This window comes from Miniopterus schreibersii (assembly GCF_964146895.1).
Source record: "Miniopterus schreibersii genome assembly, chromosome: 6".
Taxonomy (NCBI): domain Eukaryota; kingdom Metazoa; phylum Chordata; class Mammalia; order Chiroptera; family Miniopteridae; genus Miniopterus; species Miniopterus schreibersii.
In genome coordinates this window covers 71746414-71890592 of record NC_138107.1, presented here as the reverse complement: position 1 = coordinate 71890592, position 144179 = coordinate 71746414, and the positions used below count along the sequence as shown (strand labels likewise).

General features: G+C 40.1%; 1 protein-coding gene across 3 annotated transcripts; it reads left to right on the top strand.

Annotated features, from left to right (window-relative positions):
• The first annotated feature begins 35639 nt into the window (after nucleotides 1-35639).
• On the top strand, nucleotides 35640-129188 carry SGK1 (serum/glucocorticoid regulated kinase 1). 3 transcript variants are annotated; one of them, XM_081139546.1, is made up of 14 exons: nucleotides 35640-36161; nucleotides 69204-69419; nucleotides 102125-102200; nucleotides 123921-123996; nucleotides 124424-124499; nucleotides 124883-124987; nucleotides 125092-125175; nucleotides 125293-125424; nucleotides 125666-125778; nucleotides 126126-126249; nucleotides 126669-126764; nucleotides 127240-127395; nucleotides 127488-127577; nucleotides 127991-129188. In XM_081139546.1, exons 1-14 carry the CDS (start codon nucleotides 36093-36095, stop codon nucleotides 128156-128158), a joined length of 1581 nt encoding a protein of 526 aa, XP_080995672.1. In that variant the 5' UTR covers nucleotides 35640-36092; the 3' UTR covers nucleotides 128159-129188. The 3 variants fall into 3 exon arrangements, with proteins under 3 accessions (XP_080995672.1, XP_080995674.1, XP_080995673.1); XM_081139548.1 differs by lacking the exons at nucleotides 35640-36161; nucleotides 69204-69419; nucleotides 102125-102200 and adding an exon at nucleotides 122540-122867; XM_081139547.1 differs by lacking the exons at nucleotides 35640-36161; nucleotides 69204-69419; nucleotides 102125-102200 and adding an exon at nucleotides 123635-123783.
• Nucleotides 129189-144179: the final 14991 nt, after the last annotated feature.

The following is a 144179-nucleotide window of genomic DNA, read 5'->3' as shown; positions in this document are numbered from 1 at the left end:
TGGTTACCCAGTAGACGCCTATTGAATTTATCACCATCTATATTGCTGCCTTGCCTATTCTATTGAAAGTGAATAAATAACCATAATGCAATGGTATATATATATATATATATATATATATATATGCAAGTACCTGCAAAAGAATAACTAAAGTGGAGAAAGCAGATTATTGTTCTACAAAGTATAAATGGTGGTGTGTGCTTAAATTAATGCAAAAACATATCCCAATAATATTGCCTTGCTAAAAGATAACAAAAAAATCTATTAATCATAGCACAAATTTTCTGAAAATCTCAACAAAATAAGGAATGAGGTGACTAGGGGGGCTTGAAGACAGTAATTTCAGGCTTCCTCTGAGAGCAGTCATCCTTGCTTTACTGAGAGCAAAGGAGCGAGAGATTATGAGGGGGCCTGCTATCTTCTTCACCCCTCTCCTGGGACCTCCACAGGAACCACAAGGGAAATTGCTCCTTCCCTCCACCTGGGCATTACCTTACCAGCCTTTCAGAGGAGAGAAACACTAACCAAGGCAAAGGGATTTTTGGATGTAGGCCAGGAGGAATTCACTGTCATCAGCTTCACTAACCATGAGGTCTCATATTTAGCTGGTTTTTGCAATTGGGATAAAGTACCTTGTATGACTGTGCAAAACTGATTTACATTCTGGAAATGAACATTTGGTTCCCTCCTGATGTGTAGGTAAAGTCCCCATGGTTTTTGCCCTTGGGAGTGTTGGGTACCCTTGAGAGTATATATCTCGCTGCACTAGTAATGCAGGCTCCCATAGCTACCGAAACAACCAGAGGCTCAGAAAGTGATGCCTTCACACTGCTGCTGGAGAGAGCACCAGAGCAGTCCTAGAGCTTTTCCAGTCTCTTTAGGTGCTCACATTTTATGACAGCCAACACTGCGTTGAAAGAGATTGCCTTTGGAAGGACCTGGGGTAGTTGGCCCTGGCTAATGGTGAGATACAACAAGGCCCTTAAGGAGAGGTAAACAGATCTTCATTACTTTATATTAGGAAAACTTTGCTTATTGAGTAAAGGCCAGGGATCCAAAGCATAAATGAAAACACAGGCAATTTAAGTGAGACAATCTAAAGTATACATTTAATTAAATTAACTAAATCAAATCCCATGTACTCTCATCCTAAAACTCTATTTTCATTAACTCCAATTACTTCCCTTTGTGTCTTTGGCTTCAAATGGTTGTCAGCAGTGATAACACTGAATTTCTGCCCCCTCCCATCCCCCAACTTTCATGGTAAAGGTGCAGCCATTAAGTGATTGCAGCTGCCAGATGTTAAGTGCCTTTAGTTCAACATAGGGGCAACTCTAGCTAAGGACACCATCTAAACGAATATACTTAAAAAGACTGAGTTTCTTTTTTTTCTCTCAGTTGTTTCTCTGCCCCCTCATGCTCCAGAAAGGTTTATATATGTGTGCTTCTCATATTTTCCAAGAGGTTAGCAACTTAGCTCTTATAAATTCTTTACATTTATCTTTCACCAACCTCAGAAGCCAGCAACCCAACTCATAAAACTCAGTCCATCAAACTGACTGGAGCGACATCAGATAGAAACGGCATATTATTGCCCTCCTCTCAGCTGACCAGGCAGGTATCCAGTGAACCTACCTCCCATCAAATGGAACCTGGTAGAATCATTATCTCAGGCGGTCACTGCTCTCAAAAGCCAAACCAGCCTTATTCTTGCCTGCTATCACTCTCACAAATGTTATTAACCTTGCTTATGGAAGGAGATAAACATATGTGGCAAAATGGAAATTTCACAGCTTTGATTGGCTCTGTGGACATAGATTTGCTCCAAGCTAAAGTCCCAAAAATCAATCAAATGTAACCTAACTGCAAAACCATCACAGGTGATTTTGTTACACTTTTTGGACTTTATAGGGACTAAATTCTTCAAGGCTTTGAGGTTAGAAATTTTATGGACAAACTGAGAAAACAAACTTTCTCTAGCAATTTTGCTGACTGAATTTCTTGATGAATTCTGCTTCTAAACAGTATAAAATATGAATTTGGGAATTGCTAGTACTACTTCAGCATTGTGTGATGGAAGATCTCTCTGTCTTATTGAGTTGCTGAATCCTGGAATTCTACTCCTGTAATTTAAATTGTGAAATATTGTCAAATTCCCAGAAACATCTCAAGCTGAGAATAATGCCTGCATAAACGATTCAACTGTTAGGATGTTGTTAAACCAAGTTTCCTTGTTGGTGATTGTAGCGGATTTTAACAGAATTGACTTTTATGTCATATCATAAAGCTAGAAGTGGTTCTCAACATTGGCTACCTTTAGAATCATCTGGAAGCTTTTGAAAATATGATGCTCAGGCCCTACACTAGGCCAGTTGAGTCAGAGTCTTTCCCAGGATGGGGCTCTCTGCAAACTCCAATATGCAGCAAGAGTTGAAGACTGCCAAGCGGCAGCCTGAAGTGCAAATTTAAGAGGCTCTATGTGTGGAAACATAAAGAAAGCATAATTAACTAAACTAAAGTCCTAATTAACTAAATTGACCTCTATCTTAGACACTTCAAATACATTCCTATATATCTAAGTCCCTAAGTTGCCATATGGGGGACAAAAAAGTCCAAGAATTTCATTTGTGTAGACTGTGTGACTATAGCACAGTAGACCTTAGTGCAAAGGGACCTCTTAAGATCACTTTTCTGAACGAAGCTGGGACTTGATGATAGGATGCCTGGCAGAAAAGTTGGTGGGGTCTGCTAACTGGAGGTGGTCCCAAGAGCAAGGCTGCCCCTGCCCCTTCATCCGCATACACGTGGGGGGAGGGGGGAGGGAGTTCCAGGAAAGTTCTTCACTAATTCACAGGAAAGAAGCAAGTCTCCCCTTAGCCTTACAGGAGTAAGTCTTTGAAGAGCTAAGTGAGGCCTCTATGCCAAGAGGGCACTATACCTTTATCCAGTGTCCCCCTTCCACTGTTCAGAGTTCAATTAATCAGCGAGATTTAGGACACTCCAGTGAAGTGAAGATGACCTCCCCTTGACCTGGGCTGACTCCACTTTTGGAAGCTCTGCTGTGGTCAACAGGGTTCATGATCCCAAATGATGGCTCACAAAGAAGAATGCCCTATTTCATATGCATCTTATTGTACCCTGGCTGTCAAATTCATAATCATACGTAGGAAACAAATAAATGGAGAGTTTAGAAATAGACTAGTTTGCAAATGTGCATATTGGAGGAATCTGGCAGCTATTAATTACACAAAACAAAATAAAGTAAGATCAAAAGGCTGCCTACCACATCCCAGTGCTTGACAATGACAGAACAGATATCAAAACCTGAATGACAATGCTTTGTTGACCCAGCCATCTACAAGAGAATTATACCTGGCACTGCTCTCTCTACTTCTGAGTGTTCTCTAATTAATTCTACAACTGAATGGATGCTAACAGACCTTGCTCTTTCACTCTAAATAAGTTATTCAGGAGGGCTGATTTATGTGATTTTTCCCCCCTTAACATTTCAAATATACCACAAAGTTGGAGAAATTTTCCTGTGAAAGTTCAGTATGCTCAGCACCTAGAATTTTCATGTGCTTTACCCAGAATATTCCTTAGGAACAACACTCTTGATGGATCTTAGCTTCATCTCTGAGTCATCTCACAGTGCCCAGCACGATGTTTGTTATTAGTTGAGTCATTTGGATGAGTGCTGATCATTCACTGTGCCTTAGGCAGGAATAAGTGATGAGCAACTCATCAAGAGCAGAATCCAGAAAGTAAAACAAAGAATCCTTTTATATCGTGCATGTTATGACTGGTAAACTCTCCATGCAAACTTAACGATCAACAGTCACCTGGTGGTAAAAGTTTTGAAAAGATATCAATGCTATAACATTGCATTTTAAGCTAAGATTTCTTAGAATTATTTTTGTCCCTTATTTTCACTCTTTCTCTTGCTTTTCACCCATACTGGGTAACGAAATGGGATGGAACTCACATGGTGCATAAAGGAACATTTGCTCTCACATGCACTAGCCAAATAATACTAAGTGCACTTCAACTTTTTTTCTAACAATACTCAACCCTACAGCAGCCATTTGAACATGGAGGCCAAACTTATAGACAACTCAGCCTTTTTCTCTTTAGAAAATAAACATCATCAACTGAGATAACTAGAAATACTGCAAGGACAACACACACCATGAACCACAGCTGCGAGAGCTGCCTTTCCCTGCCTTTTAGTGTGATTATTGGCTGGGTGTAGCTTAGTGTGCCTATGGGTTGAACTGTGTCCCAGCTGAAAAGAAGTGAAGTCCTAACCCCCAGAATCTCAGAATTTGCCTTATTTGGAAACAGAGTCTTTGCAGATTTAAACAAGTTACCATGAGGCCATTAGAGTGAGGCTTGTAAATTTGATGTGACTGGTGTCCTTATAAAAAAGGGGACATTTGGACATAAAGACAGACACACACATAGGGAGAAAGCCATGTGAAGATGAAGGCAGAGGTCAGGGTGATATGTCACCAAACCACCAGAAGCTGGGAGAGAGGAACGAAACAGATTCTCCCTCACAGCCCTCAGATGGAACCAATCCCTTGATCTTAGACTTCTAACCTCCAGAACTGTGAGACAATAAATTTCTCACTTGTAGTACTTTGTTACTGCAGCCCTAGGAAATTAATTCAGGGATGTTGGCAGGAATTCAGAAACCATTACCTTTGAAAATATCACACACACACACACACACACACACACACAAAATAAATAGATAGATTGATAGATAATTAATTAATTAATTAATTAATTAAAATGTATTCAAGGCTGAAAGCAGTGATGAGAAAAAAACTGGTTAGGGAAAAATCTAATTGTACAAATTTCCTTCCAACTGATGTACCAGCATTCTGAAGATCTCCTTTAGAAAAAATATTATATATATATTAAGTTTAATATATATATAATAAATTTAATATAGATATTAAATGATGTTTAGAAACTATATCCGATGATAACTGTTAATTCTTTGGCATTTGAATGTGGCTTGTTTCTGTTTTATTGGAATATGCAAATGTGTAACATTTTCATAAGGATGAGAGAGTAAGTTTCATGGAATACAGGTATACAGTGAGTGAGTAGATCTGGGTAAGAAATTCTGCATTCTTCCTTCTCATCTCGTAAATGTCACAGTTCCTTTCTTCTTAGAGGAAATGCATAAGATCATACAGGAAGTAAGAAGGTAGTTTTTTGTTTTTTTTTAAATATATCTTTATTGATTTCAGAGAGAGGAAAGGAAAGGAAAGGAAAGGAAAGGGAGAGAGATAGAAACATCAATGATGAGAGAGTCATTGATCGGCTGCCCCCTGCAAGTCCCCTACTGGGGATCGAGCCCACAACTTGGGCATCTGCTCTGACTGGGAATCGAATCCCGATCGCCTGGATCCTAGGTCGATGCTCAACCGCTGAGCCATGTCGGACCAGGCAGAAGGTAGATATTTTTAATAGGTAATTCTTCATCAAAAATCTTCCAGAAGACAGGAGGATATAATCCCCAGTTTTTCCCTATCCCTAAGACTAGAAGTCAAATACAAGGAAGCAATTTCAATGGTTAATTCTTCAGAACCAGAAGGCCTCGTGGCTTTTAATTATTGGCAACCATGTCAGAAGAACCACAGTTCCTCCAGGATGACCCATATACTTTGGGTTCTTTCTTTATTTCTTTAACTAAAACTGTAATTGCTGCTCTCTATCTATGAATCTGTCTCTTTTTTGCTTGTTAGTACATTTTGCTCATTAGATCCCACAAATGAGTGAAATTGTGATATTTGTCTTTTTTTAAAATTTATCTTTATTGTTGAAAGTATTATCATTTTCCCCCCAATTGACCCCCTCTACCTCACTCCCACCCCCTCCCCAGGCCTTCACCCCATCATTGTCTGTGTCCATGGGTTATGAATATACACATATAACTTCTTTGATTAATCTCTTCCCACCCTCAACCCTCCTTCTCTCTTTCCTCTGAAATATGATCACCTGTTGCCTGTATCAATATCTCTGGATCTATTTAGTTCGTCAGATTCTTTTGTTCATTAGCTTCTTCTTAAAGAAGACCCTTCAACATTCCCTGTAGTGCTGGTTTGGTGGTGATGAACCCTTTCAGCTTTTCCTTGTCTGAGAAGCTCTTTATCTGACTTTCATTTCTAAATGATAGCTTTGCTGGGTAGAGCAATCTTGGTTGTAGTTCCATGTTTTTCATCACTTTGAATATTTCTTGCCACTCTCTTTTGGCCTGCAAAGTTTCTGTTGAGAAATCAGCTGACAGTAGTACGGGTGCTCCCTTGTAGGGAACTAACTGCTTTTCTCTTGCTGCATTTAAGATTCTCTCTTTGTCTTCAACCTTTGGCATTTTAATTATGATGTGTCTTGCTGTGGGCCTCTTTGGGTTCCTCTTGTTTGGGATCCTCTGTGCATCCTGGACTTGTAAGTCTATTTCTTTCCCCAGGTAGGGGAAGTTCTCTGTAATTATTTTTTCAAATAGATTTTCAATTTCTTGCTCTCTTTTTTCTCCTTCTGTTACCCCAATAATATGAATGTTGAACCTCTTCAAGTTGTCCCAGAGGCTCCTTATACTGTCTTCATATTTCTGGATTCTTTTTGCTTTTTGCTCTTCTGGTTGGGTGTTTTTTGTTTCCTCATGTTCCAAATTGCTGATTTGATTCTCAGCATCCTCTACTCTACTGTTGATTCCCTGTAAATTATTCTTCATTTCAATTCGTGTAGCCTTCATTTCAAATTGGTACTTTATTATATCAACGATTTTCTCAGTTATTTTCATAAAACTCTTATTAATATGGTTGAGCATCCTTATAAACAGAATTATGAACTCTGTATCTGTTAGCTTGATTGGTTCTATTTCATTTAGTTGCTTTTCTAGAGATTTCTTCTGTTCTTTCCTTTGTGACATGTTTTTTTGCCTCCCCATTTTGGCTGCTTCCAGATGTTTGTTTCTATGTATTAGGCAGAGCTGCTATGTCTCCTGGAATTTGTAGAGTGGCTTTGTGTAGTAGGTGTCCTGTAGGGTCCAGTGGCTCAGCCTCCCCAGTCACCTGAGCTGGGCCTTCTAGGTGCTCCCCTGTGTGGGCTGTGTGCACTGTCCTGTTGTAGTTGAGCCTTGGTTGCTGTTGGCATCACTGGGAGGAATTAACCCCCAGGCCAATGGGTGTGAGGACCAGCTGCAACTACAGCCAAAGAGCTGCTGTGCTGGAGACACCCCTATGGAGCAGGATTTACTTTAGTGGAGCTTTGGTGTTCACCAAGTGCACCCCTTGAGTGTGTCAATCGTGGCTGTGGTAGGGTTGTAATTCAGCGTGGTCGAGTCTGACTACTAGGTGCACTATCTCTGGGGCCTCCCTGGAAGTGCAAAGTCAGCCTTTGCCAGTGCCTTGCCCAGGGCCACCCAGCATGAGCTACACAGCAAATCGTAGTTGGCTGCTCCTTGTGCTGGGCTTGGAGGTGTCCGGGAGAGGCCAAGCCATGAACCAATGCAGCTGCCGCTAGTGCCAGGCCTGGGGCCACTTATCAAGCCGCATGGGGCCCGCTGCTGCTTGTTTGAGAGATTTTAGGAAAGTCCTAAGCTTGAGGCTCGAGAGGCCACTTGCACAGAAAAGCCCCTGGAAATGGCCTGGATGAGCTGCAGGTGGGGAGGGCGGGGCCTCCGGGAATCACGGGGCGGGGCCAAAGGTGAGAGTCAGGTGCTGGCGACTCAAATATGGCGCCTGCCTGCGGGCTGTGTGCGGGGAGGACTCGCCAAAGGAGCCATGGCCTCCGCCAGCCCTTCTGCCTGGGAGGAAGCCGCCCTCCAGCTCTCGCCCGGATCTCAGGCAGGTTAGTCCCTCCCCGAGTGTCCCGGGTCCTTTCAGGCCGCTGCCCGGCGCTGGGCTTCTAGGGAGTGTGTCCGAGTGAGTCCATGTGTGGGCCCTTTAAGAGGAGCTGCTGGGGCTCCCGCAGCCTCCGAGACCCTCAGGGACAGTCCCCGTGGGTTTCACAGCCCGGAGTTGTGGGGACGTCTCTTCCCGGCCCTGGAGCCCTGGACTGGGGGCCCAATGGGGGGCTGGGACCCCTCCCTCCTCCGGGAAACCTCCACCTCAGTATACCCCTCCAGCGTTTAAACCTCGCACCGGGTGTGGGCCCGCGGCCGTATCTCCAAGATTCAGCCCCGATCCACGTGTGTCTCTCCCCTCCTACGGGTCTCTATGTTTCTTCAGGTCCCTGGTTGTGGGGCTTCTGTGCAGCCAGATTTCAGGAGGCTCTGAGTGATGGTGGTTCTGTATTTTAGTTGTAATTTTGATGTGGTTGCGGGAGGCGGCGGGTGCAGCTGTCGCCTATGTCACCACCTTGTTTCCTCTCCCGTTATACGTGTCTTTCTCTGACGCTAATTTCAGTTATCATAATGCTCCCCAGGTCCATCCATGCTGTTGCAAAGGGTAAAATTTCCTTCTTTTTTATGGCCGAGTAGTATTCCATGGTGTAAGTGTCCCACAGCTGCTTTATCCACTCATCTACTGACCGGCACTTGAGCTGCTTCCAAATCTTGGCTCCTATAAATAACGCTGCAATGAACATAGGGGTGCATATATGCTTTTGAATTTATGTTTCGGGTTTCTTCAGATAAATTCCCGTAAGTGGAATTGCGGGGTCAGAAGGCAGTTTTCATTTTTAATGTTTTGAGGAAACTCCATACTGTTTCCCACAGTGGCTGCACCCATCTGCATTCCCACCAACAGTGCACAAAGGTTTCCTTTTCTTCACACCCTCGCCAACACCTGTTGTTTGTTGATTTATTGATGACAGTCATTCTGACAAGTATGAGGTGATATTTCATTGTGGTTTTCATTTGCATCTCTCTGATGATTAGGGACACTGAGCATATTTTCATATGTCCATTGGCCATTTGTATGTCCTCTTTGGAGAAGTGTCTATTCAGGTCTTTTGGCCATTTTTTTAATTGGATTGGTTGTTTTTGGTATAGTCACATTATTGCAAACTTCTTAGCGTAGGACTGGCTTCAAGACATGTACTCTCCAACCCCTTACTTGCTATCTCTCTCTCTCTCTCACTCACAAACATACACACACACATATATATACACACATACACACACATCTCTTGTGCCAACTCCATGGCTTCTACGCACTGGCTGCAGGTTATCCCACAGCATCCTGCGCTGGAGCTATGTGGGTGTGGGTAGTGGGAGAGAAACAAGTTTTCACATATAAAGGCTGGATTATCATTCCATTCTTTATAGAAAAGATGACAAAATTATTATCTTCTGAAGAAGCGATTGAAGAGTACGCAGCCAAAAATTATTGGGAAAAGAATATTATAGAAGTGTGTCAGGCTAATAAAAATAGTGTGTTGTTCTTGTGCATTTTGTAATACGTAGGGCTTTTACCAGCTTTTTAAGATTTATAGTTCTTAGTATTTCTTTTCTCCTCATAGATATTCACTTTTATACCTAATTTTGTAATTCTAATTTGTACTTTTTAAAAAAATAAGGCCTATGCCAAGTTGTATAAGCACTCAAAATGCTTTCAAAGAAACTCAGTATTCTAACTCCTCATCTGGTGAACCTTCCAGCTCTCCCATCTACCCAGCCCACTTATGCAACGTCAGGATCAGGAGCTACTGTGGAGAACCTGACCAGTGGTAATTTCCACTAAGAGTAGGCCTTTTTTTTTTCTTCTAATGACTTATCCGTGTTGAGCATTTTGATGCCATGAAAAAAAAAATCGAGACATTGCCCTTTTCCCACCCAAAACCTCCACCCCAGTAGTTTTCCTTTAACACACACACACCTCTTCATTTCCTGATTCTGGTCTGGGCTTGAAGCAAAGGCACCTGAATCCAGCCAGGAAAGCTGTTATTACAATAGTTTTGGCTTAACAGGGGCAGGAAATACCAACAACCTTATGTGAGCTATTCCCCAATGACGACCCAACCTGAATGCATAAATGTGGGGCCCTTGCATAATTCAGATGAGGCTCAGATGAGATACAGACATATCCTAGTCTCTAGAGGCCACTGGGTAGGTATGGATTCCGCACAATGAAATGCTGAAATAAAGGACTAGAATAACATTTTTTTTAAAAAGTGCAAGCCCCTAAGAAATGACAAATAGCATTTCTATTGGGAATATTTTCCAAATACTAACTTTAATTGTCAAACAGAGAAAAAATAAGACTTCCAACAAAAACAGAGAAGATTCAATCTTATTTGTTGAGAAAAAAGATTGTTAGATTCACTGTCCAGTCCTTGCACAATTGAAAATTTTCACTTTCACTTAAGAGTTCCTTTCCCCAGTGCATAATAGGGAAGAAATGAATAAGAGAGAGAGAGAGGAAGAGATGCAAACTGCCTGATCCTCCCACAAGGACCATAAACCAATCCATAAAACACCTAAAGCACATACATTTCACAACATTATGCACCTTTCTTTCAGTGAAACATGTTACTAACAAACTGATGTTATCAATACCTGTGTTGTAAAGTTTGAACCTCCATCCTACTCTTCAGTATTACCTTAAATCCTTGTTTCAGGTGCTTATGATAATTTCTCTCATACTTCACCTCGGGCACTTTTGCAATTTTTCTTGTTTGCAGTGTTGACGTAATTGTTTTGTAGTCCTGTTTACTATGCTAGTAATCGCATTCAAGGGAAACACACATTTTAGAATTTGCGTTGGCCTTGTTGTGACCTGCCTGATGAATCACCCTTGGCCTACGAGCCAGTGGTTTCCCAGCATTGACACAAAGCTGTTTTCCCCCATTAATTGGAAGAGCCTGTTTACACAGATTTAAATACATGTCTGGGCTGGGCTCCTTGAACTGCTTGGGGGAAGAGCATTAAGGGAAGTCATCTAGGTGGCTAGCTCTCTCCTTGAATTCTAAATGGGAGGAAAGCATATGGCGTGAGATTTACAAAACAACTCCTTCTGCAAGAGCTGAGTTTTTTTCTTTGTATAGTTGGTTCTGAGCATAATTCCATAACTTCTATTTGCTTAGCTCCCTAATATTTTGGTGTTGATGCATCTATAATGAGAATGGTCACAAAACAGAGATAGCAGCAGGAGGATGCTTGGTGGCTCGAAAAGACACAGCTATTATACATCTCCTGCAAAGTTCCTCATGCAGAGTAAGAACTCAGGTCTGTGTCTGTCTATGAATGATTAAATAAGTGAATGAACACACTGAGGAAGGAGCAGAAATAGGACATATAGCTAAACTTTATGGGGAATGAGGCCCTGCCAATCTCAGAGGCTCACTTAGGCAAGAATCTGCTAATCCTAATGGCATCTTGGCTTGATGTGTGTCCTGGCACTGACGGAGACCCACCAAGCAACCCAGGTCATGCCCAATCTTCACTGTATTACTGCTAAATTAATATGAATATCACTAACCATCAATTCTTCTGAAATCTCTATGACCTATTTTATAAATTATTCCTGAACCTGGCCACTGTTCCTTCCCCCACCCACTACCTACCTTTTATCCTTTTGACTATTTATTTTAAACTCCTCCCAAATTAAAAGGATTAGGGAGGAGCCATAAAACCAGTTTTTCTCTTAATTAGAAATGCTTATGAAAATGAGACCAGAAAATGAGGGCAGGGAAATGGTAAAGAGAAGACGTTGAAAAGCAAATATGATGTGGCTGTGGGTTTCAGGTTGTCTGAGTTCTCTCCAGAGGCCAGGTTAATTGAGAATAGAAGAAGTAAGGTATATACAAGCCATTTGCCTTCTTCAAAAAACCTAGAACTTACCCATCAGTCTAGTTCAACTTGATCATAATCCCAATCCTACCACAACTAACACTCTAAAGCAAGTGATAGAGGGTGGAGGACAAAATGGAAAATAAACAATAACAAATGACCCTCTGTATCACAAATGAGTAACAAGATCACACTGTAGGGGGCGGGATAAAGAGTTAACCCAAGTAATTTAGGGAAACAGTATTTGGTGTATATACTAAAATGCAATAACAAAAAGAACTATACACAGATATATAAACCATGCCAAGGAAACCATGTCTCTCATGGGTATGGGTTGGCAATTCTAAAACTATTATATGTGTATATAGGATTGAACAAGAACTAAATCTACTGTGGATAATGAAAGAAGGATTTCTCAGTGTCGGAAAGAGAAATTGCAAATTAGGAAAAAGGAAGGCTGGGTAAAATGAATCGTATGGTGTTGGACCAGAAACAGGTATCATCAGTATGAACACATGGATTTAAGTTGTGTGTGTGTGTAAGTACAGATGGGCTACTCTTAGCAGTGATGACCTAGAGTCCCCTTCCATCCCTCTCTTTGGGGAGGAGGGTGCTAATCTAGGGTCTTAGAGAGAGAGGGAAAATATATTTTGTTAGTGTTTTTAAGGGAAGTAGATATTAGACTCACACTGAGATACCAGGCTCACACTGCCATTCCAAATGGGGTCAGTGAAAGCATTACCCAAGGCACAGAATTGGAGCAGAGCTGCATAACCAGAAAGGGAAGTAAGAAAATACCAGTAACAGTTTAGGATCCCTGTTCCCAAGATGTCTCAATCCAGGAATCACATCCTAGGTGCTGCAAACTCCATTTACTCCATTTCAACTTATAAAATAGTCACAAATTTAGAGGCTACTGCTTCATTTTAGGACATACTCTTGATCTGTAAAATGTGTTTAAAGGAGGAAGTTCTCCTTTTTAAAATTGGTGTAAGAGCTACTTAAATTTATAGGCCACTTTTAAGCCATTTTTGAATTAACAACATATGATCAAAATGAAAAGCACAGCAATTCAAAAGCAGCTCTCAGGGATTCTTTGCAGACTCAAGATTAACTGACAAACAATCATATTACTTTCTCCAGAAAACTTTCCCATCTATTAGTCACTTGCACGACTTACATTAGTCAAAGAGTCTTGCTGCCACATGGAATGAATCACTCCCCTTTGAGGGAAGCCTCTGAGGAGTACTGACAAGCAATCCATTTCTGATTCCAAGGAAGGATTTCTTTATGCATGAGTTTAGAGAGAGAGGATGACTGTAACACATCACATCAAACCAAGACTTGAATCAGAAGATCAGCCGGTACCCTAAGTCTTGTGTTGATGGAGAGTGTGAAAGTAGCTCCGGTTACTCTCTATAATGTGAGCACTATGATTTCTGTGACCTAGGATTTTCCTGTTTATCTTTTATCACTGACTGTGTTGTTTACCACTGTCTGTGAAAATCTCATGCCCTACTAAGTCTCCCTGTCCTATGACCTCTCTTAATTTGACCAGCAGCCCCAAGAGATCAAAAAGGTTTAAATCAGACTTCAGTGTGTTTGCTTCCTTTGCCTGATTAAACTGAAAAATATACAATAACAATATAATGGAAATTCAAAAGATGTAATTATCCATAAATATAGAGTCAAAGGCCTAGCCAGCAGCTAAAGTGATTGTGCACAGTCCTGTCTTCTATCTTAAAAGTATAGACCTAGAACAGGCAACACTACTTACTGTCCCTTCAGTACAGATGAGAGTTTAGGTTTTCAGCATTTATTGAATAATTTATTTTAATTGAATAAACTGACATTAACTAAATATTGAATAATTGCTAAACCTAAAATGTCGAATTTATTTATCCAACAAATCATCCATAGTGATTGTTTATGATGTACTAGGAAAATCGAGATAAGTAATAAGATGTACCCTGCTTCGAACTCCCAACAACCTTAAGAATGGAAAGAGGTCATGTAAACAAAATGAACAAATAATCTAATATGACATAAAGTGTGAGAAGGACTTAGAAATAGCATAAAGGAGAGAGCTTTTAACCCTGGAGGTGTCAGAGTCCTAAAGAGAAGGTCCAGCAGAAACTGACATTTGAGGTCATTCTGAAGGAGGTATCGAGGTCACCAGGCAGCCTTTAGGGGAAGGAAAAGTGGAGAGGAGTAGCAGGGCTTTCTTGGAAGCAAAGAAAACAGCAGGTGCAAATGGAGGCATGAAATAGTATGTTATCCTATAAAACTCAAAGTCAGTATTATCTAAGAGTTAGATGGGCTAGGTGATAGGGGGAGCAGGGTCTGGCGCAACGGGAGCAGATACTGCTGGAGGTCATCAGCCGCCCAGGGCTGCCTGTATTATACCTACTGTCAGAAGAGACATGGCCAGACTTGCATTTTGTATAGATGTCTCTGAGTAAAAACAAAATGAGAGAAACTATGGTTACAGAGTGTATTTTATACGGTCTGGTTAGAAATGTTTCTCCCCAATATTGTTTTAATCATTTAAGTCATATTTAAGAGCACTGGCCTGTCTTTTCTTTTGATCCTTCAAACCCCATGCCAACTGTTAATAATGTCAGCAGCAATGACATGGAATATGTGTGTGGAGGGGTAGGTAGGCAGTTAAGACTGTCGCCAATATCCATTTTTCACCTGCTCCTTCAGCTAGCCCACATATACGTTCCATCCTAAGTGAAGACACTGTGCTTGCTCCAAAAAGGCAGCTTAAAGAACAGGCCAAGTCCCCTGGTCCAGGTACCTGCAGCTCTAAGAAGCCCCTCCAATACGCAAACTCTATAGCACCCACTGAATATCAGCAAATGATTCACAGATGAGCCTGTGTTTTTTCCAGACCTTAGCGGTCTCACAGTGCCTTCTTGTGTAAGGCCCTATGGGAAACCTTGCTCAGAACCCCACTGGTGTACAAATGATCGGGAGAGGCCTCTGCAGGTGAGGCCTAGGGAGTCTCCTTTCCTCACCGATTAGTACATTGTTCCTGGAACTGACAACAGATGGTTTGCCATTGGCTAGATCCTCAGCTAAATTTCCCAGGAGTCTTTTCAAATATGAGCTGCCACAAATCATATTCTATCTGAAAAGGCAAAGCCTAGAACTGCTCCATAAAACATAATAGTGTTAATGATCATCTGCAAAACCAAAATGAGTTTCCTGTAGTACTTTCAAAACATAAAACTAATAGCTACTCATAAATACCTTCCGTTGTTTTATACATTTTAAATAACTTTGGTTGAGTATAATATGATTACTTCAGTTTACCTTTTTGATACTATAACTACAATGTGCCTATTTTTCTCTTCTTTCTTTCTTTCTTTCTTTCTTTCTTTCTTTCTTTCTTTCTTTCTTTCTTTCTTTCTTTCTTTCTTTCTTTCTTCCTTCCTTCCTTCCTTCCTTCCTTCCTTCCTTCCTTCCTTCCTTCCTTCCTTCCTTCCTTCCTTTCTTTCTTTCTTTCTTTCTTTCTTTCTTTCTTTCTTTCTTTCTTTCTTTCTTTCTTTCTTTTTCTTTGTCACTTTCAGTTTTACTTAGCTGTTACCATGCGGTAGATTGTTCATAAGAAATCAAAACTAATTTTTAAAAAAACACACAAGTGCCAATTGGTCAGGCTAGACAGATCCTCTTCCTTTTTCTCATCTTACTCATTGCCAGATTTACCAAATAGAAATACCAATGTTCAAATTAAATTAGAATTTTAGATAAACTACAAATAATAATTCAGTATAAATATATTTCATGCAATATTTGGGACATACTTATATTAAAAGATTATTTGTTATTTATCTGAAATTCAAATTTAACAGGGAATTCTGCCTCTGCCTTTTTTTTTTTTTTTTTGGAAAGCCATTTAGAAAGACTTGAGTTTTACTTCATGATATTTTGGTTAGAATATCTAGTCTGGAAAAATAAATAAGACTAGAAAAACTATAATAAGCTGCTCTGCTCATTATTTTGGGTAAGAATATAATGATTTTAAAAATCTTATTCCTGCATTTTCTGTATTTTTCATAAGAATATTCATTGTTCTTCAACTAAAACAATAATACAATTTAAATAGAAAAATATATCTAGTTGGAAAAACTCTATTCCCATTTTTAAATGTCCTTGTTACCTGCCCACGTGGTGCATTATAAAAGTTAATTTTGGCTGGTTATGTCTCTACAAGTTTTTTGTTTTTTTAAAAATATATCTTTATTGATTTCAGAGAGAGGAAGGGAGAAGAAGAGAGGGAGATAGAAACATCAATGATGAGAGAGTCATTGTCGGCTGCCTCCTGCACGCCCCCGATTGGGAATCGAGCCCGCAAACCAGGCATGTGCCCTGACCGGGAATCAAACCGTGATCTCCTGGATCCTAGGCCGATGCTCAACCACTGAGCGGCACCCGGCCAGGATGTCGCTACAAGTTTTAACACACCCAGGTCTTCACTGGGCTGACATGGGCCTCCATCTTTTAAACTGAAGGCCCTTTTATAATCAATTGACTAATTCAATCCCATGATCTAAGTGATCACTATACATAACAAAGTTCTCTCAAATAAGACGTGTTATAGAAGATGAAATATATCTGCCAATGAATGAATGAATGAATGAATGAATGAATGAATGAATGAAGTCCCTTTGGCTTTTTGTAGACATTCCTTTAAATGGAGCAATGTTGGCTTCACAGCCAGCAAAAAAAGTACAAGCAATTTATACACGCCTCCAACTCATCCCCTCAACATGCTCTGAAGACTCAGTTCTTCAGAGAATTATGGAGTCTTCCAAAGTGAGGTAACTCTGTTGGTGTTGGCACTCTTAGGGAGAGGTTTTGACAGCCAAATATCAGAAAGAGAGCCTCAGCAGGGTATGTGGCAGGCTCCAAGCGAACCATGAACTGAGATTGTTCCAATGGCTCTTAGGTCATCACCAATAAGAAATTTGTTTTTACAGGAAGCTGTCACTAGCAAAACATAAGCTCTGGCTCTTACTTTAAAGGAAAGATGCCAGCTTCTAAACTCATCCTTTAATTGCCTTATATGTAATAGAAGAGGTTGTTAGTGTAGTGAACAAGCCAGAACAGGGATGTGGAAGCCAACTGTTCTCTATTCCTACTATGGAAAGTTCACTGAAAGCTGTGGTCTGAAGCCAACCAGAGGATGTAGGAAACTGGAGAAGATTTTCCTATTTCTTTAGGCCCACAGCAAAATATGTTGCCTTCTTTCCTTTGCAAGGCAACCATCAGGTACTTCTCAGAGAAATGTTACAAAGATGCTTTAGCCTAGGACAAGAGTGAGTCATGGTTTGTACAACTCGATGGTGCTGCCAACCCGCCTCTGCTCCCTCACAGTTTTTGTTTTCTTGGTATGATAATTAGTTGTTGGCATTATGAATGTGTCTCCTGAGTAAAAAAAAAAAAATGTGGACACCTGTTATTTCTGGAGTGAGTGTTCTATGCATCCTATTAATGTAAGCTCTCTGTTCAGAGAGCAAGTACTGGCCAACATGTGGTCACCTAACCCAGAGCTCCACTGCTTTCATGCTATGTTTTTACCAGAGAACGTAAATTCTAGCTACTATCTTCTGCCTTTGCTGACTGACACAGGAAGCCAACTCTTGAGAAAGAGCATGAGTTCTACAGTTACCAAAAACTTGAAAGTTGTCATCTAGTGGTTCTCAACCTCAGCTGCTCATTAGAATCACCTCATGAGCTTTAAAAAAAAACAAACAACCCCCCCCACACACACACAAAAAAAAACACACCAAAAAACAGTGCCAGGGCCCTATCCCAGAGCAGGTTAGACAGAATCTCTGGGAGTGGGGCCACCCAGGGCATTGATGTGCTTTCAAAGCTCCCCAAAATGCTTCCAATGGAGGCCAAGGTTGAGAACCACTGATCTCATTCATCAAGGTTCTTCCCAATGAAACTGAGACCCAGAGAGGCTGATAGACTGTCCCAAGGTCCCAAAGCTTGTTAGTTAGTATACTCTAATCTATTTGTCTTCTTCTAGACTATGAAATCCTTGAGCACCTGAACCGTGATGCTGACGTTTAAATCCACATTGCCTACCAAAGTAAATGTTTGACAAGGACAGAAAACCAGGGGGAAAAGGAAAGGCCAGAACCTGTTCTTCCCTTTGTGCCACAGCCTCTTATTAAGAAAAATTGTTATTAAGATAAACTACTATGAACTTTTTAGCTCCAAAAGCTAAGTTATTAAATATCAGATTTCCCAATCTTATAACCCATTTATTTCTGGAAAAAATTTATGAGTCAGATTGCCCCCAAAATCCCAAACCAAATGACTTTACCCTAATTAATCCAGCTATTTGAAGCTAAGTACTTGACATTGTTCAATACTTCATGCCTCAGTAAATTCTCATTTTGTGGAGTCTCATTTATTTCCCCAGTTAAACCTGACATTCTTCAATTACTAGGCCACTCAAAATGGCATGTTTTCCTTCAGTATCAAGGCTCCAGAGTGAAGAAAAGAATTATGGGAAATCTGTGCTGTGATTAGGGAGATACAGGCCTAGAGCCATAGGCCTGAGAGCTGCTAAGGGCTCAGCAGAGTTCCTAAGTGATCTGTGGCTTTATTGGTTCTATCCACTGCCAGTTGTGCATCTTTCATCTGCCAGTCAGGTGGAAATCCAGTCAGTGCGGTATGGTGTAAGGGCTCAGAATTGGGACACAGATATCTGGGACCCTAGAACTGTGCAGCAGATATAGTAGTGCAGGCCCAAGTGTTTGCCCTTGAAACTTTAGTGCACACTGACCAGCCTTCCAGATGCCCACATCTCCACACTGCATTCCTTTACCTAAGGGTATTCTCTGAAACCCAAAACCCACCTGCCCGCCTGTGAAGCTGACTGAAAGTGCAGGAGAATGGACACCCCTATATACACACCTCTACTGTGGCCTTCAACCCAAAACTGACAGGAAATGGGGTTTCCAGCTCCCATCCCCCTCAGGTGCAGTGACTCTAAGGCATATGTTGAGTTTCTCCCAGGGACTAAGGCCTGGGTATCCAGTTGTTACCTGCCTTGCTAATGTACCTTTTATTAGCTGCCTTCCCTTCCTACTTCTGTTCCCACTTCCTTGCTGGTGTTTCCTCAGCTTTTTCCTCAAATAATGAAATCCTCGTGTCAAGGTGCGATTCTGGGGGAACCCAAAGAAGACAGGGTGGCCTTGTAAGTTTATCATCACTTGCTTTTAGGAAAGCTATTTAACCTCCTGTGAGTCACTCAAATGTAAAATAAAGAAAGGAATGTGAAGTCCCACTTGGTCACAGCAGCAGGCAATGGGCTGCTTCATGAGGCTGCCGAAGCCCTTGCACCCGGCCCCAGCCTCCTTCCCACCTTCTCCCTTCATCTCCAAGTGCTCTTCTACCCCATGCTCCTCTCCAGCCACAGGAATTTCCTTTGAATTCTTGAAAGTGCCTTTGAGAGTCTTACTCATGCTGTCCCTCTGCTTGGAACAAGCAGAACTCTCCCTTCTGCTTGGGGCTCACTCCTCTGCATCCTCCAACTCTCAGCTGAAATATCACTTCCTGTAGGGAAGCCTTTTCTGATGCCCAATCTAGGATCCAGGATCATGCTCTTGTTATGTGCTGCCAGATACGGTGCTCCCACCATCGCGTTTGACATACTTCATAGTGATAGCTATGTACTTGTCCCAAGTCCACCTCATTCCCCAACCACTGTCATCACTGGCCTTTAAGCCCCTGGAGAAACCCAATTTATCTTGCTCCCGATTGCATCCTTGATACCCAGCCCAGTGCCAGAACATAGTAGGTAATTACTAAATCATTGTTGAATACAATGCATACTTGTTTACTAAACATTAGAGTTGAAGAATTAGAGGATTTTGGAATAGAAATGAAAATAAAGCCTTCCAACCAAAGAGTCTCAGCTCCTCCTCAAATGGTTTCCACCCAAGACATGACTTTTCCTCTCAGCCCATGTCCTCAAGTCTCGGAGAGGGGTGTGTAAGGGTGGATTTCTCTTCAACTGAGAGGCGCTCTTTTTATCCTAGGGTGGCTGTCATCCTTCTTAACATGAAAATTTTAAAAATTGTAAAGCACTGTGTTAAAATAATCCAGCCCAGTACTTATTTTAAAAATGTGGAATTGAAATTTGGTTAAAAAAAAAAAAAAAGCTTAGTAGCAAGCATTGTACATGAGCAATGTTTGGAAGCAGAAGGCACAATGTTTATCAGCTGTTAAGATCAATGCATGCTTCCTGGGTGTGGGCCTTTCGGACATTTCCTTTGTACTTGGTGGCCTTACGAGTTTTATCACAAAATTCCTAGATTCTCTAGAGATGGGGCCAAGTGAAGGAAGCCACTCCCAATCTTTCCAACCACCACCTGTCCTAAAGTAAGGTCCAAATTTCTTAGCATGGGCCCAGCTTTGCCTACCTTTCTCTCCAGGCTCATCTTCCTCCATATTTTGCCTCTTGCTTTCCTTTATTTGCAGGCACTTTATTTCCTTTATTTGTTTCCCATCTCTGTGCTGTGGTCCTGGCTAGCACCCAACCACAGACTCCTCCCTCTCTCCCCAGCCTCCCTTCAGTTTTGCTTGCTGATCCCATTCATCCTCTGAGACTGGACTCGGGCCCCAGGGCAGACTTCTCTGAACTCCCAGACTGGAAGCTCCACTTTCAGCTTCTGTGTCCCACTGAGTTTCCTCCCAGCACATTCACCTATTAAAAAATATTGGTTTGTTGTGCCCCACCCACCTACTCCACCCCCAAGCACTGCACAAGCTTTGTCTCCTCAATGCCAAGCATAGTGCCTGTTACTGATCAGGCACTTAGTAAATGTTTGTTCAAATATACTTTCAGACGGAAGAAATGTCCAAGCCTGTAGAGAATTTGCATAAGAGTTTACTTGAGCCAAAACTGATGACAATTGTGGGGAAGTAAGATCTCAAATGCTTTGGGGAATAACAGTGTTGCAGTTTCTTTTATAGATTTGAAATTAAGGAGAAAGTAGGAAGATTACGAGAAGGTGGGAGACTGCGAGATGGGGATTGGTTTACGGGATAGTTAACAAGATTATGTGCTCTCTTAGGGGAGTTTACACTTGTTTCCAAGCTGTGTTAACCTGAAAAATTGACAGGGCTTGCTTAAGGCAAAGATAAAGCTTTTACTAAAAAGTTATATGCCTGGGGTGTGACTACCACCCTGACCTGTCCAGTTAGGAATTTATGAACAGATCACCCTCTGAGGTTATTATCTATAGAGCCCCTATTTTGTCCAGATACTAAACATAAGATTATTTTTTTGTGCAATCCAGTCCTTGTCTGACCAACAGTAGATTAAATAAAATGCTGATAACTGATTTACTACCAAATTATGATACAAAAGTTTTTCCAATGTGCAGTTTATTTACATACTATTCAATACATTTGAACAGATTGGAAAAAGGAGACAACTTGGCTTAAAAAAAAAAAAAAAAGTTCCTGTAATATGCACAAATCTCTCATTTTGAGCTCCGTGATCACAGACAACAGTCCTGGTGTGAGACACCAGAGGAAGGGAAAGTATTCCAGGCACTGAAATGCAAATAGTAACTCGCAGTTCCTCAGGCTTCTCACATCCACGAATGTGCGGCAAATATGACTGCACATTGATAATTCCTAGGAAGTCCGTTTTCTATTTTAATCAAACTGAATAGGAGTAGCCTTTTGTTAAGATGAATGAAATCTGCAGTTGGGCATTGCAATTCATTTCCGAGGGCGGGGTCATCCAAGAGGCCCTGCTCGGTTCCGCCCTGGCGCCTGCCCTGAGAGCTGCGAGGCCAGAGTGTTGTCTCCAGGGCCAGGAAAAGGCAGGGCCGCCGGCACTGGAGCCGGCGGCAGGATGCACAGCCCCTGGGGACCGGAGACTGCCACACCACTTCTCCCGTGCCAGCCTTTCAGCACAGCTTGTAGTCTCCCGAGGTTGGGTTTCTGGGGCTCTGGCTTGTTTGGACCTCTGGCACACTCCCCACATCTCCTGCAAGCGACAATGCTGCCTTTTACTGAGCTGCTGTCAGGTAACGTGCTGCAGATTTGCATAATACATGCCCTTCTCACTCTGTGGAGTAACTGTGATAATTTTTTAAATGAATTTCCCATACCTGGTGAGTAGCAGTTTTAGGTTAACACCTGGGGGTGGGGGTGGGGGTTTGTCTGCACTCATGATAATCTGTGTATTAAAACTGTGCTACCACTTAGAGCATCTATGTTTTTCACATATATGGGTTCATTTTATCCCCACAAAAAACCTTTTAACAAAAAGATACCCTCCTACTGATGAGAAACTGAGGCAGATTAAGTGAAAGATGAAGAAATGCACCTCTAGTAACCATGTAGTTGGGTTAGGGAAAAGCCCATTTCCTGTCCTCTGATTCAGAACTCTGCCCATTCACACACACACACACACACACACACACACACACACACACACAAATGCTTCACTTCAAAAAAAAAGGTGAGCAAAGAGCTCACCTGATGAGGAGGAGCCAGATGTATAATTTATATAACACAGGTTCTTTACAAACATTCCAGGCACCAATGAGAAATAAATTATAAGACCACTCGACGATCATTTAACTACAAACCAGGAGGTTTGGCAGATTTCAAAATTGGCTGACAGTAAGGATGACTGAGTTATGCCCTAGTTTCTCGCCTACTTTGTTCTAACGTACAAATTACAATTATGAAAAGACAACTGTGTTTGCAAATTTAACTCCGCAAATAAAAGCATTCAGACTAAATTCCCTGCTAGCACCAGGAATGTTGCTGCAAGTGAAGATGATTGTTTCTTGCTGTGAGGTATAAGACGCTGTCTGTAGATATCTGAAGATCTCACATGTTCATTTAGTCCGAAGCCCAGCCATTACTGCGTCGTAGTCCCAGGAGTGGGGCTGAGAAAAGGGTTTTGAAGATGGCCCCTGCCAAAGGTCTCCTGAGACCTGACAAGGGAGTAAAGTGCCTCAGGATGAATAAGCTCTGCAATCAGAAGTGTCACCTTAACAAGGCTGGTTTCTACCACTTGCCCTAGGGTGAGAACTATTCTTCCTGGATTCATGTCACATTGATTAATGATGCCAGTTAAAAGCCAAACATGTTGAATGCTGGCCTCCATGAAAGCTTGCAAAACTATGCAAACCTAACAGGGGGCATTGGTCAGAGGGCATGACACTGAGAAGAGTTTCCTTGTTACTCTGGTCGTTAAGGGTTTGCATTAGAATGAGGTCAGGTCATGACAATTTCTGTTTTAGTCAATAGGCAATCACAAATTGTAGTCACTGACTGCCATCGTCATCAACTTCCTAGTGCCAGTCTTAGAGAAACCGCCAATCCTGCTGAAATGGCTTAGAATTTTATTTCCAAACAAGAATATAACACTATGTATAGAAGTTAATCAATGTTTAGCTTAAGTATTTTCTGAAAGAAGATAATTTACATTCACGTATATTGGATGTAAATTTACTTTGACCAAAGACTCATCATGTGTCATTTGCTGTTACAGATCTATTAGAGTCATTGAAATTCTGGAAATTTCTGTTTGCTGCCTACACGATAGCCTACATGTACCATAAACTAGCTCAGGGCCTTTGCCCTCCCCGATTGCCCTGATGGAATGCTTCCCCAAGTTATCCACATGGCCCCCTCCATGGGCTCTTTCAGGCCCACACTCAGTCAGTCACCCTCTCAGAGAGGCCTTCCCTGACTGTTTTTTAAAAATTTAAGACTTGATGAAGTGACCAAAACCATGGACAAAGGATACTCACAGAGGCTGGTAAAATACTTCCCAAGAATTGATCTCCAAGTTGATGCTGCTTTCCAGCAGAAAGGATTCTTCTATTTCTCCTGTAGATCAAAGCAATTTGAATATGCTCCTAAGGCAAAGAACATTACCCTCGTGATGAAAACCAGTGCTTGGTTTCAATGCAAAGAACCATTAAGCTCATTATCTGATTTTAATACCAGCAAAGAAAAAGTATATTCAGGAGGAGTGAAGATGCTTTATCATAAGAATTTAAACTTACTTATTTTCAGTATTGTTCTCATGTGTTCAAAGAAATCTACAGTTATGAATAAATTCATAGACCTAAATTTTTTTAAAACATTAAGCCTTTCCTCCACTAACCCTGGAATTTCCCATGTCCCGATTCCATTTTATTTTTCTCCACAACCTGCTTTATTTTACACCTATTTATTTTGTTTTTTGTCTATCTGTCCCCACTAAAATATAACCACCATGAGACCAGGGAGTTTTCTTTTCCCCCCACTGCTAAAACCCCTGCTCTTAGATGAATCCCTAGTATATAGTAGTCATTCAGTAAGTATTGTGTTGAGTGGATGATGGGTGATAGATGGGTAGATGAATGGATGATCATTAGACCCATGAACTTTTTTAGCTGACTGGAATCTGACCCAGAGAGTACAGGTCCTGAAGTAAATAAAGGACAAGCTGATTTCTCAGCTCTTTCTGCTTGTGGCGGTTGTTAAATCATTTGCTTTACAAGCCAACATTACCAATTAAATCCTGAAATCCTGTGTTAATAACTACCTGGTAATTTCTTCACTTATACAGTACAGTCATGTGGTATTAATCCTTTGAAGCAATCCTAAAAGAATAGTGTTTTATGATTTGGTTAAAAGAAGAGATTAAAGGGGTTAATAAAGGTATGTGTTCATGGGGAGAGAAGGGTGTCTCAGGTCTTTATGTGTAGTTGAACATAGTATCTGCCTCATGGGGCAGACTCTGTATATAGGTTAACAGCCCAGTTGTCAGTGGTACTTTTTATGAATTAAGAATTACTCCAATTTACCTATTCTAAATGGATTAGAGGCTAGTTCCTATACCAGTTCTCTTCTGTATGTATCAGGGTCACTGTGACCACCAATGTCCTCACTCAAAGAGGAATTTCTGATTGGTTCTGTTGGCTCCTAATTTGATCTGAGGGTCCTGCCTGACACCCCTGCTCCTAATAAGATGTCTATGTCCCCCTCACCTCTGTTGGGGGTGAGGTAAAAAATGGACCTACAAGGGGTTAAAACCTAAAGATAATTCACAGGCAATGATCAGGAGGGGGAAAAGAGGGCCATCATTCAAAGGCTCTGGGGGTCAAATCTGCTCTGTGCTGAATGCTTCTTCTCAGCTCCCTGACTTTACAGGTTAAAGGCCTTTCTTTTGCTCCTTGCCCCATTCCTTCTTTTCTCTCTTCAGTTTCAATGATTCATCAGCACTCTCCTTTCTCTTCCCTAGATCCAGTTTTATTTAAAAAATGAAATAAAACTCTGCTCCATGTACCCTAAAAGGCTCCCACTCAGGATGAAGTTTTCTATTGGCCTTTGTTTTTGCTTCATTGTGGCTGGAGGAGAAAGAAAGGACCACAAGGAAGAGTACACCTAGAAAATACACAAATGAATATTTTAAGATGTAATCCTTTTGCACACTGAATGAAACCCTCCACATCCTTCACCCACTTCTTCCTTGAGATCTTATCATTTTACTCTAATAGGTAGGAGTTATTTCCTCTTCAGAATCAGCCTGTCTACACCACTCCTTCATCTCTCTTGATCACGCTTGGCCTTAGTATAATTTTTGTTGTCTTTTGATAAATTTTCAATTCAGTTTTTGTCTTGTCTTTCTAACATGTTACCAGCTCCTTCAGAGCAAGGAAAGTTTCTGGAGATATTTTACAAACTACTGTGCCTTACATGCAATATGTATTCAGTGAAAGTCTGTTGACGCAATGATCAAGTCCCAGTCTGGAAGCATCCATGAGGTGCATGTGACTAAAAGAGGAGGGAAATTAGTAGGCATAAAGTGGTACTCCCAAGCTCTGAGACAGGCCTCCTATCCTGAGTATTGTCACTAGAGGTCCTGACACAAATGCAAGATAAGAATTCACTGCCTAAAGAAACCAAGTGACAAAGCTCTAGAGGGAAGTTTATATTGACAATGATGATGATGGTGATAAGTACTTGACTGTTAACTGTACTCCAGATACTGTTCTAGGTCCTTTACATGTATAAACCAACTTAATCCTTACAACTGGTCTACATGTTCTATATTCACATAGGAAACATTTTTGTATGACATAAAAGAATGGATTCAATGTGAAAGAACAACATAGAAATTGAAAAGATAAACTTTTCCAGTTAGTGTCATTTCCTATTAAAAGTCTTAATACTCACCCCAGAGGGAAACAGCACGTTGCATAACATTAGAGGCATTTGCATTTTGTAGTGCTCGAAAGCTCTCCATTGCCAAGGAAAAGGATTTCCAGTCAATTAGATGAAGCAGAGGATAATGCAGTTTGTGTCCCAAGACATAAAAGACTTGAAGAGACTGTGTGTAGGGGAAAACTAATTGAAGACAGGAAGGGCTGCTCTGTGATATATGTTAGCGCTGGGACCGTGTCTGTTATGAGTAGTCAAGGTATTTCTCTTCCTTCGTTCCTTCCTTTGGCTGTTTTGAATGGTACAGCTCATTTACAGTAGAAATGAATCATGCATTCCCAAATTGGATGTGGCTAGCTGAATCTAGAGGGTTCGATCATTGAGTCGTGCATGGTCTAATGTCAGCACTGTGTTTACTTAGAATGTAAATTAAATTCCTGAGCTGGGACAAGCCAGTGGAGAGACAGGAGGCTGAATTTGTTACAGTAGGGAAAAGCAAAGCACAGCGTATCTTCAAAAAACATATTAAAGATGTAAATTTGAGTAGGAAAAATGCTGAAATTATTATTGGTTATTAAATGTTGTTATTTAATCTAATTTTTTCCAGGAAATTCAAATTTATGGAGTTATAGGACTCAATCAAATAAGAAAAAGCTAAAGGAAGAAGTATGAAATCCTCAACCTAGTTCAGTTGTTGATGTCTCTTTAGACCCAGGGGAAATATAATTACCTCTAGGTGGCTGATTTTATTCTCTACCTGAAACATAGTAATCAGATTATGGCGAGTTTTGGTGTTCAGTTTTCTGAATAAGGTCTTGCTGACTGGATCATTTGATAAAGCCATGGACTCATTAGGACAAAGTCGCATGCCCCCAAATCCACATGAGCCCCTTTTCCTTCACTGTCACTCATTGTACCTTAACATATTCACACTGCTTGTCACGAAGGGGGGACCAGATGAAGGAGCATGAAGAGAGCAGCATGCAGTTGATGCTCAATAAACAGTCGTAGAATGAACGTTTGTTGAAATTATAGCCTCATATGTTACTTTCAGCAGCAGTAATCATAAATGTCATCCCTTTTAAGCTAAATTTGGTTCTTCCATATTGTAAAATATATCTGAGGATGAAATGATAGGAGTCTGAATGATACTAAAACTAGTCATTTATATGTATAACAGATATGAATTGCTCCCTGACACTTAACTTTAATAAATATTACCATCTGTGGGACATTCAATAACCAGCTACACACACACACATACACACACACCCCCTCTGTTGAGGGTGAGGTAGAACATGGACCTATCGGAGTAGGGTTCCAGGTCTGGGGAACATGCCAGCCTGCACAGCTCAGGGACCCAGACCTGAGGAAAACCACAGCCTGTTTGAAATTGGCTTCCCAGAGCCCAGCAACCTCTCTCTTCCTCCGTCCTTGTGGAGAACTTGAAAGGAAAAGCCGTTACATATTCCCTGAGGCAACAGAGAACCTAGAGGGGTTCTCAAAAGGCTAGATCCAGCCTACAGACATTTTTCCCCCTTTGTCTCAGAGAGAGCTTTGGTTTTGCAGCTTCTCTAAAATGTCAGAAGGTCTGGCATCACTGGACTGACATTTGCATGTGGCAGTAATTGGTTGGAGCTCAGTAGCAGCTGCCCTTTTCAGAGGGCCCCATTCAACGCAGCTCCTGGCAGTGCCCACTGTCCACTCATTTCCTTTCCCCCTTGGCCCTTAACAAGTTTTCAGAGTTCGAGTTTTATAATAGTGAGAGAAGCCTCAAAAATATCAATTAATTTATCAATATGATTATAACATCAGCTTCTTGTATAATCGCACTCATAACTTCCTTCTCTTTCTACTTTCCGTAGCAACAAGCAAATAATTGCATAGAACTTATTATGAGCCAGGCACTATTTCAAAATTCATATATTACCTCATATTGATCTGCTCAACAACCCTATGAGGTAGGTATTATGTTGACCTATGTTTTGAGATGGGGAAGCTAAGGGTTGGAAGTTAAGAAACTTGCCCAAGATCACATTGTTAGTAGGCAGTGGAGTGAGAAACTGAGCCCAAGTAGTCAGACTCCAGAGATTTTGTTTTTAGCTACCACAGTGTGCTTCCATGTCCTGCACCTACTCAGTTAAAAAATTTTATTCTTCACAACATCTATCTATTAATGATACTTTAGATCCCCAAAGTCAGGCTGGTTTTGCCTATGGGCTCCCAGGCACCCTGTGCTTATCACCTCCTTAACACTCATCAAACAGCCTGTCAACCTTCCCATCAAGCAAGGGGAGTAGCCTTTCACCACTATGAGGTACATAGCATTTAACCCATGTTTGTTGAATAAAATAATAAAATATATTCTTTTAAACCTTTGTATTGGTACCTTCTCGAACCAAATTTCTATCATGTCAAAATCTGACCAATTACTTCCTACTAAATGATCACATTGCCTCTGGACTCCCATCTTTCCAGTGCAATGTTCTCCTCTGCAAATGAAGAAACAATAGCTTGTGCTCAGAGATATTGTGAGTAGTTAATTAGTTATTTATAAAGTGCCTAACCCAGTGTGTGGCATGTAAAAAGCACTCACAATATAGTACCTACTGTTATAGATGGTACTAGAATATTTCATTCAACACTTTTTTTAAAGTTGCCTCCAGACCCAACTGAGATTCCTGCCCGCAGCCTGCATGTGACGCCTGTCTCATCTTTCCCTCGAGTTTCTCCATCTGGCATAAAGCACAGAGTGCCAGAAGCCACTGAATAAGTAGATCTCAGCCCCCAAAAGCAGAAATTGTACTTGAAGACTTGGGATGTAAGGTGAAGGAGGCACATTATTCTTATATTAACAGCCACCAGCATATATTATGGGATATAACACAAAATTTACATGAATTTTTCAAAAGATAAATCATAAGTCTTCCAGAAAATTCTTACTTGCAGGTGACTGTATGGGGTTCATATCCTCAAACCCCTTTGGAAACTAGATCCACTGCCCTACGAAAGTACCACACCCGGCAGGACATTCAAAACTCTTCCTGCCTTCCACACCCTGTGTGCTCTTTCATTGTCACTGGTTTCAGAAAGAACCTTCTCGATGAATGTTTTCAGGTAACAATAATAATAACCGGCCCTTACTGCTATCCTGGAGTGTACCATTCACCCTGTTAAATAACTTACATATAGTATATCTTTTCATTATCCCAAAACTCAGAGACATAGATACAACTATTATCACCTCTTTAAAGATGGGAAACAAACTTGGAAAGCTTAAATAATGTGTCCCAAATCACATAGCTAGGAAGCAGTGGGCTTTCAAACCCAAGCATCATCATTCTTGGCCATTAGACCACATTGCCTCTAGTGATGTAACCCACTGTTTTATTATTATTATTGTATTGATTTAAACATGTGTATTGAGTCCTTGAGAAGAAGAGGTGAAACTCATGTCCTTTATTTAGATTGTCTCTCCTTTTTTATCCAAACCGGCAGTAATAAATACTTAGTAAACTAAGTAAATACAGCTTAACACATAGACCCTTACAAATAGAGGGGAAGTTTTACTTCAGATCCTTTCTTTTTCCTGAAGATTTCTTGTTTGTTTAGTATCTAGAGTATCTTCAATGAAGCATAAATTTATATTACATTTTAAAAGCCTTTCAACGGTCCACTTCATTATAAAAATAGCACATACCTGGTAAAAATAAGAGCATTCCACTTTAAGTACACTTAAGCCCTTCCAGGGAAGCTAAAATATTGGTCCTCTGTTCAGCCAAAGCAGAGAAGGAATTCTAAGCAGAACTCTCTAGGAAAACCCTATATTAAAAATTAAAAATAGAAATATTAAATGATAGGCTAGATAAGGACTACGTATTCTTAAATTTAAATAAACAGGAGAATTTTAGAATAGCTTATTGGTCTTCCCCTATGATATTCAACAGCTTCCATCCAAATGTCAGGTCTGTGCTTCAATGACAAGATACTGTGCAAGGAAAAGACAAATCGAATGAGAAACACATTTACTAAAATGTGTTTAATCATTTACAGTGTCTGCCTTTTCACAACTCAAATGACTTTTGGTTGCACATAACTTTCCAGAGTAGCCAGCTTCTCTTCAGAATATTATTATATTTTTAACTAAAATTAATTTTTTTTTTCAATCCATCTGGAAATGCCTAAACTTTTCATCCAACTCCTTACAGATAGGTCTCTTTACTTTAGGAACTGATGGAAAGGTGCATGTAAATCTTATGACTCAAACTCAATCAAGTTCTTCATTACTACCAGAATTAGTTTTGAGTGAGTTTATCACTTTTGATTAAGAAGGTTACTTATAAAGAGAGGTTATTTGACTGATTTTATAATTAATAATGGGGGAATCATCAAAATGAGTAGCTATAACTCCTCAGGGAAATTTGCTACATATAGAAATAAAGTCAAAGGCCTTGCTTATGGACTGGAGGAAACAAGACTCTGGTACCGGCTACCTATTTCCCTCTAACATCTTCTCAGTCAATACTAATCACAATAGCCTGTTCCATCGGCTGCACAGCATGTGACAGGGCAGCTTCTCACACCACAGTTCATTTGTGCTGCCCGTAGAGAAGTAGCTAATGAACATCCTTTGGACAAGTCAAGTTGAAAATGTGATCTTCTGGCCTCAGTTAAGGAGTTGTATTGAACCTGATCTGAAAGATTGTCGGGGGGGGGGGAAAAAAAAGGAAGAGAAGAATCACTAAAAATACAAAGAAATTACATCTTATAAAAATCCTATAAAACCCACTACCATCTAGAGTTTCTCCTTCATTTCTCAGAGTCATTCAGAAGGCAATCCAATTCATAGATAATAATGGCCTTTGTAGAATGCTCTGCTGACCTGCTCTCTTCATTCCCCGTGATCGTGTGTGTGTGTGTGTGTGCGCGCGCGCGCTTGTGTATGGAAGTGTGTATCCATTTGTTTGCCAGGTCTCCATCAAAGAGACTTATACAGTGACAAAATCTTGCTGTCACTTTGGAAATAACCTGAATGAGGAGACAAAATATCACTATAGTAAGGACAGTCAGGTTAAAAACAAGAGCTCAAAAGAATATATTTTCTTCAAAGCAAACAGTCTTTGCAGGTCCTAAATCCTTTGTATGACTTAAACAAAGGAATAGAAATGAATGCATAAATGTGAAATCTGGGAAAGCTGTAAAATTCACTGTTTATGTTGAATGAATTATCACTAATATTCAAATGAGCAATTACTAACAAATTGATTTGTCCCCTTGGGCTACATGTTGTCTCATTGCCACAAGAAAGAGAGGATTTCTTTATGCCTGTGTGTCAAAAGAGACCATGTCATAAATAGGTTTGGTAACACTTTATAATATAGAACCAATGAGAGGAAAAACAAAAAGAGCAAGGTGTGTGTATGTGTGGGTGCCAGCGTGGGTAAGCAGGCCCAATTAAAACGCATGAAATAGAGAGATCAGGAGGGAGCATGAATTTTTAATCAGTTGTTACAGCTTCTCTTGAGCTGAGGAACTAAATTTTGTAATTCTATGTAAAATGTTTTAGGTAATAGAGATAAATAAAAGTTCAATTTATTTGGTAATCTGGTTAAAACCACATCCTTGAAATAAAGTTGAATGCCTTAAATACGAATTAAATGCTACTATCAAATTGGATTTGCCAGGACAAACTCTGGTCTTTTTGTTAATTTGATATCTTTCTTGTGAACATAATGGCTAGCATATACTTGACAGTGGCAAGTCAGTTCACTGGAAATATTTTTTTGCCATTTTACCAATTAGAAGATAGTTGATAAATACAGCCTCTATAAGAAAGCTGTACATGTATAAAGTGAGTGACTATTTTTTAAAATAGTGAGACTGGCAGCAAGTTACAAATATGCAGCACTTGTCTAATGTCATCTACATGACATTGCTATGTGCATCTTTTCTGGAAGATGTCATGAATGCATTCTGCTACTGATTTTGTTTGTTTGTACATAATTCTTTCTCTCAAAGAAAAAATATAATGAGCTGATATTTTAGATTTTATTTTTCTTTTGTAACTTTTTCTTTGATATATGAATTAAATCTAATTTGGTTAAACCAAAGGACTCTAATTTAAAAAAATCTTTCACATATATAAAAACAAACCGTGAATCCCCTCTGAGCTTTCCTAATTCCTAATTACAGCCATCACTCCCTCTGTGGCTGGTTTTAAGCATATGATCAAGTCATCCTGGCTAAACAGGAATGTAAAACATTTCTTATGATGTGGTCTATTTGTGTCCCTTTCTCCTTAGGGACATTTGCCACTAGACAGGTATTTTATTTTTTATTATCTCTTGTATTTTCAGGTTGCCAAAAAAAAAAAAGTTTACATTCCACTGAACAACTAAACATAAAAATACCTTTAGTATATGGAAAGATAAACATTCTATAAAAGTATTCCAGCAGTATATATCTTTTGTTTTCATAAAACCAAAATGTAGAGTTAGTCATTGTTTTGCAAGGCTCTTTCATATATAACCTTTTACTGACTATTGCCTTATGAGGTAGATGGGATGCGTTTTATTATTATTATTTTACAGATGAAAATACTGAGGCTCATTGAATTGAAGGAACTTATTCAAGGTCACACAATTAGAAAAGGGAAGTTAGTAACCAGGCCTTCCAAATCAATTTAGCACTCTCTCAGTCCTACCCAGCTACTTTATTTTTTTCTTTGTGTTATAGTTTAAACAATATTGTTGGGAAGAAAAGTGAATGTACTACAAAAAAGCAAATAGAGATTCAAGGGATTCTTTTTAACATTAGAGTTTTCCATAAAAACAATGTGTCCTCCCAGGGTAGCAATGTTGCTGAGGCTTAAAGAAGTAATGGTAAGGATTGAGGGTCATTTGCTCTTATTAGAGCTCAGCACCTTGATGATGATGGGAATTTACTTAATGGTTTCAAAATCTCAAAGATATTTAATGATTCCTACAGATGGCCTGGTGCCAAGGTCACTGATGCTAGCTCTACATAGTTTTAGTTTAATTGATTTGAAAAGCATTCATTGAGCACTAGCATGGCCCAGGCGCTCCACTGCGTGCTGGGGCTACAAAAATGAATACGGATGTTTAGTGAGAAACGGAGGTAAGTCAATAAGTTAATTAAGTTAAAACAAGTTCAGCGTGCAAATGGGATGTTGTCAGAGTCCAGTGGTAATTTTCTTCTTTGCCACAAGCAGTAGTGTGTATTTCCTCGTATTAACAAACCTGGCAAAGGAGACATTCAGTGAGTAGGAGTCACTCCGGGCCTATCTGCGGCTTTATTTATGAAAGTAGAGGTAAGAGTGAGATGAGAGATGCCTTTTTTTCCCTGAGTAGCCAACACACTGTACTTAACGCATTTCTCTATTATTGCAATGACCAAAATGTAGTCCAAAACAATAGGCTACCTGGCCTGGTCAGAACCCCTGCCCTATGCTGCTTCATCTGGCCGATGTCTACACATTCTTTAATGCTCTGCATTAACATCACCCCTTTGAGGAAAACTTTGTGGGCCTCCCCCACCCACTCTAAGCCACCCTGCCACCCCTCTAACCCAAGATGCGGTTAATGCTTATATATCACACACACACACACATTATCACAGTGTGCTTCTTCACTACACTTCCTTAGTGACAGAAACTACTGATGTTTGTAGTCACAGGACTGTCTATAGGATCTAGCATAGACTAGGTGACAGGGACAGCATCTCCAAGGGGTGACATATAGTGGAGAGGAGAAATAGACTTTAATTATAACCTCCCCCCTCAGAGCTTCTCTTAGCCGTCCCTTCTCCACCCCAGAGAGACATGCAGTACTTAAAGCCAGTAGGCACACTAGGCCCATGTGCAATCAGGACAAGGCCCCCAGCAGCAGCTTCCTACCAGATGCTTAGAGAGGCCCTCCAACATGTCACTCAAACTCAATAAATCCCTGTTAAAACACTTTTGGAGGAGAGGCAAAATGAGGACCTGGAAAGAATTTGAATGGCCATGATTTTTTAAAAATCAGGTCTATTGAACTATAATTTACATGCAGAAAAAATTCTATTTTTATGTATGAAGTTTGATGAGTTTCGACGAATGCGTAGTTATATAACCACCACTGTAGTCATGATAGAGAACATTTCTATTGTCCTCAAAACTTCTCTTTTTAACAGAATTTTAAGTGAACTCTTTAGAAAAACCTCAAAACCTATCAGTGTTGCAGATTAATGTGCCCTTGCATCTTGGGCAACTTAACGTATTTCTCCAAAATGAGTAGTTTATTTTTCCTTGGTCATAATGCCATCATTTGGTTGTATTATACTTTTCATTTTGGAAACCTCAAAGCATTTAGCAAATAAGAATTCATTGTTATTTCAAAAAGAACAAAAAAAAAAACCCAAAAAAAACCCTGGTTCAACTATATTCCAATTTAATGAAATCAATGCATCTCTTTCCCAGCTAACCTGTATGTTTCTCTTCCTACCAGAGGCTGTTGAATAAATATTTTAACAATGTTAGGTAGGTTTTTTTTAATGAGCTGGCCTTTGGTTTTATCAAGTAGGCATTGTGTCTTTCCCTTATTTATCGATTATATTCCCTTGGGGTGACTGTGAAAAGGCTGTACATCCTGAGAGCACTTGCTACGTTTGGATTAGATTGGAGGGGCAAATGGAATGACGCAGCAGAGAAGTGAGTGACTAAATAAGCAAATGAGTGAATGAAGGAATGAAGAAGTGGTTGCCTCCATTTCACAGATGAGGTACATCGGAGGGGCAGTGAGGTCAGGCGACTGGAAGAGAGCCTCCCAGTCCTGTCCTGGGAGCAGTGCCCCATTGGATGACAAGTTTATTTTCTTTGCTCTCTCCATTTAGCTATAAACTCTAATTTTTAAAAGTCACCATAAAATATCAACATCAAAAGATAAAAATGGAAAACTAGGACACGCACAAATTAAATGGCTTTAAAAGAGGAACTTAGTGTGCAAAGATGACATGAGTAAGGTTTTAGGAGCAGATTTTCATGTGATAGGAAGAATGCTTCACTCTCTTACCCACCCGCCCCTCTCCATTAAATGGATACATAATACTTTTTGGTAATGCCATTTGCATTTCTTCATAAAACACTTTGTAGGTGCCTATGGTGTTCTTTTTTAACAGGCTCCTCTGGTGAAAAAGACACAGTTGCCTTCGCTGTTGCCAGTGTCAGGACAAGTAGGGAGAGGATGCTGGAAGGGGCTCCGCACGGCCAGCAGCGTCCATTGTGCCCACGCCTGCACTCTCCTATTCTTCCCACGTTGGGACAGATCGGGAATAAATTTGATTGATTTTCCACGGAGAGGCTTATCTTCCGAAATACGTGTCAAAAGAATTTGACCGAGCACAAAATAAAAACGCTCTGCATTTGATATAAATGGTTCCTTACAACAACAAGAAAAAAAGCTATTAAAGTAGCCTCCCGCGGGGAGTCAAGTGCTCTCGAGCGCGTCCGGAGCCCCTGCCCTCTCCCCATCAGCCGCTCGGATGTTCCTGAATCGCTGCGTCTTCCAGCATCGCTTTCTGGCTCCCTCTGCCTTTCTGGCTCTCCCTCCCTCCCTCCTCCTTTCCTCCCTCCCTCCCTCCCTTTGGCATCTGCTTTTTCTTGCTCCCTCTCTCAGCTGCCTAACTACAGCTCCCACTGGAACTCGCACCTTCAAAAACAGCTCTGCCCCGAGCAGCCCGCAGAAGCGCGTCACCTGGAGCCGAGCGCGCAGCCAGGTGGCCGGGGGCGCGGCGGGAGGGGTCCTTCTCGCGCTCGCTGGAGCCGCGGCCGCGGCCGCATCCCCCCGAATCCGCTGCATCCCGGGGTCCCGCAGCGGCGATGCCAGTGCTTCCCAGCGACGATGGGAGGAGGAAAGCCCCTGCCGGGGGCCGCTGAGAGCGGGGAGACGGTGCCGCAGTAGCCGCCGCTGCAGAATGTGTGAGTGAGCGAGCGAGGACCTGCGCCCGCCGGTTCTCCATCCATCCTGCTCGGTCTTCATTAACTGCCTCCAGGAGGGAAACCGGGCACCAGATGCACTAACCTGGCGGGTGCCACCCTGGATATATAACTGTGAACTTCCCACTGTGGAAAATGGTAAACAAAGACATGAATGGATTCCCAGTCAAGAAATGCTCAGCCTTCCAGTTTTTTAAGAAGCGGGTAAGGACGGGGTTGGTTTGTTTCTTTTGTTTTCTGCTCTTCTCTTAAACGCTCGGGGTCGCTTGCCTGAGGTCAGCCTAAGGTTTTGTTGCCCAACCCTGAAGGAAAGCCCTGCTTCTGGAGGCAGCGGTCCAGCCCGGACACCTACCTGCCTTGATGCAAATTGGGGGGGGGGGGGGGGGGAGGGCACGCTAGGAAGAGTTGCTTTGGGAGGAGGGGTTGGACTGGGATGCCTTCAGGAGGGTTTGAGTTGGGAACGGGGATTTCTCAATCAAAACCCCAAGATTACAGGCAGTTTCAAAGTGACTTGGCCTGGGAACCGTGATGGCTAGTAATTTAGTCAGGGACTAATTCAGCAGCTCGCTCCCTCTCATCTTTCAAGGGTTGAACTTTTTCCACCCCTTTCATTCACTGAGTCTCAAATGCTGCATTATCATCTTCATTCGTCAGAAAGAGCAGCTTCTGGCTTCCCAAATCCATTCAGCTAGGAACTTGCTGAGTGTATCTATGGTAAAAATAACAGAGGACTGGAATGACCTTTTACAGAAAGGATAACATCCAGCATTTTGAATCCTCTATTTCAAGTTGCCTTAATTTTGCTTAGTATGACTGCCTTTCTCTTAGAGAGAGCAGTGGGCCGCCTGAATTCAAGAGATAATATCAGGTTAAGCTGCTGTATATATACACTTATGTCTTAAGTTCCTTGTTTTTCCATTAATAGTATTACATGATTATAAATGAGGGGAAAAAAGATTTTTTTGTGTGGGTTTCATGATAAACTCTGTTCATTGTCATGGTCACACCGGCAGTCTGCATAAATCTACAAATTTATATACCAGTGGGAGGTAAGAAATGAATAATTGTTAATGGACTGATGACTGACATTCTTATGGAGAGTTTCTTAAGCAACAGAAGCTTCCTCCAGCCCCCAGCTGCCCCATACTATTTAATACCCTGGGGCAATTCCATCAAAATGGCTCTCCATTCATTGGTACTTCATTCAGGTCCTTTCTGTGCTGCTCTGGACGAAAGTCCTTCACTTAACCCACCCGCGGAACACAATGAATTCCGGGCTGGGCTGGACCACCCCCCTGCACTACATGGACCAGAGCTGGAAACAGCATGCCAGGCCCAGCCAGAGGGCCAGCACAGGTTCCCACATACCTTTGATGGAGTTCTGCTCAGTAAAGCAAAATCTTCCTTCAAGTCCATGGGCCAAAATGTATGTATTAAAACCAGAGCAAAACCAGCCTGTCCTGGTTGCTGCTCTTGGAGCCCAAGCGCCATGTGAAGTGGGTCTCTTTCTGGTGCACACCCTAAGCTGAATCAAAGAAAGTACAACTTTTCAGAGCTCCACAGTGCTTTTTAGTTTTTCCTGTAGCCAAAATATTTCTTTCCAAGGAAAGGGCCCTTTGTGAAAAGTAAGTACCAACAACAAGCAGATATTTCACTGATTAAAAAAAAAAAGCCATAGCCTATACTTCAGTACTTAAACTCTTTACTCTCCTTTAATTAATTTATTTATTTGGTGGTATTGGGTGTGTGTGTGTGTGTGTGTGTGTGTGTGTGTGTGTGATCATTTAAAACTCCTCGATAGGGATCTTTAATTTACCAAGTGTTTGCCAAGTACATTTTTAGAAGTTGGGTTTTTTTTCTATCAAAAAGTTTTGATTGATATACTAATTTACCACACACACAGAGACACACACACACCCCCTCTGCTTAAAAGCATTATTTACCAATAGCCTTCAGTTGGTGCCTCTGTAGACTTTGAATTTTGCAAAGAACTAGCCAGGGTACTGATGTGTTACCTGAGTACATGCCAAGGGAAAGGGGTTTACATCAAGATCTGGCAGGCAGCTTCATCTGCCTTGCACCTGTGTCTATCATCTGCTAGAGATGGGATCAGAAATGCCCCTCCTGCGTCCCTTACTCCTTCAGGATGGCAAACTAAGCAAAATAGAACTTTGTGTCCAGTCATGACAATCCCAGGGATAAATCCCTTCGTTCTTGTCTACTGGTCCAGTTTGTACGACGACTTTGTTTTCTGTTCTGCTTTTTTGTTTGCTTGCTTTGGTTTTTAATTACACAAATAATATGTAGATAAATATGCGAAACATTAAGACAGTCCTGATCTTCTCCCCGACCTTCCTTCCTCCCCTGGAGGTGACTATTGCTCCCAGGCTGGTGTCCATGCTCTGCAGGCCTTTTCTATGCATGTACATACACATTCACGGTCTAGGATGCCTTTTGTTTTTGGCTAAGAATAACCCGTTTTTCCTATATTCTATTGTTAAAATTACACATATTTCTGCATATTTTATTTTTAACCTAGCTGGACAATCTTACAAAATGAGCTGTTTGTTTGGTACCCACATAAAATTGTGACTGGATCTTGTGGGGAAGAAAACCCATAGCTTTTTTAGGGCTTACTAAAAAGACTGAGATTTGAACCCAAATTTTGATGATAGTAAGATTAATAGGGCTTCCTCTGCCTCTGAGACATTTCTGAAGGAGCATAAGAAGCTCACCAAAAGAGAATAAAGATTACCTGCCCCTGTCATTCATTTAGGGGAGTAAGTGCAACCACCACTCATTTATTGAGTTCTTATTATGTTTTAGACACCATGGGCCAAGTGCTTTGCATGTATTATTTCATTTAATCCTCACAGTAACCCTATGAAGTAGGAAAATTTATTAAATGTGGAAAGTGTGCCTTAGAGACTTCAAACAACCAGTCCAAGGTCATGTAGTTAAAAAGTAGCAGAGCTAAAATTTAAACCTTGTTTGACCCAAAGCCCATATCCTTAATCCAGACTTTTATTTCAAATCACCTTCTCTCCCTTTTTTTCCATAACAATTTTGTGTGTTTTTTCCCCCCAATTAAAATTCTTATGCCACTACCTGAAGGCAGACAAGCCTCTCGAAGCTCCTTCCCAGCTCTACTCAGGGCAGTGACCAAGGCAGCTCAGGGAACCTGGCTTCCAGGGACATCTGAGGAAACGCAGTCCTGGGGCTTGTCCCTCCAAAGCCTTGTGCTTTCTACCCTCATGTCTTAAAAGCTCAACTAAATCAGCTTCTTTTCATTTAGTTGAGAATTGCTAAGCTAAACTCAGTAAGAGTTCTCCTTTCATTCTCTAAATGTGTTAATAAGGTAGCATTAGATACCTATGGGTTATGTTTTATTCTTAGAGTCTCTAAAACTTCATTTAAGATGACTGGGAAAATGTCCTGAGCAGTTTTATTCTCACAATCCAGGTGCTTTAGAAGTTACCAGTTGTGCTAATAGATAATTTATTTCACGGATCTAAAGATTTGTTTGTGATTCATATTCTTGCATTGAGACTCAGAAAACACAAACAAATACTGGCATTATCTTCAACTTGATAATCCGTTTGGAAATATAGTAGGTAAAAAGACATCTACAGCCATAATTACATTAGCTTCTGTAAAATTTCAAAGGGCATCTAGCCACATAGAATTTTGGACTTGGAAAAAACCTTAGAAATCCTCTCTGGACCTCCCTGTTTGCAAGATGAGGAAATTGCGCGCCTGGAAGGTGAAGCACCTATGGGAGTTAGAGTGGAGCTAAGCCAACCCTCACACTTGGGGTTTTCACTTCCAGATCTCCTGTGCTTTACTCTTCTGGTGTGTTTGCTCTCAAACAAAAATGCCTCGTGCTTTTTTTTTTTTGACAAAAAGAAGGACTCAAATACAGTTCTTGTCTTCGTAGAGCTAACTGCGTCGTGACCATAACTTCGGCAAGCTACCTCTATCTTGATGTGGTATTTTATGATTTTTGCGAGTAATTCCTTGTATTCTTCTTTAATAACAATAAATTGTGTAGCAACAAGCACTTACATAACACTAATACTCCTGGGCACCATTCTAAGAGGCTTAAGTATATTATATACTTAGTATATAATATATAACATTACATATTATATATTTAAATTCTCACAAACAGAAAAACACCCAGAAAGGCAGATACTATTGTTCTGATTTCACAGGTAAAGAACAAGTGTATCGAGGTGGAGGAATTAGCCCTAATTCACACGGCTAGTTAGTGGCAGAGTCAGGGTTCGGATCAAAGCGCCTGGCTCCAGAGTCCATATTCTTAACCACTGTCTGTCCTGCCTGCTGACGGACATCACACAATCCAGGCTGGTCAGAGGAGAAGTGAAAAGGTATGACTGCCTCCAGCTTCCTCCTTTCTCTAAAAATGGTGGGGAAGCAAGCAAAGGTTTTCAGCCTGGTTGTGACGCTCACTCTAACGGAGCTGAGAAATGAAATAAAGCTCCTCTGAAGTGGTTATTTTCCACAACTGTTCCATGAACAATAGCATGCCTTTACATAGTATTTTCCTTTACTGTTGTATTATGTCTACTTAAAAGCATCAGAATTGGAGTGATAACAAAGATCCCTTTCTTATGTGAAATCCTCCATGTGTTTTCAGAGGGCTCAAGAATTTATTGAGTGTTTACTAAGGGTCAGTCACTGCTCAAAGCACTTCACTAGTGTAATCCTCACAATCACTCCATTATGCCCATCTTACAGCCAAAGACTGAGGGTCAGAGAGGGTAAATAACTGGTCCAAGGTCATAGTGCTTGGAGGAGCTGTAGTCAGAATTCAAACTCAGGCAGTCAGTTTGGCACCACCAGTCCACGTTTGCGTCGTGGGAGTGAACTTCTGTGATGCTAACACAGGAGCAGGGTTGGCTCTCCCCCTGGAAACTCCCGGTGAAGATGGTCCAGAGAGGACTGAGGGTGGAGGGGGTGACAGCTACAGCTATGGAAAGGTACATTTCCCAAGGGACTCCTGAGGGCAGTGAGAATGTTTTCCGACAAATCAGAAGTCTGCCTTGGAGTTCTCCAAGATACATTTGACAGCACTCCCTGGAAGCACGGTGGCGACTCCAGTGGCTTCTGTGCTTTCTTCAGAAGCAGCTAAAATCTGACCTGAGCCCCTCCTGTGTGTCCTCCAACAGCACAGCACACCTGTGGGAGCTACAGGTGAGTCAACAGTCCTGACACTACAGTGAACCTGTTACCTTGTTCACTGTATCCCTTCCTTGTCAAACCACATTTGTTAAATGAAAGTAGGAAAAAAGGAATGAAGGAAGGAATGAGTTCTTGTATTAATTTGCCCCTAAGTCATTTTCTTGTCCTCCCCCTTCTTCCTTCTGGAAACAGACTAATAACTTAGGGATCTAATGCATTTTAGTTCTATGTTTGGATATGGATTTTATATATATATATAAGGGAAGACTGAAAAATAACTTAAATCTGGTTCAAGTGTCACTAGTCTTAATAGCTGGCAGGTACTTAGGGGACCTTGACCTTAGCTTGTTTGCTGATCCAACGCCCACACCACGACTTCTTTACTGTAACGCGTTTCCTGTTAGGCCAAACAAGACAGACGTAGTAGTGATTCATTAAGCTCTTCATTTTATAGTAATACAAACCATTGACTTCAATACTATACCGCTCTGCATTACGTATTCTCCTACCTAGAATTCTAAAAACATCTTTCCAAGGGTTATTTTTTCTCATTTTCAACGTGGTCTTGGAGCCACTGAGTGTGAAAAAAGTTTGAACTCAAGATGCTTTTTCCATTTCCACCGCTAAGCCTCAGAGGGTTTGGATTGGCAGAGCGGGGCTGACCTTGTCTGGCTAGGTTCGGCTCTGCTGGGGAATTACCACGGAATGCAGGTGAGAAGCCACTCTCAGGTAGTAGATATTTTGTCACCTAATCAGTTCTCAAGAAAGCTGTGTGATAGTTAGGCTCTCATTGTGCTACAGTACTTGGGAAATATTTTGACTGAAAATTGTAGTGGAGTTCCTTGAAAGTTCTGGGTGATTTTGTTGTTGTTTAGTTTTGTTTTTAAAGAACTGATGTTGAAGTATTGCTACCATATATTACACACGAGTAAGAAATACCATGAGCTCACCCATATTTGATGATCTGTAAATGCTTACTAAGATAAAGCAAATCTAAAATGGAGAAAGGGAGCCAGGCGAAGCGTTGAAATGCATGTCCCCAGTTGGAGATTTCTGATTAGAAAAGCATACGGGTTAGAATTGTAATGAGAAATGGATCAATAGAAAAGTTTAATTAGAGATTTAGGTCAAGCTAAAAATAGTTCACTAGAGGAAATAATGTGAAGGCATATTTTAAACTGCGGGGTTGTGTTTTTTTTTAATGCATACCAGTTACTTTTTTTAGAAGCAAGCCCCAAAGTTAAATAGTAAATATCAACATTAACACTGGCAGATAAGGCCAGGACTCCAGACTTACCATGGAATGCTGTTTCCTGGCTGCTGACTAGAGACTTCGTTCCTAGCTTGTCAGCTTGCCTGAGTGTGGAATTGCTGGCTCCTCACCCACACGGGGATAAAGACTTCTATTCCTTCTATGGGTTTAAGAAAGTTAAGTTCACAGGGCAAAAGGAATATGCACTCGGATCCCTCCAAGTCCTTCTGTTGGGAAGGCAAACTGTTCTGGCCCTTGGCCTCAGTTCACCTCCTGGCCCAGAAGTGAGAAGGGCATTTGCAGAGGCCTACCCTTGCCCTTGGTCTAAGGGCCAGCGAGTGGTCAGGCTTCTCTGGCACGCCTCACAGTGAAGCTGGCAAATTTTAAAAGATTTTCTGTAGAAGGAAGAAGAGAAGGAGACAGAAGCAGCACAAAAGCAGACTGCAAGTCACGTTAGGGACCCGTAGGCTTCCTTATGCAACCTCTCGGGCGTTTGGAGAAAGGATTACTATTAGAGCTTGTTTTCTTTCACACCCACTTCTTCACAGCATTCTATATCGATTTTATAAGTATTTACAATAGAGGGAAATAAAAAATCAAGGCTGTAACTAGGGCAGTAGGAGAACCTTCCCCTTGGTAGTGCAGGATGCCAAAATATTATTCTATTTGCTTTCCAGAGCCTGCTGTGACATTTTCCTGGGAAGAGTCCACTTAGCTATTTTTGTAGCATCGGGGTCACCTTGGTCTCTTTTCCCTTCCTGGGTCAGGGCATTCACCCAAAATGCCATTTGCTTGGGGAATGACAGGTCATCTTGGTTCTTTCCTTTTTTAATTCCTCTCTTCTTTTCAATCTCTCCCCCCGCCCTCTTCTCTCTCTCTCCTATCTCTGGAGGATAAGCTCACTTCAAGGTAAACGAGGGAAAAGCCTGAAGCGAAACACCCCTAGACTCGTACTCCTTAGAAAACAGAGAATTTGTGTTTTTCTAACCCAGTGCCTCCAGGAGTATCTTGCCACCTGAGTCTGTTAGAGTGAAATCGCCCAATATAGAACACTTTGGCCATTCAAAGATTTTCATTTCTAGAAATAGCGAGGTGAAAAGGTTCTCAAAACAGTTAAACCATTTTAAGACTCCAGTCTTTATAGGACCAGCATTAAAATGCGCCAAGGAGGGGGAGGGGAGAGTTAATTAGGTAAAAATATATTTTCAATGTTTATTAGTCACAAATATAATCTTTTCTGAAAATTGACTGTATTTCCTTTGAACTCGGAATCTTTCTGGGCCAGTACTAATTTGGGTTATAGTGTAGGAAAAAAATTATGGGAAAGAAAACTATGAGTAGAGCTTCAAGGGTAGTTAAAAAGATCAGAGCAAGGTTAAAAGGCAATACAGTGGAGAGGTGGTGGAAAAATAAAGACATTAAAAGTGAAATTCCTTTGCAGCCTCATATAATTTCTCTGAAACCTAGAATATAAACTCCCTGAGGGCAGAGATCTCATTGGTCTTGTTCACAGCTCTGAGTGCCTGGTATAAAGTAGATACTCAATACTATATGTTTAATAAATCAATAAAAAACTAGTTAATCAAGGGGGCTGATCACTCCCCCAGGGGCATTAAAACCAGCCCCTCCCCCACCACACAGTCCAGAAAGGCTTTTTCTGTTTTCAGTGAGATATGTCAGTTGCCTTCATCCCACCACCTTCCCTGCTGGACTTAAACTGCCAATGATCCTTTTCCTTAAATAAATGAAAAAAAAAATTTTTTTAAATACTATATGTTTAATAAATCAATAAAAAAACTATTTAATCAAGGGGTTTGGGGAGGAGGTGTCATACGTAATTGTAATATAATTACTTGGCCAAATAGGGAATAGTTAAAAAAGAGGAAGAAAATATTTTTTTAAAATCTTGGCATTATTTTCACTGTTTCCACCTACTGTAGTGCTGTTTGGCATTCCAACAAATAAAAGCAAGGAAGAATTCGAAACTAATGCCTTCATGGATTAATATGCTCGAAAGCAGGTAATGAAATAACATTTTTGTTTGGTTAGGCTTGGTGGAAACTAGATTTGAGTAATAAACTCTGCATTCTATTTCGATGAGTAGTTTGGCATTTTTATGATGCAGGATGTAAATAATTTTTTTTTTAAATCCTTGTAACAAGTTGAGGGCTTGATTTATGAATACTCATACCTTTTACATCATTTTACTATGATTAAGAAAAGATTAATGAAAATGTTAATGGTTTACTAAAGAATGTGTTTAATGGAATTATAAAGCTTAAGAAATTAAGAGATATCAAGGACACCTATGGCACTTAATTCATGGAGTTAAATTTTAAAATTTCTTATCCATCTTTGGATGAAAAGTGAAAAAAGCTTCCAAAAACGATCTTTGATTTTTTATAGGGACAGAGAGGTTGTACTAGTTTGTTAGGGCTGCCATAAGAAAGTACCACAGACTGGGGGGCTTAAACATCAGAAACATATTGTCTCCCAGTCCTGAGATCAAGGTGTCAGCAGGGCTGGTTCCCTCTGAGGGCTGTGAGAGAAGGGTCTATCCCAGGCCTTTCTCCGTAGCTTATAAACAGCTTTCTTTTCCCTCTGTCTTCACATCATCTGTCTTTTGTTTGTATCTGTCCAGATTTCCCTTCTTAGAAGGCCACCAGTCGTATTGGGTTAGAACCCACTTCATTTTAACTTGACTGTCTCTACTATAAAGACCCTATCTCCAAATAAGTTTACATTCTGAGGTTCCGGGGTTAGGACTGTAATACAGTTGACGCTTGAACAACATGGGTTTGAATTGAGCGGGTCCACGTATCTGTGGCTTTTTCCAATAAATGCGTATTGTAAATGAATTTTCTCTTATGATTTTCTTAATAACATTTTCTTTTCTCTAGTTTATTTTATTGTAAAGATATAGTATATAATGCTTATAACATACAACATATGCGTTCATCTATTGTTTATGCTGTTGGTCAGGCTTCCAGTCAACAGTGGGCTATTAATAGTTTTGGGGGAGTCAAAAGTTATACTCAGATTTTTGACCCTGCTTTGTTCAAGGGTTAAATACATATAAATTTGGGGTGGAACCATTTAACCATTAACAAGGTTTTTCCTTGCCATTAGAGCCTCATTTCTATCTGAAATGGAGCATCCCCAGGAGAATGGGGTCTAGGGTAGCATTTTTTTACTTTGTTAAAAATTTAAAGTTCTGGGAAATATTATTGCAGAAAATCTGTAACACTGGAGGGTATCAGGTAAGACAGAGGGGTTTGCAGGCAAGAAAGCGTTTAAAAATGGTAATTTGGTAGAAGTGGGAAGTGAATAGTAATTGGGGGAAAAATTGCTGCTCAATGTAATATAATGAAGCTTTAGGTAGGAGCTAGATTGATGGTGAGATGTCTAATGTAGCACTTAAGATCTTGCAACTAACTAATAACGATCTGTACATGAAGTTCTCTAAAGAGCGTCAATAAGAGAACATCCAAAGAAATTGCTTTCTCCTTTAACTGCTTGACCTCAAAGAGTAACTGTTACACAGTAAGAACTAGGACCCGGCACTTATTGTATTCGGGGCCTTAGTTATCAGCTTTGATGAAGCAGCCGTATCTCATGTGTCTGTTAGCCAACTTTTACGTAAAAGGGCCCACACCTTGGATCAGGCATCCAGGAGTAGCCCCTGAGACCTGACCTCATTCAGATGGAATTTCGGAATGTGTAATTTTTTTCATCTGATATCTTGACAGTCAATTCTTGTGTGATACACTTTATTCTTTTCCAAAAATCAGAGCAATGAAAATTTATAACAGTGCCTTCCTTCCTAAAGTCATTAACTTTCAAACAACAGGTTCAGAATTAGTGTTGAAACTCCACCCCTTCCTCTTTTTTTTTTTTTTTTTTTGCATTTGCAGCATAACAGCCAACATGAATTGAGCACCTACATGTGGCAGGAATGGGGGTACAAGAAATTGTATTTTTCTTTATTCTCCCCTCCCACGCCATCCCTAGGAACTTGGATCGCATCTCCCTGTTATATACTCTTTATAGGTCCCTGTGCTTTTTTTTTATGGCACCGGTCAACTTATAATCACATATTGCTCTGGGTATTTAATTAATGTCCTTAACATTAATCAATAGCCTCTTAGACTACGGGCTCTGTAAGGGCAGGAGCTTTTCTCTCTTTCACTTACCTGTACAATTATACCTCAGGGTCTTGCTCCTGGAAGTTACCAATAAATTCTTGTTGAAACAAATAAAAAGATAGGAAATTAGGAAAATATGATCAAAGGCGGAGAGGAAAAGGGAATTAATCTAAAAACCCACCTAAAAATGAAAAGTTCCTTAAATTTTGTTCTGTTTTAAACAGGGGCATATGTTAAGACTCCTTGTGGGAGGGACATTTGTATTCTAAATGAGACCTCTTTTGAAGACATTGTCTTCTATCATTTACTGTTCCTCGTGAAAAGATCCACTTAATAAATTCCTCCTTTAATTTAGGAGTAAATGAAAGATTTTTCTTTTCTGAAGGAAATTACTTTTAGCATGATATAATCCCACACATTTGTCTCAGTTGCCAGGAAACTCAAAGCTAAATTTAAAGGTAAATTTAGTGAACGAATTAGACACATCTTTAGAAGTAACTTCTCGGTTGCTGAATTGGTTTTAATCTTGTGTGTTTTTAACTCTCTTGTTAATGTGCATCTCATTGTAAACTTCTTTTGATGTTTTTAAAAGTAATGTATAAGGCACTTAATTAAACAAAAAAGGAAAGAGCAACTATCAAGGTCTAGCTGCAGATATTAAAAGTAGATAATCATTACACTAATGCATTACTATGGTGATAGCACACACAGAAGAAATGTAGTTCTAAACTATGAAGTGCTTCTCTACTAGCTTTTCTTCTTGAAAATGCTTATTTCAGACCAGATAAAATTAACCGCTGGACCAGAGCTAACTTTTAAACTGTAGATTTATCTCAGGTATACAACATAAGCCACCTGGACTCTAAATAAAAGTATAGGAATGTTTTCAGTTTGTCCCACCCAAATCTAGTAGATTTTTCCAAATTGTATCAATGGTACTAAATATATGTTATCTATTTTTCCATGACAAAATATGCAAAACTTAGTGGTCAAAAAGTCCCCTTTTGTGTGTGCGTGTTCGTGATCCTGTGGATTGAGAGCTCGGGCTGACCTGTTAGGACGGTCTGCTCCGTGATGTTGGCTGGGTCGTTTCTCAGCTGCATTCAGCTGGTGGCTAAGCCGAGCCAGAAAGTCCAAGAAAGCGTGACTCTGTTGTTTGGTGCCCCATTGCTCCTCTGTTGGCCTCTTCCTCTCTCCGTACACCTTGGTCTTCTTTACGGCATCATGGTTTTATGATAAAGCTTTTAGGAGGTTGCTGGCTTCTCAGAAAATGTGCTTCAAGAGGGCAGTGGAAGGTGCGGGTCGTGTAAGGCCCAGCCTTGGAGGTTGTACAGGGTCACTTCCCCTGCATTTGACTCATTAAAAAAGGCGCAGGGCCCGCTCAGACTCAAGAGGAGGAATAGACTTCACCTGTCAAGAGGCAGAGCGGCAAAATGAAACTACTGAATGCTTGTGTTTGTTCCACTAAATCACAGCACAATTTTCCAAATTGTATCCACCTGTACCGAATATATCCATAACTTTTTAATCAAAACATTTTCAGTTACAATCAAAACGTAGAAGAAACACCCCAACTCTCATAGGAGAAACACATTAAGAACTCCTAATATGGGATCAGACAAGCCTATTGGATTCTTAACTACATACTGTGTAAGCTTTGTAACATTGGGCAAATCATTTACTCTTCTAAGCCTAATGGCTTATCTGTGAAATAACAGCACTCACCTCCGAGAACTGTCGTGAGGATTAAATGACATAATGCTTGTAAAGCGTTTAGCCCCAGTGCCTGGGATATACTTAGCACTCAAAACAGGTTAGATATTATCAAGGCAGACCTCAAAATTAGCTAGCTTACCTTTCTCCCCCTTTTATGATGGTATAAATTGTGATTTTACTCATGAGTCTATTTGCAGGCATGCTGTGATAAAACCTCTTTGCTTTTGGATTTTACTGTGCAAAGGTCATTTCTCAGAAGACCTCTGCATGGTCAGCATGTTCACACTTTTACTGAGTTATTTCATTGTTTCCAGAGGCTTAGGAACTAGTGAGAAAATTAATTTATCCTCTATAGATACTTGTTTCTAGAGCAACTGCAATGGTCTGGCTTCATTGCTGAAACAGTGTTTCATTTGCACAGGATCTCATTAAATCAAATGACACCAAATTACTCTGCCTTTTTAGTTACATGTGCTCAAGGCACTGAAGAAGGAACAGATACCTAAAAACTTACATCCAACATATAATAAGTTACTGATGGGATTCTATCTGGATTTAATGCCAAGTTGTGTTCTCTGATCTGCCTTACTCTGTCAAGGCTTAACATCCAAATGAAATTCTAAATCATAACCCGTGTTAACTCCTGAACACTCTGCAATGATCTTCAAATGCTCTCCTTTCATGAAACATTTCTATTTAAAGACTCAAAAGCTTATATTGCAAGACACTTTGTTCCTCTGTTCTCGTTAAGTCTAAGACCAAGCTCTTGCATTTGGTATTTCTTTTGTTTTGTGGACACCTACTCATCCCCATCTTAGCCTTCCCTTTTTGGGCACCTCCTTGGGGACCATTCCCACCACGAAAACTCAGTGTGGCTTCTGAGGCCCAGGGATCTCCAGGCTCCCCTTCCTCTGGGCTACTTGTGAGTTTCCCTTCAGGCACCCCCTGCTCTCTCCTGCCTCCAATATGGGAGTGTTTCAGACTCAGCCCTTGGCTCACCAACCCCATTCCCCCCACCATCTCTTTCTCTCTTTTCCCTCTTACTCTGGTTCTCCACCTTTCTCACTTTCCCAGACACCCTGCCCCCTCCCCGGCAACACACACGTTCATTCATTCCCACACTTTCAATGCGATCTGTACATCCTACATAAGTTCATCAGTTCTCTGAATGCCAGGTGCCTATTCCCAGTTGTCTACTTAATACGCCCCTTCAAATGTCTCACAGACACCTTGAACTAATCATGTCCAAAACTGTACACTGTTTTCCCTCCCTACCTAAGATTGTTCTTTCTCCAATTTCCCTCGGCTCCGTAAATGAAACTGTCGTTTACTAATCTGTTAGAGCCAGAAACCAACAAATAACCCTCTTTCTTTTCTTCCAACATCAGTGCAATCCATCAGCTCATCTTACTGAGTTTACCGCTAAAACAGATTTTTTAAAAATCCCCTTCTCTGTATCTCCAGGGCCTTGGTGCAAGCCCCCATCGTCTTTTAACTGAACTTTTTAGAATAGAGCCTCTTGACTCTCCTCTACACGTCTACGTTTCCCTGCCTTTCACCTCCTTGACTCCCCCACGAAGAAGTCACAGCACTTAGACAGGCGGACAAGGTTCTCCTCGTGGCGACGTTTCCCTGAGGAAACAGGCAGTGGGAGTGGAAGGAGCCTCACCAGAGGCGTCGGGAAAGGTGGCAGACGACCGAGAGGCCAGGTTCCTTCTTTGTAGCAATAACCTCTCTGTTGACTCTCCCATAACTACTGTTTTGTAGCTAACTGGCCTCATTGGACTTCTTGATAGATTTTTTTTTCCTGAATAAAAGAAGCGTTTTATTTTGTGAAGAACTGAGATATTGAGACCCTCTTGAGAATAGCTAATATTATGCTTTCATTTAAATTATATTATTCATCCCCACCTACCTCAAGGCAAAAAAAAAAAAAAAAAAAGAAAAGAAAAGAAAAAGAAAGTCACAGGGATTGAGAAAGCTGCCAGAGGCTCCAAAACCCTGTCAGAAGGAAATGGCCTAATTCTTTCTTTGAAACTAGAATAAACAGACATATCCAAACATTGACTATGTCCAGACTGGAAATCTTTTTTCCTGATTGGGAAACCTTTTCTTTTTGTAAGCGGCTTACTAAGCCAGAGTATAATGATAATGTTAGGGACCACACGTTTTATGGGGTTTACTGTATGGCTAGTGACCACTTTGCGCGGTTCTCAAAGCCTCCCCCATCCTGGACATATCCAGCTTTATCTTCTCCCCTGCACTCGGACGTAACTCCCCACCTCTGCTGTCTCAGGGGTACCTCAGGGCCTCCAGCTCTTCCTTCTTACTGTTCTTCTACCTGAAAAGCCCTCCTTTTGCTCACCTCTGACCCTGACCTCACCCTGAACTAAATTCTACGTATTTTTCAAGAGCCAGCTGCACTTCCATGTGCTCCACGGTGCTCACCCAGCTACCAGGAATTGCAAGGGCTGCTTTCTCCAAATGCCTCTTCACCTCTTAGTAAATGCTGACTTACAGTAGTAACTGCCCTTTATTTGATTATAATACACTAGCACAAGTGGCATTTTCATAGCACTTAACGTAGAAAATGTTCAATGATTTCTTTTTCCTTCCTCCTTGTGTCTCACAGCTCAGGAATGCAAGTGTCCTTAACCCTGCTTTACCAACAGGGGTGCTGGGCGTCAAGAAGGCTAAGTTACTTCCCCGTGGTCACCCAGATGGAAAGGTCAGCATCATTTGATGAGATGTGAGATTCTCTTTCCAGTTCATCACATCGCTTCTCTGGCAACTGTTGTGGTTTTTCACTGGACGTTCTAGGCTCACCATCTCTTACTGTAGGAACTTCAAAGAACTGAAATGTTTTCGTGCTAGCATTGTTGGAGTCTTGGGTTTAGGAGTAGAAGGGAATCCACTTTGGTGAATTCTGTCTCCTAAATAGCTTTGATTCTCACTTCCATTTACTTAGAGTCTGCTCTGCCGTTTTCCTAGCTCAGGCGACCTGGTCCTTCCCTGGAGAACTGCCTCCACCTTCTAACTGGCCTCCTGCTGCCAGCCTTACCCTGTGGGATCCTCCAAACTGCAGTCTAAAAGAGCTCGGGATCCCTGCGTTTACAACTTTTCAATGGTGCATCACAATCTCAAAAGAAAGTCCTAACTCCTTGGCACTGCATGTAAAGCTTGCCAAGGTGGGCCCTGCATCTCTTTCCTTACCTTCCCCTTCCTCAGCCACTGAATTCCTTCCTCCAAATGGGCTGAACACTTTACTTTTCCTCAACTGCACCCTCCTGCCACCAGTCCAGGGGCTCTTAACCTGGGGTTTATAGACCCTTTGCAGGATCAGAGATGTTTTCTGTGGGTGGAATTCAGAAACTTGGAGGCAAAAATTGCATGTTTACTTTCATTAAGCTCTAACTGAAATTTAGTGCTATGAATGTAGCCAGCAACCTTGAGTAGTATTACCAGGGCCTGTGATTTTTATCACTCATAGAAATCACAGATATTTTCATTCACTTGACAGTTGTTGAAGGTACCACATTATGTCATGTATACTTATCATTGCTAAGATATTCACAGTAGTGATTAGCTCTCATCTAGACCTTGTTATCTAAAGCATTAACAATGTTTTTACAAATATTTTGCTAACTGTACTTTAATATAATTGATTGCCTCTGTCATCCTATGATTTTACTTTATTCATTAAAAACTTGTTCTAGGAAAGGATCCTTAGGCTTTACCAGTTCGTCAGAAGGATTCAAGTCTCAAAAAAGTCCTTATAATGTTCTTCTGACCTTAAATCCCATACTCTTGGCCTGGTCAATACCCACTGCAGGGCTCAGTTAGGTACGACCTTGAAAGCACTGTTCCAAGACTGAAAACACCTTCTTTCTGTTTCTTTAGCAGTGAACTGTCCTCAGTTACAGCACTGATATTGCCGTGGTATGTTTACCTTTCCTTCATTTGACTCTAGCACAGACACAAGCTCTCTGAGGCCGGCCCTGTGGCTTATCCCTGCAGTATCCACAGTACCCAACACGTAGTGAGTGCTCAGCAGTCCTCTGTCCAATGTGGACTGATTCTCACCTTACTGTAGCATTGTGGCTGATCCTGAACTATTCATTCATACAAATATTTATTGAGCCTCTACTAAGTCCTGGGAGGCACTGAAAACAGAACAGAGAATAATACAGACAGAAATACCTGCCTTAGATTCTTGTATTCTAGAAAAATGAGCCAGTCAGTAAAATTTAAAAAGTAAAACACACCTATCACAAAAGAACAAATACTTTATGATTCCACTTATATAAGGTACCTAGAGAAGTCACATTCATAGAGACAGAAAGTAGAATGGTGGTTGCCAGGGGCCAGTGGGGAGTGGGGATGGAGAGTTCACGTTGTTCATGTTTAATGGCACAGTTTCGGTTTGGGCAGATGAAAGTTCTGGAGATGGTTGTCGGTGTGGTTGAACAACAATGTGAATGTACTAAACTATACACTTAAAAATGGTTAAAATGATAAATTTGATGTTGTATATTTCACCACAAATTTTTTTAAAAAAGCAAAACACATTAAATGGAAAATGTGCTGCAGAAAAACGAAGATGGGACGGGAGCAGAGGAAAGGCTGAGAGCTAGGAGCCTAGGCTGGCCTCACTGCTACAAAGATTTCTTGCTCAGGACCTGAGCTACATGCACCACCACGTGTCTGGAAGAAGATTCAGAAAGACCCCAACCTTCCAGCTGATTATCAGTGGGTACAAAAGTACAGCCTTAGTCATGGTACGTGCATTGCCCAACTCCTGAGTACTGGACGCCTTTCGTTCTCCCTGGCTTTTCCTTGAAAAATCAGTCTTTGAGTGAAATCCTCAGGAGAAACGTTGCGTCTCACATGGTTGCTCAGACGTACATTTGTCTTTCCCTGTGCTCATTTAGGTTTGACATAAGCACTTCTCGGCTGTGCGTCATCAAAGAATTATGAGACCATTTGAGGAGGTGAAGATGACGAGTTTTTGAAAATCAGATAATTATATCTGATTTATGTCTCCAATGTCTCCATAAATCATTTTAATATCCATGCTTCCCTGAGCCTGGTTTTACACTATTTACTTTTCTTAACTCACAAATGGTAATCAATATGAATTCCAAGTCTAATTATAATCCCTTAGTAAGTGGTCTGACTTGTGGGGACTTTTGACATTTGAAGTACAAATTTTTATTAAAGCAAATGTTATCAAATCTTGAGATTTAAAGTTTGATCGACATGATATCAAAACAACTGGTTTGAAAGTAAAACTTCTATCCAATCAACTCTGTTTTGGCTTTACAATGTCAACAGTACAGCCTAGCTTAATTTTTTTTTTTTTTTAACTGGAGCATGACCAATAAGTAAACGCAGATCTAATACTCTTGTTCGCCTCTAACCTAAAGGTTCCACCACTTAGGAACATTATGACCAAGAAAGCCTCATGAAATGTCAAGTCTAATACTCCTCTGTAATGTCATCTTAGTTCATTGTAACTACTTAAGATGTTAAAATTTTCCAAATCTTTCTCAATGAAATAGTAAGACTTTTCTAGCTTTTTAAAAACCAGCAAATTATGAGCCATTTTACATTGTCCAGATCCTAAAGTATAGATTCCTGGAGTTTAATTCTTCAAAAATGAAAATATTCTCTCCTTCCCACCTTCTTCTGAGACAAAAAAAAAGACATGAAATTTACCTGAGAACAGCCTAGAAACAAGGAAGTTACTAATTATGAAACCAACAGAAGACTTGGAGAAGAAGCCTCCTAATCATGGTACTAACATTTCATTTCCCTCTTTTGGTCTTTTTTTAAAAAAAATTCTGTCAAATGGGAACCCTTTGACATTTCCATCATTGTGAAGATGTATTGATAGTACTCATGACATTCTTAGAAAATAGAAATAGTTAGGTGACTGCTAAATCAGAGCCTCTGACTGACTACTATGTGACCAGCTTCTGTGCTTTAAGGTTAGTTATGTCTAACACTGGAAACTTTTAAAGCCATTTCTTTTATGATTCAAATGCACTGTGGATTCCTTTCATCTTTTTTCCATGCTTGCATGTGTTTACTACTTAATATGCTTGTAAAATGATCCCTTCTTCTATAGTGTGGGACCTATTCCTGGGCTTCATTTTCATAATGAAATCCATTTGTGCAGAGCAATGAGCTCTTTAAGGTTTAATTTTTTTAAAGTCATTTAATTTCTCTGAGTCTCACTTTGCTCATCTGTAAAATGGCAGAAGTTCTTTTCTGAGAGTGTACATTTTCTGTGAAATGATTTGCTCCCCTGTTGTAATTTGTATCCAATGTATACGCCCACCACTCTCCTACAGTAAGGACCTGATAAATTCTCATCTGGCTCCTTCAAAAGCTCCTAACAGAGTCTTCCGCCACCTGTCTCTCCTCACTCCAAAGCATCCTCCACAGCCTGAGCTGCAGAGAAACATTTAAAATGCAGTGACAGGTGTACAACTGGCCTGCTCACAGGATTCATTTCAAACCCTTAAGCTGGAGCCCAAGGCCCTAGCAACAGGTCCTCCACTGGGACCTTTCCCATCTTCCCTGCATGTTCCCTGCAAATCATTCATTTGCTCTTTCAAATATATTTACTGAAGACTCTCTACTGAGCACTATGCTGCATGTTAGGAGCAATGATCAGCCAAAGCGGATTAAGTTCCAGCAGGGCACTTCTTGTGACTCAGGAGGGAAGAAAGGAGTTTATGAGAAGTAGCACTTAGACCATGTGGCTCAAGCACAGAGACCGAATACAGGGGACAGATTTAGAGAGTAAAGTAGAAAAACTCGATAGGACCTCATAGACCTCTTTAAAAAGTTATGTTGTTAGCTTGAGCACAATGCGAAGACACTTATTGAATGGAGCAGCAATTCCCTGTCATTTCTCTCCCCCAGGTTGTTGCTTCTACAGTTCCTTGCGCGTGAACTACACTTCATCTCTCCAACTTATACCCAGTTTTTAGAACACCAGTTTCAAGTGCTATCTTTTCCATGGAACATCGCCTCCTCTCCCTAAACCAAATGGAGCTTTTATAGCAGTCATTTATATCCTCAGCTCTTTTAAGTACTAATGTAGAGTGTCCAATATGGTAGCCACTAGCTCTATGTGGCCATTGAGCACACAATATGTGTGAAATTACCCACCTACATGTAGCTAGTCTGAACTGAGATGTGCTTTCTGTGTGAAGTACATACCAAAGTGTAAGGACTTAGTATGAAAAAAAATAAAATACAAAAAATCTCATGGATAATTTTATATTGATTACATTTTGAAATGAAAATATTTTAGATACATTGGGTTAAACAAGTTGTATTATTAAAATTAATTTCATCTTCCTTTTCATTTAATGTGCCTCATAGAACATGTAAAATTATGTATGTGGTTTGCATTATATTTCTATTGGAAACACTCTTCTAGACTATACACTTCCTGAACAGTGAATGTTTGTTCAATTATGCATACGTTTATCCCCCTAAGGAATGCACTAGCTTGTCCAGTGTAAAGACTCAGTTAATATTGTTTAAATTTATTGCCATCTTCTAAAGGTTTTTGAAAAAGTATCTTTACAATTTTAGCACACTACTTTCTATCTGAAATGTGTAGCCAGACTCCACAGTGAAGATAATGGGTGGGGGAGGGAAACACATTTTCCCCTAGGCCCTAAGAAGGCTAATGTACGGAACATGTGGTGTGACCATGGCAAACACAGAGGCCCTGACTGCTGATTCAGAAGGTTTCTCTCTTTCCAAAACAAGAACTTTTATTGCAGTCTGTGGAAGGAACATTAGGACAGGAGGATCCTTGTGGTTTCTCGCTGTATCTGTGGAAAAAATCTGAGGTTAAGGTTTAAATTAAACTGACATTAAAAGAGCCTTTGTAGTTACTATGTGTGTTTTAACATCTGTTGCTATAGCTTAACTGACACTGATTATTACAAATGATGGCTCATGAGTGATCGAATAAAATGTGGTTTTCTGCTAATGGAAATTTTCTAGTGTTGACGTGGTCCTCTTTAATGATGAGACATGGACCAAGGAAAAATTATTAAATGTACAGAAAACATAACACAGAGGAAAAATTATTGAATACCAAGCATTTCTGGTATGAGAAGAAAGCATTTAGGACTTCCCAGTACCACATCTGTAATTTTATGGATTATTTTGTTTTGGCTGACTTCTTCGTGGGGTTCATGGAGGCTCCCCCATGGTGACCCTTCATACACATTCTCTTTTTTGTTAAGGGGCCTCCTGAGGATGAACAAACATGTTTCTAATCATAAGATGGTTGGGGACATCTCACTGCCAATTAGAAACTCTGATTCTGAGGATATTATGTTTTATACCTAGAAAAGATGTTCCATTTTGAACTTTCCTCCAGACTCATTTTCTGTTACTCTCACATAAGAGCCTTCTACTTCAACCAAACCTATCTTCTCATTGACATTGAAACGCCTGCTGCTTATCTATGTTCATCTCTACCTTCACCCTGCTACTGACCAAGGGTTCTCCCTGAAAGTCTCACAGACTCCCCTCAAAATGGTGTCAAATTGCTACTGAAGGTTAAGTATGGAAAGAATTCTAATACTAGTCCCTCTCATAGGGCAACTAGTCCCTCTAGGCTGCTTCCATGCCGGGTGCCTAGTTTTTGTTCAATTGTGTCCAGTATGGCAAAGTCACATCATTGGTTTTTTCCTCAGAAAAAGCAGAGAGAGTGGCAGACACCCAGAACTAATAAGCACCTCTCTAATATACCAGTTGTCATACTTATTTATGTGAGTGCTGTTTCTGTTTATTATTAAACTCACATAACTTTTTAAAGAAATAATTTATTTAATTGCATCAATCACACTGTATATGATGGGTCCTAGGATTAAAATGTGTTTGCCAATTTTTTGTTGAGATCCAGCACATTTTTTTGGAGAGGCATCAGGAAGGTAGTAGACAGGACTCTGAGAGGAATCAGACCTGGACTGTGCATCTCATTTGCCCCGTGACTTTAGGCAAGTCAAGCAACTTCTCTGAACCTCAGTATTTTTCATCTATAAAATGGTGATAATGTTGATCTTGTGGGGTACTATGCATAAGAGGTGATAATGTCTTGGATGCAGTAGACCTTCAAAAATTGCAAGCTGCTTTTAATGTATTGGGATATTATAGCTGGATACAATGGTAAAATTTTGATTTTGTTTTTACTGAAATAAGAGTCCTTCTTTTATTGAATACTGAATATTTATGAATCTAGAATGGAGGAGAAACATCAAACTCACGTTCTATAACCTCAGAAATGATATCATTCAGAAATTTATAGCATTGTACATAGTCATAGATTACACATGGCACCAAATATCCAAACAAAACAAAACAACCTCCTAATCAATCATTTGGATTTTAGTGTATTTGGTAGCCAACCCGACAACCTTGTGGCAAATCAGTGTGGCCTTTAGTAATAATGTACATTTGTATAAACCTTTAGAGTTTACAAAGCATTTCCACAAACATTATCTTAATTAATCCTCACAACAGCTATTCTGTTCTGGAGATAGTTGTCTGATGATGATAATCATCATGATGATAATGATAATTATTAGGGGGAAAATAGACATATCACCAGGTAGTGGAGAGGTCGCATATATAAGAATGTACAAGGAAGGAGTCCAGAGTTCTTTATCTAATCCTCAATCCTGATAAAAAGAAGGAAGGAAGAAATTAATATCAATTAGGTCCATAGTAACTCTCACATGTTTTACTGGGTCCTTGCAATAGCCTTGTCAGTCAGGCAATACTTCCACTTAGTAAGGACCTTGAGGCTCAGGAAGTTTAGTAACATGACTAAGGTTACAGCAAGTGTTCCAGCCAGAATTCAAATCCCATCCAACCCAATGTCAGCATTCATGTTTTTTCCACTATAACCATATATTTTTTCTGCTTCTACAAACTCCTAACAAATAATAGGCTTCAAGAATGTTTGAACATATAAAAAAATAGACTTGTGTTGACAATACAGCACAGTGTCCAGATAAACCCCAAATGGAAATGTTCATCTATGGAATTGGGAGAGGGTTTCTCAGTAAGTATCTATTTATACAAAATGACATGCATGTGTGCTTTTGGTTTTTAATTGAAGAAAGAAGAAGGCGCTACCCAGGAATAAGGGAGGAACTGGGGGTACAGTCCTTTGAGAATGAAGAGGGGGGAGAGTTAGGAGAAAACTGCATAGCATCTGTTTCCCTGTCTACATCAAGGGATGTGACTGCACAGAGGTGGAGCAGGGGATGTCAGGACAAGACATTGAAGAGCAGTGTTCTGCAGTGGCTTTGAAAGTCTGCTCATGAATTGTGCCACTTGGGTTCTGGTGATGACCAAATGAGACAGAAGAGCTGGGCAGAGGGGTGTTTTTCACCCCTGGCCATCTGACCCCATCATTGTCCCCTCATGCCAGCATTGACACTGAGCAGCTAAGGCATCACAAGGATGCAAAAGTGGCTGAGAGAAGCCAAGAAACCACAGGCAGGGCTGAAGGCACAGATGAGGCTAAAGTACACACATCCACACACAGACACACAACTGGATTTATGTCTGGGAACACTCTGAAGGGAGACTGTGACTAAGAGGCATAATTTGGCTGTTACCTTGTTTGCACCAACAGGCTCCTGAGAGCTGAGACATAGTCAAATGAATCAGATAAGTAAATAGTCACTCTGGAAAATACTCACAATTTCTCCCATGGGAAAGAGAAAAAAATTGCTTTCATTGTGAGTAAAGAGAGGATACCAGGGCTACAAAAACCCCTCCTCCATTTGAGGGAAGAGAAGAGACACTGAGAGGGGAAAGCAAGAACTCTGCAAGGCCCAGAACACTAGTTCTTAAAGTCGGGGTCCAGGGAACAGCATCATCAGCTTCACCTGGCAACTCAGTGAAGTGCAAAGCCTGGTCCGCACCCTAGATCTACTGAATCAGGAACTCTGGAGATGGAATGCAGAAAGCTCTCCATGTAGACTTAAGTTTGAGAACCACTGGCCTAGTAGAAGTTAAGAGAACTGGGGATGGCCTGTGAGGTGGGAGGGAACCCTTGCATCCGCATTGCCCTTAAGGCCAGGCAGTAGTTTCTGTAATGCCTCTTCGGTTGGCCTTGGGGAGCCAATGGCTTGGAGCCCCGGCCCACACCCACCAGAGCACTGACCCCCCTGCTGACCAAGCCCCCTGTACACCACGCTCCCAGCCCACCTGGTGTTTCCTGTACCAATGACCCCAAGCCCTTTTCCAGAAGCCAGCCTCCTAAGGTTGACCTCCCGGTGATGTTTGAGGGCAGGGGGGAGCTGGAGCTGGGGCCCCTGACAGTGGTTAGAGATAGATGTCCTGCCTCTATCCTGGCTTGGGACCTCAGGCAGCCCCGGACAATATCACTGATATCTAAGGAGAGTCCGGGACAAACCGTCTGCTAACAGTTTTATCTAGAGGCAAATTTAGGGAACTCAGTTCAAATTACTGATCTGCTGAGAAGAAATAGACCATCTTTTTTGTCTCTCTCACAGAAATCTCCTAGTCTTGGAGCTGAAAGCAAGAAATTTGATGAAAATTGACTTTGATGTGCTTTAAAAAAAAACCACAGTTAATATCTTTCTGGTTGCCTATTTATATGCTGTAAGCTGAATTGATCATTTAATTACTATTGTGAATTATGCTTCTTTTAAAGAAGCTATTATATGTAGAATTATGAAATAGGTCTGGAAACCTAGATTAACTAAAAAAATTAATAACTTCAAATTTTAATTGAAAGAACTTTTCTTCTAGTCAAGAACTAAAAAAAATATTTTTCAGGACATGCCAGCTCTTAGGATTTAAAATGTATTTCTTAAAAATTTCTTCATTAAAAAAAAAATTTCTTCATTTCCAGAAAAATGAGAACTATAAATAATTAAAAGCACCATAAAGATTTTAGAAAAGTCATGAGAAAGATAGTCAATCCTAAGGTTTATTGTTTCTTTTCAGATTGATATGAAATAATACTTTTCCCCTTTAAAAAAATTATTTATTAAATATGTCAAAGTCTACATCCTGCCGAACTAATATAATCGCGTATAATTTAATGAAATAAAAGAAAGCAGAAACAAGATTATGTTAACCAATATTAGAACACATACAAAATCCTTCAAGGCAACTAGACACAGGGACTTAAAACAGGTATAATTTTCATCAAAGACCTAATGATTAGTGCTAACAGGTGTCTAGTTTTAAATGAGGAAATCCATTATATTCATCTCCAGTGGCAAGGGATGATTATTATATTGTAATTATATTTTATATTGGCTCCATATTTCAGCCAAAGTTGCTGAAGAGTAGAAAAAATAATTATAGCAAGCAATTGCGTGAAGTGTACATCGGGGGAGGTAAAATTTAAGGGTGAAGCCCTCCACGAGTATGTGCTTGCAGGATGGCACCCAGAATTGGGTGTGTAAGGTACACTTCAAGGATATATTTCAAAGGCAGAGTTGGCTGGTTTCTAAGACACCTGCCAGCTTTGAAGTAATTTGTATAAGATTCACTCAGTAGTTATGAGAGAGGCAGACAGTGTGAAAAAAAAGTTAGGCATTACAGCTTAACAATGCCATTTGTGCATTTCAAAGATAGTCTTTTCAAACATTCAGTTCTAAATTTTATGCTTACTAGCAGTGAATTTTTTTGTTTTTACCACAGTCTCACAAAAATATTGTGGAAATTGTACATCGCTGACACCATTGGGCTGAGAGATGCCACCTAGTTTGGTAAGAAAAACACTGGCTGAAAGTTTATAAACTTGCTATTCTCATCCAGATCCTGATCTGTTACGCCATGGTTGGACCATACCAGGAAAGCATCAACTTTATCTTTCATGAAATGAGAACCATGTGAGCATGAATGTTGAGGAATACGCATCTAGGAGCTTTGAGCTTAATACAATGATCCGCAATTTAGAAATATTATTTATATGAGCCATAGTGAAGTTTTGGGAAGAACAGTTATAAGAGCAAATAAAAATTTTAAGTGCTATGAGGAAGAGACTTATTTAATGCCTAGAACCAAAAAATGCATTATTTTGGCACATTCCTCATGGAGTAAAAGGTTGGTCAGATTCATCTTTGATGTGTTCTCTATAAGGCAGCTGCCTTCTCTGAAAGAAAGCCCTATTTAACTTTTGTATATGGGAGGCCCGAATATGCCTTGCTGTTACCTCCATCAATTGGTTCATCTTTCACATAATAGCTATTCAAATACTGGAAAACTGTTTTCATGGCCTTCCTAAGCTTTTCATCTCTATATTTCTTGTTTGATCTCTGTATCAGAGTTCTCTAGAGAAACAAGACCATTGGGAAATATATATGAAGGGAGTTATTTCAATGGATTGGCTCATGTGATTGTTGAAATGGCAAATCTGAAAAGTATAGGGCAGACCAGAAGGTAGATGCAGACCAGAAGGTAGATGCTGTGATCTTGAGGCAGAATTTCTTCTTAGAGAAATCCCATTTTTGTCCCTAAGGCCTTTCAAAGGATTGGATGAGTCCAATCCAGATTATAGGTAGCTCTTTTAGTTAAAGTCAACTGATTGTAGATGTGGTCAAAATTCTTTCACAGCAACACATTGATTAGTATTTAATTTAATAATAACCAGGTACTAAAGCCTAACCAAGTTTATGCATGTAACTAACCATGGCACTCTCCTTCCCTGTTTTACCTGCTCTCAATTTCAGTGCTCCTTTGTTTGTCAGTATTCCTGTTAAAATCAGAACAAGTCTGAAACCAGTACTCCATTATGGAATGGTTAGTAAATAGCCATTGTCCAGAACCTTCCAAGTGTCCCTTGCCCTTAACCAGCCCAGCTGTTTCTTCCTGTCCCCAAGCACGCTTCAAAAACTCTCCACAATCCAGCAGGCGAAAGGGTAATGCTTGGCACAGCAGGGACCTAAGGGACAACACTTTACCCTCCACCCTCCACCCTCCACTGCCCCAACTCAGCATCTGTGCTCTGTGCTCCTGCTATTCAGCTTGTAAAATATTTTGAATGAGTTTATCTACCTGAAATTCCTGTGTAATTTCATTCTTTGCATCTAACTACACTTTGGCCTGCACTTAAAAATACGCACTAAAATCTGGGTTTAATGTGTCTCTGCCTCTCACTTCTGCTTCTCAGTAGTTGGGCTCCTGTCTCAGGCTCTTCCACATGAAAAGAGATGTGGTATTCCTCAGGCACATCCTTAGAGCTTGCAATCCCCTGAAAGAGAGAGAGAGAGGGAGGGAGGGGGAGAGAGAGAAAGAGACAGAGAGAGAACTCTACCTCTCAGCTTGAAAATAAAATTTTTTTAAAGATCACAGAGAAGGATTTGGGTCACATGCCAGCCCTAGGACCAATCCCCACGGCCAGCGGCATGGGTTCTATAACTGCCTTTGCTTGAATCGCATACCTGTCCTGTCCAGGCACCCGCGGACTATCCTTGGCAGGTCGCCACAGTCATAGTATTTGGGATGAGTCGTTTCTAATGAGAAAGTGGAGGTGGGATGGGAGCAGGGCTGCTTTTACCACAAAAAGGGAAAGGGGCCAGGCTGACAAAACAATGAATGTACCCAACACAGGCCTTTCTAAGCAAGGCTGAGTGTTTATATTCTTGCTTATAAGATCGCTCACGGTACTTACTAAACACCTGTTGATTCCAAACCTGTGAGTGAACTCGATACCTGACTTGTCCGAGTGTTTGTTTTATAGTAAAAGATTGGTACAGAATGATGGTCTACAAAAGTGTCTACAAATCACATTTTCATGCACAATGTTGTATGTGAAGCTCTCCCCATAAAGCTGAAAGGTCTGCTATTTCATTTTGGGGTTTAACGAGGACCATATTAATGTAATGCAATAAATGCATATTTCTGGACTGTATACCCCATTTCCTTTTTTTTTCTTTCACAAGTCAGCTCATGAGGCACTGTATTGATATCCATTGGTGAGTCACACCATATATGAAGGGAGTGAGGTCACCAGGGGTAATGTTGCCAGGACCTTTCTTTGATTCTGACCCTTTAGCTTTACTTTTATTATTATTTTGCATATTACAAAAATGCATATGTCCTAAAAAATATCTTTTTTTCATTCTCCACTTACACAGACTCATAGTAACAGTCATTTTTCTCTGTCTCGACTGTCCTGAGGTCACAGTGAGTTTTCCAATTTCAGCAATTTCTGTGGGATCCTCAAACATCTGCAATTCATTGTCGATATATTCTCCTATCTTCCACATTTTTAGAACCTCACACAATTCTTGGACACAGTAGGTACTTAATAAATAGCTATTTATTCTCTTTGACTCTCTTCTTGTGTTTGGGGAAAAATTGAGTCTTACCATTTTCTTTTATAAAATATGAAGTGAGAAAAAATAGAATCCTAGAATAGAAACCTAAATTACTGAGGCAGCACAAGCATCGTTTGGAGGAAAATTGGTTTTGCATAAAATTGAAGGGGAGTGTGCTGTGCAGCTTCTTGTATAAGAGGACTCGGTGGAGAAGCAGAGACACCAGGGAGTAGTAATAAGCCCCCATTTTGGATGTTAATCATCTTCCATTTCATTTAACACTTTCAACTTAATTAAGTAACGTACACAGTTCAAATAATAAGTCTTTCAAATAATAAGCATTCAGTCTTTTTCATTGCAATTTAAATGGATTTTCTAACCACTGTCCTTAACACCATAAAATTATTTTAAAAGCCTGTGGATTTTTCTTTTTTCTCAGTTTATCAAACGGAAGTGACACAGAGTTGTGGGAGCATGTGACTGGGTAAAGCAAAGGTTATTGATCACTTCTTCGTTCGATAAACCTGTGTTGAGTGCTGCACACTGTAGAAGTAGGGGCATCCAAATCATATTAGTGGGACTCCAGCGAATAAGTAGCCTTGAACCTGTGACATGGCTTCAAAGGACTGTAGAGCTCACCTGCTCCAAGCCTCATGTCACAGATAAGGACACTGAAGTCCAAATAGGTTGAGTGACTTGCTCAAGGTAGTGGCAAAGCTACAACTAGAATCCAATTCTCTTAATCCAGTTCATTTTCACTTCTGTAGAAATTAACAGCTACATGAAATAATAAAGCCCCGACACTGTACTAGATTTGGGGGTGAGGAAGAATGGAGAAAGGAAGGAGATGGTTTCTGAAGGCTAGTACTGTAGGGCTCCAACGAAGGGTGCAGAATAGCACTTCCACTCTGTATTATATACAGAGATAACCCTCTCCCAGTGCCCTCTTCTGGGTCTGCCAGGGCTTCCTATCCTACTGGCCCCCCAGGCCTCCAAGACCCTGCTTATTTCATGTTCCATTCAGTCTTCTTTGACCTCCATCCAGGTCACATAGAGCTTGAAAATAAAATTTAAAAAAATTTAAAGCCTCTGGTAAGCCTTCATATTTTAGAAGCTCTCCTGGGTTGAGAAGATGTGCACTCTTAAAACCCCCTTTGCACACAGTGCTCATTCCTATAGTTTAGGTTCCCTTTCCCCTGGACCTACTGTAAGTCATCCAGAATACAGCAAATCTGATCATACCACTCTCAAGTTTAAAATTCTTAAGGGTTCCCTCCCTGTGAGTTGAAAATAACACTTCAGCATTCAAGCATTCCAGCCCCTTGGATACCTGACCCTCTAGTCTCTTTGGCTTTCTGTCTTAAACATGCTTGCCCGCAAGGTTGGCTCCAGCCAAGCCCTCTCTACGAGCCTGCCTTTAAACATGCTATCCCCTGCATCCAAAACCCATCCCCATCCCAGTCCTACCCGACTTGTCCCCAAAGATGAATTCACACTAGCTTTAACACTGTTTTGCCTCTGCCAATTTCCTTATTGCCTTTTAAGAATAATTGCTTCTTATTTTTTATTCCTTGTGTCTTGCATAGTACCTGGCTTTAAACTAATCAACAGAAATGTCTTCGTCACTTACTATATGCTGGGATCAGTGCTAAGCTCTGGGGGTGTAAGAGGAGCTTCTGTCCTTGGGAGCTGCAACTCAAAGTGAAGGCAGACGGGAAACGGGGAGGGGATGTGTTCAAAAGAGGGAACACGCAGGAGTTCACAAGTAAGTACCGGAACACTCTAGAACGTTCTGCATCAGTTGATATCATTATCAGCGAACCTATTTAAATGAAGAGTATCTGTTTACTATTACATAGTAGGAAAAAAACCACACCTGGAAAATCCCCAGAAGCTGGCCAATCTCTTTAATCACATCTGGCTATTTCATAGTTTGAGGGAGTATTGCTGTGGGCTTTTTTTTTTTAATCCTCACTGGAGGATATTTTTTCCATTACTTTTCAGAGAGAGTAGAAAGGAGAAAGAGAGAGGGAGAGACACATCAATTGGTTGCCTCCCGTGTGCGCCCCGACCAGGGCTCATGATCCAGCCTGCAACCCAGGTACGTGGCCTTGGCCGGAATCAAACCAGAGACCTTTCGGTCCACAGTCCGACACTCTACCCACTGAGCTAAACCGGCCAGGACCAGGCTATCTTTTTTCTTTTCAAATAAATAAATTAATAAAATCAGGGCCAACTGGATTTAGCAAAAAAAATAGATTAATATTTTGCATACACAGTGCTCAGTAAGAGTAGCTGCATGGTGGACAGAGGCTTTACTTTCTCTCCCCAATGTCTAGAGAGAGAGTTGCTTCTAAGTCTGGCGCAGTTTGGAGACCAGGCTCCTATAAAGGCTGACTGAAGGAATTCTTGATTTGTGCAGGGCAAGGAGGATGTCTCGCCCCAGTCTATGTTTGTTTACAATGCTTTCCACAAATGGTGGTGTAGCTCTGAATAAGACCGTGGCCCAGGTGGCCGAGGAGCCAGGGCTGCGGCTTGTATCCAGGCATTCATTTTTCTCACCCACACAGCTGCTTCGGCTTTCAGAGAGCCACTGTGACTTGTCTCTGAGCAGCTCTGAAATCCACTCACAGTTACTCCCTCCAGCAGAGCAATTCACCGCCTGGAGGAACACAATAGGCCAGTTGTGGCTTGAACTCCCTCAGGGGCAGAGGGAGAGGTTCTCCACTCAGCAGTTTTGGAGGGCACCTCGCCTGACCAAGGCCAGAGGAGAGCCCCATGCATTTACTGACAGCCGGCCTCTCTGAAGATCAAGTAAACATCATAAAACCTTCATTAATCAGCCTATAAACACCACTTGGGAGCCACAAAGCCAATGAAATGCATAAAGGAGTAGCAGGGAAGGGAGACATTGAAGCCAGTATGAAGACTTAGCCAAAAGAGATAAAGAATTTCAAGACAAAGCATGCAATTAATGCCAGCAACAGTGCTGTTACAGAATGTATGACTCTATTTTTGTAACACCTTTCTCCCAACGCTCCTGGAGAAATGGAATATTTCTACATTTCCCTTGCTACATTCTCTGGAAAGAAAGGGAATATTATCTTCCAGTGTCCACAAGGCTCAGAATGGGTTAATTCGCTAAAAGTCATTTTAAATCATAGGCCTTTCTAATAAAAAAGAGCCCCCACCCACACCTTGCCACCAGTGGAATGTGATAAGGCACAAAATACATACCTACTCTTTGAAAACTTGAGTTAAATGCATATTTCAGTAAGTTTAAATGAAATATAGATTATAATCATCAAAGCCCCGAAAATATGAGCTTAATACCTAGACATATACTTCACAAGTAGATCCAGGTGAGATATTGTTCTTCTTGTTGTTTTGTGTTTTGTTCTGTTTTTCTCCCTGGGACATTTAAGTAGACTATGGCTATTTGTTTCAAGTCTTCAGTTCATATTTACTGCTTGAATCTTTCCCCTGAAATCCTGACTTGATGATCCAGTTGCCTATTGGATAGCTCACTTGGATATATCACCTCTCACATCTTTACTGAAAAGCCACCTTCTCAGGAAGAACTTTCTCACACAATTAAAATTGCACCCTTCTACCACAAATGATCCTGATCACGTGCTGCTACTTTATTTTCTCCCTTACATACTATGATACTTATTTTATTAAATAAATAATTCATGCCCTTAATAAATAAGTGTATTCCCTTAGCTGTAACTCAAGCTCCATGTGGGATGTTTTGTTAACTCGTGTATTGTCCATGCCTAGGTTATGCCTGGCATGTAGTTGGTCTTCAATAATGAAATGGTGAATGAATGAAAGTTAAGATGTTGAAAACATTAGATTGTTGTTGTTGTTTTGGTTAGAAGATATCAAATCATCTTATTTCTACTTCATAGAATTCTACTTCATGCTTGTTCTGCTTGGTAGAATAACTTCAAGGGTCAAACAGTGACCCATGACGTTGTGGGGTAAACTTGACTAGGGTTTTGTTTGGCCAACATTGCTTGTTTGCTTGGGGTTTTTGTTTGTTTGTTTGTTTTGTTTTATAATTTAAATATAAATGCCCTTAGCAAACTGGGACATTTGCCACAGTCCCCACCACTCCCTATTTTTATACCCTGGTTGTAGGACCTTATGAACTTCCTGTTCCTGCAAGCATCTGAAAGCATTCAGTTTGCCAGTTTATACCCTAGTAGAAACTAGCTTAGTGATTTGCTTTATTTGTTTTGGCCACATAATAATTTACAAGTGTGACTTTCAACAAATTACTAACATCTTTGTGTCTCTTTTGACTCTGAAATTATATAAAAACACCTGTTGGTTGTTTGATAGCCTTTGCTCAAGGTCATCTGAACTATTTTGGGAATTCTTAGCTGGCTATAAATAAAATGACAATTTCTTATGTGATTCTTAATCCCTATGATTTCAAATATCAAACAGATCATTTAAGTTTATCAATCATTTGTATACTTCTAAGTGGGATATAATGTATCTAAATTCGTGTCCTTTGATAAAACCAGTCTATAACGTAATGAAGGTTAGATTCAGTCAAATGGACATTGTTCCATTATAAATAACTAATTGTCAGATGATATCGCATGAGATTTACTTAAAATATAGTGGCCCATAAAGATAAGATTTACGTTTCAGTATACAAAGACTCTTAATCAGTCAGGCCATACAAATTCGTTTGAAGATAAATGTTTAAAATTTTGTTTATAGTAACCCCAAAGTTAAATCTATTTGGCAAAAGAGACATTGAAAGTAAGCCAGAATAAAGGATTGTTTTTAAAATACAGTGTTGATAACTAATCGGGAACGGTTACCAAACATCAAGCTCAAAACCCTCTGAATAAAAATAATAAAAACGTTTTCATCTGTAATAAAATTTAGTACTCTTTAGACTAATCAAAATCACAATTGGTACTAACATCAGGAAGAGAGATTCTACTATAGTATCAAACTTTTAGATTTTCATTTAGACTTTTATTAATGAATCAAATAAATACTTTGCACCAGTAATATGCTTATGGGGCCCTGGAGTAGAAGAAATACTGATGGAACAACTTCTTTTATAATCAGGTTTTTGCAATAGTGAAATATATGTTAATTTATTTAGCAGCAATTAGATCCTAAGCTATAAGGTTAATACTTTCCCTAGTTAGAATAACTAGTAATCCCCCTTAGAGATTTATGAACTATCATTCTATCAGCGTAATGATAACCCTGAGAGTCAAAGTAAAAGAGTCATCGTCTACTGAACACTGTGCGCCAGGCAAAGCACTTGGACATTTGAAAATATTGTAAAATCTTCATAACGACCTGGAAGGAAATACTATTGCCCCAATTTTATAGATGGGGAGACAGACTTACCGAGATGAAACAACCAGCCAAAAAGCATACACTCCTGGAAAGTCCTCGGTCAGCATGACGGGGAAGTCCTGAGATGGAATTCTCCTTCCGTGGATATCCATGCACCGAATTGGCCACTGAAGGCCCACTAACCATCAGAGGAGGTCAGGTGCATGTGTTTATTCTTCTCTTTTGCACGTTGTAGGTTCGAAGGTGGATCAAGAGCCCAATGGTCAGTGTGGACAAGCGCCAGAGTCCTAGCCTGAAGTACACGGGCCCCGCGGTGCTGCACATCCCACCCGGGGAGCCTGACTTTGAGCCTGCCTTGTGTCAGACGTGCCTGGGGGACCATGCTTTCCAAAGAGGGGTTCTCCCTCAGGAGAAGGGATCGTGTTCATGGGAAACTCAGCCCGCCTGTGAAGTAAGTTTACTTTTGCTCTGGATCCACTCTCCTAAAAGGATTCCAGGCCTTTGTTTTTCTTGCATTTATGTCGTAGTTTGCCAAAAAAATACTTTTTTAATGTACTTTCACCAAGCTTCAGGGGAGAATATAGAATTGTGGCTTTTGTTAGCCCGTTGTACTAATTTTTTTAATGTATTTTATTTTCTTAGAGCAGTTTTAGGTCCACAACAAAATTAAGAGGAAGGTATGGAGATTTCCTGTACACCCTCTGCCCCCACGAGTGCACAGGCTCCCCCACTATCAACAGAGCCCTCACCAGAGTGGTGTATGTGTTACAGTTAATGAACCTACAATGACACATCTTCACTCAGAGTCTATAGTTTACATTAGGGTTCACTCTTGGTGTTGTATATTCTGTGGCTTTGGACCAATTTATAATGGCGTGTATCTATCATTAGAACATATACAGAGTATAGTGTCCCTGCCCTAAAAAATCTTATTATGTTCCACCTATTTATCACTCTCGCCCCACAATCCCTGGTAACAACTGGTCTTTTTTATTGTTTTCATAGTTTTGCCTTTTCCAATTGCCATATAGTTGGAATCACATAGTATGTTGCACTATTTTATGCTGTTACAAGACTGATACAGCAATGTTTTGGTCCATTAGAAAGTTTCATTAGTTGTTTGCTCACACAGAGATCAATTTTTGTATAATGCAAGAAATATGTCACAACAGTCATCTACAGGTTTGCAGCTTCCACTGAAACATTTAACTCAAAGTGATTTGATCCGTAACAGAGCACTATCAACCTTTCACTGTTTTTTCCTGTATATACCTATGTTTTTAATATATACTCATATTTTTACTAAAACTTATTTTCCTCTGCTACTCCAAGAGTTTAGTTTTTGTCTTTTAATATTGTTAATCCAAGAAGGCCAGATAACTGTCTTAACTTGCAAGTTCTAAGATTTCAAAAATTTACAGTTGTATTTTTAACTTGTAACTCTATTAGGCTCATAATTATTTTGACTTTTTAAACCATTATATTAAATGTTTGTTATTTTTATTCCCATCTTATTGACATAAAAACACAATATTAAGAAGATAAAACATGTTATTATAAAGTAGAATTAATTATAAGTGATCTCCCAATATGTTATTTTAAATCAGTGCATCATAAGATGATAAATATTAATAGCTCTCTGTCTCCTTTTTATAAAATGGTGTGTTCCAGAGACAAAGAAATCATTTTAGCTGCTAAAAGAAAAGATTATAAACCCTTGAATCTGAGTCCCTTTTAACCCTGGAATATCCACTGTCTCAAATCTGTTCCTTCATGAAATAACCCTACTTTTTAGGGTTAATGGAAAGATCAAATAAGATAATGCATATTAAATAGTTCATAGTCTATAAAGTGTCATGCAAATATAAACTATATTGCTGAATTATACCTTAGCTAAGTCTGTGAATCTATAACATGAAATTAGACTTCCATGACTAGCCAATCACTTTGCTGATTGATGAACATTTGTCATGTGCATTTATTGTTCAGCTACACACTGGCTCAATGCCAGGTTGGCCATAAAAGGCAATAAATAGATTCTAAAGGCAAGGATTGGCAAACTTTTTCTGTAAAGGGCCAGATAGTAAATATTTTAGGCTTTGCAAGCCATACAGTCTCTGTCACTTACATTCACCTCTGTCCTTGTAGGAAAAGCAGCCACAGGTAATACACAAATGAATGGGCCTGGTTGTGTTCTAATAAAACTTTTATTTACAAAAACATGTGGCTGGCCGACCAGCCATAGTTTGCAGACTCTTAGACTCTTAGAGTCTAAAAGAGTTTGCCAACTCTTTAGAGTCTAAAGAACTATTCATGACTTAGAAGCAGAGAGACGGCTCCGCAGGTCCTGTACAGAGCAGAAATGCTTAGGACTAAATGTTTACTTAAGGGCCTATTACATGCCCCCTTTGTTAGTAGCTGGGCATAGATTAAATAAATGGAATTCCACACAAGAGAAAACAATAAACAAAGAGCTAGAAGGAATTTAAAGCATCACTGTGATTCATTCTTTTGCTTTATCTGGGATAGCAGGTGAATCATTCTCCAGTTTACAATGGATTACTTGGGTCTGGCTGTGCTGGATTTTTTTTCTTAAGGTCACCACAAATCAAGGAGATGGTTCTATTTTAACAATTTCAAAGTGAATCTATATATTGTGTTAGTTTAGGGATTAAACCATGAACTATTTCCTTGAGAAGGCGCCTCTCTCCTTTTAGAAAGTGGAGTTGTGTAATGAGATGATGGAGAGACTGTTAGATAAGGAGGCCTGGTAGCAAAAACTCCAACCTGTTCCCTTGATAACTCCTGATGTGGATTATTTTAAGAAAGTCATTAATTCATCCTTTCCTTTCAATGTTCCCTCCTGTGAAAATAGGTTATTCATGCTTGCCATCCAGTTCCTATCCAGGAGGGTTTTTGGTTTTTTTTTAGTAATTTTCAGATGAGATGGGATTTTTTAAATCTTGTAAACATATGTTGGACTCAGGCAACATTCTGGGTCCAGCTCTGCCACAAGGTCAATATATGAACTTGATAAAGTCATGAAACCTTTCAAACATCATATGATAGGCCTAACCTAATGAACTCTAAAGTCCTTTTTAGTCTGAAATCCTAGAGTTGGAAGTTGATAACCTTAAATGAAAATAAGATTACACATTTGTAAGGGTACAAATATATTTGTACACATTATGTATACAAATATACACATCTATATTTGATATGTAAAGATAAAACATAGAAAATGAGGTGAGAATGATTTAAATAAGAAAGCAAATAAAGTGCTAGTACTTTTCCAGTAATTGTGGAATTTTTCCCCCTGACTTTAAAAATAGTACATTCTAAATGCTACTTGACTTTAAAAATAGTACATTCTAAATGCTACCTTTCATGGCCAAAAATCATTGAGTTACATTGTAGTTAGCTTGTGCCACACCTTGCCAATAGCTTAGTTAGAGGTCTTCAAACATGGTTCACCCATGGAAGAACCTAGGATATACATATTGCCAATACATTACCCAGAAGAATAGTGATATTTGTATGTCACTTGTAGTACTGTCTAATATGAACTGTGTGTAAATTAAACAGATCTTTCTGGAAATTAGATGGAAAAATGATAAGCTGCTTCTGAATAATGCATACTAGTGCAACTCAAGTTGTAGCATTTCACTCTGAAATTAACTTTTAGGTCATAAAGACACGAGAAACAAAGTAGTTTTTCAGTGGGTGCATGCCAACTAAACACATTCACGAACTCTGTTCTATACCATATCCCTCACAGCACCTACACTATCCAGACCACCCAAGTAAGAATGAGAGGAGGGGAGTGCTTTAGAGTTGGAGGGAGGAAGGAAATCTGTTAAGCAAAGCATAGGATTGGATCAAGGTGACAGCCTGAACATATAATGTCATCTCTCCTTCCTGCCTTAAATGATAGAACACACACACACACTCGCATACACACACTATATTTTAATTTATAATAGTGCTAAAAAACAAAGTATGCCCTTGTGTGGGTAAGGAATAATTAAGACTGTCTGGTAGGATTCTGAGATTGATGAGGAGGCCATAGTCCAAAATGATCACATCAAAGAACGGCTGCAGCAAATGGGGACACTGCAAGCTTACATATCCACAAGGGCCCAGTAAGGTGGAAAATAAAAATGTTCCTGGCAAGGCCTGATAAAAGGACAGTAGTCTTAGCAATGTAAATTTCAGACAATATACTGTGTAAGACAAAAAAAATTTGAAAGGAACAAAGAGGAATATTTCACATTGACGAGATATCTACTAAGAAGATAAGAAGATAAAGCATTCACAAACCTCTATGCACTTAACGACATAACTTGGAAATCTTGAAAACAACAGCTTATAGAAATACAAAGAAAAATTGGCAAATTTATGTCATAGAGGGAAGTGTTTATCATAATTCTTCCAGAAATTGCCAATTCAAGAAGACTGAAAATATGTAAGGGTAGAGAATTTTAATAGAACAATTGACTAAATACGATTTATGTGGAGATTTGTATCTAATAAAAAAAAGAATACACATTCTTTTAAGCACGCATGGAACACTTACAAAAACTGACCAAGAATTAGATCACAAAGAATATCTCATCAAATTCCAAAATACAGAAATCACACAGCCCACACTAGCTGATTACAATTGATAAAATTAGAAGCTAACAACAATATAGGAGCCAACTGCCCTCCCCAGACAATCCATCCACCTGGAATCCACAAACACCCTTCCTAATAACTCTGCACTTACATAGAAAATAAAAAAAGGAAATTAAAAACTATTTTAAGTGCTTACATCACCACCAGGAAAACGTAAATTGAAACAATGAAATCCCATTTGTTTTTAATCCATCAAATTGTCAAAGGGTCTATTGGTAAACCTATGGGCCAAAACACTGTTGGTGGAAGAGTTTTTTTGGCGATGTTTTTCTATTTAAAACTTTAAAATCTCATACCTTATAATCTGTGTCTCCGTACTTGTTTATGTGATAATGTGGACAGGTACAATGGTATCTGTTGCAATACTGGAGATGGTAAAAAAAAAAAAGGTAACATCCATGGGTAACAAAACTGTAACTCGTAGGGAATTATTAATTATTCATACTATGGAATACTGTGGAATTATGGCATACTCATACTAATTCATACTATGTGGATAACAATGTAAACTAATCTGGGGATTATTAATTACGGTAGATTCATATGATGGAATCTCACTAAAAATGAGATTTGTATGTACTGACATATCCCAAGGTATATTGCATTAGGAAAGCAGTTAAAAATGAATATGTATCTAGCATTATCATGTTTATACTTTTAAGACTTTATGTTTCTCTCTCCGTGTCTGTGTATCACGTGTTTGGTGTATGTGTGTGAACACAAATAAAAAGATCTGGAAGTATGTACCTCAAACTGAAGTGGTGATTACCACCGTTAAAGTCATTAAAACTGAGAGGTGTTGAGGTGGGACAGAGTAGTCAAGACGGACTTTAGCCTTGTCCATATTGGTTGAATTTTTCAAGAGCATATTCATATATTACCTATGCGTTGGGGAAAGCCCACCAGGAGACTAACTAGTAGAAAATGAGTAGTTACAACTCAGTCCTACTGGTAGAAAGTCAAACACCATCATGAAGATGGTTTCACACCACGAGACCATTCCATCACCACAAAGCAAGGCTCCTAGAAGAAAATGGAAAACACGCAATATTTGTGCTCTCACAGCACTTGCTTATACTTCTTTCTGTCGGTTATTTTGCCGTGTCCTGTGCATGTTTGTGTGCATGTGAATTGATTCCCTAAGCTCCTGGCAGTCATTACCCTCACCTGTCTGCCCTGGCCAGTGTGGCTCAGTTGGTTGTGCGTCATCCTGTGCACCAAAAGGTCGCTGCTTCCCGGGCAGGGCACAGGCCTGGCTTTCGGGCTTGATCCCATGTAGGGGGCATGCAGGAGGCAGCGGGTCGCTGTCTTGCTCTCCCATCAGTGTTTCTTTCTCTCTCTCCTGCTCCCTCCGTTCTCTCTAAAAATCAGTTTTAAAAATTAAAAAACAACAACGCTCTTTAGAGAAAAATCTAACGTGTTTGTTTTCCTATCTTCTCGCAGGGCCTTACGTACATGCACAGCGTTGTGTGCTCTCTTTCTCTCTGCCTTTGTTAGCTCAAATTGAAATTCTCTTCATGCAAATTTTTTTAACATGAAAAGGAGAGACTAAGAACACTCTGCAGCCCATGCTGGCTGTAAATCACATGCATTCCAGGGGCCGCCTGATTCTCATTAAGATTTGCCCTCTCATATGGGATAGATTTGGCTGACTGGGATTTCCTCCGGCTTCGCTGTCATTCAGCGCAAGGCAGCTCCAGAGGTGCTGAGTCAGCGGCCAGCGCCCAGGCCGGGAAGCGTTCTGAAGGCCCAGTAAGCCAGAGCTCTGGAAGGGCCGTCTGCCCTGGAGAAGCTATTAACCGCATTCCTGCAAACAGAGAGATTAACATTGGGCCTTTGACATGATTAAATACAAGGTCACTGCCTCTTCTTCCTCCTCAGCAAATCACCCAAGACAATAGTAGAAGGCTCTTTTCATCGAGCCCTGCGCACATGGTTCGGGAGGGAGCCTGCCTCCCACCCCTGGCTGTGTTTCAGATGCCACACCTCCGCCCGGGAGGCCCCACAGCCCAAGGAGGTGCGCGGTGACATTTCTAGCTCGACTCAAAAGTGTTGAGCTGCGCCTTTGAAGCTCAGGAAGCTCAGTGGTAAAGTGGTCAGCTGAGGAATAGTTTCCATACTGACTTACTTTCATATTGTCTTGAATTTTCCTGATCTTTCTGAAGAAGAGGCTATAAAATATATACTTAAATCAGCCAGATGGCTTTATAGATATCTGGTTTCTTTCCATTTACATAGTAAAAATGTTTTTTATGAAGGCTATAGGGAATAAAATAATATTGCTTCAAATTGCCCTCTTCCCCCAGTTTTCTGCTCTTGACATGATACGTTAGGGTCTCTGGGGGACGTCTGCTGATTTCTAAGCTTATCACCCACAGTCGTCCTTGTTCTGCACCAAATTTTAAGCCATGCAATCACTGAGAAAGCACCATTACATAAAGTGAAAGATTAGACTACTAAAGAAAGGATAAGAAAATGCCGTTTTCTTTTGTTCTGCATACCTCGAATGTGGTGGAGGGGGTGACATTCTACCCAGAGCAAAGCCTGGGTTCTGCACCCAGCTCTGCCCTGGCGGGTCATGTCACCTCACACTCGCTACTTGATCTCTGGGGCTCACCTGCGTCTTGTGAAGAATAACAGTGCTGCCCATCTCACCTGGCTGATGAGAGAGGGTGGGGACCAAGTGAGAGGGGTCATGTGGCAGCTCTTAAAAAAATAACTCTAAGTAGCATTTGAAGTAGGATTAATTGGCGAAAACATCTAAGGGTGCTAAAATCTGAAAAGACTTAAAGCAAGTAAATCAGCCTAAGCAATGATTATTCATTACATTTCCAAGCTTTCCTGATTAAATAAAGAACACTACCTGGAAAATATATCTTGGAAAACATTAAAAATGACTTTGTAAGTTACCCTTTTAGGATAGTGAAAATCCCTATAATTACTCTTGCCATTATTTATCTGAATATTATTATTCTAATACTGAGGCAGAATTAGAAAAAAAAAAAAAAAGGTTTTACCCAGAAACACTTGGAAAGGCAGCATTTAAAAAGATGTCTATTTCAGGTAGGGGTATGTAGAATAGAGGAAACTCTACTGGCCTCTCCTTAGATTTTCAATATTTTTTTCCTTTGCTCTATAGTAATTTGAAATTTCCTAAGTAGCTTTCAATTCAAGCAATTGTCTTTGGCTAGGAGGTGGAATTATTATAATGGCATATTGAGATGATTAGAAATAAATAATTCCATTTTCTTTACCTACCAACTGTTTTTATTTTTTTGCAGCCTTTTTGTTTTTCCCTAGGTGCACTTATTTTGTACACAATTGTTGTCATAGTGTAGATACGCTATTGAAACTGCCTTTTTTCACTTAATGTTTATTGGAAACTTTTGTATGTTGTAACATATATTTAATTAGCATTATGGTTAACATTGCATCAAATTGATATCATTTTATGCAACCATATACCTACTGTTAGCACTTTCATTTTATTAATTTTTTTTCTCTTTTTGATAAGGCTACTAGTGATTTTTCCCCATCAATTTGAATAACCTTAGGATAAATTTAACTTTAGTATAAATTCCCAGTAGTGTAGTAGAGTTTAAAGATAATTATGGTTCTTGCTAAAACACTTTGAAACTAATTTAGAGTCAAATCAATAAAAATGCCACCAGCATTATCTAAATAAACCTACTACACTAGCACTTCATCCCTTGAAGGTAGGGGAATGTTTTAATTTTTGTTAATTTAATTAAGTGATCTGATATGCATTTCTTTGATTACCAACAAAGTTAAGAAATTTTTTTAATTTGCTACTTGTAATTTCTAATGGGACTTGTTTTGTTTTGTTCTTGCCTCTTTATCTGTTGGAATTTTGCATTTATTTTGTCAACTTAAATGAATTGTTTCAATGTAGATTTAAATTCTCTTTCAATCCTATCTGTGACAGATTTTTCCCCCCCAGTCTGAGTCTTACTCAAAAATGAACCAGGCCTGCATTTTGTAATGTTAGAGAGGGAATGTCTATGTTAGCTTAAAGCTGAAATAAGCACACTCTCTTCCCCCAGAAAGGTCCTGTTGCCAGCATAAGGGTTGCGTGTGAAAGAATGCCAGGTCCTGGGTGATTATGGGTTTGTGTCTGTGCCACATGCACATTTTATCTGGCCAGACAGCTTGGTAACCAGGAAGCTGGCTCCTCTTCCAGGAGTATTTCCACATTTCCAGCCCGTTTCCAGGCCTCTTAGTGCCAGGAGGCCCCCTCCATCGGATTCAACACTCCCTTCTCTTCCAGAGGCAAGGGCCTGGAATCTGGAATGGAGTTCTGCCAGGATGCAGGGCACAGGAGGAGAGAGCATGGACTCCAGGTCGCTCTCTCCCCTGCAGGCACTGACCAAAGGATTGTTTTATCCACAACTTGGCAAACCCTTCTGCTGTATTTAAACACGTGATTCAAATCACAAAAATTAAATTTTAGAGTCAGAGTTTGTGTCTGCACTCATAGTTCACTTTATTTTTTATTACCTAAGCTCTCCTATGAGTTACATCCCACCAGTATGCCTCCTTCCCAGGCAATAAGTCTGGAAAGCGACAAGGGACTCCATCCAGGCTATTTAGGACATAAAATATTCCAAGCAAGTTGCTCCTTGTCGTCTCCTGGAAATCTCAAACCTGTGGTTACACTTACCCTTGGGTTGGAGTATATTTCATTGGCTCTTGTACGTAACCAAATCTTTCCTGCTTCTAATTAAACTTATGCCTTTTAGTATAGTGCTTCCCAGAAACCATATGGCTATTTTCCACTAAAATAATACCCCTTCTTAGTAGTTTTGAGACTTTGAAATTTTTAAAAGAAGAATTTTTACAAACTACTAAAAATTTACAAGCAAGAACAGAATTTAAGGAATAAAACAAAGTTTAATCATATGTCATTTGACTTTTTGACATTATTTCTCTTTTTCTCAAAGTTTTGATTATATCTATTTCCTTGGATTGCTCATTGAAATGATTGCATTATTAAGTAGCATCCCTAGGGTGTCAACTACTCTGTAAAGAACAAGGTAAACAAAAACATAAAGAATTTGAGAAAAAATTTTATGATTATTTCTTAAAACAGTATAACTTAATTCTAAAATTTGCTTTTGGGGACCTTTTTATAAATCTCCTTGAGACAAAGGAGTAAAAGTGCTTCCTATCTCCTTGATATTTCCTTTTCACATAGAGTAAATTGCTTCTTGCTCATTTCGCTTACAGAGAGCACCTTGGAAAAACACCTAAATGCTCCAAGATACACATTTGTCCCTGGTGTTCAGGATAAATAAATCATTCTATTTCCACTTGTCACTGATGTTAGAGCGTCTTGTCTTTGTGAGCTAGTAAATCAATCACTCTATTTCTAGGCAAGGTTCTAGCAAAGCTCAATTTGGGTGACATCATCTCTTGAGAGACTCACCATGACCAGCAGAAGTCCACCAATGCCACAGAACTCAGCTGTATTTCATCAGAGGATTAAGCTCCTCTTACTGACCTTGAATAGCAGACATTGGTAAAAGAACGTATTAAAACTCCCTTTGAAGTCAAGCCAAGCTCCATAGCTTGCTATCTATAATTATAGTTTATTTTTCCAATGTTCATCAGCCTTGGTAACTATAAATACACAATTCTATTCTCAATGCCTTCTTCCCTTTCACCTTGGTAGGTTGTTTTCCTGTTGAGTTGATTTTAAAATGATTATTTCACTTAAATCGATGTTTCTCTCTCTTGCTTCCCTCCTTCACTCCCTCCTTCCCTCTCTCTTTCTAAAATCAAAAAATAAAAATAATTTTAAAAATAAATAAGTATAGCTTTAAAAATATAAAATAAAATGCCCATTTCAAAAGATTCACCTAGATTTCTACTTGAGGGAAAAATGCAAGAATTTACCACCTCTGGCCTGGTTAGATAAGAAGCAGACAGGTGTCTCCCTTGGTATGTAACACAGGGAGCAGGGGTCATGAGTCCTCACTGATAGAAAATGTTAAGTGCATCAACTTGGTGATACTATAAAAAGAAATGGGGAAAAAAAAGAATTGCATGTATCGGCAACACTGAGATATTTTTAAAACAAGCAATCTGATATCAGGCAGACCTTTCAGGTAGTGACCACCTGCAGAAAATGGTGACAGGGACATCAAACTGCCAAATCCCCACCCAGCCCACCATGGAACCTGGGTTTGTTCTCTCAACTGGTTTCTATGATAAGTAAGGCAGTAAATGTCCCACTCAGTACTTCCAAGAGGGGAGATACTGACAAGGTAGCAGGCAATTATCATACACTGGCACATGCTACCACATGCTACCACAGGGGAAGGTGCAGACTACACAAAAGAGGGGCCCATATTTTGGGGTCAATGAAGCCTTCAGCAGAATAGGAAACTAAACTAAGAAGTGAAGGTTGAATCACTTAGTGAAGTAGGGAAAGGTGGGGAAGAGAAGCTCAGGCAGATGGGACAAATAATCAAAGGTCTCAGGACTAAAGTGACAGTAAATTCCAAGCAAGGAAACTGAAGCTGAACTGAGAAACAAGTGTTCAGATCATTAAGGCTTTTGACAAGGCATTTAAGTAATTCATATGCTATCCTCTGGAAACAAAGATGCATTGAAATGTTTCAGCCACAACAGTGCTATCATTAGGCATAAGGAATGGATAGGAGAGGGCCAAATTCCAGAAATTCTTCCATTGGAGATTTATGGCTTTGGATTAAGGTTTATGGCTTGAGATTTAATGCAATAAGCTTAATTCTTGTTTTGCAAAGAGAAACAAGGATTCTAGATTTGGGCAAGGATAACATTAACTGAAGAGCTCTCATTACTGAGATGGAGGAAAAAAGAGAAGTTGGAAACCATGAACAAACTTTGTCATTTGCCAAGTTTACCATTGTTTAGTGACTGAAGAGAAAAAGGTAAAATTAGGATGTGGAAGAATTGTTTAGCTTTAAAGAGGCAGTGTTGGGAAGGAGAGGGAACAAGGAGAAGAGGGAAGAAACACTTTGGGTGGGATACAAAAGTGATTACAGCTATAAATCTCTTGGAGAGCCAGTGCCTACCTGAGTCGGTCAGAGAGTTCTCTCTGTTAGGATTGAGTATATTTACATAGCTGTAAAATGTGGAGGAGAGCAGATGTTTCTTAAATGCTTCTACATGGATGTCATGAGTCTTTGTATGGGAGATGACATTATTCACCCTGTATCAATGTTCAGTGTGTTTCCTAGCATTAAAGACTGAATTTGTACTGCTCTGTTTATACTCTCTTGACCGATCTCATGAAAGACTAACAGAACAAATTTTCAATAGACTTGGAGGGTTAATCTAACTGACCTTCCCTGAACTTGAACAAGAAGCCTTGGCATTTTAGCACAATGTTCTAATCCACCACGCTAGTCAGACTCATGGCTTGCGATACAAATGAAAAAAAGAAATAACAGAATTTGAAGAAGTGTTTTTCTTGAGTGATTTTTAGCCACCAGAGAATGCAAAAGTTCCAATTTTCTTCATAATTGAAATCATAACAGCTGCGAGAACGCAACTGTTTATCAAGACATAAGCAGAAGTCGTAGGCTGTATTTCATGGATTAAGTCTAAAAGCTGTATGTACTCTCATGAGGTCTCAGAGTGGATTGGTGGTAATGCTTATTGTGGATGATAATATTTATTTAGCCGAGTCAGAACCACCAAGTACAAAAGATGTTTAAAGCAAAAGTGGCATAGGCTATTTTGCAAATGCACAGGCTGAAATTATCTATCATTTCGGTGAATGGCATAAATTGTATGACACAGAGTTGGCTCTGTCTTTCATTTTCATGGTAAAGACAGCTTCGAAATCAGTGAAATGACTCATGGGTCTCAGGCATGGTGCATCAATCTGGCACCTGCTTTCCCAATCAGTCAGGTTACATTCACATCCAGACACAAATAACTGTATTATTAACCTTAGCCACCACAATTATTGAAAGGGTGTGCAAATTTAAGCTAATAGGGTTCATTTCCTCCTCATGGCATATACATGCACTTAATTCATAAAAACAGTGTGATTTCTTTCTGTTGAGTGTCTCAGAAGTGAATGACATTTGGGGTTTTATGTTTGTGGCTCTGTGTGGGCCATCTATAGGTAAATTTTACAAAAGGCCACAGATGTGACTTTGAACCGAGACCACGTGACTAGCAGCAGCGTGGTACCCTAACCTCACTCTGGGGAAATCCAAGCTTCACAGTTAACACAGAGGATGTTTCATCGAAAGAGGGGTTTTCCCACGTGCTCTGGAACACATTACTTACTTCCCCTTCCTCAACTCTACAGTACAAAAATATCTCAAAACAGTTAATAATTTATCCTGTCATGGGTAACTAACTGTATGGGGGGGACAGGGAGGGAGTTCAAGCACTGGGGTATGGAGGGGCGGTAAGAACAAGACCCCCAGAACACTCTGGTCAGCCCATCTTGTCTCTGAGAGTGCTACTTGATAAAACCCGATAGTGAAAAAAATTATCACTGGCCCACATATGTATCAAGCATGGTTTTGGTGTCAGATCTCAGCTCAGAGCCCAGCTCTGACACTAACCATCTGTATCCTTTAGTTTCCCCATCTATAAAATGGGCAATAATACAAATTGAAAGGGTTGCTGGGAGGTTTAAAAGAGAGAGTGTGTGACCATTTACTTCATTTGTCTCTGCTTCCATGCCTCCCAAACCTCACCCCAGTTTCCTAAGCCTACAAGAAATCAGAGGGCTATACAATGAAAATTATATGCTGATTCTGAACTATGTGTAGGCAACCTACTGCTTCTTTTTATCTTGTAATGTGAGTCCATCAGATACAACACATTAATCATAAGCCTATGTCTTGCGTCTTCTTGTTCAGCAAAAAGGAAATTAAAAGAGGAAATAGAGAATGCAAAGCAAGTACATGAAGAGCGCTTGTGTCAGTGTAACCTGTAAAACAAGTGAGCTTTTTGCTAGGCAAGGTATTTGTCAGCTTGTTCCTAGTCTCAGTTATTATGTCTCCTTTCTGAATCTCCTGGGCTAAACCAGTTTGAAAATTGGAGGAAAGGTCTTCAAGTTTACCTTTCTCTAGGGCGAAATTTTTAAGATTCCCAACCCTAATTCTAAAGGTTAGATCTTTTCTGAATACCTATTATTGACAAAACTACACAGATTATTTACCCAACCCTCACTGAAATGTTCTTACAAAAAAAGAATTCCATTGGCATTTTGTTCCATTGAACTGCAGCCCCCACGCCCTTACACGCACCCCTTCCCCAGCCCTCTGGAAGGACAGACTCTCTATAAAATCTCAGGACAAGGCATCTCAGATCTCCTATCTTTAATTCTGGGAGATAATTGCTGCCTGGAAGACTAAACTACAAGGGCCTAAAACATAAATTAAACCACAACTCCTAGAATTTTTATTGTTGTTTAGAGTTTTCTCAAAATCAATTTTATTATTTTCAACTTTAAGCTCATCAAGACTTAATTTTCCTTCACCTATAAAGATAAAGATGCGATAGAGTTTTAAAAACATAAATAACAATTATTTGTGTATTAATGAGCAGTATCTTGAGCTTTCTAAGCCAGATAATACAATTCCTTTGTCCAGAGTTAATGAAAATATAGATTATAAAATCACTAGCAATTGAATTTCTTAGAGGATTTTACTTTAAAACTATAAATTACAATGAAAATAACAAGGCTATAACTTGATATATAATAAATTATCCCATTTATACTTTTAGAATTTACTTTTAATATGCCTTCATTCAGACAAGTTAGAAATAAAACTTAATCACTAGTACATTGAAGATGGAATCTATTCTTTAGTATTCACATGCTAATCCATGATTCTATATTTCTTATACCAGAAGGCAAAAGCTAAATAGGGAAACCTATCAATGACAACACTTTAAGTATTTTATTTGGAAGACATAAGAATCTTTTTAAGGTTTTTAAATCACTAGTTCAAATACCTATTCAGACTGTCAATGTATAATATAGTCCCCACTTGAGAACAGATTAATATTTGTAGATTTTAAAAAATTCTAGCCCGGCCAGGCATGGCTCAGGGGTTGAGCATTGACCTAGGATCCAGGCGATCGGGGTTCGATTCCCGGTCAGGACACATGCCCGGGTTGTGGGCTCAACCAACGACTCTCATCATCGATGTTTCTATCTCTCTCTCTCCCTCGCCTTTCCTCTCTCTGAAATCAATAAAGATATATTTTTTAAAAAAATCTAAATGTTTGAAAGGTTATAAAGCAACATTGGGTAAATTTCACATGTTCAAAATAGCTTCCCCATTGGCCCAGACCACCTATCTTCCTCACTCTTCCTTATTTCAAAGTTCTGTTTCCACACTGATAGGAATGGACAGACATCTGGATCAACAGTGCATCCCACTGCCACCGCATTCCTCAAACTGCCCTTCACCTTCGACTCTAATTCCTGAGGAGCTGCCCCCCAACCACTTCAGCTCTTTCATCCCCCTCCTGATTTTAATCCACTCATCTCTGGTCAACTCTTCTCCCTCAGCAACACCATTAATTCCCTTGCTTCCCCTTTATGCAACATCCTCTGGGACTTTTGTCAGGAAACTCCATTAAATCATCAAATTTTCCCCCAGAAGCCTCTCTCTGCCCTCTCACCTTGTCATGCAAGATTGTAACATGTGCCATATATTAATGGAGTGTGTTGGACAAGTGTGTTTTGAAAATGCCAGGTTAGACTTCTGAGAACCTTCATTTGGGCAATGTGCTCTGTGAATCCCCAAGAAGACAGGGCCTGAGCATTCCCCAGATACAATGGACCAAAAAGCTCTTTTCAAGGGACATCTTTGGGAAACTGTTGCCTTAGTTGATATTTGGCTTTCTACTACTGATGACATCTTCTCCTGCACCCTCAAGCAGAAATGTCTGGAGGCCAAGAGCTTGGCAGGTACTCTCTAACTTGGCCTTTGGAATGTCACCTTGACTCAACCACAGCCTTTATTGTCATCATCTGCTAAGCTCCAACCAAGACACTTCTTCCTATCTTTTAATCACATTGGTGATTCAATAATTTTCCTCTCTACTCTTTCACAAGAAATCATTCTGGGAAAATTCAATATTTACACTCATGATTCAGCTAATAACAAAAACAGTAGTAGTAATGATAACTAATACATCATTTTGAATGTCTACTGTGGACCAGTATGTATCTTTAACACTTGACTTGCATTATCTCATGTAATCTCCACAACCACTCTAAGAAAGAGATATCATTACTTCTAATTTGCTGATAAAGAAAATACATTATTTAGCAAGTCCAAGAATATGCAGGATATTAAGAACCAAGATCCAGAACCACATTTAAATGATCCAAAATATCTTTCCCTGTTTGATAGTTATTTGAACTCATTAGCTCCACTGTATCTCCCTTGCTTCACTTTTTCATCAACCTACAGGCACAGCCATTTGTTGGGTCTTATAATTATTCTAAACTGCTCTTTCTCCAAGATTTTAAACTTTGCAGTTTGTTCTTGAGCCGTGCTTCCTGCCCTTTGATCACACTCAATGTCACTGCCTTCTCCTCCATCACGCCCTCCAGTCATTTTCCTTGCCCTGCTGCTTAACATGGAAGACACCACTGTTATCTGCTGAAGCTGTCAGTCCTCTCCATTTACTGGAGATTCCTGCAGTGTGTTTAATGTGGGGTGGATCCCACAAGCTGTGCATAGTTTGCAGATAGCTTAGAGCAAAAGATGACCCCTGCCAGCAAGATTATAAAATTTATAATCATTTGAGAGGTCAGTTTTGAGTGCAGCCTTCCTCCCCAATGATCTGATGCCATCTAGCAACATGCTCTCCCAGAACCAGCTTCAAATTCCTTGCTCCTCAGTAGTCCTTCCTCTTGGTGCCCAGTATATATTCTGTAAAGCCCCAAACTCATGGGATATTAGGACTAGAAGGCGCCACAAAATGTATGTAGCCTAACCCCTTCACTTTACAAATAAAAAACTGCAGCCTGTAGGAGCCCATAAACTGAGATTATCAACAGAAATTGCTAGAAGATTAGATAAAAGTAATAGAATTTGTGTATGCCCTTTCAAAAAGGAATTCATTTCAAGAATATATTCCTGGCTAATTCTCTGCCAGGTTATAGATTCAAGTCTGTTAGTGAACACTCTGTACACATGAATTTCTCTTGATCACTTGCTAGTTGAGAAACATGTGTTATCAGAGGGAAGTAGGGCCGACTGCTTTTCAGAGCAGCACAATGAGGTTCTTTCTGTTGGGTGGGACACTTTGTCCAGATTTCCTTTGTACCAGATGGCTGTCCCCCAAAGTCCCTAAAGCTCCTGGGATCATCAGGATTCCAGATGTGTGTGCTACTGTCGATCTGGAGTAATGTGACTGCAGATCTGTGAGACGGTACTCAGATATGTTGTTTGTCTTGCTTTTAATATATTTGATAATTTTCCATTTTAATTTCTGATCTGCAAAATTGGCATTATGCAATATTTAAAGATATTTAGAGATTAAGTCGTTAAAAACCTTTCTGTATGAATTGTGTGTTCTAGAAATGTATTGGTGAACATCTGAGACAGTCTAATTCCCAGGTCCCAGAGTTCCAAGGCGTCTCCTTTCTTAATACATTGAACTTGTTCTGAATCCAATTATACTCTTTCCATTTTGCAAAATAACTCATTTTGTGTGTTCATCAGTAGGATGTGCTTTGATTTTAGAAAAAAATGTTTTTACTTTAATGTGCTCCAGATTGGAGACCCTTATTAAGGCCTGTCTGCCTTATTTCCCAGTTGTACTAATTAAAAGTACTAATTATTTCCATGCTAGTATCCCAGGACCATCTTTTGATGCATGAAAGTTTTGATGGAATGTAAAAAAAAAAAAAGACTGACTTTGGGAATCAAGTGAAAAAATTAATACTCTTTAGTCCTAATTTTTTTTTTTTTAAGTTTTTAGGTCAGTGCTTTCAACCCTGCTTCTTTGGTTTCAGGTCTGTTCTGGATTTTTGCCATGTGAGAAGGAGTTAGTTGCCAGAATCCCCTTTCTTTATACAGCAGTTAGTGTAATTAATGCTGGAAAGGGTCTTACCTCACTCCTGATGCTAATAGGCCTCTCAGAAGCCGGGGTAGTTTGTTTGTTTGTTTTAATCTAATTTTTGTCATTTATGAAGAAGTTAAACCAGATTTTCAAGATCTTTCCTACATCTAAAGTCAATGGTTCTCTAAGACCTAAGGTCAGTCACTTTGATAATTCATAAATCAACCCATTTCTTACCCTCATGAGAAATAATCCAGGTGTGCTCAGGCAGGAAGTCAGTTATTTACTTTTCTATGCAAAAAGTGGAAGAATGGAAGAAAGATTCTCCTTCCAGCTGGAAAGCAGTCCTTTCCCAGAGATATACATAATCACTTTTTAAAAATTTCTGGACTCCAGAACAATTATATTCTAAAAAAAGTTATTAAGCCACATAAACTGAGGGAGCCATCATAATGGGAGTGAGATTTTTATTCCCACTTTTACCGGTATAAAATTTTGTAAATTATATGAGTTATTTACAGTATATTATTCTCAATGGCAAGTTTATTCTCATTTAGAATCGCAAGCACATAACTTATTTACTCCCTTCAGTATACCTTTGCTTGAGGGAAGAATGTTTTGGTGGTCAGCTATTTCAGTGGAGTCAGACTATGCAATAGAACAGGAAAAAAAAAAGCTAGAAGAAAACAAAACTGGAAAAACACCTACCTAAAAAAGTATATAAAAATGAAATTGAGTTTATTTTATGAAAATAAGGCCAATGAAAATTAATTCCACCAGTGGAATGTATTCACTCTACAGTGAACTTGTTTATAAATAATATAATAACAGTGTTGGGATGCTTGCTGTGGGTGCTTTGTTGTTCAGCTGCAATGCTGGTGGGAAGTGTAGGGAAGCTGAAAATAGCAGTGGTGGCTTCTAACTGAATCCCACTAGCACTTGGGAGTTAATAGCCTCCTGATTTTTGAGAAGGGGAGAATTGGAACTCAAGTGGTAGTGAACCATTTTATTCTGCAATTAATATAATTATCTAAAAAAAACTTTAACATTCAATGCCTAGGATAAGGCTATTTCAGATATTTGAGTTGCTGGCAAGCTACCCCCAACTAGTCATTTCTTAATGACTATTTAAAATCACTTATCTAGGGCTATTGATGGAAACAACAAACTCTAAGGATAAAGCATAGAAGCAATTATAGGAAGTGAAAGTACTCAATAGTATGTAAAATGTGTTAGAACTGAGTCATATGTAATTTTTTAAAACTTCACTCTTAAATTCTAGTTCCTGGAATCCTTCCTTCATAACTGACTCACAATCTATTTTGGGACAGACCTGCCAGTACTACAACCCTTTCACTATACATTAAAATTCATACAGAAAAGTTGGAGGCTAATGAGATAATCAGGTAAGACTGACTGAGGAGCCACACCCACACATGGCCCTCTGCTAACACTGAGCATACAGCCTCCAAGTCCAGGTTGACCTAAACTCTCCCTGTTTCAAAGTTGTTTCCTAAAGCTGTGTTTGGAAAAATGAGTTGATTAGAAGTATCTATTTGTAGTTTAACACTGGCTTTTGTTCTTTATTTAAAATATCTGTTTTTCCACTTCCTTCCTGTCAAACCTTGTCTAAACTTTTTTTATAATGAATTTTATTTTAGGTAATTTCTTTGTTGTCTTTTTTTCTAAAAAGGGTCTGGAGCTACAATTTCACCTTGATCATAATTGCTTTTCTTTTAGCAGTTCAGCTAATTTGGTTTCAGAGTTTACATTAAGATCCTGACCCTAAGACTTCCTCCAGGGACCTGAATCTAAGGCCTAGAAGGGATGTGAAAGTTTACATCGCTCATCCCTCACCTTTAAGCAGAGCCATCTAAAGAGGATGTCACACAAAGATAATTTTTTGTGGCTCTAGAGAAGGGTGCACAACCTCAACCTGCATCTCATTTTGACATTTAAATGCTACTACTCTGTCTAACCAAAGCTTTCATACTTGAAACTTGGCCTATTTCCCTTGTTTTATGCTCAGTGCAGGTAGCCAACCATCTCCTTATAAAAAGCTCTCATACTCTCAAAAAATCTATTCAATAGCCATCTAGCTTACTAGTCAAGAAAATGAATAACAGTCCTGTGTCACTCTCCTCATTGGTCTTCTTTTCCAACACTTGAATCATTTTCCATCTTTGTGGTTGCTTTCTAAGTAATTTCCAAGTTCTCCAGTCAGCCTTTAAACATAGAATTCAGTGCACATTTCAGAATAATACTAAGTCAAGACTATCTAACAGCTCCTTCATAACATACTCTCATTCTACATCTATTTATTTTTACATTGGTCTTTTTAAGTGTCTTAGTATTAAAAAACATTTTTTTAAATCTAGATTTGGATTTTTTAATATAAACTATTAGTTTTGGATAAGGGTGTCTATACAGAGTTGACATTTTAATGCAGCACTGATATGTACTAAGTTTTCTTCAGGAATCATTTATAGGAATTATAACTATAGCTAAAATAGTTTTATTGTTTCTCCATTTAATATTTTATCTAATATTTCCCCTCTATTTAATCTTGGATGAATTTTCCAGCAAGTTTCTGGCCAAAACAAAACAAAACAAAACACAAAAAAAAAACACAAAGAAGAAGAATCAGAAACTAGCTGCATAATATTAATACAATAACTATGCCAATTTAGTTTGGCATCAGTGTGATTTAGGAATGTTTTGGGCCATTTCTGCATCCAGGTTTATTGTGTCCCTTATTTTTCTTTTTTTCTTTTTTTTTTTGGAAAGCAGGCTGAAAATAATTATAATATATGGAAGTATGCAACTTGTAGTTTATTAATTTCATTAATCTCTCTGAAGACTCAGGCCTTCAGAAAGGATGGCCCTGTCTGGCATTCCAGTATTAGTCTTGGGAAGTTCAACAAAGTGCTGCCCTGGCATGTGGATTTTTATTTACCTTGGGAGAGAACAAGATCCATGAGGAAACTAGGCAATGGAAATAATGATTGAGGCCCATAAGACGTAAAGGAAAATATTCACAGGGGAATTTTGACACTCCCTGTTCCCTTTTCCCAGTGACATAAAACGAACCTGCCATGGACTAGTACTAGAGAGCCTTATCCTAGCACAAGTCTGGAGAAACTTGAGAGCGCCAAACTAGAAGGCTGAAGGTAGGGTACCCATGCATTCAAGTTCATCAATAATTCTATGCTGAAAGAGTATGAGACTGTAGCCTCAAAATGCCTATGGTCTATTTTTTTATAGTAACACTTTATATCAGAACCTTTTCCAATTAGGACATTCATCCCTCCACTCCATTTCTTAGATATGGACAAAGCTGTTCTGTTTGCAAGACAGATAGATGATAGACACATACAGAGAGATAGGTAGGTAGGTATGTAGATATAGATAGATGATAGATGATGATAGATAGATGATAGATAGATGATAGATGATAGATAGATAGATAGATAGATAGATAGATAGATAGATGATAGATAGATAGATAGATAGATAGATAGATAGATAGATAGATAGATGATAGATAGATATGCTAGATAATTTTTAAATTATAAAGATAATCTGAAAACATTAAAATTTAAAAAGTAGGAAACAAGAAAAGCATCCATATTATCACTACAGTGAAACAATAAACATCACTTTATGCATTGACTTGTCTGTTCTTCTATACACAATTGAAATACAATTTTTATTGTGATTTATTTTATTTAATATAATATAGGTAAAGTTCTCTACTATTAAAAACACTTAAGCACCCAGCTGGCGTGGCTCAGCGATTGAGCATCGACCTAGGATCCAGGAGATAAAGGTTTGATTCCTGGTCAGGGCACATGCCCGGGTTGCGAGCCAGATCCCTAGTAAGGTGTGTGCAGGAGGCAGCCGATCAATGATTTTCTCATCATTGATGTTTCTATCTCTCTCTCTCTCCCTCTTCCTTCCTCTCTCTGAAATCAATAAAGATATATTTTAAAAAAAAAACAAAAAACACTTAAGGGACACCATGTGAATAGTGGCTGTGTCATTCTTTACCCAGTCATTTCCCCATTAAATGTTAGGTCGCATCCAGTGTTTTGTCATTATGATTAATGTCAAGACAACTTTGTGCCTGTAGATTTATGAATTATTTATAGAGGATAAATTATCTAAAATAAGATAAATGGGATAAAAGTATTGAGCATCTTAAAGCTCTTGAAATATACTACAATTACTTTAGAAAATCCTTTAAAAATTAAAATACAGTGATCAATCTAAGAGAATACCAGTTTTACTAAACCCTCACCAGCACTGAATATTGCCATTTAAAAAATTAGTTTCATATATTATGATGAATATAATTTTCTTTTTAAGCATGAATATTCCAACCAAATGCCAACATTGTTAACCCTATTTTTTCACATGGGGAAAAAAAGTTAAATATGTATTATTTAAAATATACAGACAAAGCACTTTCCACTTAGGTTTTCCACAAATAGCTTGGATTATTTGAGAAAGACTGTGATCTGCCTTCAGTTATGATCGGCCTCAACAATCTCGGAGGCCGATTTTCCATAGCATCATCAGTTAGTCTATCTCTTCTGGAGGAGCTACATAAACTGTTGGGTTCTGAGCTGCTAATCTCCCAGCCTGACTCAGCAGCTATTTTGCAAGGTGAAGTCCTGTTAATTATCACAACAAACTCTTAAGCCCTGAACTAAATGATTCTTCAAGGCTGCCACAGCTGTGGAGGGGTGTTGTGAAGATAAGTAAAAACAACACAAAGCTTTCCTACCATTTTAGGTCCCCCCCCCCCCCGCTTTTGGGTTCAATCATTTGTTTGCTGTAAACTTTTGACTGTTTTTCTGGGTTTTAACAAATTTGGTTCTGGCAGTTTGGGGGTTTGGGGGGTAGAATTGCACAACAAGCCTTATTGTGCAGCACTTGGGTAGAATTTCGTGAGAGGGGAAAGTCTCTAACAGCAGGAGACCTTCCGGAGACAAGTGGCACAGGGCTACCACCCAGAAGAGGGAAAGGGCAAGGGAACTCACAGGGAAGAGGAGAACTGGGGACAGAGCTCATGTGATGTGCGGGTGATGTTAGCAGCAAGGTGGAAAGTTTCTGGGTCAGAGAGCTCTGAAGAGCAGCAGAAGTTTGGGGTCCTTTATAATCAAAGTTTGTCTTATCTGTGGTTAGCAGGTGTTGGGTGCAATTTCATGGGATATGCAAAGTAGGCAGGATCTATCTAAAAGGCTAAAAAATCTGCTTTGAGGCTACATTTAAAACAGTGACAGTGTAAAATTTGAGTCTGGTGCCAGTAGACTTTGAACTAATGGTCCTAACCTGCTCAAAGAAGTAAACGATGTATGAGCAATATACAGGAGCCATCTTTAAGCCATTTATATAGCAGAATCAGTTATATTCATAATGAATCACTTCTCTCCTGCTACTTTCAAGATTCTCTCTTTATCTTTGCCTCTCAACAGTTTGATTATAAAGTGTCTTGGTGGATCTGCTTGCTTTTTGAGGTTTCTTTCTGGGGACAGGTGCGTGTGAATGCCTAGTCTGCCATTTTGCTGATGTCACCTAATGGATAAGATTTTAAAGGTTAATTTGTCATTACTTCCCCTCCCCTAAAAAAGGGACAACAAGAGTGCCCAGAGGTGGTTCTGAGAATTCATTGAGAAATGATATAATAAATGTATCTGGCCCATTATAAACACTCCATAAAAATATTATTAGTAATTATTATGCTGAAATTCAGTGTGAATTTAAATGCTTGATATTTTAGGTCTAAGACAAACTTTAATATCAGATTGCAGTGATATTTACTTCCTTTTCAAAGACCACTAAAGGTAGCATCATTCATCCCTCAGTAGCAGTCTCCTACCTTTAAAAATCTAGAATGTTTTTTCAATCCTTGACCAAACTGTGAATCCACAATTATATCTCATAAACATTGTAGGATCTCTATAAGAAATGATAAAACACAAACTCAGTTTATGTTAGGATTTTCTAAAACCCACTGAAAAATAAACAGAAAAGAAAATATGGACAAAAAAAAAAAAAGGTGAAATTGAAATCACATATGGAAAATGCTTGCAAAGGGAAGCAAGGTGCAGGATCATCTTGGAACACTCACAGACTCACTGTTTATTCTGCTTACTTCCCAGAAGTTAAGAGCTCAAGTGATCTGGCTGGGATCTGAACCTTCACCTCTTAAAGTTGAAATTCAGTACTTAGTAAAGCTATCCACTCCTCCACATGTTATATAGATGTCTTTTATTCCCTGGACATTCGCCCACTTATTTCTCCATGGGTCTAATGACCTACCCACTGAATACCAAAGAGATGTTGGATAAGGAATCATTGTCAAGACATGATTAACTTGGCTAAATGTTAAGACAATTTCCCAATGATACCTTCCATCTCTGCCATTCAAAACTTTGTAAAAGATGTATTCATGGTGTTTTTGCTTATGCAAAAAATACATTTCATAATGGCCAGGTATTGTTTTCAACATGTGTTTCATATCAGATATAGGAAAGGTCAAATGAAATCTAAAAAAAAAATATGTTGGCCAGATCTGCTAGGAGTGAGTCTTCCAGCACATCTGGGAACCTCTGTCAAAAAATTAACTCAACATTCTGGACTCTTGGGATGGCAAGATTATTAACTGGTTTTGCAGAAGCATTCTGTGCAAGCCAAAGCATAAAAGAAATATTTTTAGACCTGTAGACTATTAAATACTATAGAGTTAGCCTACTGCATGAGACAAACAGCAGGCATTATAATGGAGATGTCTAGTTCCATTCACAGAAGAAAAAAGAATCTATGCATTTGTTGGCAATTGCACTTGGCTAAAATGTTGTTGGAAGATTGAGTATCAGACATTTTTATTAAAAGAAAACTGAACATCAGGAATTATAGCATAGAACAAATTATAACCACATTGGCCTTGAATCTTACATAGCTTCTGTGTAAGGAAGCTGTGGAACGTCTCTCCTAGAACCTCATGTAAAATCCAGATTCAAATTTCCTTTTTTTTTTCTTTTTCCTCCTCTTGTCTAATACCCTTTTGGAGGTAAGCTCAAGGTTAAAAATCCTAAGGAATATATTGTCCTGTGCAATGAGAGATATTGGAACATTTCTCTTTTCCCCATAAAGCCAAGGAATAGATGTTTGTTGGTTGTCTAACTTAGGTCTGGGAATCATTTCTTCTGTTACCCTTATATGGTACAACGATCCTAAAAGAGCTATATTTAGTTTTTTTCCCTGTACCCAGTGGATAAATACCACTTAATCCATATTCCTTCTGTTTGGCAGAAGTTGGTTTAAGCAAGAGATCCCTGGGGGCCTTAAGAATATACTGATACCTCAGGCCCCTCTTCCTTCTCTGGCCCTGGTATTTCAGTTCCTCATTTTACTGTGTGGCCATGATTGAGAGCCACTGGAAAGCAATGCATCCAAGGTCTAGACATGGACTAGTTGTGTATAAATCCAAATGATTTATTGAACTGAGCCTGAATCTAAGCAAACAGTTTCAAAGGTTATTTTTTTCCAGCCACATATTGGGTTATAGTCATAGACAATAATCTGAAAGATGAAATCAGCTGTTCATTAATAGCTTTTCTACTGAATATATTTTGTAGCAGAGTATGGCCTAAACAATTTTCTACATCTTTACAGAAAAAAAAAAGAAAGAAAGAAAAGGGATTGAATGGCAATGTAAGGAGCTTAACTGCAAGCCAGGTCCAGCTTCACAGCTAAACTGGGCAGTAGCTTCTTTCACTTTCAATCTTTTATGGAGGTATCAACTACCCTGAGTTAACCCTATTCTAAATCACTTCAGCACCCTAACACCAAAAATACAGGAGGGTTAAAACACTAGAAGAAAGGAAGTTTGTGTCACACCACAACATTTTGGAATATGACTATCCCCCTTTATTCTAATAGCTTAAATTAAGTGGGATTTATACTCTTTATTTTTAATTGTTTAGGAGTTAATAATGCAATCATTCAGCAAATTTTTATTGAATACCTACTATGTGCTAAGCACCCCTTTAGGATTCATGAAATTTACAAGAGACCATAAAAAAATGAGTAAGATAATTATATGGGAGGAGGTGTTAAGTGCCATGGAGATACATAAAGCAGAAAGGGGTAAAGACTTCCCATTTTAAATAGAATATCAGGAAAGCCTCCACAGGGAAGGTGACATTTGAGCAGATACCTGAAGGAAATGAGAGTTATGCAACTATCTGAGCAAAGAAAGTTCCAACCGGAGTGCTCAGTAAGCACTATGCTTGGACAGAAGTCTTTTTACTTTTGTCAATATTATTTGCATATAGATAATTCAATTAACAGAGCAAACTTTTTCTATCAAAAGATTCTCTTCCAGCCTCCATTCTAAGTCATTATACTCCTATTAACATGTTTGATTGTATGACCATAGATAATAAATAACTCTTATCAATTACTGACCCCTGAGGGAGCTAACCTAACCCTAACTCTAATTTTGCCGATTTTTCAACAAAGAGACTAAGGCTAATAAAATACTACTACGTGACTTACCCAGGGCCGCATGAAAGTGTAGGGCTGCCATATTTTATTCCAGGTCTGTCTGACTCCAAAGCCACACTCTAAAGAACTGTCTATTGTTTCCATCAACTTCGCTCTAAAATAAACGTAAGAAGGCATCTCTTAACCACAGTGGATGTGTTATAAACAACATAAATAATTTCTGGCTATCTGTGTGAGCTTCTGTAAGTCATTTCACCTCTTTCAGAATTTGTTTTCTCATTTATTAAACAAGGAGGCTGAACTAAGTCATCTTTTAAATTCATTCTACCCACAAAATACTATTATTCTGTGAAATATATATGAGTTCTGCCAAAGCAATGATATAGTCAATAAACATGTATTGATTACCTTTCCTGAGCCAAGCACAATCTAAAACTACCATATCATAAAATAATTTTTAAGAATATAATTATGTCCTTTGATATATAAAATTTTCACCTGTCTCCCAGACAAACCAACTCTGTGTGCCTAATTCGCTTTGTGTTTTAACTTTCAAATGCAGATGTGTAATCATTAATTCTGGTGATATTAGTGAAAAAATATGTAGAAGATGGACTCCCTTAACAGCATCTAAAATGACCATATATCACGTCACGGCCTACGCATGTCACTCTATGTGTTCCTCCATAGCACTCATCTCAACTGCCAGCATTAGAAATAAGTTCTACAAGAGCAGGGACACATTCGTCTGGTTCCCACCCATGCCTGTGGCTTCTAACACTGTGCTCACTATACAATAAGTTACCCACAAATATTTGTTGAATGAAATGTATAACTGAATCAATTTCAAAATTGAGCATGATTCCAAGTTTTAAGAAACCAATACTAGTTTTCAACTGGCATCTTGAATTATAACTGTCGAACTTAGACGCCAGCCCTCACTCAGTCACTAGCAAGCTACATTACCCTCTAGTCTTCAGCAGGGAGATGAGAGAAGATCTCTTTTCAGCTTCACAAATTGCTGTTTCTCTGGACTATACTGCAGAGGTAGAATATAGAAAATGTCTGATTTGATAAGGTTTAACCTGGATATCTTGACTTTATGTAGACCAGAGGTTGAAACTGAAACACTTGTTGGGCCAGACAGGAAACAGAAATAAGTGGAGTGGGTTGGGTGGCAAATTGCCTTAAGCAACTCATAGTCACAAGGGCCAAACTGAAAATGTCAAGAACCAACAAGAACGCAAGTGAAATAAAACCACAAAAGGAAGAACATTTGCCTAGTGGCTTCAGATCACAGTCTCTTCAGAGATCAGGGCCCCATATTAAATGGATGTAATTAATGGTAAGCAACTAAATGAGGGTAAATCATTAGCTCACAGGGACCAAAACATAAGACCTGTGATCTCTGATGAGATTCCTTCCCTAACCCACCAGACTCCTGCTGTCCTTGTCCAAACTGTCATCTTGATGAGGGTGGAGGTTAGGGACACCAGATACACAGGCTGTGGGATGTTTGCTGTAGTGAAACAGTGTAGATGGAGTTCATCTGCCATGTGTGAAGTGGAGGATTGTAGCCCAGAGGTAGAGGCTGGAGAAACCAACTGCCCATGACTGAGCGAAGCCTCACCACTAAGCACCCAAGGTGATAAGGTCGGGGTAGGCCAGAGATACAGCAAGTGCTCCCAGACGGACTGCAGGCCCAGAACATGAAAAGGGGCCCCCATGTGCCCGGCGGGCCTGCCGCGCTAGCTTAAGCGTGGGCCAGGGTAGTCCCTTTAGCTGCCGGAGACTGGACGGCTGTGACCGAATTTAACCATCCCCCTAGTCACCAAGTCCCAAAGCTCTGAAATTTTTGGACTCCTCCATCTTCTCTCACTTCCAGTCATTCATCAAACCTTAAATCATCCCAGCTGCCACTTGCACCATCCCTTTCTTTGTGTTTTCACAGGCCCCATCATGCTCTCAGCAACTTTCCTCTGATGGTCCAAGCAGCCTCCTAATCTCCTTGGTTTTGGCGTTTTCTGACTGATCTTTCATAGAAACTGAATTCCCTCAGAGTAAAAGCTACATTGACACTCAAAGCCTTCCACCATCTGGCTTCTAGATAGTTTCCAATCATTTCTCCCATGAGCCTCCTGTTCCCAGGAAATTATTCAACCAGCAGTTGCTTAAACATGCCTTTTAAGTTTTGCTTCCACACCTTTGTTTGTCTTGTCCCTCCCACCTTGGATAAGTCTTTGCTGCCTGCCCACCAAGCCAAATGCTGTCAGTGTTTTAAAAACCTGTGCAAGTCCTCCCTCCGCCTTGAAACCTTGCTCCAGGGCTTTGCCCACAGTATTAGTTCCTCCTTTCAACTGTGACAAAATTAAATAGCTGTGCTACATTCTTCATAGTAGGTTTAGAGATACTTAATATCAGGTTCCATATTGCTTTGTGGGTGTCTGTGTCCTGCTCCCAAATCAGAATACAAGGTCCTAGAGATCAGCAGGTTTCCTTTGTGTCCTTGTAATAACCAGGGCAGCATTTCAGAAGTAAACAAATGGTCCATAAATACTTGTCGGAGCCATCCAAGAGAAACAATCGAGGAAGACTTTTCTTCCCCCGAATACACAGAACTGAATTCAAATTAGTTTTTGCAGGATCACTTGACATCCTGTAATAGTGTCCAGGGGACATTTTCTAAAGCCTCACTAAAGCAGTTTGAGAAGCAAAGTTACATTTCCCCACATGCAAAGTGTTCTTGCTTGCTTTTGAACGTCAGGTAACCTGAGATGGGAGTGAACCAACTTCCTTGGCTAGTAAGAGACAAGCATTTTGAGAATTTGTTTGTATTTTAAGAAGGACTATTGACTTTAGCATACACTTCTAAAATGATTTATGGAAAGTCATCTACAAATTATTCTGAGTAACTCAAAAGTAAATCAGGAAGAAATTCATATGCTCTGACTTATTTTTCCTATATCAGCATTTAAATGTGAATATGAATCTGTATTTATTGATTTTGGACCAATGTTCTTTAAATTAGGATGAGAGGGAATGGAGAAAGATAACCATAACTGTTTCCTCTCTAGCTATCCTACCAATATTGCAACTTCCCATTAATTGGAGGCATTTTGTAGAATTAAGACTTTGGCTCATTTCTCACTCAGTGGAACTTGTAATGATTTATTCCCAGAGCTCATCCAAAATTTCTAGACATCTCATATCTCCCTAAGTGTGAGATTCTGGTATACCCTCCTCTAATATTAAAATCCTCCCCTCCTTATTCAAATGCCCATATCTTTCTAATTCCTAATGCTGTAATAACTTATGAAAGCACTGCTAGATTTCAGAACTGTAGAGATTAAGCAGTCAACAGTGACGCTCTAGAGATGACCCTCTTCTTCTCACCTTCACACTCCAACACTTTCAGCTCTATTGAGCAAGGAAATTTTATCTCCTTTCTCTCCAAGGATGCACTGGAAATAAGTCGAAAAACAATACCACTTCTATTAGAAAAATGACTTTTTATGATGTCTTCTCCCAAAAAACCTAAAAGGATTTAAATAAGTGAGGAGACGTTCCATTGACTTTGCAGAACTCACAATTTTAAAGGATCTCTTTTTTATTCATTAGTTTCAAATTGCTCTGTATGCAAAATAGTGCAAGTACTCATTTTGTTTTTCAGACAGCACATGTTGTCATTTATTAAATAAATAAACTTTAATGACCCTCATTAAACTTTAATAAATCTAATTATTGTTGAAGTTGTTCACTGTGTTAATGGCACGATGATTATGCAAAAAAATATATATCATCTGTTCAAAACACATTTCTAAGGAAATTACAGATGAAATGTCATGATGTCTGGAAGTTGCTTTAAAATGTTCCAGCCTATAAAAGGGGTAAATAGGTGGAATAAGACTGGAAAAATGTTGATAATTGTTAAAACTGGGTGATAGCTACATAGAGGTGCATTATATTGTATACTTTTGTGCATGCTTGAAATTTTTCGTAATGAAATGCTTAAACATTCCATAATGTTCCCTTGATCTTGTTATATTATTACCTCATCACCCCTCTTCAAACACACATCCAAGGTGTATATCCTACTATATATCCTTTCCTAGGGAAAGAAGGAAAGAACTAGAGCCCACTGTGGATTCAGCCAGGGGTCAAAGGTCAAACTCAAGGTGCTGGTCACTTCCTCAGCCACAGGGGTCTGTGAGGACTGAGCAGGGTTGACATCTGATAATGAATTTTCTCACTTATGGGAAACACCTAAAATCACAGGAATCAGTTTTAAGGAGTTGCTTATAAATTGTTGCAGTACACACAGTTATTAATGGGCTTATGTAAACTTGTGCTGAACATTCACTATGTATAATTTATAGATAATTTGCTTGGAGATCATGGAGAATTGCATGTTCTATTGAGCAATAATAACAAAAAGAGCAACAACAAATTCTTAATGTCCTGGACCTAACAGGAGCAGCTTCAACCTGTAGAAAAGAATTTCAAACAAATAGTGATAAAGAATCATTCGTAGGGAAATGAGATTTGGAGGGATGGCATTTGTTTGATACAAACACCACAAAGACACAAGGTAATTAGAGCTCGATGCAGAAAAAATGCTCATACACAGCAATTTTTCCAAATGAGTCTATAGTTATAAATTCAATTAGGACTTTTTAGAATTGAAAGTATTAAAAAGTGGCTAAATAATAGAGAATTATTTATAGTTCTTGGAAAAATTTTAATTGCTCACTTCTGGAAATAATGCTTATAGTCTTCCCAAAAGTTGCCTCTCAAAACCAATTCCTTATTTTACTGGCTATTATCGGGCCCTTGCCTGGGAGCTCCCAGGGGATTAGCTCACATGCCAGAGAGGATGGCTTCTGGGGCAGAGTGGTCTCAGTAACAAGACTTAAAATCATTTCATAAGAAACAGTGGAAGAGACAGTAGAAGGGCCGATTAACCTGGTAATGGAAGGCTAAGGTGACACAGAAGAGCTACTTTCAAATATTTGAGATATTATTTTTATAAAACAAAGAGTAGGTCTGCTCTATGTCAAATCAGTGCAGGAAGATTCAGGGATCCAGATTTCAGTTAAACTTGCAAAGAGCTTTCTAACAATTTGGAGCAATACTTTAGTGGAATACATAAATACTTTGAAGAAATTTATACTTAGGCTACTTAGTGAAGTTTGAGAGATATTTTGCAGACTGCTCGAAATGTCATCCAAAGAATGGTGCTAGTCCACACACTGTTTTTTCTTTTCTTTGAGATTTACGTTTCAATGATACTTTCACCACAGTTTTACTTCTAAAATTGTGTTTCCCATAAATTAAGAACATTTTACATTACCAGAAAATCCCACTAATTCCACACATATTTATGTGTGAAATATTTTATGGGCTCATTTAATAGTTTAGCAGACATCAATTTTTTTTAATTGTGGTGAGAACACTTACCTTGAAATCTATCCTCTTAACAAATTTGTGAATGTACAATACAGTGATGTCAGCTATAGGCACAATGCTGATCAGCAGATCTCTAGAAATTAATCATCTTGCAAAACTGAAACTTTATGCTTACTGAATAGCAACTCCTCATTTCCACCTCCCACAGCCCTGCTTGTCTGTGTTTGACTACCTTAGATACTTCTTATAAGTAGTATCATGCAGCATCTGTCCTTCTGTGTCTGGCTTATTTCACTTAGCAAAGTGGCCTCAAGGTTGATCCATGTTGCTGTAGATGGAAGGTTTTCTTTTTTAAGGCAGACTAATATTTCATTGTATGTATTTACTACATTATCTTTATCCACTCATGTGTCTGTAGACATTTAAGTTGTTTCTTCATTTTAGCTACCGTGAATAATGCTGCAGTGAACATGGGAGTTCAAATAACTCTTTGGTTTCCTGATTTCCACACATTCTTTGATACCAGTTCACAACAAGAGAGGGAGTTTGTGCCAGGCTGTAAATCGATGCACTGCTTCCTTCATCAATAAGGCTTGTTATGGAAAAACAAGTCAATGGAACTAGACAATGTACTTAGTGACTTTTTCAATCCTTCGCAGTGGAAGGAATTTATCCATTAAATAGTAAATACTAGAGATTTCACAGGAGTCAAATTATCATACTATAAAGCATATTTAAATAGAATGTCCTTTTTAACAGTAAGATTTATATTTCTCTGATTGAGAATACATTTGAAAGTCACACATCACAATAGTGTAAAGTTCGGGAGGGAGGATCATTGCTGTTCCCTGGAACTTATTGTAAGAAATCTATTAGATGGATTTGCACTAGGCAGAAACTTTAGGTTGAATAAATAATACATTTTGCATATATGCATGTGCTACTATTTAAAAATATAGATTCTGTTATGATTATAAAGTAAGTATTCATTTTAAAGGGCTACTGATTTAAAATTAGTCCTTCCTTAATATGTATTTTTCCAAGCCTATGTACTAAAAGTACCATTTTTGTTAGGTAGAAGTCCAAAACACTTTTTTTATGTGATGAGTTTTCTTACACTAATAAGTTTGTTAATTATTCAGGGCCTCTGAATATTTCTATAGTCTGAAGATTGCAAAAAGCAAAAGGTGAGGGTGCAAGTGGAGGCTGAATCCCACCCCCATGTGCTTACCCAGCCATGAGCCCAGGCAGCGAAACTGTGTCACGCCTAGGGTGACCAACCATCCCGGTTTGCCCAGGACTAAAAATCCTATATCCTGGGTAACCCTTGAGACTTGCTCAAGCTTGGATGATTGGTCACCTAGTCAGGGCACAGATGAGCCATGCCTGCTAGTGTCATCCTTGGAATCCTGCCTGTAGAACTGTACTCCTGAAACAGTTGAAATCATTAAGCCATTTTTACATTACTTCTTTTCTCCTTATGTTTCCAAGGTGAAAGAGCCATGTACTCATGCCAACATCCTGACCAAGCCTGATCCAAGAACCTTCTGGACTAATGATGACTCAGGTATCTTTGGGGAAATGCGCTCCGGCCCTGTGGAGCACAGGCCGTGTTCTGCAGTAAAGCGCTGCACAAGACAAGGCTTAAGGGAAACTTTGCTTTTACTTGTTTATACCTAGTCCAACACTTGAACATACTTCACAGTCATTTTAATAATACAAGATCCTTTATGATATCTTCTCTTTCAGTAGCTAAAGCATATATTCCATCAGGTGCAGGATTTTGAAGTATATTCAAGTGTTGGGAGAGGGAGGGCAGAGAGGTGAGTCTGTTTCCTGGAGTGGGTGACAGAGGAACAGGGTAAGAAGGGCAAGGGTACTGGTCCTGATTTGTCTTCCAGTGGAAGGAGGGGATTAAAAATCCTAAAGTAAGTCACACTTCAGGATGCTTCGTAGAGGGCAGGTAGGACTTATTCTATCAATCTAGGTGTATAAATCTAACCAGGACCAGAGGAATGCCACTTTCTAAGGTCACGGAATATGCTTCAGGCTATATAATTACACTCAGACAAAAGGTAGAGTATGTTTTGATAGGAAATAGAAGATATCTTTTCACTCTTTTTCACAAACATATTGAGCCATAAAACCTAAGCGCATCAAGTAAAGACACTGGAAATGAAAAGGTAGGTTAAGCAAAAGGAGCTAAAATAATTAAGAGAGTGCTACTAGTGCTTTCACATTTTCTAATTAAATAGGGAAGCAGTGATGACACCTAATATTTGTATTAAGCCTTGTAGTTTTACAAAGTACATTCACAAAAGTCTACTTTAGTGTTTGTGGCAACCCCATGAAAGAGGAGGGGCAGCCTGCCTGCCTTTTCCCAGAGAGATGAGATCAGAAGCCGAAAGGGGCCAGCTGACTTCTTGAAAGCTCATGACCAGCAAACACTGGGCCAAGGAGTGAGACTGAGAGCCTGCGTGCCCAGTTCTTTATTTCACTGCCTAGGGAGAAGACACTCTCTTGTGAGAAGCAGAGTGGGCTAAATCTTTGCTTTAATCTTTTCTTCATAAAAGAGAGTCAGAGACCATGCCTATTAGCAGAAGCAAGAGGATTTTAGGAGGGGAGTGAAAGCTCTCTGAAGCCTTCTTTTCAAAGACCAGGCTTATGGTCTGAAGTTATCAATTTCATCTGTCAACGGAATTGTTCTGTCTTGTTTTATGTCTTTTGAAGGAAGACGAATAAACATGAAAGTGAATTGGCCTATTTAATGCCATCATTTTGGTCCATTAGTTGAACAACCACAAAATAAACAAGCTAAGGCTGCTAGTAAGAGCTACACCACATATATTGTGAAGAAGCTATGTAGAATAAAACATTACAATTAAAAAACAAATGATTCTCGAAGTTCCACAACAAGAATGAAATGGGAGGGGAATATGTACAGGACAGGTCCAGAAAATGATGCTCAGGCACTTTTCAGAAATAGTTACAAGAAGTGCTAATGCCTAACATGTAGAGAAATAGAAACAGAAATACTTCAGGTTTACTCATTTTAAAAACTTTTATTATTATTATTTTTTTGTGTCATCAATGGGGTTATAAAGATATAGTGTTCCTCCTGCATCAGCTCACCTAATGAAGAGCCTCCTAGACTAGGGTCTATGCCTAGTGGCTCTTTTGGTGGGCGTAGGAGCTACTGGGGTCCAATCAATTACCAGGACAGGAGTATTAAAATCTCTACCTATGGTGGTAGAATTATCCTTTGTTTCTTTTAATTCAGTTAATTTTTTGCTGCATATATTTTGAAGCTCTGAGAGTAAGCACATATGTTTTAATAATTGGTACAAGTCTTAGTTTGAAGTCTACTTTTCCTGATATTAATGTAACCACGCCAGCCTTCTTAGGCCTATTTTGCACATGCTATATCTTTTCTTTGCATTTACTTTGAGCCTATCTGTGTCTTGTAGTTACAGTGCTTCTCTTACAGACCTCATATACCCAGGTTTTCCTTTAAGTCCTACCTGACAATCTGGTTTTTTATTTGGAATGTTTAGACCACTTACACTGAATGTGATGGTTGACCTCATTAGATAAAACAATACCATCTTGCTGTTTATTTTCCTCATGTCCCTTCTTCTCTTTACTTGTCTGTTCTTCCTTTCCTGACTTCTCTATTATTTGAATATTTTTTAGAAATCACTATTATCTATTGACTTAGTGGTGGCTCTAGGGATTACAATAAGTAACTTTTAAGATTTCAAAGACCATTGTAGAAATAAGAAACGGTACAGGTCCATTTTCCTCACTCCCTCTCCCATCCTTTACATTATGGTTGTCAAAAATATTACTTCTACATATAAAATAAAGCCTATAATACAATGTATTTCAACAAAAACAAGAGAAAAAATATTTTATATTTACTCTGATGTTTACCATTTGTGATGTTTTTCATTTCTTACTAAAGATCCAAGTTTCCCTCAAGGATAATTTTCTTTTAGTCTGGAAAAACGTCTTTTAGCATTTCTTATAATGCACTGATTCCCTGGCAATGATATCTGTTAGTTCTCTCTTCTCTTCATGATATGCACTTGTGAATAAAAAATCTTTATTTCATTCTTGAAAGATATGTTTTCTATGTGTGGAATTCTGAGTATTCTTTTTTTCTTTCATAACTTTAAAAATATTTGTCCATGGTCTTCTGATCCCTATAGTTTCTAAGAAATCAGTGATTGTTTAAATTATTGTTATTCTGAATGTAATGTGTGGCCACTCACTGGCTAGTCTAATTTTTTTAAATCTTTGGTTTTTATCAGTTTGACTATAATGTGTCTAGACTATGCTCTATGTTTTTCAAGATACAGACCCTTCAGGTTTAGGAAGTTAAACATTCTTCTAGTCATAACTGCTTTTCTGAGAATTTGAATCTGAGGGATGCAATTGTCTCTGCTGTGGCTTCTACGTGGCATTGTGCCCTTTCTCCTTCAGCGTATCAGCCCTCTAACTAAAACCTTTCCTAAATGCCTTCCATTCTGTTCAGTGTAAACACAAGCTAAAGCACCTCCACAGCCATCTTCCAGCAACATGCAAATTTATGAGCCTGTAAATAGATTCTTAAAAAGGGAATATTCTAGTCACTGTATGCATTTCATTATGGTAACCTTTTCAATTCCTGAAATAATTGTGATAAAATGATTCCATGATTTCCTATGGAAAATATATTTCGGTGAATGAAATATTTGCATTCAAAGCCAACATCATCAGAAAGCATTTTACTTATTAATTTCATATGTAGCATCTTGATACATAGCTTCAGGAGAGTTAAATATTAGAGGTAACTAGTCCACTTTGCCTGATAAAAATAGAATTTAAGTTTTAAAATAATTTTGTTTTGATGTAAGGAATTACTAAAAGTAGGCTCACCCTGAAATCTGGTGAGATTGCCTAGATTCTCATACTTGGTGTCTTTTTGCATCAACTACCAGAGGGCAGGACTGGTATGCTCAGTTGCCATATGTAGATGTTGATAATTGGCGAAACAAAAGTAATATTTAAAAAGCTCTTTTTAAATGTAATATAAAAGTAGCATATGTTTATCATAGGAAATAAATGGAAAGTAGAAAAAGGAAGAAAATTAATCACCCATAATCCTACCAACCATACTTTTTTCCCTTGGACTTGACTCTCTCACCCATTCCCAGCATTTGTTCTGACAAAAAGCAAACAAGCTGCACAAATTCAGGCTCTTTTTTATTATCTTTGTTTTTAGGCTTTAAAACTTGAGTTGTTTGTTTTTGCACACCTTTCCTTTTTTCTATTGCTGGTCCTACAATGGTCCTTAACATCCTCTTAAATTAGAATTTCAAGGTAGGGTGAGTTTCCCCACACTTTCAAAATGTGTGTTCTTTCCAGTAGTACTGGTGACACAGATAATGTTCTTTGCTTAGAGGAAGTCAGATAATGAAGTGGTTCAACAATAAGGTTTCTTTTGCAAGGGCCATAGTTTTAACCAGGCACTCATTTTGCTGAGTGAAAATATAAGTCCCTGATGTTTACCCTGGGCTTTTAATTGAAGTCTCCTTTTAACAAGAACATGCAATCATACCATTAGGATGTTCAAAATGTCTAGAATTCTTTCAAGAAAAATTCAACAGAATCATTCTTGTGCAAAATTTTTCCCAGAGAAAAAATTTAGTTTAGTTTTCCTTTATATTTTCAGGATTATGCATTGTTTCTTTATATTTTCTAATGATTCATCATACTTTAAAATTCAGCCCAGATTTCTGGAGATACTGAAATCTTTACAAAGTGGTATATTCATATTTATTTGGGAGCAGTAATTGTTTATGTACCAAATGTAGAAATAAAATGATTCAGTTTGAAAACATATGGGCCACAGAAATATTTGAGTATTTCAGAGAATATATAAAATTAGATCGTTGAATTAATATAAGAAGAGAAAGGACTTCATTATATAGATTTTTTAAGTGAAGAAACATAATTTTTAGATTTTTTTTAAAAAGCAAAAACACTTTCATATTTATATCTAGAAAGCAGTTGCTTCATCCTTCAAAGTATGGCATTATCTAACCAAAAATAAAAATATGGTAAAAGGTAAACATGATCTGTTTAGATAGAAACTTTCCGTCTGATATTTGGTGGCCAGTGTAGACTTTGCTTCTTGCTATTAGAGATAAACCATTTAGTAAAACTCTATGGATACATGAAACTCTTTTAAGTGGACTGACCTCATTTACTGAGGTCTTAACTACTGAAAAAGATGGCTAGCTCAGTAATAAAGTCATCTTACCCACAGTGAAGAATTACAAAGATCACCTGATGCTGCCAATAGGAGCACAAATGGACAGAGCCTTTGGAAAGGACAAGGCACAATCATAAGAACTCCGCACTCATGCTGCTTTTGACTTTCCCTATTCCCCCAGCTCACTTTTCAAAATCAAACTTGGTATTCATTCCCTCTGTCTTAGATCAGGTAGCACAGTCATCTTCAGTACCCTGAACCACATCTTCGGTCGCTGACCTCACCTCAGAGCTGACCGCTGGCCATTTGGCCCTGCTTCCCGATGAGCCCTGGTGGGAGCAGCAGGACCTACTCAGTAGTTTGCCATCTGCTGTGGTTAGTGCCATGAACTCTTGAGTTAGGCCACCTGAGTTTGCCACCAACTTTAGTGCCTATTACCTGTGTGACTTTGGACAAATGATTTCACCCTTCTGTGCTTCCATTTCTTTCATGTGCAAAAATAGAATATTAGTAATAGGTCATAGAGGTTTGTGAGGGTTAAAGGAGATAATGCCGGTAAAGGCACTTACTTAGAACTATATGTACTATATAGTTATGTTACATATGTTAGCTCTTCTTACTTGGAGAAATAAGTATGTCATTTATACAAACCTGAACAGGTCCGTCTGCCCTATTTTAGAGATTAGAACCTATGGGTTGAAAGAATAATACATTTTATTTTGCCATTGCTATTGCGATTTCATACTTTTCTAGATCTATAACTTGTTTTTTTCTCCCTGAGCCACAAAGCTCAACATTCACTATCTTCTTTTGTCTAGGGCTTCCTGAAAATTGACATATGGCTGGACATAATAACTTCAAACTAGAGAGAACCTTAGATATCACTTAGTTATTAGATAAAATATTGCCTTCTTAAGCAAAGATCTGCAAAGTTTTGCGTGACTTTAACCATTAATGTGGTTTAGAGAGTTCCAAGTTCATGGACAGGTATTTATTCCAGTGGGTAGCAAAATGTCATTTCAAAACCCCTCTGTTTAAAGATACTGAATCGTGCTCATCTATGTTTGACAGGAAAGTTCATCAAATCTGATCCTCACGATTGTCCTGCTGCCAAGTGTGTGAGTGTGTGACTATATCCCCAGGTTAGCTCAGCACAGAGAAGCTCCCTGCTTCTCCCTTGGATTGTGTAAATTAAAAGTTTAGCTTTCCAAAGCTTTACAGTTGGCGCAAAATCTGTTTCTGCCTTTGTTGAACTCACAATTTTCTCTTCCTCTTTGTTATGACCAAAATTACTGCTATTTCTGCTGTTTTACTCAAGTCTAAACTAACAGTGTTTCATGATGGCTGAGTTTTCTGATTCCCTGGGGCTCTTTTAAAATATTTTCACACAGTATTTCCTTCTGGCCATTTTATCCAAATCGTTCATTTTATGTCTAAGATCTTTGCTTTCCAGAGTATTAAAGGACATTTTATTATGGTTAAAGTGGTACTAGAAAAATTTCTCACTTAAAAAATACCAGGAAAGTAGATTAATTGCAACTTCATAATCTTAGAAGTTACTTTTCCCATATTTTAATATATTTTAATAAACCTTTTGTCCTTTTACGTCAGATTAATATGACAGCAGATTTTAAAATCCTAGTGAAATTTAGTTGCAGCTAATGTTAAAATGGCCTAATGTATTTTATTTTAAACATGCTGAAATATATTCAGCTTTTGATAGCTTTCTTTTGACGGCTCCAAAAGAGTGTCCCATATATTAACATGCTACATAATACATAAGACAATATTTCAGGAGGTTATATTCTATCGTAGGAAAAGTAAATGAAAAAAGGATGTTGGATTTTTGCCTTTAATAACAGAAGCATTTTATTTAGTTATATATAAATATAGTTTTCAAACTCTGAAGAAAAATTATTTTATGATTTTAAAATTGTCCATGATAAGGAGAATAGGCCAATGACTTATAATGAAAGCAGGTATCCCAGGAATGAAATGGCCTCAGAGATGTGGCGTGGATGGGGCCGGAGGAGCACAGGGAGATGGAGCTCTGTGTGAACCTGGGGGGCTCAGAGATGGGAACAGAATTAGAATTTAGGGCAGGGAGCCCCCAGCAAGCTCATTTGTGAAATAAGAGTTGAAGCCAATCAACTCTAAGCTTCTTTCTTATTCTGAAAATCCTTTATTCTATGCAGGTAGAAATTGACTATAAAAAGAAAATTAAAAGGATTTAGAGAAAAAGTGGCTCAGGGTAGGCTGGGGCCCTTGGAACAGACTTCAATGAGCAATGTAGCTCTGGGAATCCGTGACCCTCTCTCTTCAGAAATAAGAGGCAATCAACTCTTTTCTACTGATTAAAATTTTGGCTCTTAGAGAAAAATTTTATATTAATAATTCAGCTGCACTGTTCTTATAGGTATTTAATTACATAACTCACATGAGTTTTCCAATTATTCCCACATATCTAATCTTATCTGATCTTTCCAAATGCCCTGTGGGTTTTGGATTAACAAAATGGTTGTTAACCCTCAGGATACTTGAAGATGCGAAATGATTTGCCCAAAGCTAAATATTGAGTTACAAAAACTAAGACAGAACTGAAGTCAGATTTCCTGGAAACTCTTCCAGTTCTCAGGCTACGGCTTCAAAAAGGTAAGAGTGGAGCTTTGCAATGAAAGTAGCTTGAATGTGGACACCATTGTTTGGGGAAAGGGCACTAAATGAAGGATGAGATTTAAACTGAGTTGTGATCTTGCCGTTAAGCGGGGGAGCTGGGAAAGGGGGAACATTAAGGAAAATGCAGGGTTTGTTTTACAAGAGTGAGATATATTGTGTCACTTTCTGTCCAGGGCTCTGCTAGTTTCTATAGAGAAGGAGGCAATAAGGGTTTTGTTTGTTGTTGCTGTTTTTGTTGTTGTTTTTAAATATATCTTTATTGATTTCAGAGAGAGGAAGGGAGAGGGAGAGAGAGAAATAGAAACATCAATGATGAGAGGGTCATTGATCGGCTGCCTCCTGCACGCCTCCTACTGGGGATCGAGCCCGCAACCTGGGCATGTGCCCTGGCCGGGAATCGAACCCTGATCTCCTGGACCCTAGGTCAGTGCTCAACCTGAGTCTCACCCGGCCGGGCAAGGCAACAGTCTTCACTGTTGAAAACTCAGGTAGATAAACTAGATAGATACAGGTAAACCAACTATGAATAAAATAGTATACGTTAAAATAACTTTAGCTGCCTACAGATATGTGAAGGACAGTCATTTGGAACACACAGGGAGGCAGATTATTTTACTGGTTAAAAGCAGAATTTTGGTGTCAGAAAAACCTACATGTGCATTCTGTTTTTGCCATTACTAGTTATGTTGTGTCACAAAACTGTTTACCTCTTTAAGCCTCAGATCTTACGAATGTGCAAGGTGATAGGAACAGTTTTTTATAAGGTCATTATGAGGATCAAATAAGAAATTGAATAAAAAGCTCTAAAGCATAGCGTCTGCCACTTAGTATAATCAGTGTTAACTATTATAATAGATGCACTAAATTGTGGAAGTTGCAGAAGAGTATGTTCATTTCTGCTTGTTAGTATGACCTTAGCACTGCCGCTGTGTCTAACTTTAGACTGTGCAAAGGGGCTATCCCTGAAAAGACTTTCATGAAGATATTTGAATATAGTCTAAGGAAGAACTTCACCAGCTTATGCTAGTTGACAATGGTAGAGATAGCCTTGGAAGTAGAGGTGATTTTAGTGAAAAATTCAAGAGAGACTTCAATAAATCATTATCAGGAATATTGTAAGGGGGATTCATAATTCCTAAGGTCCTTTTGTTACAGGACAGGAACAGGTCTGCCCTGAGCGAGTCTGCCCTGGGCCAGCCGGTGGTGTGTGGGCTCTTGACTTCATGCAGGAAAGATTTTATAACATGAGTCCAGGTGACTTTGAGAGTACATTTATTAAAGCTGGGGACAGTGAAAGAAGAAACGGCTTAGGACAGAAGAAGCAATAGCAGAGAGCCTAGGCAGGGCTGCTTTGGCTCACTGAGAGGTCAGAGAAAAAGTCGGAGTTCAGGGGGTTGGCCTGGGACGAGCTGCTGCTGCCCATTGCTGCCCTGGTTGCGTCTCTCATGGGTCCCTTAGAGTTTGGAGATGCACTCCTGTGGGGGAAGGAGAGGGAGAAGGGAAAGGTGTGGGCATGCTCCAGAGAGGGAGAGCGCACACTGGGTAACTTCGTTTTGAAGGTTTTAAAGTCTGGGAGTTTAGGGGCTGCCTTAGGGGAGGTTCTCAATAGAATATTTATCAGCTTTTCCATGTTTGTCCTAGGGAGGAAAGATCAAGGGGTCTAAACTGCATGACAAGTGATATGAAAGGTCAGGGAGTCTAAACTGCATAATCAGCGATATGCCAGGGAAGAAAAGGCCACCCTGGGGGCAAGGTCCAGTGCCAGTTTTGCTCATAGCTAGGCACCTAGCACTTTCTGCCCTGGTGACCTTCAATTTCTAGCTATAAATTGCTGGGCCAGTTCATTCAGCTACCTGTCTTAGTTTTACTAATCCAGTTGCCAAGAAATTTTCCTAGCTTCTTACTATCCTGCCTCACTTTCAACACTAATAGAATCTGTTCACAATGCTATGAAAAACATGAAGTGAGGCTGGTGGTGCTGTTCAAATAAAAACATCCAACTTTCATGTATATACAATAGTTTTAAACTTTAAAACAAAGAGAAAAAGGGCATACTGTATGCTGGCTATGAACTGAACTGTCTTCATACACATGAGTATATGAATACAACAGAGCTAAGGCAATTTTTAGAAATGGCAATGAGTCTACAATGACCTGGCCACATGCCTTCACCCAGTCTCTTTGTGAGACAAATGTCAAAAAGCATCTGTGGAAAGCAGAAAGGATTGCTCTATAAGGAAAAATAATTGATTCATACAGGGAAGCTGAGATGTTAGATCTAGCAGTGCCACGTTCTAACAAGGTTACCTGTGCTAGGCACTTGTACTATTACTCGTAGATGTAGTCTAGTTATGACATCTTTATAAATGTGCTAATATTCTAAAACATTAATATTTTAATATGTAATGTACAATGCATGCCTTATAATATACATATACACATAATATAATGTGTGCAATAATAACTCTAATTCTCTGTTAACTGTTTTAAGAAAAAAGATATAGTAGTCCTGGGGAGCCCTCCAAGGTCCTTGTCAACCTTACAGAAATCAATAATCCTAAAGGAAATGAAAGTCTTAGGAAGAAATAAAGAAACGTGGGAAGAGGAAGGAAGACAGATGCAGAGGGGCAAGTGGGGCTTAGGCAGAAACTACGTGTGTTGTGCTCATTTCTGCCCTTCGGGTATTAGCTCCTACTATAAAGAAAAAGTCCAATGGCAGTGAGCCATCAGTGATGCTTGTGGATATAAAACTACAGCATTTACAATGTGGTAAAGAAAAACAAAAGCTTTTGCTTTTAAAAGGTAAATTCAAGGCTTATTAAACAGGACTTGCCAAACTGGATTGATGTTGGTATATAAAAAGGTATTTAAACATCAAGATTTGAAGAATGAATTTCAAATAGGTCAATCATGATGATCTATGTTAGTGTTATTAAGGCTTAAACTTTTTAAGCAACATTTTATGAATTGTGAAATAGAATTATTGTAGATACTCATGATAATTATTGTCTCTTTACAATTTTTAACATAAAGTTTTATAAACAAATAACATTTTAGTAACTTCTTCAAAGTGATCATATTTTTTAAATTGAGAGGCATTATTCATGATCCCTATCTTTTGTTCACATCTGTAAACGTGTGCACACATCCCTAAAATCTCTGTTCAGTGGAAGGGATTGTTGCTAGGGACCAGTGAGTTTATTGGTGGTCTTTGGAGTTGAGATGAGCTTCAATAAACTGTGGGGGAAATGGGGTTCCTGCCATCTCTCCTGCAGTTCTAGGAGTAGCCAATTATGGAGACATAATGGACACCTCCCAAAATAACAGATATCATGAGGTCCCATTTTTTTTAGGCATCAGAAGGACTAAGGTGTCATATCCTGGCACATGGGGTGTTTGGCTACTTCACATTGTCAAGTTGTGGTGCCACTATGTAAAATATAAAATATGTTTTAGGCAACCCCCTGAATTTCCCACAAAAATTGTCTAGTGCTAAGACAATGCCTTCCGTCTTTTTTCACTCACTATTTTCAAATATGTGAAGTGGACGGTTAGGTAGTGCGGTTAAGGCATCACAGTCATTTTTCTTTGAATTTTTGTTTGGTAAATGGGTACTGTGCCCAGTTTTCTTAGGGTTACAAACAATGTTGCAAATCATTAGCTCAAAAGAGAGTGGGAGGGCAAGAAAAACAACAAAACCCAAATATCAAAGCTAGCCAGGAATGTTCTAAAAATAGTGAAATGTACCAAACTCTACTAAGCACTAAGAAAGATGTAAGTGAAGATGCAGAATACTCAGGAAATAAAAATCCAAGTTTTGTGCGCACCAGGCCCCGCACAGCAGGGGCCCTTTAGTCAGCATCTTACCATTGTGCAAAGAAGGACATTTACCAAAGAAATAAATAAGTAGGGGGGTTTGGATTAAGTGTTCCTTCAGGCTTTCTGACAATGAGGAAGTTATGGAAGAACTTTACGGTTTCCAGATAGAACGAAAACACTCTGTGAGGCGGCCGCATCATCCCCTGTCCTCAGGCTGAAGTTCTGGGGAAAGCTGGTTGAAGGACAGGAGTCACACAGGTTATGACAGCTTTCCTTCCTGTTAACCAGACTCACACGGTAGGTGTCATTAATGGAGAGGGCTGCCCTCCTTTTACTCCTATGTCTCTGCAAATACAGTGTGACATTTTGCTACCATCAGCTACTGGGGGCACATGTGCTTTGTGGACTCTGCAGGGTAATCCTCGAATGCTGGGAAAAGACCTGGAGAGCACCAGGCCGCCTCCCTGACTTAACTAGAACACTCTGGGGAAGATAACTTGCTATAACTTTCTTTAAACTCTAACGAAAGGGCAGTTCTCCTTGGCCAACTGCCGTTGTCTCGTGAATACAATCATGCAAGGCTGCAAGGCTGGGGAGGCTGGTAACAGAACAGGCCAGAGGGCCCGGAGCGAGAATCAGAAGTAAAGAATCGTGGGACCCAATGGGCTTCTCATTTTTAAATTTTATCTCTAGAGACAGCAAAAATTGGGGGCAAAGAGAATTTGGGAGCAGTATAAAAGGGAGAGAAAAAAGAGGATACTTTTTTCTGACTCATTGGAAGATTATCTGTGGTCCTTGGAACAAGAGGCTAAATTGGCATTTTAACCAAGCTCGGTGAATAAAAGCCTGGGTGGTCACCCTTCCAATGGTTTGATTCTCTGAACCTGACAAAGTATCCATTCAATAATATCTGTAAAAAATCAGCATCTAGTTTTCTCGAAAAAATGGTTATTCAGTATGATTGTTCAATGATCCCTTTGGACAGAAAGAATAGCCTTAATTTAAAAATGTTCATTGTACATCATAAAATCTTGTCCCCCAGATTTCTGAAGCAATTGAGTAGCATGATATGTAATAAAATAGCTAAAACCAAGGGTTTTTTGTTGGCTTTGATTTTGTTTTGCTTTTTATACTGGGTTGTAAGATGACTGCTAGGGAAATATACACTTGATTATTAGGTGAAGGAAGGAAAACTAAATTTGATTGAGAAGCAATAATGTGCCCAGAAATACAGAAGGGAGATATTATTAAACAGTGTCACTTATTAAGCACTTCCTATGGGCCAGGCACTCTTCTGGGCACTAGGGATACGATGGAAAATAAGACAGATCCCATCCCTGCCTCACAGAGACTACTTTCTAGTTTGGGGAGACGGACAATAAACCCAAGAAGCATGTCAGATACTAGAACTAACATGCAGGGAATTGAAATAGGGTGAGTGACAAAAAATGACCAGCTGCTTCCATTAGGTCTACTGTGTAAGTGATGTTTGCTCTGAGATCGGAATGGCAGGAAGGATCCAGCCGTGTGAGCCAGGGGGAGAGCATTCCAGGTGCAGAGCACAGTGCGAAGTTCCCAAGGCAGACACAAGCCTGGGCTGCTAAAGGAGCAGAGTGAAGATGGCACCAGTCTGGAGGACAGGTTGAAAAGGGAGGGACTGGAGAGGGCTGTGGCTGGAGGATGTCACGTAGAGAAGCATGAATTGTACCGCCTGGTGTTCAGGGACTCAGGGCTCAGAGACACATCTGAGATTCCAATAACTAAGAGCACACAATTTCTAACTAAAGGCTACAGTGAGGGGAGGCAGGGGGGACCCAGAGGATTAGCTGGGTGTGGGGCATTATTATAGGAAGCCATGTGAAGTGACGTGGTTCTGGGACCCCAGAAGTTCCTTCTAGATTTATCTTCTCCTAGGTACCATAGAACTGTACACTATTAGAGCTGCAGGAGAACTTCCAGCTCATTCCTCACTTGGAAAGGTGAATATTCTAAATGGTTAAACATGCCTAAGCTTGCATGTTAATGGCATTAAGGCATAGCTGAGCCTTGAAAAAGTAGAAATATCTGCAAGCTTACCTTTCCTTTGGGGAAAGCACTGTTCAATTTAACCAAATAAATATAGACCATGCCCGAGAGCAGCAACATTGTTTATCTCAGGCATTCTTGTTAGATCCAAGGCTTAGTACAGTGCCTGGCACAAAGGAGGTGCTCCATAGAGGTCTGAAGATTAAAGGTAACAGGCCATGACCAGCTGGGACTTGTTCCTCTTTCCATAACTGAGGGATAAGCTGAATGACCTAGAAAAGGCAACTTCTGTGCTAGCTGGCCTTCTCTGACCTTCTTTCAATGACTTCACCCTCTCAGTAGGTCCCTACTTACATTCTATTATTTCCCATCCACCATGAGCAATTGAAAATTCTTTTGGGTTAGCTTTTGGCTCCCTCTCTGCTTTTCCAAACAAAACAAGCCTTTACTTCAAACATTTGGTAAACAAGAATTTATTCTGTTATTGTGGCATTCAGTTCTTTGATACAGCCCCTTCTGGGGCATTGTCTGTGTGGAGACCAAGAGAGGAGTTGGAGGTTTGAAGAACAAAGCGGGTTATCTTTTCAGGCCTTTTATGGAATTCCATCAGGCAGGACTCCTTGGCCCATCCTTGGCCCCACAGATTAAGGGATGTTATGTGCTTTAAACACAGCACATGCCACTATTACTTTGACTTGTTGATGTGTTCTGTTTGTAGTGGTGTGTGTAGGGCAAGGGTAAGGAACACAGGCATATTTTCAAAGTGAGATTCCAATTTGAGCATAGCACTTACTAAATTCTTTATTTGGACTATTTTTCACAATTTATATATAAAGTAGTAGTATCCCCGTTACGCAGATTAAGAGATTAAGGTTTAGAGAATATCTTATCTGTGTCTCACAGGTAATGAGCCTCAGTTGTAGCCCACTAATGTGTACCTTCAGCCTGTTACTGACAGTCCTGAGCTTGCTGTAGGAGGTGACATAAACATTATGGTTACATTCAGGGTTGAAATCAAAAGGAAGCTCCCTAAACGGCTTTACATTAGATGCCAGCCATCCTTGGTTTTCCCACTGCTGGTTACTATTACATTTATCTAATTTTGTTGCTGCAATTTGTAGGCAGAGTTTACAGGAAACAGTCCTTAGGGGAGGCCTGAGCTTCTGTTGCTTCTTGCTAGATTGATTGTAGGGTCAGAAATAGTAAAGATTTGGGGAGAGATTTACACTGAGCCAATTAAAGCTTTTAGGTTTCACTTTAGTTTGGCTAAAGATGTCTGCCAGAAATCTAGACTCCTTATTTTCTATTGCCACTTTGTGAATAAAGTTGGAGTGAAAGAGAACCCTTTATACTGTCTTCCTGTAGGTTGGAACTTTAATATGTGTGTCACAAGGATTCAGCAAAGAAATTCCCAGCCCTGTGCTGCCTGAATGCTAAGGCTGGGCCACAGGACTAGTAAGGGAAGTAAGTGGGCATGAGGGTTGGCCCTGGACAGAGTGAAAGGAGACGCTCCTCAGCCTAACACTCTCTGCCTTTCTTTGCTACAATACCTGATGTTTTATCATGAAAAAGTAATTTTTTTAATTGAGTGGAAAGGTCTTTTAAAAAGCAAATATCTAACAATAAATAAATGGCTAATAATAAATGTCTAACACTAAAGCTTTGTTGCTAATATATAAGGCTCTCAGTAAGGCCATAGTCCTCTTGTGTTTAGAAAGTCAGAGATAATATTGAATTTTGACTTTAAAATTTTTTCCTCTTGCTTTTGTATCATTTTTCATAATCATATAGAAAGTTCCCCGGATGTCATTTTCCAGGTCAATCCTGAGGACCAAATATAAAGCTGTGAAATATGTGCGATTCCTTGCCCTTCATATTTTTTCTAGTTCACAATTATCATTATTATTTATTGTTTATTGGATTATGCTACATCAGACATTACAACATTCCAAAGATGGAGATAAGGCGAATTTTCAGCCTCTCAAGATCCACTTTTTTTTTTATTGCTAGCTAGATTCCTATTCCTCTTATGTCAAGAGCAACCACTGGCCTCCCTTCTTTAATTTATGCCCTGAGTGAAATAAAAAATTTACTACAAACCATGCCCCCATCCTCCTGCCCACTTTCCTGTGGCCTGATTTTCCAGAAGGAATGGGTACAGACCATTGATGTTATTACTGTGAAATTGCTAATCCCTGTGCTAGACCGTAACTATGCTGTCTAAACTTTTCCTCCATCTTCCAACTATGTAAATTTGCCCATTCCAACTTTCAACACTCCCTTATATGTCTGTGTTTGTAAACTTATTCATTTTTAATGAGATAAGAAAAGCAAATATCCTAATAGAAGGAGTAATAGTTGAGTTATCAATCACATTTTGGTTTGAATTAACTCTCCAAAACACATTGGAAGGTGTCACTTTAAAAGCCTTGGTGGAGGGACTTTCCTCGGTGGTTTTTAAATCTCTAGACAATAGGGCTCAGTTTAACCTTGTAGGCAATTCCCCACCTGCCTGTCACCGTGTGAGCTCATGTTTATCACTGTATCTCCTGCATCTAGTACAGTGTCTGGTGCATAGTTCTAGAAGAATCTGTTGATGAATGGATGAATGAACTCCAAACATGACTAGAACTGTACCAGGCATAGAGGTGCCTATGCAGGCTAATAATCACAGTCCTTTTTAATTTCACTTGAAAGTGCTACTTTCCTATTTCACTAGTAGTGGCCATATACATTTTGCTTGGGTGTAAGGTCTGAGTAAGGACCATATATCCAAATTATTCCAGAGCTGCTGCACAGCACCTTAGAGTTTGCTACTCAGACAACTGCTTCTGCTTAGAACAACTTTCCTCTTTTGTACAAATCTGGGCTTTCCAAGATCAGCCCAACTATCATTTCATTGTGGGGCCTTTCCTCAACAATTCCATGCCTCTGCTTCAATCTAGTAGAAAATTCCTCTGTTCTACTTTGGCTGGCTCAAACTTCTGTGTTAGCACTCATCAAGTCTCCTTAAATGAGAGCTTCTGTGAAGTCAGATAACTGGATTACTCATATTTGTGTCCCCTGATTTTAATATTTGTACTTAAAGTACTTGTTAAATGCTTGCATGAATGAATTGAAAGGAGACTGGGAGAGAAGGAGGGAGGGAGGAGGGAGGGAGAGAGGGAGGGAGGGAGGGAGGGAGGGAGGGAGGGAGGGAGGGAGGGAGGGAGGGAGGGAGCTGGAAAGATCCACTCAACATCTCCAATGGCGATTAGCCGAGAGCAGGGCCCTGAGGCAGTTGGCATTAGTGGGAAAGAGGGTAGGAGGCAAAAGTTCAGAGTTTGGCATTGTATGCCAGTGCTGTGGGTGGGATGTGGAAGTATAGAAGTCATCTAAAGTGACAAAAAAGGGGTACAGGAAGAAGATAAGTTTGGTCCTAAAAGCAAGTGTTGCTAATTAACAATTTTGCCTATCCTTGCCCCACTCAGAAACACACACACACACACACACACAAAACCACAATAATTCCATAATCCTTAATAGCTGAAAAATGCTATTAGGGAAAACAGCATAAGGCTTCCATACTAGACAGCTACATGTATATTACTTAACAAAACCTGTTTCCAAGGTTCTTATGTGTTTAGTCTTGTTTATTCAAAACCACTGTTTTGGAAAAAATAAGTCCTATGTATAAAAAGCATGAAGTTTTGTGGGTTTAAATAACTCTTAACACTATTATCCTAGATAATGTGTTCTTCTCTTTGTTACCTACTGTATCACATTCTTATCTGCTTTATGCATGTCAATTTTGACAATTATGATTACAGAAGGTAATAATCACTATAGAACCTGTGTTCCATAAATAAACATTTATTTAATTGCCACTGCTAGTTACTTATCTCTAATAGCTATCCTGAATAAATTCATGTGTCATCATTTTCTGTTTGATGAATACCGTAAAAAAGATATGCACTTGGTGATATCCTTCAACAAAAATGAGTCCGTTAGTTACCCTAGAGCAATAATTATGTTTTCTGGCATTTCTATGTGCTTTCTTTGATGTTCCAGGGAAAGAATTCTATAAGCATCAACCAACGAATCAATAAGTATAAGAACCTAAACCATGTACAGGATTGTTCTAGAATGTATGGCACTTTGAGCCATACAAAACAATTATTGCCCTGTTACCAATGGAAGATATTGAATCTAGGGAACAAAGACTAGCACAGCTGACACATTTAAGAAGTCCAAGTGGGGATATAGTTTAAGTCCTTATAAAAATATTTTTCAAAATATTTCCTCTAATATATTGAGAAATACCAGTAATTTGTTTTCTGAGCCTTTCAATTAAATGGAAAGTGTCATATCTTAATAAAAGTTTCAGGTATTTGCTTTTACAGTTCATCATTAAGAAAAAAATTAAGTAGAAGAGTTAAAGTATACATGCACGAGAAAAATATTTTAAGTGCAAACTTTACATCTTGTTGAATCCATTCCATTTGAGAGTTTTGACTGCAGTTGGCCCATTGTGAGGCCTAAATTTTAGTGGGCTGGCTTGGGGGAGTGGGCAGGTAATTAGCCTATCTTATGTCAAGTCGTCTATATTTGATCTGACTGCACAAGGTTTGGTAAAGAAATTTTCTGGAACTGTAGGGTAAATCATGCATTTGAGTGGCTCTCCCAGAGAACACGATCGCCCTCTGGGCTGCACTTACTCGCTGCATTTTGTGACGCAACCCAGGCCACTTCGCCGGCAGGGAGTAGGAGGGAAAAGGCCCGTTCCTACCAGTAGGAGGATTTTTCTGGACCAAAGAAAGAAGCTGGCGACCGGGAGGAAGAAACAGATCAAACGCTTCAAGAGCGGCCACAGGGCAGCCTGAAGCCTGTGCAGAGTTAACTGGCGCGTCACACGCAGCTCCCTTGCCTACCTCCCCCTGCTCCTGCACCCGCCACCCGTGTGTCACCTTCCTGTTCGGAAGTCTTAGTGGGTTGCCTGGACAGAACAGGGGGCGCCTGCTCCACCCATCAGGTATCCGGTTGGAAGAAAAGCCAGTCTCAACAACTTGATTCTCTCTGTTAAATGATAAGTTTAGCAGACCATTCGTCTCCAACTGCTGAACATGGGGGGGGGACACATCAGACGTCCCTTTTCTGTTCCAACCACAAATCACGTGGTGGTGCCTCTTCTCTATTCCACTTAGAGTCCTCTAACTTAAATTCCATGTTCTTCCTGGAATGTATGCAGGAGCGACAGGGCTTCTTTGAGAAAATGAACCCTATGCATGTGTTTTGATTTTCTAGACTGATTTGTAATAATAATCAGTCAAGTTACATTTTTGTGTGTGTGTGTCTTGCTGAGGGTGTAATAAACCCAGGACGCTGAAGACTGTAATTTTCTGTGTGATGTTGCAATGGAGGGAATAAATGGTCCAGTGTTGAACTTTGCAGCTTGCTCCCTTCCTGTATGTAAATTGCCTTTATATAAAGTGGGGTTGATGGCACAGCAGGGACAGGCGCCTCTGACTCCTCGTGCTCCCAGGTCATCAGCCTCCAGCCTTACCAGGCACATGGCTGGAGGTTAACTGAGCTCTAACTGAGCTCTACCTGCCTCCAGCCTCCAGAAAGTTACCACCAACGTTCATATCCTAGGCGACCTGAAGAATGAAAGAGGGGGCTGTAAAATCTCCTTTGAAAGGTTCGTCTGCTTTTATTACTCTAATTTGGACGAAATGGAGAAAACAAAGATGCTTCAGAGGATCTGGGGTTACTTGGCATGGGAAAGTGGAGGTGGGACTTTGGTGGGTCTCTGAAGGAAGGTTTCTTAATGTTTTTAAAGCAAGCAAGCATGCAAAATTTTTTGTGCAGGCTGCTCTTTCTAGGCAATCTCTTGCAAAATTTTCTATCTCAAATGGGGAAGGAATGGTGTGGGAGCAGGGCTGGGCTGAGGTGAAGTGGAACACACTAACAAATCATACTATATGAAGAATCTATGCAAGAGGAAGCAGAAGTGGGCCAGTCACTGTGATCTGGAGTTTCCTAAACCTTGCTTTAGGTTGGGACATCGACTACAGGCAATAGTAAGTGTTTTTTAAAGAGTGGATGCGGAGCCAACTTTCACAGCCAGTCTCCAGGAGAAAGGATGTGTGTTCCCTTCTCCCAGTGTGGGGCTGTGGTAACAGCAAACTCAGAAGCAGTTGAGGCCACAGATCATATTAGGGCAAATGAGGTGGTTGTGCCTGCAAAGCAAATCCCTGCCCTGGACCAAAGAAAACCCACTTCAATGCTATTCTTGGTTTGACAGCTGGTATTTCGGAGTGTCTGACCCAGCAGGCAACTCTGAAATGGCAAGGCCCTCGCAGCAAGGGGTCACGGCAGGGCAGCCGCCGCCGGCAGCACCGGGGAGGACCAGGTGCCCGCCCTGCCGCTCCGAGTAACTTGCAGCCTCCCTCCCTTCGCTCCGGGCCCAGGGGAGCACCCGCGGCGTCCCAGCCAACTCTGGGCGATCCTCGCGCCCGCGGTCAGGTGCGGGTCCCAGGCACGGCCCCGCGGCGGGGTTGCAGGAAGGCACCGCGCTCTACAGTTTCCCTCTGCCCTCTGCTTTCTGCAGCCGAGGCTCCCGGCTAGTTTTTCAGGAGCTTAACGGTTCACAGTTGATCTGGGGCTTGAGAGGAAGAGCCAGGTGGTGAAACTGTAAGAAGACTCCCGGGCCAGCCCTTGGCGTACACCGGGGGAGAGGAAGGGAAGGAGCGCGGACGAGGGACGTTAGGACAGTGGAGCGCGGCCTTGCCGGGGTTCGGGTCGGGGCGGGAGAGAGGACGCGGGAGCCGCGCAGCCCCAGGGCGCGGGCCCCGCGGTGCCCCGGGGTCACGCCAGGTCGTCCCCTGCGCGGGGCCGCTGCTCCCCTAGACCGCCACCTACTCTACTCACGTGTTTCTGGGCATGGCGGGGATTAAAAATGCAAGGGGAAAAAAAAATTACACGCGGAAGGGACAGAATGTTCTCAGAGATTACTTTAGGGAAAAAAAAGTGAAATGCGGGTTGGACTTTTTTTCCCTTTAGTGCGGAGACGACTTTTATTTCCGCCCCCTCCCCTACGCATTCCTGACCTCTCCCTCCCCCTTCCCTCTTTCTTTCCTTCCTTCCTCCGCTTCCAAGTTCTGGGATTTTTCAGCCTGGCTCGGCTTTGGCCAAAAGCACAAAAAAGGCGTTTTCGGAAGCGGCTCGGCCGCGCACAAGGGCCGTTTGTTTGTTTTGGGACGGGGGCAGGAAATCTTGCCCGGCCTGAGTCACGGCGGCTCCTTCAAGGAAACGCCAGTGCTCTCGGTCGCCTCGCCGGCTGCGCCCCGGCCGCGTCCATGGGGGAGATGCAGGGCGCGCTGGCCAGGGCCCGGCTGCAGTCCCTGCTCCGGCCCCGCCACAAAAAGAGGGCCGAGGCGCAGAAGCGGAGCGAGTCCTTCCTGCTGACCGGACTGGGTAAGCGCGGCCGGCACGCGGGGACCTGTCACTGCCCGCGCTGGGCGCGCGCCCCCAGCAGCGGGGCCGGGCGTCCGTGTGGTTCTGAGAGCGGAGGGACGAGGCCAGGGGACGGGGGCGGCGGGAGCCGGGGACTGGCCGGGCGCTGCGGCCCAAGCTGACCCCGAAGATAAGGGCGCGCGGGGCCGCCCTCCCCGGGCGCGGACGCCCTGCGCCCCAGCGATAACCCCGGCGGGGGGCGCGGGCGCCCGCAGACGGCGCTGCGGTGTGGACCGGGGCAGAGGGTCGGAGCCTGCGCCGGGGTGAATCCGGAGTCAGGGCTCCATACACCGGAGCGGGCGCCAGGGCACCCGGTTGCCCCGCACAGGGCGGAAAGCGCCCGGGAGCCGAGACTCCGATTTCCCTGCTGGGCGGAATAAATGAGAAGCGTGGAAAATTACCCCAGGCTCGCACCCCCTCCCCACCCCCGGGCTGCGGCTTCCCTCCCCCAGACCCTGGGGCTACAGAGGCGGAGAACCGCCCCGCGCCCGGGGGTCCCCCGCGGCCCGCGCGCCCCGCCCCCCGCCCGGGGCTTGCCCTCCAGCCGCTGCGGGTCGCGGAGCTGCCGGCGGAGCCGCGCCGCAGCCGGGGGCGGGGCCGGCGCGGGGCGGGGCGGGGCCGGCGCGGGGCGGGGCGGGGCCTGGCGGCGGGCGCCTCCCTGGGGCGCGGGCCCCGCCCCCGCGGAGGCGCAGCGCCTATAAGACGGGCCGCGCGGCCAGAGCCAGCTGTCGGTTCAGCCGGTCTCCCGTCGCCAACGACTCCCCGCGCCGTCGCCGTGCGTCCTGTGCCCACTTTGCGGCGATGACAGTGAAAACCGAGGCTGCTAGGGGCACCCTCACGTACTCCAGAATGAGGGGAATGGTAGCCATCCTGATCGGTGAGTTCAGGAAGCCTGGGTGTAAGCCGAGGATGCGCCAGGTGGAAAGGTTTCGCAGGGACCGCAGCAGGTCGGTGCGCGGGGCGTCGGGTGTCACAAAGCCTCCTAAACGTTTATTTCTCCTGTCTGATTCACAGCCTTCATGAAACAGAGGAGGATGGGCCTGAACGACTTCATTCAGAAGATCGCCAATAACTCCTATGCATGCAAACAGTAAGTTGGGGTGATTTGGGGAAATAAAAATTAGTCTGGTTTCAATTCACCAGCAGTAAAGACATTCTCAGCAGTGATCGGGGGGCCAAGACCTCCTCGGGCATGGGGATCCCTTTTGAAGTTCCACTGTTTAAAACATTTTAAACATTAGAATTAATTTGCGGATTTGGCTTGTTCGAAAGCTGTAAGATAAAATTTTCATGTTGGCCTGATTCACCCCTGTCTTCACGAAAGACAACCCTCATCTCTTTATTTAACTGGGTTTATTATTTCCTTTGGCTGTTTTCTTTAACTGAGTAATTTATTTGGGTGTTTTTAGTTTAAACACTGAATTCTCCGGGAAAAGCTGAGCCAGAAGCCCACAGTCTGTGTTGGTGTGCCCCCATGTGGCGAGTTAGGAGGTTCTAAATTGTTTCTTTCTTTGCAGCCCTGAAGTTCAGTCCATTTTGAAAATCTCCCAACCTCAGGAGCCTGAGCTTATGAATGCCAACCCTTCTCCTCCAGTAAGTATTCTCTATTTGTGATGCATCTGTGCAGGAATCTTGTAAATGAGTCAGTATTCCTACATTGATGAATTAAAATGGCATTTCTAGAAATTAGTATTAAGGCAGGAATGCCTCTTTGGTTCATGCATAACAAGTGACATAAGCACTTAAGGACTGAGTCAGTGGAATATTTTAAAAGGCATATTTCATAAACGATTTATCTGCTTACAATAACATTACGTACAATTCCCATACTCTGATTTGAGATATTAATATGTATGGATGAAAAGCAGTTTTGAAGGTTACATTTGCAGATGTAATGTCTTTGGCTGTGCCTCTACCTTATTACCGATGTCCTCCTTTGAAACCAAGGTATTAAAAGAAAACATTTTCTTTTTCAGCCAAGCCCTTCTCAGCAAATCAACCTTGGCCCGTCATCCAATCCTCATGCTAAACCATCTGACTTCCATTTCTTGAAAGTGATCGGGAAGGGCAGTTTTGGAAAGGTATTTTCAAATCTGAGGACCTCATTATCTATAGCCTGTCGTGCACTTATTTTCCATTCTCCCTGGATGCGGATAGCAAAATGATTTTTTAATTGAAATTCCAGGTTCTTCTAGCAAGACACAAAGCAGAAGAAGCATTCTACGCAGTCAAAGTTTTACAGAAGAAAGCGATCCTGAAAAAGAAGGAGGTATGAGATGTGCTTGATGGGTTGAGGTTGGAGATGGACTTTCATTGAGTAGTTTCAGCTTGGAATTCCGGTGCCGTGTTGAAATTCGCCACTAAATCTTGATTGTCCTTTCCCTAGGAAAAGCATATCATGTCGGAGCGGAATGTTCTACTGAAGAATGTAAAACACCCTTTCCTGGTGGGCCTTCACTTCTCCTTCCAGACTGCTGACAAATTGTACTTTGTCCTTGACTACATTAACGGTGGAGAGGTGAGCGGAGGGAAGATGGGCTAACTTGTCTGTGCACACGGTTTTTAAAAGATGCTTAGGGGAGGGGGGAAAGTTTCCAGAATTAGCATTTCCTTTAACCTGCCGGGTTTCAGATAGTTAATATAGACTATTTAGGGCGACTTCCTGCAATTGTTCTCTTTAGCTATATATGTCAAGACTAATTAAATGCATTGTTATCAGGCTTTGGCATCACAGACCAACTTTGTTCTGTCTCCTGCAGTTGTTCTACCATCTCCAGAGGGAGCGCTGCTTCCTGGAACCGAGGGCCCGTTTCTATGCTGCTGAAATAGCCAGTGCCTTGGGTTACCTGCACTCTCTGAACATCGTTTATAGGTGAGCTGAAGAGCTCTTAAGGCAACCTTCTTGGGTATAAAGGAGACACAGAAGCCCTAGCCTCTAACAGGGCCCTAAAATAATGTGTGCCTATGTACAGCTCGGTCACCTAAAACCAGATTCCCCAGCATGTGAGCTGCCTTGACTCCATGCCACTAGGGAACTAGCCAACTAGGATTGGACCTAATCCAGAATAGATTAGCAGAACAAGGACTCCCTTTTTTATTCATGATACAACTGCAGTGAATGTAAAATGCTTCTAATACCCCTAGCAATTCTCTTTACAGAGGATTTCTTATGAAGTGAAATTAACTTGTGCAACTACTTTTTTGTTCATTTTTCTACAGAGACTTAAAACCAGAGAATATTCTGCTGGACTCCCAGGGACACATTGTCCTTACTGACTTTGGGCTCTGCAAGGAGAACATTGAACAGAACGGCACGACCTCCACCTTCTGTGGCACACCTGAGGTAGGAGCACTCTCTGTTTGGTCCCTGCTCTACACCCTTCTTCCCAGAGAGATAAATGCAATAATGCTTGTAACTACAGAAAGAGTCAACTGTTTTCTGAGATTTCTTAGTCCAATTCAGTGCGAGTAAAATGCACTTGCTATTTGGTGCAGCAGGAGATACTCCAAGACCTTATGCTGTTTTAATTAAAACTAGCCATTTGCAAGTTCCATGTCAAAAACGATTTCTATATCCCCAAGTACGATACTGTTGGGTGGGCAGTCAGCCTCAAAGTCCAGTCGTTTTATCAGGAAGTCATCTAAAGAAATATATTCTCCAAGTGGATCCAGAGTCTCTCAGCTCTTTCAAAGTACATGCCTGGCCTTGGGATTGCCTGGTTTCACTGGCTCTAAACTCTGTTCTCCTGATCTGTCTTTCAGTATCTCGCACCCGAGGTGCTTCATAAGCAGCCTTACGACAGGACTGTGGACTGGTGGTGCCTGGGGGCCGTCTTATATGAGATGCTCTATGGCCTGGTGAGTAGCACGTTGAGAATCATGGAATATTGCCCCGATTTGATAATGCTTCCCAGGATGTAGTTTTTTTAAAATCCAGACTCTTCTGGGCACACAGGTCCATTGCAGACCTGGTCATTGTGTCTTGCCCTTTATCAGTAAGCTTATCAAATGATGATAAGAGGCTTGTTGGTCATTTTATACATGCCTTAGGGTAAACTCTTACCTAGCAGATTTTTGTTTTGAAATTCACATTATACTAGATGTGACCACACTTAACCTATGCGAGAGTAAAAAGCATGGCTTTATTAGCATCTGCCCCTGATACAAATTGCCAAAGAGACACTTAAAAATCCAGGGCAAAGAAAACCAATCAAGGAAAAGACGTTGTCAAATCCAACTTAATATGTTGCAGTTTAAATCTTTTTCTCTGTTGGTAATATATGCTCTACAAAACTTCCAGTTAAATATTAAGTGATTTTCTTCCTTCTTGCAGCCTCCTTTTTACAGCCGTAACACAGCTGAGATGTACGACAACATTCTGAACAAGCCCCTGCAGTTGAAGCCAAATATCACAAATTCTGCAAGACACCTCCTGGAGGGCCTCCTGCAGAAGGACAGGACAAAGAGGCTGGGTGCCAAGGACGACTTTGTGAGTGGTTTTTCCCTCTTCTCCTGGTTGTCTGGGAAGTGCCCTTCTTGAATCCTGCCGGTCTAAATTAACCTTGTGTTTCTCCTCGACAGATGGAGATTAAGAATCATGTCTTCTTCTCTGTAATTAACTGGGACGATCTCATTAATAAGAAGATTACTCCCCCTTTTAACCCAAATGTGGTGAGTATCTTTCTCTCTTCTAAGTCTGGGGAGGCCCAAAGGGCATTTCTTTAAGTCAGATTTGGTGGTGGTGATGGAGAGGGGGAGGGCCCTCGAGAAATAAATTGGCAGAGATTTTATTCATGGACCATTATTTTACCTAGAGAAAAAGTAAAATTTTTGTCCCAACAAAGCTCACATAGTTTTTCAACACGTTTATCCATTAAAGTACCAAAAGACAAAAAGGGAGCACTATCCTCATTTAAACTCCCTATGGCCTCTGGGTTTTGTGCTCGAAGTGGATGATGATTATGGGAGTTTCTATATTGTACTCTAAAGACTTGAGCACCACAACGTAAAGCCTAAATGAGCATTTCCCAGTGTATCCAGTGTGAATTCTTAGCACCGAATGTGCTTTTTCCTTCCTGCTGTAGAGTGGACCCAGCGACCTGCGACACTTTGACCCCGAGTTCACTGAAGAGCCGGTTCCCAACTCCATCGGCAGGTCTCCTGACAGCATCCTCCTCACGGCCAGTGTCAAGGAAGCGGCCGAGGCCTTCTTGGGCTTTTCCTATGCACCTCCCGTGGACTCTTTCCTTTGAACAGTCTTCGGGTTGGTTTTGAAGGATTTTACGTGTGTTTTTAAATGTTTTAGTTAGCCTTTTGGCGGAGCTGCCAGCTGACAGGACATCTTAAAAGAGAATTTGCACATCTCCGGGAGCTTGCACATCTTGGCAATCTTATTGCACCCTGTTTGCTGGAAGCTTTTTCGAAGAGCACTTCCTCCTCAGTGAGCTCATGAGGTTTTCATTTTAATTCTTCCTTCCAACGTGGTGCTATCTCTGAAATGCGCATTAGAGTGCCGCCTTAGACGGATGCAATGGGCTTGTTAGAAGGATGCTGTTCTAAGAAGGACCTCCTGAAGGTCTGTCTGGGCCGTGATACCGAATCTTACGAAATGTGCCTTTTCTGATGAGATCGTGTTAGCTCCAAAGCTTTTCCTATTGCAGTGTTGTTTCAGCTCTTTACTTTTCCATGTGGATTGCTGTGCAAACAGTGGTCTGAGTGTGATATGCCTGATCACAGATGGATTTAGTTATAAGCATCAATGTGACACTTGCAGGACACTACAATGTGGGACATTGTTTGTTTCTTCCATATTTGGAAGATAAATTTATGCGTAGACTGTTTTTTTTTTTGTAAGATATAGTTAATAACTAAAATTTATTGAAATGGTCTTGCAATGACTTGTATCCAGATGCTTAAAGAAAGCATTGCTGCTACAAATATTTCTATTTTTAGAAAGGGTTTTTATGGACCAATGCCCCAGTTGTCGGTCAAGCCTGGTGTTTTCATTGTTTAAAATGTCACCTGAAAATGGGCATTATTTATGGGGATATTTTTTTTTTTGCATTCCTGATAATTGTATGTATTGTATAAAGTCTGTACATCGGGTTATAACACTAGTATATTTAAACTTACAGGCTTATTTGTAATGTAAACCACCATTTTAATGTACTGTAATTAACATGGTTATAATATGTACAATTCTTCCCCCTTCCCCACCACACAACTTTTTTGTGTGTGTGATAAACCAGTTTTGGTTTGCAATAAAACCTTGAAAAATATTTACGTAAATTGTGTCATGAGTGTTCTTTTGCATATTTTGGTTTAGGGGCAGGCGGGGGGAGGCATGGGGGCAATAATGGGTCCCATTAAAATCTAAAACCAGGAAAACGCTGCTGTAATTTCAGTGCTTTACTTCCAATTGCAGCAGCTACTGACGCAAGGGGAAGATAGGGTGGTCTTAAATCCAACTTATATTCCAGGTCGTCTCAGCCGCATTTTATGAGGTCAGTTATTCATAAGTCCATCCAAACAAATCCTTTTCAATTTACGGGTCTCACAAGGACAGCCATGACGTACTGTTCCCTATATTTGTTGCCTGTCCTATGACGTTGATGACTGTTTGTCCGGACATTTAACTTGTGTGAAGCAACAGGTAATTCAACAAATATTTGAGTGCCTACTCTGGGCCAAGCTCTGTTCTGGGTGCTGGGGATATAGCGGTGAGCAGAGCAGACCAATCCCTGCCCTGATAGACAGGGCAGACTTTTTCAATGAAGCAGTTTGTCGAAATGGAAATCGATATCATAGCACGCAAGGGCAGGAGACTGCCACTAAAGGGGGTGAGAATGTTTGTCCTAAGTGGAGATGTTCCCCAAAAGCTGAGCTAGCAGGACTTATAGTTTGAGAGCACCCAGAGCTGAGCCGCGTCCAGTGCTGGCTCAGAGAAGGGTCCCCAAGGAGCAGCACATTCCTGGCGTGGACCAGAAGCCTCTTGAGCTGCTGTGCACCCAGCACTGCATGCACCCAGCATCCTCTGGGTCTGGGGTGCAGAGGCTGCTCCTAGAGCTCACCCCTTTGGAATATTTAGTGGAAGAGGGAAAGGGAGCACGATATTAGATCATCCTCTTGTATCCAAGTTGTTTGGACTTATACACTTTTCTAGGCCTTTCACACAAATTCTTAGCAAACAGGGAGTCAGCTCCCCAGCAGTTGATCTTGCGGCTGCTTTCACCTCTAAGCCTCCTTACTGCATTCCCTCTACCCTGACCTCCCAGTTTGCAGAGGGATTTCCCCAGAGCAAGTTGTCTTTTCTCCCCCTATTTATCTTGACTGTTTTCAATTCCGCCCCCACCCTCACCCCCAAGGCTTCTCAGAGCTGAACAGGCATTTGGAGTTCAGAGTCCTTGTCTCTCATAATCCACAGGAGGAATGGGATCAAAGTGACTCAGTGACTTGCAGAAGGTGGCTTCCAGTGAAGGGACTGCATTTTAGCTGCTGCTCTACCTACAATCCAGACATTAAAGCCCCTACCAATCCCAAATGTCAAAATCAACTACTGTGACAGAATCTAAAGCCTGCATTTTCCTAATAAAGATTGATGCTAACTCTGACAGGGAGATTATTTGCATATCTCCCCCTCATTCTCATTATAAAGAACAGTTATGAGATCCTCCTTGAACAAAAGGTGTCTAAATCATATTTTCATTTGAACACAGGTCTTGCAGGCTCGGAATCTATACTCTGATTGTAAGTAACTCAAAGGGGCCAGTTATGGATTACGAAGCTTACTGCTTTTTTTAAGGGTAGGAATTTGGTTTATTGGGGTACAGTCAATCACTATATAAGATCTGACTCGCCTTGTTGGAGAACCGAAAGGAGCCGGAGGAATCCAAGTGTTGTCACACACATGGGAGGAGATTAGATCAAGCAAGTGGGTGGAGCGGGAACCAGGCAAGAACAGGGAAGTCAAGAAAAGACAGGGATCAATAAAGAAGGGCAAATATTTGCTAAGTACTGATGTCAAATGATTCAAAGGATGTCAAACAGCATTCGCACAGAGGTTTCTTTTATCTAGAGGAGTGGCGCATATTCTTGGCCGCATTTGAAACCGCATTGGATCATGATGGTGGCAAAAGGGGACGAATTCTCTTCACAGCTCTCCGGCTGTGGCTCTGCTCAGATGTTTGGGGGAAATTATTAAGCTGAGTGTCCAGGGAACTCTGAAGCCACTGCTGCCATGAAGAGTAAACCAAGCACTGTGCCTAGAGAAGCCGCCATCTACCTGGGGAGGTGCCGCACCTCCCCATGGAGCACGACAGGCGGGGATTGAGGGGCATAGAGGACTTCGGAAGCCCAGAGGCTCTCCCTGGGGTCGCTGCTTACAGCCAAAGATACTTCTAATCAATTCGGATTCTAGGGAGCCTAATGGGATTCGGGCCCTGAGGATTAGACAATTATAGCTAATACTGTTGAGCTCTTAAAATATGCCAGACATATACTCAAATTATTTAATCTTTAGAACAACCCTGTGAAGGAACTCACACAGAAAGGTGACTAGCTGGTTAGCAGCAGTGAGATTAGAAGTCAGGTCATGGCAGCCTGGCCCTAAAGCCTCTACTCTTAACCACTGCGCTCTTCCGCTGGCAAGTGACAACAGGCTATAGGAGCTAAACATTGTGTGCTTGTTAGTCACTGACATAATGATGTTAAACTGTAGATGGTGTTAATCAGAACATTTCTATTTAAAAAAAAACACACACACTCCTCTAAATTAATTACGCCCAATTTAAGAAATTATTTAAATATTTTTTTTCTCGTATGACATGAAAATTGTTACCCAGTCATCAAAACCCACAATTGCTAAGCGATAGCAAATTACTTTTGCTAAGACTTGCGGCTTACATGCGCTCGCTCCTGGTCTGCTCTGGACACTGTGTGCTCGCTGCTTAAGAATACGATGAATTTATGTTTTCTCTACTTTCCACATTTTTCTGGAAGGACTTTAGCAACATGAGTAGGAGCAATCCTTGATGTTTACTTAGTGTTTACTTATAACGTTGTGTTCAGAGATGTGTTTGCACATCGTGGAAACCAGATTCTGATGGGCAGGGTTCTTGATGTCCTCTTTTCTGTGTCGCCTGTTCTGTGCTCCACCTAGGTCCCAGGGTATCGCGGCAAGCATGCGGCTGCTGAAACAACAGTGTGCAAGGTACAGGCTGTTCGCAAGAAAATGTACATGCAGGCAATCACTTCTTGTGAACAGTAGAACAAGGGTCATAAGCATATAAAGACGTAGTGTCACTTTACCTACACATCATAAAACAGATAAGTGGCTGCCAATTTGTTCACACATCCAGATGATTTAAACACAGTTCCACTCAATCTTAATTTATTGCCACTTTAGGTAGTAATAGGCTCTCTTTTTTAAATTAAAGTATAGTTGAAATAGAATAATGTAGTTTCAGATGTACAACAAAGTAACTTGACATTTATATTCCTTACAATTGGATCACCACAATTAGTGCAGCTATTATCTGTCACCATACAAAGTTACTACAATATTATGGATGCTGTACTTTACATTCCCTTGACCTACTGGGTTTTTAAAATAACTATAGAGGTTTGTGCCTCTTCTTCCCATTCCCCCTTTTTAACCCATCCTCTCACCTGCCTCCCCTCTAGCAGCCCTCAGTTTGTTCTCTGTATCTATGAGTATGTTTCTGTTTTGTTTTTTTTTGACTATTTCTTTTTGTTTTATAGATTCTACATATGTGAAATCATACAGTATTCATCTTTCTCTTTCTGGCTTATTTCACTTAGCATAATACTCTCTAGGTACACCCATGTCATCACAAATGCAAGATTTCATTCTTTTTCGTGGCAGAGTAATATTCTATTGTGTATACATGTGTGTGGGGTGTACCAACTTCTTACCCACTCATTTTATTTACCGGTGGACACTTAGGTTGCTTCCATATCTTGACTATTGTTAATAAAGCTTCAATAAACATAAGGGTGCATTTATCTTTTTGAATTAGTGTTTTTGTTTCCTTCAGATAAATCCTCAGAAGTGAAATTGCTGGATTGAATACTAGTTCTATTTTTAACATTTTGAGGAACCTCTATACTTTTTTCCATAGTAGCTGTACCAATTTACAATCCCACCAGCAGTGCATGCGAGTTCCCTTTTCTCCACATCTTCACCAACACTTATTTGTTGTCTTTTTGATAATAGCTATTCTAACAGGTGTGAGGTGATATCTCATTGTGGTTTTGACTTGCATTTTCCTGATGATTAGTGATGTTGAGCATCTTTTCATTAGTCCTTTGGCCATCTGTATGCCTTCTTCAGAGAGATGTCTGTTCAGGTCCTCTGCCCATTTTTAAATTGGATTGTTTGTTTGTTTGTTTGTTTGTTTTGATGTTGAGTTTTATGAGTTCTTTACACATTTTGGATATTAACCCCTTATCAGAAATAGCATTTGTAAATGTCTTCTTCCATTCAGTAGATTGTCTTTACATTTTGTTAATGGTTTCCTTCTCTGTGCAAAAGCTTTTTAGTTTGATGTAGTCCCATTTGTTTATTTTTGCTCTTATTGACCTTGCCTGAGGAGATGTTCCAGAAAAATGTTGCTAAGAGCAACATCAAAGAGTTTACTGCCTATGTTTTCTTGTAGGAGTTTTATGGTTTCAGGTTTTACATTTAAGTCTTTAATCCATTTTTAGTTTATTTTTTGTATGCTGTACAAAGAAGTGGTTTGGTTTCATATTTTTCAAGTGTCTGTCCAGTTTTCCCAACACCATTTATTGAAGAAACTGTCTTTTCCCATTGCATATTTCTGCCTCCTTCATTGTAGATTAATTGACCATATAAGCTTGGGTTAATTTCTGGGTTTTATATTCTGTTCCATTAATATATGCCTGTTTGTGTGCCAGAATCATAGTGTTTTTATTACTATGGCTTTGTGATATAGTTGAGATCAAGGAGTATGATACCCCTAGCTTTGTTCTTCTTTCTCAAGATTGCTTTGGCTGTTGAAGGTCTTTTGTGATTTCATATAAATTTTAGGATTACTTGTTCTAGTTCTGTGAAAAAATGTCATTGGTCTTTTGATAGAGATTGCATTGAATCTGTAGATCACTTTGAGTAGTAAGGATATTTTAATTATATTAATTCTTTCAATTCATGAGCATGATATATTCTTCCATTTATTTGTGTTGTCTTCAATTTCTTTCATCAAGGTCTTATAGTTTTCAGAGTACAGGTATCTTGCTCCTTGGTTAAGTTTATTCCCAGGTATTTTTTTATGCAATTGTAAGTGGGGTTGTCTTCTTAATTTCTCTTTCTGATAATTTATTATTAGTGTATAGAAACATCACTAATTTCTATATATTAATTTTGTATCCTGCAACATTACTGAATTTATTTATTCAGTCTAATAGTTTTTTCATGGAGTCTTTAGGGTTTCCTATATATAGTGTCATGTCACCTGCAAATAATGACAGTTTTACCTCTTTTTTTGCAATTTTGATGCCTTTTTTTGGGTTTTTCTTTTCTGATTGCTATGGCCAGGACTACAATACTATGTTGAACGAAAGTGATGAGAGTGGACGTCTTTCTCTTGTTCCTGATCTTAGGGGGAAAGTTTTTCGCTTTTCACCATTGAGTGTGATGCTAGCTGTGGGTTTTTCATATGGATAGGTACCAATTCTTCCTTAAACATTTGATAGAATTCACCTGTGAAGCCATTCAGTCCTGGGCTTTTGTTTGTTGGGAGTTCTTGATTCAATTTTGATGCTAGTAATTGGTCTGTTCAGATTTTCTGTTTCTTTCTGATTCAGTCTTAAACAATTGTGTGTTTCTAGGAATTTATCCATTTTTTCTAGGTTATGTAATTCATCAAATCATAAATTCTTAAAGTAGCATTCTAGAAGCCAAAGTCATTGCCACCCCTGACCAGATCTAAACCATTTGATTCTAATTGTGTTGCAGTGTTGCTGGCAAAGCATGGTGCAGATCTATTTGTTTTGGCCATAACTCTTTAATTAAAGTTTATTTAATTAAATTAATTAAAGTTAAGCTGGAGACAATTTGGGGGTCCAAATTGAAAATAATGATTATATTTTCCCTTAAAAGATCATTAAAAAGAGCCATAGAAATTATCTGATGCTTGAAATAAATTACATGCTACCTAATAATAATGGACAATTCAGGAAGAAATTATGGAAAATATAATGTTTCAAATCAAACATACACTTGACAACTTTTAAAATTATAAAAAACAAAAATTGAAATAATCAGAGGAAAAGAAAAGCTATAAAAGAAATTATGTTTTATTTGTAAGTGGATAACATGCTCATGGCAAAATAAATAAAGCATGACAGGTCAAAATGAGTAATAATTTAACAATTGCCTCACTCAGTCCTTCCCATCCCAATTTCCCCTCTCTGGAAATAACTAGGAATTGAAAGCTCTGCTTCTCCCAACTATACAACAGAGAGAAGGAATGGATTTACAAGAAGGACACTAGTTTTCATGAGATGACACAAAGTCCAACCATCCAGGTTAATAGAGCTTGTCCCCAGCTTCTAATCATAGTCACACACCTAGTGGTTCCAAATTCCATCTGAATTCCATAACCAGTTTTGGAAAGGAAGCAGGCAGGCTCTTTAGTGTGTCATCTAGGAACATTTTAAGAGGCCCCCTTTTTAACAGACCACTCACTCACTCACAAGGGAAAATGGATCACACATTGTTTATAATAATCTGAAGAATTTTCTGTCTTCCATAAAAGGGCAAGGAATCAGTTTGGCCAAGCTCTCCTGAGTTACAATGGACAGGAAGCCAAGAAAAGATATGTTGAAGGATGCAACATAGTAAATTAAATTCCTTTTAGGTTTCTTAAATACACACCATAAAATAAAAGTGAATTGTACATTTTATCTACCAACAAAAACAGAGTGGTATAGTCTACAATAGCCTAACATTACATGTCAAGCTTTTCTTTAAAGAGAAAAGGGATGAGTGATGTTCTCACAAAAGCTTTGTTCTTTACTTTTTCATAATTGCTAATAGCAGTACGGCCAAATCTGTGGAAGAAATCTAGGGTTGTTGAGGGCATATCTGGATATAAACCAGAAGATTTGGGTTCAGGTTCTACCTCTGCCATCTTGGTAAGTCCTCTTATTCAATGGGGATGCTAGTAACTGTCCTGCTTTCTTTACAGGCCAATGCAAAGTTCTAATAAGAGGGACACTTCATGCGAATGGGCTTTGCTGACTGGGAAGTGATCAACTGCTCCTGAACCTTCCTAGAGAACACCATGCCTCCAGGGGTATCACCTTGCACAGCAGTATTAATTTATACAGCCCTTTAAGACTGGGGCCTCTAGGGGCTGTTTAAGGCTTTTCTAACAGATTGTCCTACTGTGGATTTTGTCACCTAGTAGAAGCCAGTTCTTAAACACATCTCAATACATACGTTGATTTGAATGGGCTTTGAAAATTCTTTCCATTTAAAAGCAGAAAGCTTTTTCAAGGAATCAAATCTTTGAATGCAGAGATTAAGAACTGATCTCCACCTTGCTAACCCTTAACATGATTAAATGTAAACAATGAACAAGTAATTTAAAAATATAGTGTATATTACTAAATAAAGGATATCCAAATCATTATTTTACTATTCTTTAAGTTTGTGGTAGTGTTGTTGTTGTTTAATGAAAACCACACATTGGAGAGAGAGAGAAAATAACCAACACTCATAGAATACTTCGCACTACCCCTTGTTAGTTCATTTTATCTTACCAGTCGGGTAAGGCAAATGGGGTAGGTTATTTCTATTCCATTTTACATACCCTAAAATTGAAGCTCTGAAAAGTTTAAGTGAACAGACAGATGCCCACGGAGTAAGTGGAAGAGTCAGACTTGAGCCACTGCCTCTGACAACAGAGCTTTGTCTCCTCGCAGCTCCTTTGAGCATCACGGCAGTTACTGAGCAGGGAGCAGAACCGCCGCCCGGGATGACAGGCCAGCTATTTCAGCCTCCCTTCCAGAGATTGATTTTTTACGAGGCAGGCACTTGAAACTGGAGAAAACCAAGGTCTCCAGTAAATAACTTTGGAATATGCTGCTCAAATGTGAATGGGCCATTTTATAGCTCCATTAAAATTTGTTACAAATCTCCTAAGAGGCAGTTCCTGATGTTTAACGGTGTCTACGTCTATGTCTAAGGAATAGTTATACATACTCTACATTCCTCATAGAGCTGTCATGAGAATCAAATGAAAGAAGGAGCTTTTACATATAAGGAATCACTGTCCCAGCTTTTATTGCCTGACACCCTTTAACCATTTGTGAAATAACATCAGCCTCAGTCTGCAGTGCCACCCAGTGGTACAATAATGCTTGATATTTGTATGTATCATCTGTTTTCAGGGGGTAGATATTACCTGTATTATGTCTGTTACTCAGGCTTTTTGCTCACAGTAAGTATATTTCTTTCAGATTTTTGATGAATAAAAATTGTTTATATGAGGTTTTGCCACTGAGTTTTATTTTCATAAATCATAACACAAAAAAGAGAGCTGAATTTCAGAGCACAAACTCATATTTTGATGTGTAGTGCTCCATCCTGAATAGCTATCATTGCATAGTTTCGACCCAGGTGTTTTTCTTATAAACTAGCTGTCATTTAACATGGGAGGAAAAGCTGCAGATATTGGAGAGGTCTGTTTCCTTCTTCATTTGCCCATAAGTTGTGCTTAAAATTGCTAAGTTCCACACCTGCCTAGTGCTAAAGTGACAGCGATGAGCAGAGAGCAGTGTGGTCCCTGCCTTCATGAAGTTTGCAAATCCAATCAGAGAGATGCACAGTAATTCAGTAACCACACAAATGTTAGTGTCTCACTTAGCTTAGGAAATGAGACTATTTGTTCCCTTGGTTTTTGTTTTTTTCCCAAAGAACAAGAGTCTAATTTGCCCTCATATATACGTGGGTGTTCGGGGGGCTGTGGGTTTACCATGGAAGAGCTTGAAGCTGTTTTGTTTAAACTTGACAATCAGCAGGAAAAAGAAGGAGTTTTCTCCATCTTGCTGTGAAGCAGTGAACTGTGGAATCAGAAACACCAGGGTTTGAGCCCTGTGATCTCTGTTCTTGTGATTGTCAGCAAATAATTGTATCTCCCTGATACTCACTTTTTATTTTCTGTAATATAGAAATAATAATACCTACCTTGAAGAGGAAAGCCATGACTATTACATGTAATAGGTGATTAATAAATATATTGCCTGAAGCATCACGATACCAAAAGTCACATGATTTTTAATGCATCACTCATATTTATGCACCCTTAAAGTTTGAAACAATAATAAAATATATACATAAAAGTGAATCAGAAATAAAAGACAATTGTTAGTTTTGAGAACATGATATATAGCATTGTGATCTTTGAATGCAAATACAAGCTGTTCACATTTCAAAGACATCCAGTGACTACATCAAAATTTTCACTTATTAGGCCCAAAAGCTGGACTAAAGTAGATGTTATAAATCCAATTGGTCATATGAGGGAGAAAGCAAAGCTTAATTGGCTAGTGTAGGTCTCATGACTAGTTAAAAGGAGAAATAGACCTAAAATCTATGAGTCCTAATTCTCTGGGTTGTGTCTCTTTTGATACCATTGAAAAGAATGGATATTTCTGAATATCTAAACATTATTAACAGAAAAGACTTCTCAATATTATTGGAAGTCTTGCCATGAAAATAGTCTTTCAGATCATTCCCCTATGAATAAAGGAAATGTACCAAATTTTGTTCCAGTTATAAGAAAGTTTTCTCTCCTATTAAGCCTATATAGATCTCAGAAAGGAGGGAAATATTAAAGAGGTAACATTTATTAAAACCTACCTATGTGCTGGGCATTCGAGATACATTATCTTATTTAATCAGATAAGTACTGTTGTCTCTGGGTTATAGAGGAGACCCTGAGGCTAGCAAGAATAAATAATTTATCCAAAGAGCTCCTGAATGGCAGAGACAATTTATGTCAGGTCTTGCTGACCCCAGAGGCCTTCCTCTGTCCATCACTCCCGTGTCAGAAGACTGACTGATGGAAACAGAACACACTCCTCTCTGACCTGGAATGTATTTCACTCTTCATGATACCCAGTCAACTGACAGTCGCAAACTTTTACTCTCTGTGGCACCAGGAAATTGAACACAGTTAATGTCAATCTCTTTGTTTTTACAGAGGAAGCCAGGAGATTAAATTCTTCTCAGAAATTACTACAATCCAAAAAGTTCTGTTCAATTCAGTGCTTTTTGTTTTATAGCCCGTTTGGGGGAAATATTCTGATCACATATTTTTATAGTTTCTCTCTGCATCATGGACTTCTGAGAAGGGCCCATGGTGGTTCTTCTTTGGCTCGTGTTCTCATCATTTAATATGAGACAGGAAGAAGGAAAATTGGAAGCCAAAGCTGATCTGGGCAAGAGGCTGGTGTCACTAGACCTGGATATTAATTTTCCAGATGACTTTGTGGCTGAGTTGGCATTACTGTGTGGCATTAGAAGATTGAGAGTAGGTAATAAGGTTAGTGGAAGGACTATGCCTGCAAGGGAACACGCATGCTGTAAAGTAAGAACAGTGCCCAGGCACTTGCATTCACATGCATGCACATACTGAACTGTAAAAGCAACTGGGACTTTTCAAAAGGGACCCATACTTGGCATTGTTTCTGTGCCTGCTCAGCCTGCAATTCTTGATTGCATGTGATCTTTGAAATGAAAATCCCCGTGAAATGGCTCATAAGAGAGGAGTTCTGCATTTGCCATGTGAGGACTGGGCAGGGCCAGGCTGAGTGACCAATGTCCTGCATTCAAGGCAGTGCTCTGAGGAAAGACTTCCCACTGTGTTCTTGTATGTGAAGCCATGAGTCAACCCAAGAAGTCCTGTGCTGGAGGCCAAGGTCAGAGTCAGAACCAGAAAAACAGAAACCAAACCAGATCAGGCATCTTGGGACCTTGACATATTGGTCAAGCTCTCACTTGTCTCGATCTTTCCATTTGCTCTTCCCTCTTCCTGAAAGTCTACCTCACCTACTCTACCTTTTGGTGAAGATGTGTTCCCTGCACCTTATCTAAAGCAGCTCCCCTATAAATTATTCTGTCTCCCTAATACACTTACTTCCACACTCTGCAATTACGCCTGTCCTTAGAATGTGAGCTCCCTGAGGGCAGAGGCTTCATCTGTCTGATCTCTGTTAAATCTCTAGCACCCACATACATGGCATATAGTAAGTGCTCAAAAAATGTGTGTTGAATGAATGAATAATTACTTGTATGATACTTTCCAGACATTAAAAAAAACAAACTTCTGTACTGGAAACGCAAGGGTGGTATAATATTTGGATCAATGTCAAAACAAATAAATCAAAAAATATATATAAACACAAAAATCAATAGCCTGAAATTAAAACTTAAAACTGAAAAAGGAGCTGTTGCACGATATGTGAGAATAAAATTCAAAAAGATAGTTGGAAAAAGTCAAATAAGATGAAAACCAGTAAACAATAAATATAAAGTTTCAGGTAAGAGTATAAAGAATTAACTTTACAACTGTAAAACTGGCAAAGTTGGACTTACTACATGTGAAAATTAGACAATTCAATTGATTGCTCTCTCAATAGGAGTCTAGTACAAAAGAAGCTTCCGAAAATCAGACGTGCCCTTAGGCTGATTAACAGAAAGGCTGCATCCACGTGGAAAACAGTTCCGTTTTCTTACTGATGGGGCAGTAACATCAGAAGAAAGACATTTCAAGAAAACCCTTCCGATTAAAATGAGTGAGATGGGAAAGGTACTGAAAGCAGGTTCCGTGAGCAAAAACTGTGAGTGTCTAGCTGGGAAAGGAGGCGTTTGGGGCTATTTACCCTGAGAGGGGCGTGATGGAAAGCATGATAGCTATCCGCAAACATTCCGTGCAGAGGAGTGATTAGCCTTATACTGCTGTGCTGTGAGCAGGACCGAATTAGAACTGGGTGGAAATCAAAGGGAGGGCGACTTTGAAGCAACCTAGTGAGACCTCGATGTCTGGAGTGACCATATTGTGGCTCCAACTATTACTCAGGGTTCTCTGAAGATGCAAAACCAACAGGTTTGGGGGGGGGGGGAGATTATAGAAATTGGCTCATTGGCTCATGTGATCATGGAGCTGAGATGTCCCCCAAACTGCCATCTGCAAACTGTAGAGTCAGGAAAACCAGTGATGCAATTCAGTCTGATCCAAAGGCCTAAGAACCAGGAGCACCAGTGTCCCAGGACAGGAGAAGATGGATGTCCCTGTTCAAGCAAAGAGAGCAAATTCCACTTTCCCCTGTCCTGTTGCTCTCTTCGGGCCCTCAGCAGCTTGCCTGACGCCTGCCACAGTGGTGAGGATGATCTTTACTCAGTCTGCAGATTCAAATGCTAATCCTTCCAGAAACATCCTCACAAATACACCCAGAAATGACGCTTTGCCAGCTATCTGGGCATCTGTTAGCCCAGTCAAGTTCACACAGAGAACTAACCATCACACACTGTTATTACTTTTGGGGGCAGTTTACATGGGAAATTTTTATGTCATGCAGCGACCTGGGCAGGTAGCCCCTACATTTTCTTCCAGCTCTAAATATTTTATACTGCCAGTGTTGTCTCAGGGCCACTGAGAATAAATAACACAATTTGGAAGTGTTTAAAAGTACTCTACAAACATAGCCTATTATTTTTATCTACCATTAAAATTTTCTGCCTAAATACTATTATTTAAACACAAGTTTTCTCGTAGTTCTTTGACATAACTAAGAAACAGATCAAGACTCAGATTTGACAAGAAGATAAAAAACTCATTCCATTGACTCTAAAGAGGTTCCATGTCTTTCACTTGCTTGGAGAGGCTGCTTTCAGGGGAAACAAGGAGGCCCCACTCTTTGAGAGGCCTGATAGCTCTGTTTATTTCAGCCACTTTCACTTCACAGCAGAATCCAGGGAAGTTAAAGCAAGGAATTCTCTGGGAAAAGCTCCATAGCATTTATTTTAAGCCAGTATCACATCAACTGCCAGATCAGGCTGGGGCACATCCTGGAAACAGACATTCCCCCTGCCCTCCTAACTCCATTCCCCCGAGCCCACCCAAGTTCACATGCGAGAGGGCATGTGTCTAGTTACACAGAAGCATTTCCCAACAGTGTGGCTGCTGATTAGTAAACTCTGGAAAGCATCTTGGGGATAGATGAACATAAAATCCTTCCCTAGAAATAAACAGGGTAGGTTCTTCTTCATCTGGGGCTATTTCAAGCAGCCATCGAGGGCAGGATCACTTCTGTGCCTACCACTAACACCTACACAAGGGTTGCTCAGGTAAAGGTTATGCAAACCTAGGATCACCCAGTTTGGACAGAATAAGTCTCTATAGGTGCAAATCTGTGTTCACTGATGTGGCACAGTCACTAGACTCAGGTGGAGAGCAGATCCTCCCATTTGCTAGCATGTGAGTACATGGCAAGTCTATAACATTCTTTCTGGAGACAGTTCACACCAGCCTTGCGCTTGCCTGAAATTACAGGCCAACTGCACTGAGTTGCATCCAAATTCTAGATGGAAAAAAATAAAAGGAACTGTGCAAGCCCCTTAGCTGATGAGAACCAACTTCCAAATCCAAACCTGCAGCTGACATTCCAGCAGCAAACTCCCAGGAATCTAAGATAATTCCGTAGGGTTAATTCCTTATGGGGAGGGGGAGGGTTAGCAGATCCTGGACTAGCATAGGTTTCAGACCCACTGAAGAGACTGGATGGTGTCCCTCAAGCTCAGCTTCTCTGAGGCCTAATTGTGGATGGATTATTTCTGCTTCACACTGATGCCTCTGGTTTTTGGCTTTTTCTATCTCGTTTTTTCCTTGGAGCCCATCAGGAAATCTGGCGTCTCAGTTGTCTCTAATTTTTGCCAACTCCTTAACTTCGTGTCCTTTAAATCAGTCTTATTTTAAGACATTTGGCTAAATGAATATAAGTATTGTATTTTCTTTGAAGTCAAAGCTTTTAACTTTATTGTGGCTATATGGCCAGTTGCTCTATTTTGCTTTCCCCCACCTCCAAAAATAAGTAGAGGTTTGATTTTGAACTTGCTATGGCTGGGTAATAAAAATGTAAGCAGCGTGAGAAACTGCATTATCTCCATTGCATCTGGCACAAATATTAAGATCAAATAACCAGTAAGAATATTATTAGTTTAACTTTTTCAAAGGAAGCATATTCCTGGTCCATTATTGCAATGAGTAATGCACAGGCATTTTCTCAGTTGCTTCCTACCCGAGAGTCTTAAGTGCTGTGTAAGTGCGGCATTGGGTTACATTTGTTGGTCCTATTATCCTTCCTATTTTATAAATGGAAAAAGGGAGAGGTCAGATGTCCTCTAGCTGAAGTGCAAGTAATCTCTCAAGCCAGGATTTGAGGTCATTGCTGTTGCCCGCCCATCCCCATTTTCCCCTGCTCCTTGCTGTAAATGAACTTTCACTGTTGGAGCAGAACCTGCAGAGGGGCAGCTGGCAGGAGCACCCTATAAATAGGACTAGGTCTGAGCTTTCATCTCTCACGGCCACAGGTCTGCTCCCTCTTCCCAAATGGGTGCTCATGGTGATAGAGAACAAAGGGGAGAGAAAGCTTCTCTGAGAAAGCCACACCTACTCACTCCCAAAGGCCATTCAACACAACCAGACGCAAAACCTTTACCAGGCCAGTGCTTTAGGCTGGGACAGCAGCCCCAGCAGCAACAAAAAGCCAAGAAAGAAAGAGTCACCTGTCAGCTAAAGCTTCAGCAGGGTTTACTACCCCCCACACCAGCTCATCGACGCAGCTACAGATCATCTGTTAGTATTCGGCTGGAAAATAAAGACAACTTTTACTTTTAGTCCATAAAACACAGAACTGGAAATTGGCTGGAGAAGAAACCAACAGGCAAATAACATTCATTATCACCCAGAATAAAATATGTCAAATTTTCTCTCCAATTCAGTATTTTAGATGAAAATATTTTGTTCCTTCTCTTTACGATGCTAATAAAATATTGATCATATGTCTAAAAGATTTAAATCTATAGCATGGAAATACTGTAAGGATTTTTATGACCAACCTTTAATTACATAAATAATACACAAACATAGTGTCCTTATAGAAAATTAGGATTACAGGCAAAGTTGAGTTCCTTTTGATTATGGCGCTAATCTAGTTTCTTTCCCCAAA

Excerpts from the sequence above, each read along its gene's own strand:
- SGK1 (XM_081139546.1), top strand. The coding sequence starts at position 36,093 with ATGGTAAACAAAGACATGAATGGATTCCCAGTCAAGAAATGCTCAGCC. Across the intron at positions 126,765-127,239 it reads ATGAGATGCTCTATGGCCTG|CCTCCTTTTTACAGCCGTAA; the intron begins GTGAGTAGCACG and ends TCCTTCTTGCAG. Across the intron at positions 127,578-127,990 it reads CCCCTTTTAACCCAAATGTG|AGTGGACCCAGCGACCTGCG; the intron begins GTGAGTATCTTT and ends TTCCTGCTGTAG.